Source organism: Sciurus vulgaris (assembly GCF_902686455.1).
Source record: "Sciurus vulgaris genome assembly, chromosome: 16".
Classification (NCBI taxonomy): domain Eukaryota; kingdom Metazoa; phylum Chordata; class Mammalia; order Rodentia; family Sciuridae; genus Sciurus; species Sciurus vulgaris.
Genome location: NC_136477.1, coordinates 52444278 through 52567882, shown reverse-complemented (window position 1 = coordinate 52567882; position 123605 = coordinate 52444278). Strand labels below are relative to the sequence as shown.

Below are 123605 nucleotides of genomic sequence, written 5' to 3'. Positions count from 1 at the left end.
TATTATGTATTTGTAATATCCTCCCTTCACCATTATTTGGTAGTTCAGCTGATGCATGGACTTTATTTATTTTATTTTTTGTGGTGCTAGGGATTGAACCCAGGGCCTTATGCATGCGTAAGCAAGCACTCTGTCAACTGAGCTAGTCCCAGCCCCCAATGCATGGCCTTTGAGTTGCAGGAACAGGGCTGTCATGGGAGGGAGGCAGAACCAAGGGAGGGAGTGGCAGTGAGGTCCTGGGGTGGAACCCAGCTCTGCCATTCTCTTCCTAGCTGTGTGGCCACTTCTTCATGCTTGGGTTTCCTCACCTATAATATGCAAACAGCAGATGGGGGTCTGTTGTGACGATTTCACAGCTAACACAATTAAAATGTGTCTTCCCACATACCTCACACATGCTCAGTGTTTGAGAGAGACTTGTTCAAGGTCACTCGGTGAGTTAGAGAAGGGCGGCTAGGTGGGCTATAACCGATGGTATGTAGCACAACAGAATGTACCATTAGGAAATGATACACATGAAATGAAACCCCGTTTATGCATGTCAAAATAACAGACAACGTGAACAGATTTCCCCAGTGATGGTGCAGATGGAAGAAACATGCAGGTAGGACACCTTTGGGGTCCTTCCACCCACAGTCTGGTTCTGACCCTCTGCAGGTCTACTGCAGGGAGAGCAGAGAGGAGGCAGATGAAATTCGCTGGTGTACTTGGCATCATGCCCATGAGCCCTGCTGGGCAGCCAGAGCTCCATGCAATTTCACTCCTGGTTACAAAGGAAACAAATGTAAGCAGCTCTATCCTTTCTTTTGCCCCCCATAGCCTGACATCTGCACACCTGCAAGAACATTCTCTTGTCATTAGAGAGACACCACTTAGGGATCTCAGAAGTCATGCAGGGAAGAGAGCAATCTTTGGCTTTAGTTCAGGAACTTAAAAATGTACTATGTTAACCTGGTTGTTCATAAAATTGTGTTAATGCCCTAGGGAAACAAAAAAGGAGAGTTCTGTTAGCAATAATGTATGGAGGAAAACATTCCCATTTTTCTTCAGGTTACAACGTGTTATTTTCCTGGATTTTTCTGGTTCTCCCCATATGGTTTGTACCAGGCTCTGCTAGAGGGTCAGATGGGATGCTCTGAAGCTGAAGGCTGAAGTCTCCATTTGCACTTACAGAAAGGACTGAGGGTCCTATGTCACCAGCTTCCCTTTGTGAGTTGACTCATTTCTCCTGAGAACTGAAAGCCATTCTGAGAGGGGTTCTCTGGTAGTCCTAACGCTGTTCATCCTGGTGTTTCCATTCATGATTTTCAATAGGAAGTGCAAAGGAGTGAAGAGTAGAGAGCAAACCAGTGCCACCCACAGTGAGTCACGCCTTCCTTCAGACTTGCCCTTCTCTACCACCACACGGCTGCGTGGAAGCCGTGTGCTATTAGTTCCACATAATTGGAAAGTGTGTCAGGATCTCCCAGACACGAACCAGAAACATGCTCAGTTGTCACCTCCAACATGACTAATGCAGTTGTGTCTTAATTAGTCACTGCTCACTGACTGTGCTGACAGCATCGGAGCTTGTTCTGAGGCCCTGACTTGTGATGGGGTGGTGCGGATGAGAGGATAGTGGAAGGGAAAGCCCAGCAGTGGCCAATTTTTCAGGTTCCTTTTCCACTGAGCACTCTGAACCCAGATGACCTCTGCCAAAGGCTTTGTCAGGTGAGGGCAACATTATGACAGCAGAATTGACAGGATCATAACTTTGGGGAACTTTTATTGGAAAGAGGACAAAATGTGACAAATAAATATGATCTAGAAGATTCCTTTAAAAGTCAGCTGTTCTGTCACAGGTCTTCATGGCTCTCCTCTGAGGCTGAAGGGCAACCCCGAATAAACCATGCCAATCTGGGTGTAGCTCAGGGGTAGAGCAACTGCCTAGCTTATATGAGTCCTTGAGTTTATTCCCCTGCACTGCAAAAGAAAAAAACATTAAATTATCTTAAAAAATGTCAATCTGCATGGCCCCCAACCACCAACAGCTGATTGGGCCACAGGGCTCACCTGACCCCAGGGTGGCCCATCTACTGGCCCACTTATGGCCTATTGCCTACTGTCTTATGAAGACCCATGCTTAGGCCATTGTATGGAGGAGCTGGAGGGAAAAGGTGGTAGAACGGACTGCCTCATAAATGGAGGAAACTTGGCCTTTACTTTGAGAGCAGCAGTCACTGCCTGCTAGTCTGACTGCCCACTTGCCTGCTGTCTGGGACCCAGGAGAGATGAGAACTACCCCAGTGAGCAGCCAGGAGGAGCAGGGGGCCAGGAGCTGCATAGAAGCAGGGCCCCTGACAGTTTCACTGCCAGGCAGCCTTTCAGGCTCTTCCCCTACTCTTCTCTCTCCCAGCACATTGTTCATTAGGCCTCACAGTTGCAAGATCAAGGGCCTTTCAACTCTTCAGGAACTTCAGACGTGACTAAGACAGAAACAAAAATTTGCTGGCTCCAAGATATAAAGCTTCAAAGGGGATTAAAAAAATGTCTATAGAGCAAAACATCACATCAGTTAGGCAACCACACTCTTGTGTACTTACATACTTCTTATGTTCAATGTGGAACATGGTGTACTGTAATAGGTTTGACAAGCTGGAGGAGGTGGGATGTCTCCAAAAGTGAGTGTGCCGTAACTACAGAGGTTGGGACGGAGTTGTGAATGTGCCTACTCTGCTGTTGAGGACCTGTCACATAAAAGGAAAGGCCTAAACATTTCACCTCTAGCACTTTCCATTTAAGCCATACTTCCCAAGAAGGCAGAAAAGGTGATAGGCAAAGAACTGAATTTTGGGACAGGACAACAAGCAATTCCTGCTAGTTCATCTTTAGGGCAATTAAGAAACAGTTACAAAACTTCATTAGGCTCCTAGAGGAGGCTGAAATGCATTAGGAGTCCATTTTCTCCATTTTGTTCTAACATACAGGTCTGGTTATAAATGGATGATGCTAAACAGGGAGACTAGTTATGCCAAGATAATCGGGGACTGACTGATAATGCAAATGATAATACAAATCAATGAGCCCTCCCTCTCCCCAAATTCTTAAAAAAAAAAAAAAAAAAAATTTTTGCTACCCTTGAAAGTTAATTAGCAAATGAAATATTTACAACATCAAGGGTTAATTCACTCAAGTATAGTACATAAGAGCAAAACAAATCATTTTTCATTTGCATCTATATTGGCTCAGAAGTCTCATTTTCAAATTAAATGAGTCTCAGTCCCTTCCTGCATACTCATGGAATAATTGGCAAATGAAAGCCAAATTTTAACATTTTTGTTCAGCTGCCCTTTCTAGTTCTGTGTACGTTGCTGTCTTTGAGAAGTTTCTAGGAGACCCTTGATACTTGTACCTTGGTTCATCTTCTTTCCAAATCTGTTCCTTTCTGACAGGCTTTGCAGGCCTCCTGGCTTCTAGTTTGCCCTCCAGAACTCTCCCTTAGGGCCAATGATAACCTTGTACTAGCAATGTCCTGGAGTTGGTGGGGCAGTTCCTAAAGGTTTTTGAGATGCAGGTCCAGGGAGCCTCCCCAGTAAGCACCCTGCACGCCCTCCTCACTTGGTCACAGTCTCACCTCCTCTGTCTGCACATGGCCTCTCCAAAGAGCAGGTGTTTGTAAAGATGTGAAAGGCTTCTCCTGCTCTGCTTCTTCTGTAGTCCCCAACCCAGGGACAGCCCACTTTCATTCACAGCTCTACCAAGACTTGGCCGGGAACATGCTCTCCAATTCCCCCAATGGACATGAATACCATTCAGCCCAGGAACCATACAGTAACACTCTGAGCTCTTACCCTCTGGGGCTACCCACCCCCTTATCTGGGCCACTTCACCTGCAGGTTCTGGATGCTCCCAGCTCGTCTCTTCCTCAATATCAAGGTAAGAATCGCTGATGAGATTAGTACACATCTTGGGATGAATGAGTCACTGAGCCCTTCCCCAAGGGATCCAAATTTCCAGTATCCTCTAATTCTGGAATAAGAGTCTTTGAGCTCAGTGAAGGAAAAAAAAAATTCTATTACCTGGTTGAAAAAGATATGAGGGTGAAGGGGCTGCCCCAGACTTCCTAAAATCACATGATTGCTTTCCTCTGCACCAAAATGCACCCTGACCCATCAAGGAATGGCTACTTCATAAACAACAGCGAAACAACCAAGAGGAGGACCAGGTCAGACGGAGGCAGGAGAGAGAAAAGTACAGTAAACAATGGGAAACACTGCCTTAGAGTGAGGAGAGAAGAGTGAAAGAAACCCCCACCTTTCAGTCCCAGACAAAGAAGGCTCCAGACAACCATTCCCTGTCCAAAGTTAGGACTCATGGTCCAAGTGTCACTATCTATGTAGGGAGAGATGATTCCCTGAGGAATTCTAATGGTTCACAGACTCAAACTGTCTGCCTACCTTCCTTAAGAAATTTGGAAAATTTTCTCCCCATTTTGGAGGGAGGAAGGATATGAAAGAAGAAAGCTCTTCACAAAGATATGAAGAAAATAATTTATTCCTTTTTAAACCAGGGACTGACATGAAACCAGCAATATAAATACATGATTAAAAGAAAAAAAGATGGAAAGAAGTGCAGTGCTTGAATTAGGTTTGGAAGTAGCATCAAACAGGGCAGAGTGGATGGCACCTCCAGAGCTAGGAGTCACTATGCAGTGAGCATTACAAAGCACAGCAGCGTCCCTCACCAAGGGACCCCAGCCCAAGTCTGAAGCAATCAACTCGTGTGCAGAGAAGCACAGGAAGTCAGCAATAGTGTTATTCTTACCACAGAAAGCTTCTTCCTGTCATAAAAAGGACATGCCTTAGAGACTTGTTTCTTTGTAGAAGTAACCTCACTATATTTTAGATGGTACTTAATGTCAAATGTGTGATTCCCCCCAAATCCTTCTTGGGTGAAGTGAGGCAGCCTGGACCACATGTATTCAAGTGACCTGAGGTAACAGGTGGCTCTGGGATAGGGAGTAACAGAAACTACCAGAGGTCATGGTTAGGTTCACCTGGGCTTCAGTGAGGCATTGACAGGTGGAAATCTTTGGACAGTCTTTGGCCAAAGTGCCGACAGCCTAAGAGGCAGGTGCTAGCAGGAAAACAGGCAGTCAGGGTATAATAGTTTGGATCTGGAATGTTCCCCAAAGGTTCATGTGTTGAAAGCTTGATCCCCAATGCAGCAATGTTCAGAGGTGGGCTTTGGGGAATTGACTGGATCATGAGGGCTCTATTTCATTAATGGATTAACCCATTAATTGGTTTATAACTGAATTGACTATTGGGAGGTGGTAGAAACTGTAGGTGGTGGGGCCAAGTTGGAAGAAGTAGGTCATTGGAGGCAGGCTCTAGAAAGGTATATCTTGTCTCTAGCCCCTTCCCCTACCTGCTTCTTGGCTGCCATGAGGTGAGAAGCTCTGCTCCACTACAAACGCTCTGCCATGATGCTCTGCTTCACAGGGCCATAGCAATGGGTCAGCCAACCACGGACTGAAACTTCTGAAACTGTGAGTCAAAATAAATCTTTCTTCCTCTAACTTGATTTTTTCAGGTATTCTGTTGCAGTCTTAGAAAGCTAACTATCACACACAGCATTACTTGTCCTAGAAACAGGGAAGCAGGACTTAAAAGGAATCTGAGCTGATGTTCCAGCTGGTCATCTGTCAAGAGGAGCAGGCCCCAACTGCAGCACCTGGTGGATAACACGGGAAGAGGTGAGGGAATGAGCCCTGCTGTCAAACACAGAGCCTCTCTCTCCACCTGAGTGGCAACCTGGTAGTCCTGTACCCAAAGACCTCAGCATCACAAGGTCTGGGAACCTACATTTCCATTCTGTAATCCAGAAGACTCTAAGGCACATGGCTAGAAAACTATGCTTTGTGTCTGTCAAGTGAGCATGGTGGGTGGTAGGGCTCTGGGGAAGGGCAGAGTGGAATGGTCAGCAGCAGAAGGAGTTTGTGTGAACTGAAGGCCTGTTTCTGTGCACTGGAGACAGTCCTTTTCTCTGAGTTAGACTGATCCTACCCTACCAAGATCACACTTTTGGAGGGCCTTTACTGCTTAGTACACCTTGCATTTGGCTATTCTTCTCTCAAGTTAGAGGGGAAACATAAAATGTGTCAATGTGACTGGGCCCCAATCTTGGTGGGCTGATGGGTCTTGATTCTCAGCCTCCTTGGTACTGGGTCCAAGCAAGTAGGTTTAAATGCATGCATTTTAATACACAATACCAGTTGCCTTTACTGATCTTCTCTCTGGGGGTAAACACTGAAGCTCTGGAGACATTAGGTCAGAGGATTACTATTAACATTCAAGACATAGTTTATGCATGTACCTCCAAAGGGAACTCAGATATAAAAGGAATTAATACATTAATGGTAAAATAAAAATGCTTTACAACCCCAGAACAATGCTTGACAATTTTACCTGCATATACAGGGTGTAGGGAGCCTGGGTTCATGTGGTAGCCAGGAGGCTCACTCCCTCAGGCCTGCCACTCTGTCCTGGTGCTGGAATTTCACTGACCAGTGCTGGAAATAATAGGTCAGTGAGAAAGGCTTAACTTGGTGATATTTTCCATATAGAGTTTATCCTATTTTATTCTGAGGATAAAAAGAGACATTTATGCAACTTTGTTCATCAGTTTCCATGTGCAAAGTTAAGAAAACTGCTAAGTAGCATTCCCTTCAGGAGACAAAGTAGCTTACACTGGAGTAATTTCAAACCTTTAAAGTCCCCCCTTTTCAGGTGGTCAGACTTGGCATCTTTAGCTAGCTTCCACCCACCTTCTAATCAACAATTCCTAAGGACCCAACTGGGGAAGGAATAAGCTGGCCTGGGGAATAAAAGCATGACAAGCAAGATTCTTCCGCACTCACTCTAGGAAATGCGATCCAAAAAGCTTCACATTTGCATTTCTGAGGTTTCTTGTTTAGTAACATTTTTCCTTCTCTAAAAATTCAGACCACAGCGTTGACATGAGGAAAGCCACAACTCCCAGGCCACACTCTGTTCTTGTTTGGTGCATAGTATCAGGTTTCCTTCCTTCTTTTACAGAAGAATCTAAATATTCCTTTGAGGGACAAATAGCTGCATCTCTTTTTCTTGGCCAGATCATTATTCACTACTAACATCTAAGATAAAGTTTGTTGGAGCATGTAGCTACAAAGGTCAATCACGCTCTATAGGAACAAATACATTCATAAAAAAAAAGTGTTGATTAGAACAAAATAATGAAAAAAAAAAGTACATCTATTTTAAAAGGGCTGTTTGGTCTTCATTTAAACATGAAACTCCTCCTTCGCATTTAAGACTTCAAGTGGACGGGTGTTTTATCCATGGTCTCGCCTCCTGGGTGGCTCTCACTCCCCTGCAAACCCCTCAGCAAGGCTTCTGCATAGTAATGTGTTCCACCCAAGAACTGCTTTTAAGTGGGTACAGGTGCCACAGTTGTCAAGGCATCTTGAAGTCATGTCATTTTGTCAGCAAGTTTGGATACTCCAAACTGAGTCCTGAGAAAGTGGATCAGCTTAGATTCTGTGACGAATGCTGTTCCAATTGTCAGTCCTAAGCTGAAGGCCCCCACAGTGATGTGTGCCAGCCTGGCAGGCCAGCCCTGATCACAGCACAGGAACACCTGGGAAAGAAAAGCACTGTCACTGCCTGATTCCTGGGTCTGTACCCACTTCCTCTGGGACAAGTCAGGGAAGGTGGATATCATTCCAGCTTCCAAATCAGATAAAAGTCATGACAACTGGGCTGCGGGTCTACTCTCTTCCCACTGGCAATTTTTTTGTCATGTCTAGCAAAAGGTGCTGCTCTAGAGGCCTAGAGAAGGGATAAGAGGAGGCAAATACTTGTCCAGCAGCTCAGGCAGGGGGAAGGGGAAACCTACAGAGAGGGCCAGTGGAGAGCCTGTAGAAGCATGTTGTGTGCAGGCTGTGGGGAATCTCACCTCTGAAACACCAGTAATCACACCACTGAGGACAAATGCCCCAAGAAGGACTGGAGACAGGTACAGGCCAGCCAGGGGCCTGTGTGGGCTCCCTTGATAGTAGTGATAGATGAAGCAAAGGCTCTGTGTGATCCGAATGCCCATGTTAAAGCAATTGGCCAAGATGAAGCCCACGCTGCCACACCAACGGGTCAGGAGATAGGATAACGCCAGGAACGAGAATGACAGTGCCAGCATTGTGAAATTGTACCTGAGGAGGAGCAAAACAGGGCAGTGGGTACCTTGCTCCAAGATAAGACATGCAAAAAAGCGCTATGAACATCAATTCACAGAAAAAAAACCTCTGCTTTCCTGTAAGTCCCATAATCTAGTTCTCATAATCTAGTTTTCTGCAACACAGAATGCTACACAGATAACTGGAAATGTCAATGTCCCATTCACCCTTGAACTGAAGAGTAAGAAAATGAATGATTCAAGATTTTTACATGTTTTAAGGATAATAGTTGACTAGTGAAGCAATTTTATAATCAAAACACATAAAAATCCTATTCAGTCCAAGCCCCCAACATAAGGTCTAAGCATGTGACCTGGATAATAGTTATATATTAGATGCTGTGATAGGCCCTGTGAGGAGTCTGGGAACACATTGGTAAATGAACACAAATAGTCCACCCTTGTCCTCTGGAGCCTGGATTTGTTTCACAGACAAGGGAAGAATCACAGAGAGACCGAGGAACTTGCCTAAGGAGTAAGCCAATACTCCAGTCTGACTCCCTTCAGGGGAAATGTAACACCCCATAAACTTGGGCAGTGGACTGTACTCAAAACAAAAGACCAGGCTCCAGAATGAAATGTGAACAGGGGGCAAAGTTTGGATCCCCTATGGTATTTGCAGACTCTTATATACCCTTTTCCACTCTCTAGGGCTCGCTGAATTCTGGAGCTAAGTGGTTTATGTACTCCTGTCACTTCTGATTTCAAAGAAGCACATCACTTAGTCATCTTCACTTCTCTGCAAAGGAAGGAACTAAGTCTCAGCAAATATAAAATAACTGCTGTAATCCTCCAAAAGACTATAGTATAGCCATGAACCAAATTTCCCAGAATCTGGTTTCTTCCTAGGTCAGAGAAGGCACTCCATAAATAAACAACTGTTGAGGGAATCAAACCCTCAACGGTCCACAAGCTGTGTCCACTGGGTTAGGTAGACTCAGAAGCCACCATCCAAGTTCTGCACATGAAGCAATATAAGAAAGCCACTGTGTTCCCTGAATGCCTAGTTATAGGTCCTTGGGATAACCAAATACAAGGTGCTATGGAAATACACTTTATCAAAATGCATGGTGAATGTGTGTGTGCACACACGTAGGCACACACACACAGTATACTATAGTCCAACAAGGAAGGTGTGATTTCATCCAGAATTCCAGCAACAAAATTTGCTTCTAATAGAAAATCACTTAATGAGCAATAGAAGTACAAGAGCCTATACCTTCATTGGGGAAGGTTTTTTTGTTGTTGTTGTTGTTGTTGTTGTTGTTGTTTGTGAGGGTGGGGGTACTGGGGATTGAACCCAGAGGCACTTTACCACTGAGCTACATCCCCAGACTTTAAATTTTTTAAAATGTTGAGACAGGGTCTCACTAAGTTACTGAGGCTGGTCTTGAATTTGTGATCCTTCTGCTTCCTCAGTTTTGCAAGCTGCTGGGATTGCAGGTGTGCACCACTGTGCTCCGCTTCCACTGGGGAAGCTTTTTCACTACTAATCAATAATCCAAATGGTCATTTCATAACAAGCCATTGAAGGTGGGACTATCAGAGACCAGGAGTTTGATCTCTTTTCCAAAAGAAGCAGACATATAATCTGTTATTTTTTTCAGGAACTATTTCAGAAGGGTATATATACTACACCAATCCTTGGTGTTTAAGTTATAGATTCAAAAACCTTCAAAGTCATCCTCCAAGTAAAATGGCAGTAATGAATGAAGCCAATAGCTAATTTCTACTAATTCAAGCTAGGAAGTATTCAACTGTGCAGCCTCTTTGGTATGGCCATCTGGGAGGAGTTGAGAATGATAAGGCCCATTGTCTTCCACTAGAAGAGGACTCTGCAGCTGCTGAACTTTCCAGAAGTCACAAATCCATAGCCTTAAAGACATAATCTACTTCAGAAAAAAATAAGAATTTAAAAGATGCAATTAAAACAGCACTTTTTAAATCAAAGCAAAATTATTCACCATTGACAATGACTATTTCATAAGGGTTGGTTAACATAAAGAGTAAATTATTTATGAGTACCTATTTCTCCATGGTCCCAAGAAGATACTGGACTTAAAATCAGGTATACCAAAAGACAGATGGTCAAGGTATTGACTGTAGTATTGACTGAAACACCCCCTTGGTAGGTGCTAACTGAATACATTAAATCACAGTCACACAGTGGAGTGTGACTGTTTTGGGCAGTACTGGGCATTTAACCAAGGGGTGCTCTACCATGAATCTTAATCCCTGGTCCTTTTGATTTTTTGAGACAGGGTCTTGCTAAGTTGCTGAGGCTGGCCTTGGACCTATGAGCCTCCTGCTTCAGCCTCCTGAGTTTCAGGGATTGCAGTTGTAAAAGTGGAGCCTCTGCAGACACAAAAAGGATAGAACTCACCTCTTATGTATTAACACAAAATCACAATCATTTTTTATTCAACAGCTATGTGTTTCATGTTCCAAGGTCATTCTAAGGACCAATAAATCAGGCAAAGGAGCTGTCAATCTGGGGCCTTCCTCTGCCTAGAAAGCACTGCCCCATCTCTGACCATCAACTTGGTCAGTCAGACCTCAACCTAATTATCACTGTATTTAGGGCCCTGCCTACCTTAGCCTATCTAAAGGGCCCCACCACTCACTACATAATCCTATTTTGTTTTTCAGCACAGTACGACATTTTCTACTTTATTTACTAGTTTGCCTCCCATTAGTCCTGGACAGCAGGAATCTCATGTTTTGTTCATTGCTGTATTCCCAAAACTTAAAACAATGCTTATTAGACAGTAGATGCTCAAAAGTTTTTGTTTAAAGAAAGAAAATGAAACATCTTAAACAAGAGAATAAAAATTCTTCAGCAGGACATAATGAAAAATCCATTGATCAGATCCTATGTATACATTTATTAAATAAAGAGCAACTTGCAATTCAAAGGATGTCTTAACATTTCATAGCTAATCATTCTATTTTTATTAAGAAAAACACTGGTTAACCTGAAGTTGGCTAGATAAAAACCCATGTCTGCATCAATGTTTGCATTCAATTCTGAATCTAAAATGTTCAATGTAAAGTCATCATAATTGATTATAACATTTAAACTATCAATTCTACTATAAAAATCTAAGGTACAGTTTTATTTGGTAAAATTCACAGAGATGAAAAAAACAACAGGGTCTATGATGAGCCTGGGTGCTCCATATGCTCAGACCAGGGCAGAGGGCTGGGGCCAGGGGCCCAGATAGAACTGGGATTGCTATATGAAGATAGTGCTTAAAAGTCACATTTTACTCCAAGGAGAAGGGAGTTACATCAAATAAGAACTGCACTAAAAGGTGTTCTGGCCCCTGACTTTTCTACTTCCTAATACCATGAAAATAATTTTCCAGATTTTGAAATATTGTCAAAATTCCATTACAGCTTACTTAAGGAGTTATTTCCTTTGGTTCAATGCAACATAAAAGGAAAGGAAGCAACCATCCACTGTATTTCTTCATAGTTTTGTTGTTAGGTTTTTATTTATTTGTGGTGTTGGGGATTGAAATCAGGGGTGCTCTCCATTGAGCTACAATCCCAGGCCTTTTTATTTTTTACTATGAGAAAGGGTTTCACTAGGTTGCCACCACTACTGGCCTGGAAATGATGATCCTCCTGAGTCACTGGGATTACAGGTGAGAGTCACCATGCTCAGCAGCAATTTTTTTTTTTTTTTTACATTTTAAATGGGTTTAGTGTGACCTCCCCCACGCATACACTAAGGCCAAAATTATTACAATAAAATTCCCTTCAAAGTGCTAGACTGCTAGTCCAGGTTCTTTCTATGATGCCACAAAGCCACACTTAGCATGTGTCAAATTATATTTTTAAATGATTCAATGTGAGAAGCAGTTTTCAAATAAAAAATGGTACTTTCAAAGTAAACTCAGACTTTTTCATTCATGGGGTGGGGAAGAGTAAACTCAAAACAATTCTATAGCTATACACTTAACCATCTGAGGTGAAAACCATGTCTAGATTATTATTTTAAAACCATGGGAGGGCTCAGTAGTAGAGTGCTTGCCTAGCATGCACAAGGCCCTAGGTTCAATCCCATACTATAAAATAAATAAATAAAACTGTGGACTGTGACCTACTAATAAGTTGGGATATCAATTCAGTAGATCATAACATGACATTTTTGTAAAATGAAATAGAATAAAAAGCATCATTTTACCTTGTGGTACAAGGTACCACAATTGGGTACCTTTGTAACTGGGGTACTTCCTGCTTTGTGGATCTTGGCTTCAGTCAGATATACTAAAGTATCTACTGGGTCACAGAGCTCAATGTATGCTTACTGTGAAAGCTGGTCTGGGCCAGCAGTTATCTCACACTTAGAATCAGAATCGCCTGGAGCTGTGTAATGAATTGATTCCCTGGTTCAAGCCTCCCCAAACTCTAACTTCGCTGGTCTGGGAGGGTAGCAGAATTTCCTAGGAGAATCTTACTGGGACATTAGTCTAGACTAGTTCTCGATCACTAGGTAGCAAAAAGAGTCACCAAGCTTCTACGTGAAGCAGTCCAAGAAGGGAACAGACAGAGGCTGTGAGTAGGAGGAAAGGTTTCCTGACTCTGAGGTCCCCTTCCCATACTGCCTCTGAGAGCTCTCAATAGCACTCAAGGTTACAGAGGCAGCATAAAAACACCTAAGGGATCCAAGCATAAAGGGGTGGTCTAATAACAAGGGCTACTCACCCCACCACCTACACCAACCCTTTCTGTTCTCTAGTTCCCTATCATTTTTATCCTGTTCCTTAACCTTGTTATACAGTGATGCATTGATACTGCCTTGCTAGGTTTTGGCGTTTAGGACAGAAGAGGTGAATGATTCTGGGTGTGGGCCAAAGGCACGTAACTAGGAGTTCAGATAAGAATAACTGACATACACATATGTGCACATGGGCCTGCTATTCCTACAGGTGTGATGGGAAAAAGATGGTAAATTCAGCAGATAAGAATCTGCATTTCTAACAAGTTCCACAGGGAATTTTGACTCACGCCCAAGGTTAAGACCCACTGGTTGAGGTCCCAGAGCAGGGTTCCTGATCTAGGATCAATAGATGACATGAGTTGAGGACCAATCTGATGGGGCTGGGTAAGAAGATGGAGAGATGGAAGTCCAGCTTGTATGCCTGACTCTACACCTGGACAAACATGATCCTTCAGAGATGACATTTCTCCCTCCACAAGGGGAAGCACAAAGAATTTACTGTTCTCTGGCCCTACCATAGGGAGCACTAGCTGAATCATGCCGGGCAGTAGATATCCTGGAGATGCAGCACACTAGTGGTCTAGTATTGGTTCTGAGAAAGTCATCAGTGAACACATGTTCAGAATGAAAAAAGATTAGCAAGTTAGTTCATTTTGGCCAAAGGTCATGATTAAGGGTGTGTCTTCTAGGTTACCCACCTGTCGACTTCCTTTTTACTCATGGCAGCAAACGTGAAACACTCAGTTACTCCATTGATGGCGAGCAGGAGGACGTAGAGACAATAGGTGCGCAGCAAAACAGGACCTACAAGGAAACAATCCACCAAGATTCTAGAATCCAGATAGGAAGACTACATGTACCTAGCTTCGTTGAATGTTAAGAAAACATCAGAACTGGGCCATGGGACCTACTGGTAACAGTGGACAGAATGCATGCCTATTGGAGGACTCCCAGCATTCCATGGTACTACTAAAATAATCAGTTAAAAACGAAAGAACAGTTATGAATAAATATACAGATATAACAACTAAAAGCTTATCTGGCCAGCAAGCTAATCTGTTCACTTTTTAAATCAGCACAAAGAGGCCTGCTATTTTGAATGCTCAAAGACCCAAGTGATCATGCATATTTAAGGGAATCTCCAGTTGGGCAGGTCCTAAGAGAAAGACCTGCAGGAAACTACTGAGAACATTCATAATTCACAGTGAGCACCACAGCCCATAATGGTATTTTCTTCTCAAAGTGATGCAACTCTATCACTAACTAATAAACTTTGGAAAAATTTGCTGACCAGAAAACAGTGGGATCAATCCTCTTTTAAGAGAACTATTATCAAGATACAGGCACACACTTCCTTTAAAAAAAAAAAAATACATCCAAGCTGTGATGCAGCAATTCCACAATTCCACATGGGTTATACACCTAGTAGAAATGAATGCACATGTTCACAAAAACACTTTTATAAAAACAACTGTAGTGGTTTTATTCCTAACAGCCCATACTGACCATCAACAGAAGAAAGGATAAAATGGGGACCATCCATAAAAAGGAATACATCTCAGAAAAAAAAAAAAAAAAAAAAATCCACGCAGGGATAGTAATCTCCAAAAACTTTGTATTGAAGGAAAGCCAGACACAAAAGCAAACATGCTACATGATTTCACTGACCTGAAATTCTTTTTAAAAGGACACTAGAGCTGGGCATGGTGGCATACAGCCATAATCCCAGCAGCTCAGAAGAATGAGGCAGGAGGATCACAAATTCAAGACCTGTCTTAGCACTAAGCAAGACACTGTTTCAAAATAAAAAAATAATAAAGGGCTGGGGATGTGGCTCAGTACTTAAGCAATACTAGAGCTTGGGATGCAGCTCAGTGGTAGAATACTTGCCTAGCCAAGTTTGACCTCCAGTATCACATGTGCACCAAAAAGATTACTAATCTATGATAAAAATCAGAACAGAGATTGCCTGTGAAGTGGAGGAGAGGAGCAGAATGAAAAGAGGACTTTCTGGGGTCATTATAATGTTCTATATCTACATCCAGATGGAAGTTACATGAGCATATATATTTGTCAAAACTTATCAAATTGTATTCTTAAGAGAATAGCATTTTACTTTATGAATATTATACCTCAATAAAGAAAAAAATTCAACTGTTGAAGGAAAAAGAGGGGAGACTGAAGTTCCAGAGTCTCAAAATTTGGAACTCATTTAGGGTTTATGAAAGTTGTTAATATGAAAGATAACTGTACTATGAGGAACCCTTAGTTTTATAGTTACAATATTATAAAAGAAACACTAACAGGACAGCTCTGATGTCCAAAACAAAACAAAACAAAAAAAACCTATTTTTTTCCATAGCCCTTTCTCAGAGTCCTTGCATTTTATCATGTCATGTTGCATTTCATTCATCAAATCACTGCAGAGAGCAGCCTGGCCATTGCCCCATCTGAAGGGTGACTCCAGTGGAAGAAACGGGCCCAGGATCTGTTGTTGGGTGGCTCAAGGCCATGCTCAGTGTGCCTCTTGCTTCTCCCCATCCTTCCCTCTCTGGCAGAAGCAGAGAGGAATGGGGCTGCTCTCACCTGGTAACAATGCTAACAGTATGTGTTGGTCCATCTGAGGACAGAAAAGGGCTGCTTAGAGGCATGAAGAACACAAACTCTGGAATGAAGCAGTAACTCAAGAGAAGAAGACTTTGAGACAATTTGGGGACTTCAAAGATGGAATCTTAAACTGTGGATTAAATTGAGATGAAATGGGTTGAACTGTGCCCCCACCAAAAAGACACACTGAAATCCTAAACCCCAGTACCTCAGAATATGATTTTATTTAGAAACAGGTTTTTATGGGGACAATCTAGTTAAAATGAGATCTAACCCAATGACTGGTATCCTTATAAAAAGGAGAAATTTGGACACAAAGACAGACATATGCAAAGGGAAGAAAATGTGAAGACACAGGGAGAACATGGCCACCTGACTGAAGTGATGCAAGGACAAACCAAGGGACACCCAGGACTGCTGACAAACACCAGAAATTAGAAGAGGCAAGGAAGGACCCTCCCCTAGAGCCATCAGAGAGCAAACCCTGCTGGCACCTTGATTTTGGACTCAGCCTTTAGAACCCTAAGACAATACATTTCTGCTATTTAAAGTCACTAGAGGGCCAGGCGTGATGGGACACACCTGAAATCTCAGCTGAGGCAGGAGGATTGAGAGTTCAAAGCCAGCCTCAGCAACTTAGGGAGGCACTTAGTAACTCAGCAAGACCCTGTCTCTAAATAAAATACAAAAAAGGGCTGGGGATGTCACTCAGTGGTTAAGCACCCCTGGATTCAATCTCTGGTACCAAAATAAATAAATAAAGTCACTAGAGGGCAGTGCACAGTGGCTCATGCCTGTAATCCCAGTAGGTTGGGAGGCTTGAGGCAGGAGGATGGAGTTCCAAGCCAGCCTTAGCAACTTAGTGAGGCCTTGAGAAACTCAGCAAGACTGTTTATATATAAAAAATGGGCTTGGGCTGTGGTTGTGGCTCAGTAGTAGAGTGCTTGCTTAGCATGTGTGGGCACTAGGTTTGACCCTCAGCAACACGAAAGAAAGAAAGAAAGAAAACAAAGAAAAGAAAGAGAAAGAAAGAAAGAAAGAAAGAAGAAAGAAAGAAAGAAAGAAAGAAAGAAAAAGAAACTGTGTCCATCTACAACTAAAAAAAAAATTTTTTTTTTTTTAAAAAGGGACTGGGGATGTGGTTCAGTGGTTTAGCACCAATAGGTTCAATCCCCAGTAGCGGAAACAAACAAACAAACAAACAAACAAACAAACAAACAAAACCCAAAGGGGGAAAAAAAGGTCACTAGAGGGGTGGGAAGTGTAGCTCAGTGGTAGAACACTTGCCTAGCATACACAGGTCCTGAGTTCAACCCCTAGCACTGCAAAATACTTAAATAAAGCCACCCAGTCTGTAGTACTTTGTTATGCAGTTCCAGGAACGTAACATAAGGCCACAAAGAAGAAATATTAAAAAAAATATTTTTGAGTTGTAAATGGACATAATACCTTTATTTTATTATTTATGTGGTGCTGAGGATCAAACCCAGTGCCCCATGCATGCAAAGCAAGAGCTCTACCACTGAGACACAATCCTAGCCCCAAAAAATTTTCTAAAGGAAATAAGCTGGGTATGGTGGTACATGCCTGTACACCAGCTACTTGAAGGTTAACTCAGGATTGCAAATTAAAGGACAGCCTGGGCAATTAAGAGAGAGGCTGTCTCAAAATAAGAAATAAAAAGGGCTGGGGATATAGTTCAGTGGTAGACTATACCTGGGTTCAATCCCTAGTACAGAAAAAAAAGGGGTGGTGAGAGGATTGCTGGGGTAGATTGGGTACAGTACAGGCTTTAGGAGATACAGCACTAGTCTGATGAGACAGGACTAGGTAGGGCAATACAGATAGACAGGACTAGGTAGGGAGAAGAGAGGCAATACAGATAGGGAAAGTCGGCAGGCACACTATGAAAGGCACCACCCTACCCAGAAGCCAAATGGGTTTTACAGAGAGAAGTTTTATCAAAGTGAGAGGCACCAATGACTCAGAGATAAGTGCTAGAAAACTGTGCTGGTGCAGTTATGCTGGGACCCTGGCCCAGGCAAGAGAGGCCAATGGTCCTGAAGACACACCAAACCACAATGCTTTTAGGACACTGAAAAACAAGAACCATTCTCAAGACTGCTCCCTGAAGATGAGACTGGGAGAACACAATTTTGAGTCTAAAATTATTAATGACTCAGAACACATTATTTTAGATTTTAACCAACTCTGATCTTTTTAATTGTTAAAGCTGTCATGGATGCTCAAAACCTCACCAGCACCTTGCTTAAATAAAAAGACAATGCAATGACAGTAGTTTGTTTGTATCTCTTCTGTGATTAATTACTCCAACAGGTGAACATTACAATGATGGGATAGCCCCTTCTAGCAACATCCTGTGACTGTTACAGAAAAGGCTGTTCCTTAGTGATTGCTTTCTAAAGGGGCAGAGCTGCAGTGAAACAGTTGAGTTCCCAATCTCTGCACATAAACTTACTAATGGTTTCCTAATGAGGCCTCCCTGCAGTGGCCTGATGGAAATGTACTTCTCACAGCACAAGCCCCAGGGAGTTGCAAACCACTTCATTGCCTTCATAGCAGGTGTTCTACAAACTTCATGACCTTTGCTCCAGTGTAGAAACTTGGTCTTTTTTTTTTTTTTTTTCCTAATACCAAAAGTTTGAGCCCCATTATAAAGGAGACTACGATAGTAAAAGAACTTGTAAAATGGCACTGGATAAAGCCCTTAATTATATTGATAGGGGCAACAGAAAAAAATCTTCCAGGTTCTTTTCTAGTGACCTGAGAAATTAAAAACATCTTTGTTAAACCCAAAATGAAATACTGCGAATGGACTGCTAGCCTACAGTCCAGCACATTTTGAAACTGGTGAAGTTCCCAAGAACCAGCAAGTGCTGTAAGATTCTCAGCAGTCAGGGCACCAGGTATTTCATCAAACATATTCAGTAGTTTCCTCCTTCAAAAACCAAGAGTCAGTGGATTAAATATACCATTTTATTTGCTGAGATCAATTTTATTTTCTGCAAATGGCTCTGGGTTATTCTTCTGAGGCTTTTATGCATCAGGCCTGAGATTTATGTGACATTTACTATCTTCAGATGTGTTTAGTACCAAGTGGAGACTCATTAGAGCCTGCTCTCTGCCCTCCTCTCTTGCCCCAGAGGAAGCCCAGGCAAGTGCTTGGCAAAACACATTTTTGGCCTAAGAGGAAAGCCAACTGTAGAGAAGATTCATAACTTCTCCAGGTGAGGATGGGAAACTGATCACCCTGAGCATGCATCTCAATTCCAGTGAGGGAACAGCGCCACAGCTCCAGCTTTCCCACAATTCTCCAGGAACTGACACAAATGTTGACTGTGTACACACAAGTTTTTTAGTTTCAGGACACCTTCCTATTTCTGTTTGGAAATTAAAACAAACCAGACAAACCTTCAGTGCATACCTGATCCTGAGCTAAGCATGGCCCCTCCATAGATATCCAGAGCCAGCTGAGAATAGGCAAAGCCAAAAACAGTGATGGTCAGGCCAGCCAGCAGGGCCAGCTTGAGCAAGGACTCCAAAACTGCAGCAGCCACAGCAAAGTCCTCCTGGGTCAGAGGAAAAGGGAGGGAAGCTGGATGAATAATGAGCTGAAGAACACCCTCATATCTCACCTTCCCCCTGTACTGTTTTACAGATCACTCTTTCAATTAATAAAGACCTCACTGCTTTCCTGTAGCACATTTCTTTTTATGACAATCAGGAAAAAAGGGGGGAAAAAGATAATGAATGTTTTCTTAGGTGGTAAGGGAGAGGCTTAGTCTTCAATTCATTTAGAATAAATTATTTCAAATATTGCTTAGGAACCACTCAGTCTACCCTCTGATATTTATTCTTAAATGGTTAAGTTTTCATCTCTGCTAGCCAGCTATGTTTCTCCTGACAAATGTCTCAAAATTCTGATGTTACATTCAATGTACGCTTGGGTTAAAATTCCTAAATCAGACTGAGAACCAAATTAGCTCATTTTGAGATATTGTGCATAAACAATATTTTGAAAAACAACTTCTAAGACATGTAAGAGGCAGATTTAGTTTTCTTTTAATTCTAAAATATGTCAGACATGCTCCTGGATTAAAATTTCTTCTGTATTGATCAACTAGAATACATAGATTTTTAGAGTCAGAATGTAGTCCTGGGTATGGCATGGTTTGCAAAATGTTTATGTAATTGGTGTGGTGAAAGAAGACCTGTGACCACATCTTTTCTTCCCCATGCCCTAGGTTAGCCTTGTTCCAACCTTGGCATCCTGGTTCTTTTTTTTTTTTTCTTTTTTTGGACTAGGGATTGAACCCAGGGGTGCTTAACCAAGCCACATCCTTTTTATTTTTTTTATTTTGAGAAAGGGTCTTGCTAAGTTGCTGAGGAACTCAGCTGCTCAGGCTCACTTTGAACTTGCAATCCTCCTACCTCAGCCTCCCACATTGCTGGGAATACAGGTTTGTGCCCCTGCATCCAGCCCTCTGGTTCTTGAGAATCTGAGGACAAGAGAGGCTACCTCATTCTTACACATAAGACTAGGCTATGGGAGGGTGTCTTGTGCTGCACTGGGGACAGCTATAAAGAGCTCTGAAGCTGGGTGTGGTGGTGCATGCCTGTGATTCCATTAACTTGAGAGGCTGAGGCAGGAGGATCACAAGTTTGAGATCAGTCTCAGCAATTTAGTGAGGCTCTAAGCAACTTAGCAAGACCCCGTATCAAAATAAAAAACAAAAAGGGCTGGAGATGTAGCTCAGTAATAGAGCACCCCTGGGTTAAATATCCAGTAGCCAAAAAAAAAAAAAAAAAAAAAGAGCTGAGAGGACTGGGTCAAAAGTAAGGTCATACAGAAGGACAAAGGGGACAACCAGGAGGAAACAGTAAAAGTCATGAAAGAGAAAGAGAAATGACTTTGGGTGCTGCCATCAGTCAGAATATGATAGAAAAATGAAATCTAGAACATTTCAGATCAAACAGAAGGGAAAAAGACCATTCCACATTTCTGTCTAGCAATTAGAGAGAGGTTCACTTGAGAGATGATGACATGAGAACCAAGACTACCTGCCTCTGAAGTGTGGCATCCTTTTCCCTCTCCAGCACCTTAGCAAAGAATACATAAAAACTCTCCTCTATTGGCTGAAAGATTAACCTGGCCACAAGGGACCCAAGATTATTCACTATGTCATATACACCTATAAAACAAAAAGAAATAGCAATCATGTTAGTTTTTCTATTTTAATTTTCACAACATTATGAAAACGGTAAATATGATTAATTAAACTTTTTTTTTTTTTTTTTTTTTTTTTTTGGTACCAAGGATTGAACTCAGGGGGCACTTGACCACTGAGCCACATCACCAGCCCTATTTTGTATTTTATTTAGAGACAGGATCTCACTGAGTTGCTTAGTGCCCCACTTTTGCTGAGGCTAGCTTGGAACTCATGATTCTCCTGCCTCAGCCTCCAGACTCAGTGGGATATAGACATGTGCCACCCCACTCGGTTTATTTAATTAAACTTTTTAAAAATCTTGAGATAATTGTAGCTTTGCATATAGTTGAATAAATAATAAAGAGCCCATGTACCCTTTACCCCGTTTCTCCAAATGGCAACATCTTATAAAACTATAGTACAATATCACTATCAGAATACTGACACTGACACAATCAACATACAAGATGCTTCTATCACTAGCACTTTTTAATAAAAGTCATGAATGTAAAGTGGATATTTTAATTTTTTTCATTTCTTTGGTATAAATAAACATGGAAAAAAAAAAACCAGAGAGAGACCTATATAGCCACATAAACTCAGGACAGATCTTTGTGCCTGTGATGGTGAGTTCTGCAGGCAAAAGCGTCCCAGCGACAACCTGCCACTCAGTTACACAAGAGGGCAGTTAGTACACTGTATATATTTACAAAGATATACAATTTATATATATATATATTTTTTTTTTTTTTTGATACTGGGGATTGAATTCGGGTACTCGACCACTGAGCCACATCTCCAGCCCTATTTTGTATTTTATTTAGATATTTAGAGACAGGGTCTTACTGAGTTGGATAGTGCCTCAATTTTTCTGTGGCTGTGGCTTTGAATTCGCATCCTCCTGCCTCAGCCTCCCAAGCTGCTGGAATTACAGGCTTGTGGACTCTGTGCCTGGCTTACAATTTACAATCTCAAGAATTCATATCTTATAGTGTTCAGATTCATTTTTCATTAAATACATCAAGCTACAGAGAAAAATGTTAAGAAGCATCCATTAATAGTATTCACCTTTAGTTAAAACACTATAAAATTTCATCTTACCCTGATCACCGAAATTTAATACATTCAAAAATGTCATCACATATCTCTCGCCTATAAATGGAAAAGCAAGATAATTAACATTTTAAATGCATAATTTCTTATTTCCTTTAATCTTATCATCTATTAACATTTTCAGGTGACAAATACCCTCAAAGAAGAATAATCAGATAATCAGTTAAAGATATGTTCCTTGTCCTAATGTTGATTTCAAGTAATTTCATAATTTGGAAATGCTGAGAGCTTTACTGACAGCAAATCTCCAAGCCAGTTAAATTAAAAACCAACCAATAAAACCAATCTAATAAATTAAAAATAAAATATGGAGAAATTACTAAATGACTGTCACAAGTTTGGTTTTGGCAATGCTGGGAATTGAACCCAGGGCATTTCACAAGGTAGGCAAACACTCTACCACTAAGCTACATTCCCAGTGTGTCCCAAGTCTTAAGAGAGGTTAAATGATTAGAGTATAAATTACCTGTGAAAGGAATGTCCATGACTGTAGGCACATGCTCATTCCACTTCCTCTCAGGTAGAGAGAGCTCTCCACTATCATTGCTCACTCCCAGGGCCTGGCAAGGTTCTAGAAGCTCAATTTGTCCCTTAACTCTAACCTAAGATAGTCCAATGCCTTCAAAGTGAAGACACCACCCTGCAGCCCCACCACCCTGGCTTCCATGAATTTTCTTATCCAGGAGTGAAAAGCACTATTACAAAGACAGAGCACTAAACAATGCCCAGAGCCTGCCAGGGCAAATTCTCACCTCCTAGCAACCTGCTCAAAAAAACAAAAAAGAAGCATTAAGAGTCTAAATTTCCATCTTCTATCAAGACTCTCCTCTCTCTGATCTTGTCTCCCTACAAGTATATGTAGCAAAGACCTCTGAAGGTCCTTTGATCTATCCTAAACTGCTAACAGTTTTTGCTGAAAAAAGTCAGCTCTCTGTATCTGGCAGTTACACATTTGAGGACTCAATAAAATGCTGATGAAAAATATTCAGAAAAAACACAACTACATTTGAACTGAACATGTACAAACCTTTTTTATCATCAATCCCTAAATAATACAGTTTAACAATGATTTACATAGCATTTACATTACATTAGGTATTATTAGTATTCTAGAGATTATTTAAAGTATATAGAAGGATATACCTAGGTTATATGCAAATATCACACCATTTTACTTAAGGAACTTGAGCATCCTTAGATTTTAGATTTATCCATTGTCAGCAGAGAGAGACCCTGGCACTGATCCCTCAGGATACCAAGGGACAACTGTACCCTGCTTTCACACATTCAAATGGCTCATTAGTATTTCTAAAAAGTCTGGGCTCCTTCAATCTGAGGTCTTTTACACACTATCTCTGTGGTCTCTCTTCACCAGTCTCATCCCTATCACACTGTCATCCTCTGTTGTCCCTTACCTACCTGGGGTTAGCCTCCAGTTGCCCAGGGTCAGGCTGGACATAGCTGTGGCATTCTTTTTTTTTTTTTTTTTACAGTGTTGGGGATTGAACCCAGGACCCTGTGCTTGCAAGACAAGAACTCTACCAACTGAGCTATAACCCCAGCCCGGCTGTGGCATTCTTACAACCTAGACAGGCTTTTCTGCCGAATCCTCCCTACCTTCTGGCAGAACAGGTCTCTCCTTCTCACATTCTATCAGCTTCCCTAGGGCAGGAGACCCCTCTCAGTTACCTCTATGTCTCTCTCTCTGAATTCCTGGCAGAGATCTAGGAAATGAGGGTCACTCCAGAGACTTGTAATGATTGAGTTAACATTTCCGAGTACAGTCCCACAGTCTTGAAATGGTTAACCATTTCTGCAGTTGGTGAGAGAATGAGTTCCTTGAGGTCATGGTCTGTTACTCTTCACCTTTAGTCTCAGCACCTTGCATACAGTGCTGCAGGAAATGTGGGGGCAGAAGGGAAGAGCGCAAACATTTTTTGCTACTACAAAAAGTGATTTTAACTTTTATTTGGAGCCATAGTTTTTATTATTTTTCTTTTTGGTACTGGGGATTGAACCCAGGGGAGCTTTACCACTGACTTATATTCCCAATGCTTTTCTTTTTTTCTATTTGAGACAGGGTCTTACTAAGTTATTGAGGTTTGTCTCAAATTTATGATCCTCCTCCAGAGTTGTTGGGATTACACGTGTGCACCACTGAACATGACTTAGAGCTATATTTTTTTTAAAGGTAAAAGGAAACTAGGGTTCTCATTCAGGCCACTTCCTTATTTTCTACTCATGGAGATGGAGGCCCTGAGTAGTTCCTAACGGCCTTCTCTAAGTCAGGCAGGCATGTCAGGATGGCCCAACTGTGAGGCAAGCACCTGGCACTGCTCAGGACAAGCTCAGGAGGCTTTAGGGAATGGCTTGATTAAATGTGCTGTTGCAAACACATGTCTAGCAACTGCAATCTAGACAATGAATTGAAGAACATCATGTGGACTAGATCCAATTCCCTCAAACTAATTAAAACTTCGGGAAGAAAAAAGTACAAACAACATCCTCATAAAAACTTTCTCCATTGTGCTAACAATAATGTGAACTATCACAACACACAATTTCACTACAGTTACCTTCTGTTGTCATTTTTCTTACTCTATTAACAAATACTTGCTGAATATCTGTGGTGTGCCAGACCCAGCAGGGAGACTCCCTGCTTTCCAGGAGCTTATACCTCAGCACCTTCACTCAGCTCTCCCAAGGTTTCTCACCCATAAGTTTCCTGAGTAGTTTATTTTTGTACCAGCAGTCATAAGCTCAGAATAGAAGCGTGCCCTCTCAAGGCTCAGAGGGCCCTTAATCACCTCTTGGTCCTCTCTTAGCTCACAGATAGGAAAAGAGAGGCACGAGGGTAGTAAGTTACTTCCCTTTGGAGACATAATTAACAAAAAAATAAATATGGGGAGAAGAAAACAACAAAAGTACGGGTAGTTGTTTTAGAATACTAGGATTATATTTTCTACTTTTCAGAATTTTTCTAATAGGATTATATTACTTTTATAATTAAAAGATCATTTTGAGCTGAGTGTGGTGGTGTATGTTTGTAATCTCAGTCGTTGGGGAGGCTGAGGCAGGAGGATCACAAGTTCAAAGCCAGTCTCAGCAACTTAGCAAGGCCCTAAGCAACTCAGTGATACCCTGTCTCTAAATAAAATACAAAAAAGGGCTAGGGATGTGGCTCAGTGGTTAAGTGCCCCGGGTTTAGTCCCTGGTACCAAAAAAAAAAAAAAAAAGAAAAAAAAAGAAATAAAGATAATCTTGAAAAGACAAAAATATATTATCGGGGCTAGGGAGATAGCTCAGTCAGTAAAGTGCCTGCCTTGCAAGCACAAGGCTGTGGGTTCGATTCCCAGCACCACACACACACACACACACACAAAATATATATATATATATATATATATATATATATATATTTCAGTAATAGATATGCAGATCTATGGATATAAAATCTGTATGTAGTGAGAAACCCCCACCTTCCAGCTGCTTATAGCTAACTCAAATCTCATTCTTCAAATTTAAGCTGAGTAAAAATCAATACACATATGTATAAAAACTAGATATGCTTTCAGTCATTGTCAGGGCCTCTGCATTAGGAGTTCTATCATTGTTAAACTGAAAGGACAGAAGTCAGAAGTCTGATCAAACTATCACACAGGTCAATCTTGTTTAAGAAAATAAAATGATGAAAATCTGGTACTTAAAAAAGTTGAAAACAAGAAAGAAAAAAATGTATAAAAAATGGGATCATAAGATTATGGGTAGTTTCCTCTATTTCCCAAGTTTTCTGTAATTGATATAACATTTTTATAACTTTATTAAAATTCTATAACATGGGGTTTTACAGTTAGTCTTTATAGTGTGGCTCTGCTTGGTCCTCAGCCCATAGTGTTATTTTAGGTAGTGGAACTATTAGGGAATGGGGCTTAGTGGGAAGAAGTCAGGTCCATGGAGGAACACCCTTGAAGAAGATTTTGGACCTTAGAGCATTCCCATTTCCCTCTTTGCTTCCCAGCTGTCATGAGATGAACAGTCCTCCTCCACCACAGACTCCTGCCATGATGTACTGTGTTACCCACAGGCCCAAAGCAACAGGGCAAGTGGCCATGGACTGAAACCTCTGAAACTGTAACCAAAATAAACCCTTTCTCCTTTTAAGTTGATTATCTCAGGTATTTTTTCACAGTAATGGAAAGCTGACTAACCCAGATTTGGGTTCCAATTAAGCTGTCCCTCATTACTGTAGGTCCCTGAAGAAATTCTACAACCTCACTGACCCTCAGTTTCCTTATCCATAATAAAGGGAGAAATGTCTTCTATGAGGCTGTAGAGAGATTTAAATTAGGTGGCTTAAGTAAAGCATAAAACTAAACAAATGTTGTTTTCCCTCTCATTAAAAAAAATTCTGAGACTCCTCTGCCAAGAGGGCTCCAGGCAGGTAGTTTCGATCCAGGTAATCAACAGTTCTGTGAAATCCCTGTGCTTCTACTATGATTTCCTGACTGTTCAGAGTAACCTTTTACTTACCTTCTGTCAAAATCTGTTTCAAGAAAGACTGTTTGAAAAAACTCCAAGTTAATTTAGCCTCTTTCCAATTTACAAAATCCTAGAAGAGAAAACAAAAACAAAACGAATGTTAAAATCCTGGGTATATCAAGACTAACAATACAAAGCTACGTGAGAGGCAAACTCTATCTGGTCCTTAAACTCCAACTTGAATAGTCCCCACTGAATTTTCATTTAACTCTAAGCACACAGAAGGCATCCACAAATACTAGAAAAGAATTTATGTTACTGCTATAGTCTGGATCTTGAATGTCCCCCAAAGGATAAACATTCAAGGTTTGGACTCCCACATGACACTCTTGGGAAGAGGTAGAACCTTTTCAGAGGTAGGAAGTCTTTAAGTCATTGACAGTGCACTCATGAACAGAATTGTGGGACTCCAGCCTCTTCTTCTTTTCTAGCTTTCTGACCATGAGGCAAGCTATTTTATTCTGCCACAGACTTCTGCCTTAACACAGGCCCAAAACAATTGGGTCAGATCACGGACTGAAACCTCTAAAACTGTGAGTCAAAATAAAACTTATCTCTTGATAAGCTGATTATCGCAGGTATTTGTTACAGTAACAGAAAGCTGACTAACACAATTACCAAATACAAAGACAAAGTCTATAAAGGGTATGCCCAATATTTGTACTCAAAGACCTCTTGAGAATTGTTGTGAGCCCCTTGGAGACCAAGACAGGAAGGACACGACCACATCTAATACATATAGCTCACAGTGAGTTCCTTTCTTTAAAAAAGCCTGTCTGGGTATGGTGACATGCCTAAAACCTCAATGACTTTGGAAGTTGAAGGATCACGAATTCAAGGCCAGCCTGGGCAACTTAGTGAGATCCTGTATTAAAAAATAAAAAGAACTGAGGGTATAGCTCAGTGGTAGAGTGCCCCTGGGGTCAAAGTCCCAGTAACACACACATCTGAAGCATGCCAAGCTACAGTACAAATTCTGTTCCAGGTAGTACTCCATATCTGAATAGGCCACCCAGGGCCCTTTTACACAAAGCATATGAGATATGCTTGTAAATTTCAAAAGAAATTCAGCCTTCTCGGATAAAGTAAACCACTTGAAATTGGTATGACAGAGGAAAGGAAAAAACAAAAATTCTGATACCATTCTTCTGAAGTTCCAGGGGGCACCAAACTCCCTACCTTGTAAGGCAAAAAGGGTAAGAAGGAAGCAAATACTCAAAGTAGAGGTCAGTGTATATGAGATACATGGCCTTGAAGCCAGAGAGCTGACCATAAAATGGAAGAGAGGAATGGCCAATTAACCTGCCCCAGATCCCCTTGGGGTCCCTCCTCTATCACACAAGCATCCTGGATCCCAGAAATTCAGTCTAGATGGTAGGTTCTTAATCTCAGATATCTGCATTTTGAACATTTTTGATTATCTGAAGTGATGACTTTTAAGTGGTGGGATTTCAAAGGGCTCTTTGGTAGGGGGTGAATCACAAAGGCCAAGCCCATGTCACCTCTGCAAGAGTCAGCCTCAGCTGTGGAAGTGGGTGTAAGGGCCTGCCCCAGTCACATGAGCCCCTGTTCTTGGCCCAAAGCTTATCTGTATACAGGAATGCTATCCAGTTGAAATGCAAAGTTCAATTTTCTAGCAGCCTCAGTGAATATGAACAAGAAACAGGTGAAATTAATTTTAATGTATTTTATTTAACCCAAAATATTATTCTTTCAACATGTAATCATATTAAATATATGCATATCTATATGGTGTGTGTGTGTGTGTGTGATTTCACATTATTTTTTTCATACTGAGTCTTTGAAATCCAGTATATTTCTTGCACTTACAATTCACCTTAATTCAGATTAGCCATGCTCCAAAATACTTTACAGCCACATGTGGCTGGTGGCTACCACTTAGGACAGGGCAAGTCCAGGGCATCTCTTAAGCAAGTTGTTTCAGCCTCTATTCTCACCTGAACTTCCCTTCTAAACAGTGGGAAAACAGGCCCGAATCCTCCAGAACTGTGCTGCCTTCAGGGCATCACCAAACCTAGAGCAAATGCCAGGGAGCTCAAGCACCAGAAGAAAATTGGGCTACAAGATGTTTAAAAACAAGCTATCTCCTTCCTCGAGAACAAAGGTCACCAGATAAGTAACTACCACTAGGGGGTACTGTGGACCACTCATCTCCAAATGCTGTTTCTGCCCACCATCAGCTCTGGGGGAGGTGGGGCACAGTAGCTTCTCTCACTGTTCCCTGGCCCAAGCTATAGTGGGTGGCCCTCTGAGGGGTCTGTATAGCAGTACTGGTGCTTTTTTCAAAATAAACAAAAAGTTGCAGCTTGCCCATGAGGCACTGGTGAAGTCCACCTGCCAGCTGACTGTGAATGGCTTTGGGAAGATGAGTTCTTCAAAGAAAAAGTTCATTAGGAGTATGAAATCATGACAGGGAATCTAATCTGAAAAGCTCATGCTCATTGATTCTTTTCTTCTAATGCCTTCAATTTAAATGGGCTGTGGTTCAAAAGGAACAGTCACACTGCTTACTGTTGCCAAAGTGCTCATTAAGGATACATTGGCAGTAACTCCAATCTGAAATGGGGGTTCTTCTTCAGGGTGTCTGCTAAGTGATAGAAGAGAGGCAGCAAATTCTGTGGACTTTAACCATTCTATTCAGAATGGATTTCTCAATTGGGATGGTCAAAAAGACCTATTTCACAAAGCTGAGTTGGTTCTGCTGATGTGGTCTAAACAGACATGAATTTCTCTGCAATCTCTAACAAGCCATTCCACAGCCTCCCTGTATTGATGGGGTATTGAGGCCTGGAAGGTGAAAGGTGATGGGCAGTAACATCACAAAATGTCTGGAATCAGAACTTAAGAACCCCATCCTGCTTTAGCTTGAGTCACTCTTCCAGTTCCCAAACTCTTCTGACTCAGGATGATCCACTTAGCCACATCCTTCTGGCACTGCTGAGAGTCACCAGAGCCCCCGAGGCCACAATCCCGCCCCTGCCCTCCATCACCTCCACAGCCCCACAGAGCAGTTTCCTTTTCCCCTGCTCTACCTACCCCAGGCATTCCAGAGTAGCTGACTCTGCCTGAGACTGTTCATTCCCACTTCCAACCACTCTCCCACTGTCCTCCTTGCTCCTCACCTGAATGATTACCTGAGCCTCCTACTGAACTTTTTCCCATCTTTTTCTGTATCCACCCTTCTCACTGTAGGTTTGTGCTTTAGAATCAAGCTTGGAGAAGGGTTCAAGCTGCTTGTTGACACAGTTCAAAGGCCAAGTAAGATAACTAACTTTACTAAGCGTTGATTCTCTCATCTGAAAAATGGGATAAGAAGTCCCACCTGGTAGAGTTGGTACAGGGATGAAAATAGAGAAAATGAGACACTATAAATCTATAATGTATGGTAAGCTCCTCCACTCAAGCAATTAGATCATGGCACTATTCAAAAACCTTTCATTAGGCTCTAATTCTCCTGAAAACCCAAACTCCACAGCACTGAGGTCACTATTACCTGACCTAGCTCAGCATGCCAGGTTTACCTCCCTTCATAATCTCTGTCCACCTTTTCTTTCTATCTCTTCTCCCTGTTCCAGCCACCTAAGCACCCCAGTCATCTCTGAATTCTCAATTCCAACACAATGATGCAGGAATGTAACAGGTTTGGGCTGTGGAGTCTGAGTTTCATTCAGGAGAATTAGAGCCTAGTGAAAAGTTTTTGAATAGTGCCATGATCTAACTGCTGGTGTGGAGAAGCTTACCATACATTGTAGATTTATAGTGTCTCATTTTCTCTCACTGGGTTCCTACACCAGTCCATGAGGTGAGACTTCTTATCCCAACACTGGCATCAATGTTTGCCTTGCTAGGGTCCTCCATCGGAACCACTTCTGCTCTCAAAGCAGCAGTGCAATGGTAGCAATAAGACCATCATTTAGGGTCACCCACTTATGCCAGGTCACAGCCTTAAGCACCTTACAATATCCCCATTTCATCAGGATTTCAAAATTACCTTAGAAGGGAAGGATGATTATTATCCCCATTTGACAAATAAAGAAACTGAGGCTCAGAATTCTGAGACCATGACAATTTGATAAACACTTAACGGACTCATTTTATTATCATCTCTCTTTGTTTATATTAACAGTTCCAAATGCTCCTTTCCCAAATAATGCTAGGACACGGGCTGGCCCAGTATAAAAGCTGGCCAGGCTTGGTAAAGCTGGGCACTGGAAGACCTCAGAGGAAAAACTCTTCTGTACTCAGACCTGCTCTATGGGCAGGTGGAAGAAGCTCCAGGCAAGAAAAATGATCCAGAGTCCCAACCATCTAAGCCTGGAGATGAGGCACAGTGATATCCAAAACTGTCATGTTTGATTTAGATATGATCCAGCAATCAGAATGGACAGCTTTCCTAACAACTAAGAACATATGTGATTCTGACACTTAATATCTAGTTTTTCCTGAAAAGTTGAATAAGAGGATTCCATAAATTCTGAAACTTAAGTCCCACATATTTGGCTACTTTTCAAGTAATTACAAAAGAGGAATAAGAAGTTCAATGGGTGACTTACCACAACAAGGTACACTACATCCAGTAAGCAAACAAGTATGGGGAAAAGGGAACATGCTTAGGATGGAACAGGTTACAGAGCACTTGAGCAGAGGCAGCATGGTGGACCATTACATGTGCAACTCCTGGCAGTGAATAGTAGCACTGACCCACCAGAGCCAGAAAACACAAGGCGAATGGACTGGAAGAGGGGATGAGCAGAAAAAGATTATGCTTCACTCCCACACGAGTCATCTAGACTGCTCAGGGTCTGGAAGGGAAGGTGGATCATATGAAAGACTGGGCTTACACCTAGATAAAGGTACTAAACTATTAGGGTCACCCAGATTTCTTAGAACTTTTGACTACCTGTATCAGAGTTCAATTCAAGGAAAAAACATAAGATGGAACAGATTCTGGGTGTTACACTGGAGGCTACTGCTATAAGCATCTAATGGGAAGTGGCAAAAGCTCCAGGCAAGAAAAGTGATCCTGTTATATATTCTACAGTGCACACAGCAGTCCCTACAACAAGTTCAGCCCAAAATGCCACCCAGTACGAAGATCTGGAAACCTTGGCTTAGCACATAGCAAGTACTCTATAATTATGAGCTATAAAATTATCTTTCTGATAGGTCCATGCCTATAATCCGTTACTTGGGAGACTGAGGCAGGAGGACTCCCAAGTTCAAGGTCAGCCTAGGCAAACTTAGTAAGACTCTGTTTCAAAGTAAAATTTAACAGAGGACTGGGTGGGCATGGTGGTGCACACCTGTAATCCTAGTGGCTCAGGAGGTTAAGGCAGGAGGATCTTGAGTTCAAAGCCAGTCTCAGCAAAAGTGAGGCACTAAGCAACTCGGTGAGATTCTGTCTCTAAATAAAATACAAAGTAGGGCTAGGGATGTGGGTCAGTGGTCAGGTGCTCCTGAGTTAAATCCCTGTTACCCACTGCCCCCCCACAAAAATAATAAATAAATAAATAAAAAGAGGGTTGAGGGTGCTGGGGATGTAGCTCAGTGGTAAAGTTCCTACTTAGCATGCTTAAGGCCCTGGGTTTGATCCCCAGTACTGCATCAAAAATCTAAATAAATAAATAGAAATAATAATACTGTTTCCGATTACAACAACAAACTAGTTATAGCTTCTTTTTTTCAAGGATAACCATGACCTGTGATTTAAAATAATGAGATAAAATGTATTACTTACTCTGCTTCTGGTAAAATTAGGTAACAGATCTGTTATTCTGGAGACAGGAAGAATGTGTTGCTTGGTTGATTCTGGAGAACTTAGTAACTTTGTGAAGTAAACAACATAGGAGAGCACCAGAACTGAAGTATAGAAAAGCTGAAAAAAGAGAATAATGGGTTGAAATTAAGTTGCTTTAATATAGGCATAATTATAATATATTTATAAGTTTGGCCCCAAAGGTCAATCAAGAAATAAAACTGTCTTAATGAACTGCACTTTCTAGTAAGCAGTGCCTCACCTTCTGGAAAATAGCACTCAGATCCAGCTCCACTGTAGCATCTCCATTCAGAATTTCAAATACTGCATGTAACCAGGAGAACAAAATTTCTAAGACAGGTAGGCACTGGCTCAATGGCCATAATGTCAGATAAGTAAATTCTCATAAGATTTGTGTTTGTAAGATCCAGGTGCCCAAACGTGCTGACAGCCAGGAACTTGCCTTCCTCTAGGACTGCGAATTTTCCATAAACCCCAGAAATCTATGACATTTATGATTACAAAGTAGAATTGAGCTTCTGGCTCTCTTTTCTCAACTCAATGCATGGGTAGGGCAAGAGCTGCGACAGGATGCCAGAGAAAATAGTGGGACAATAAAAGGCCTGGCTCTCCCTCCACCCATCCAGGACAAAAGTATGGCTTCTGGCCAGGAGCAGAAGCCAGGCCTTGGTTTGCAGGTTGAAGAGCAGTCCAAAAGGGCCCCTTTTCACAAGCTCCTTTCTATTCTCTTTCCCTTCTGAGAATAGGGGTGCACACCAGTTCAATGGCTGGGACTTCCAGGCCTTGCAATTAACCTAGCCACACCAAGGCTGCTCCTGTAAAAAGACACATGGCAAGGAGAAAGAGGAGTCGCAGGTTAGCAGGGTTAGGTTCCTACGCTCTCTACTCCAATGTGCCTGAGGATGGAGACCACCATCTGCCAGACTTCCTTCAGCCCCCAAGCCTTTAAAAGACAAGAAGCACTGCTGTGAGCCATACTCCCCATCACAAAGCTCCCTGTGATAAGTGGGCCCTGCTCTGCCTTTCCTCACTTTCTAGCTGACCAGAGCCTTGAGGAAATAGTGACAACCTATAGGTAATCTTTTTTTTTTTTTTTTTTGTGGTGCTAGGGATTGAACCCAGGGCCTTGTGCTTGCGAGGCGAGCACTCTATCAACTGAGCTATCTCCCCAGCCCATTTTTTTTTTCCTTTTTAAATTTTTGGTTCCAGGGATTGAACCCAGGAGTGCTTAACCACTGAGTTACATCCCCAGGCCCTTTTTTATGTTTTTTAAATTGAGACAGGGTCTCACCAAGTTGCTTAGGGCCTTGCTAAGTCCCTCAGGCTGGCTTTGAACTTGCTATCCTCCTGCCTCAGCCTCCTGAGCCACTGAGATTACAGGCTGCACCACTGTGCCTGGCATCCCCCACTTCTTTAAAAAAATTTTAGGTGTAGATGGACCAAATACCTTTATTTTATATATTTATTTTTATGTGGTGCTGAGAATCAAACCCAGTACCTCACACATGCTAAGCAAGCGCTCAACCACTGAGCCACAACCCCAGCGGGGCACCCCCGCCCCCCGCCACTTTTTTTGAGGAAAGATTCACATAATAAAAAAATTTACCATCTTAACTGTTGTAAGTGTGCAATTTAGGGGCTTTTAGAACATAAACACTATTGTATAATCATCATCACTAAATAATTCCAGAAAACTTTTATCATCCCAAAAGTAATCTCTGTAGCCATTAAGCAGTTACTGCCCATTCCCCCATTCCACAATAGCCACTAATCTGCTCTCAACCTCTACAGACTCTCCTATCCTGGACATTACCAATTAATGGAAGCATAGCACAGGTGGCCTTATTGTATCTGACTTCTTTCACTTAGTTTAATACATTTAAGGTTCATCTATGTTGTAGTATACATCAGTATTTCATTTTTACAACTAAATAATATTCCACTGTGACAATATACCATATTTTGTTTATCCATTCATTAGTTAATGGACATTTAAGCTTTTTCTACCTATTGGCTATTGTGAATGGTATTGTTATGAACATTTGTGTACAAATATTTATTAAACATGTTTTCTTTTTTAAATTTTTTATTTTCAGTTGTAGATGGACATAATACTTTTATTTTATTATTTTTCATTTTAATGTGGTGCTGAGGTTTGAACTGAGTGCCTCACACTTGCTAGGCAAGTCACAACCCCAGCTCTAAACACTTGTTTTCAATTCTCTTAGGTATATATACTTATGAGTGGAACTGCTGGATCATGTGATATTTATGTTTAACTTTTTTGTGTGTGGTACTGGGGATTGAACCTAAAGCCTCGTACATGCTAGGCAAGTGCTCTATCACTGAGCTACAACCTCATCCCTTTTCTTTTTTTAATTCTATTTTGAGATAGGGTGCTGCCAAGTTGCTGAGGCTGTCCTTGAACTGTGATCCTCCTGCCTCAGAGGCCTCCCAAGAAGTTGAGTTTATAGACATGTACCACCATGCCTAGCTCTGTTTAACTTTTTGAGGAACCAAAATATTATTATTCACAGCAACTGCAGTATTTCATATGCCCACCTGTAATGTACTAGGATTCCAATTTCTCCATATCTTCAACAGTTACTTGTTATTTTCTGTTTTTTTTTTTTTTTAATTATTAAAAAAAAAAAAATAGCCACCCTAATGGGTATGAAGTGGTACCTACTGAGTTGCCGGATTTTTTTTTTTTTGGTATTAGGAATTGAACCCACAGTCCCAAACATACTAGACAAGTACTCTATCACTGAGTTATATTGCCAGTCCTTTCAGTTTTATTTTGAAATAAGATCTCACTTAAGTTGCCCAGGCTGATCTTGAATTTGCAATCTTCTTGTCTCAGCCAGCCTCCAGAGTAGCTGGGATTACAGGCACAAGCCACCATGCCTTGTCCACTTTTTAATCAAGTGGTTTCTCTTTTTAATATTGAATTAGAAGAGTTATTCATTCTGTCAGGTGCCAAGGCACACATTTGAAATATCAGCCACTCGGAGCCTAAGATTTGAGATTAGCAACTTATCAACACTCTGTCTCAAAATAAAAAATTAAAAGGGCTAGGGACATACCTCAGTGGTAGAGTGCTTTTGGTTTAGCCCTCAGTACCACACACACACTCATGAAAGTTATTGCTGGGCACGTTGTCAAACGATTGTAGTACCAACAGCTTGGGAGGTTGAGGCAGGAAGATCACAAGTTTGAGGTTGGCCTCAGCAATTTAGCAAGGCCCTAAGCAACTTAGTGAGACAGTCTCAAAATAAAAAATAAAAGGGGCTGGAGATGTAGCTCAGTGGTAAAACATCCCTGGGTTCAATCCTTAGGACCAAAAAAAAAAAAAAGAGTTATTTATTCTGATGACATCTGATGCCATGGGACATGGAGCCAGTATAAGGAGTTTCTAGAAGGCAGGTTTGACGATGGGCACCCAGTACTCACCTGCTGCTATGAAATATCACTGGCTCTCAGACCTCTTATAGACACTGACAGTGAGTGCCCCAGAAAAGAGCTCTCAGAAGTCTTATGATAAGGAAGCAAACTCAGAATTAGTCTTGCTTATATGACCTATGATAACTTGGGTAAAAGCTGTGACAACCAGAAACTCATAATACAAGTGCTTTCCCAAGAAGACTCTACCTATAAATGGGTGTCTCCATGCTCCTCCTACCCTACTAAAGAAAGTACATAAAAACAATGATAAGTGATGTCGTTCTAGACCCAATAAATGGCAAAAAATAACCACAGATAACTTCTCCAAAATATGAGACCGCTTACAAACTGCTTTTCTAGGCAATGTTCATTCTTTCTTTCTTTATTTTTATGTGGTGCTGAGGATCAAACCCAGGGCCTTCCATGTGCAAGGCAAGCACTCCACCACTGAGCTACAACCCAGCCCAACAGTGTTCATTCTTATTTTATTAATTTTTAAATCTAACTCTTTGTTGTTCCACAAAATTACATGTAATTTTTGCCTAAGACAAATGAAAGAATGTCACATAGATCATTACTAAGAATCTTAATTTGTCTCCCATATATTAATAAAAACTATAAACTGCTTTGTACTGTATTCTGGTATATATTTGATCTTAGGTTTTGTTTTTAAAATAGCACCTGTACTCTACTTATCCTTTTATTAGAAATAGAAATATGAATTAGAACTAGAAAAAGATGAGATGAAAATGAAGTCAAAATTGCTAAAAATGAAAAATGTACCTGCTCTGACTCGATTCATTTTCTCTGAATTGAGTGAGATTTCAATCTAAATTTAAACAGGCTTTGTAGAGCTTCCTACTATTCTGCAAACAACTGATTGAACTCGAGGGAAAATAACACACATGCAATTTGATTCCCACCCCTTACTGTTTCTTTCTCCTCCATATGACTGTCAAACAATCAAAGATCTGTTTGATATGGGCCTGCCTACAGAATATCTAAAAGGAGTGTTTGGTGCTTGACAAACTGGCCAAGTGTGTGGCCATCTCCAGGTCCCTAAAAACACCAGCAGTGTCAGTGTATGGAACAGAATGGACTTGGCAGCCAGAGAAGTGATGGTAAGGTCAGACTTCTGACATTTCCATTCCTCCTCGCATGCATGAATACTACAAATGAGAAACACACAGTAGAGGAAACAAGAAGAAAAAACAAATAGAGAAACTCAGATTAGATAAAAAAGTTAATAGCCACAACTCTTACCTGGGCCAAAGAAAAAATGCACAATCCCCAGTGAGGCAACCACAGCACAAGAAAAGCTGTCAGGACACTCCTGAGGATTACTGACAGACTCTCAGCAATCACCTGCAGACACATGATAAAGGTGCACTTTATGGACTGATCAAAAGGAAAGGAATGACAAACAGAAATTCCAAGGTGGTGGTTACCCTGGTGGAGGGGGTTGGGCATGGGGTGGACCAAAGCACTGGTGATATTTTACTTTTTGGGTTGAATGTTAAGTTCAAGAATCTTCAGCATGTTATGTTTTTGTTTTTGGCACTGGGGACTGAACCCAGAGGTGCTTTATCAATGAGCCAAATTCCTAGCCCTTTTTATTTTTATTTTAAGACAAGGTCTCAATAAGTTGCTGAGGGTCTTGCAAAATTGCTGAGGATATCCTCAAACTTGTGATCCTTCTGCCTCAGCCTCCTGAGTCTCTGGGATTACAGGCATGTGCCATTATGCCCACCTTCATATTATGCTTTAACATTTATGCATATTATATCTATTCTTTTTTTTTTTTTTTTTTTTAAGGATTAAACCTGTGAACCACAGGTAGAAAGTAGAGGATGAGCTACATCCTCATCCCTTTTCTTTTTCTGTATTTTATATTGGTGAATTATAATTATACATAATGGTGGGATCTGTTGTTATATACTGTTATATACACAAGATATATTTCTCCTTTCCCTTTCTTCTTCCCTCCCTCTGGTTCCCTCATGACACCCCAAACATAAGCTTGCTTCTCCTTTTTCCTCTCTAGCTTTCAAGTAGATAAGAAAACATACAACCCTTGACTTTCTAAGTTTGGCTTATTTCACTTAAAATAATGTTCTCAAATTCATTCATTTTCCTGCAAATGACATAATTTCATTCTTCTTTATGGCTGAATAAAACTCTATTGTGTATATATCACATTTTCTTTATCCATTCATCCATCGACAGACACCTAAGCTGGTTCCATAGTTTGTTTATTGTGAACTGTGCTGCTGTAAACATGGGAATGTAGGTATTATTATAGTGTGCTGACTTTAATTCTTTAGGATACATTCTGAGGAGTGGTTTAGGTGGATCATAGCTTGTTCCATTCCTAGTCTTTTGAGGAACATCCGTACTGATTTCCATAATGATTTTACCAATTTACAATTCCAACAACAGTGTAAAAGTATTCCTTTTTCTCCACATCCTCTCTAGCATTTATTATTTGTATTCTTGATGGCTGACAGTCTAACTGGAATGAGATAAAATTTCATTGTAGTTTTGATTTTCATTTCCCTAATTGCTAAAGATGCTAAACATTTTTTCATATATTTGTTGGCCATTTCTTCTTTTGAAAAGTGCCTATTAAGTCCTTTGCCCACTTATTAATTGGGCTATTTGAGTTTTGGTGTAGTTTTGAGTTCTTTATATATTCTGGATATATATATGTATTTTATATATATAGTATTTTTAGTTGTCAATGGATCTTTTATTTTTTATTTATTTATATGTGGTGCTGAGTATCGAACCCAGGGCCTTGCACATGCCACACAAGCGCTCTACCACTGAGCCACAACTCCAGCCCTATATTCTGGATATTAATCCTGTCAGAAGGGTAGTAAGCAAAGATTTTTCTACCATTCTGTAGGTTCTCTCTTTACATTCTTTTTTATATAATTTTTTAAACATGGTGATTTTTTTTGTCGTGCTGGGGATTGAACCCAGGGCCTGGTGCATGTGAGGCAAGCACTCTACTAACTGAGCTATATCCCCACCCCTCTTTACATTCTTAACTGTTTCCTTTGCTATGCAGAGGCTTTATGATACCATCCTATTTATTCACATCCCTTTTTATTTTTATTTTGAGACACAGTCCCACTAAGCTGCCAAGGCTGACCTCAAACTTGTGATCCTCCTGATTTAGCCCCAGAAGTTGCTGGGATTATAGGCATGAGTCACCACTCCAAGCATGTATATAATTTTGTATATATTAAATTATATATTTTAAAAAATGAAAAGTCAATAGACTACAACTAAATATTTAGTAGTATACAACTAAAATAGAAAAATCTGAAAAGTCTTATAGTTTTCCTAAATTCTGATTGAACTAATCACTTCCTTATTAGCAAATTTGTTTTTCATTTATCGTATAGCAGAAATAAACTTTAGCCTAGTCCATGTGACAAGTGAATGAATTAACTGATCATATTACCTTTTTCCAAATAGGCTTTTCAATCCAAGTCTGGAAAAATCTTATCTCTTATAAAAGCTCTTTTTTTGTACTGAGAATCAAATCCAGGGATGCTTTCCTACTGAGCTACATCACAGTTTTTTTTATTTTTTGATATAAGGTCTCCTTAAGTTGTTGAGGTCTTGTTAAGTTGCTGAGGCTGCCCTTGAATTTGCAACGTCTTGCCTCAGCTTTCTGAGTTGCTGAGATTAAAGCATAAGCCACCATGTCTGGTTCCTACAACAACATTTTTTTAAAAATAAACCATGCTTTCCCTTATACTTCACATTTCCCACTGGCAGAAGGCACACTGACCTTGAGTCTGACAAAAATATGTGCTTGTGCCAAGACCCAGAAGGGCTCTCCAAGAAGTTCCACCACTGCTGAGAGACCAAACAGTACCACTCCAGTTCCATAGTGGGGGACCACATCAGGATTGGGCACTTCGAGCAACTGCAACCAGACCCAGCCCAGGAATAAGGACCAAAACACACCCAGGGGGACTCTGGAGGAGCAGGAAAAAAATATATTTTGATATGCTCACATTTAAAATAAATATAAATACATATTAAAATAATAACACTGAACAGAAAAAAATAGTCATAATAAAAATAGCTATAACAGTAAGTAGCTATTAGTAAATAACATAGGTTCTACCTACATGCCTGGCATTATGAGGCAAACCCTTCATATCACTGACACCTCACAATAATCCTCTGTCATTACTTTACTTTAGAAGATGAGGAAACTGAGGCTGACAAGCTCTGGGTAGCTGGCCAAGGTCATGAATAAGTAGTCAAGAGCAAAAGCAGGACTAAATACTGGTCTCACTCCAAAGCCTACACTCTTAGCCACTGGGTGCCACCAACTTAGTAAGCAAAATTCCCAGAAAAAAAATGCCTGTTATCTGTGTTTGAAAGGACTGACAGTATACAGCCAGTTCTTGAGTCCCAAATAACCCAAAGTCCACTGCACAGTATCCTTTCACATGTGTATCACAGAGCACTTAAATATGACTGGGAGTTGACAGTCATTTCTCTAATAAAATGAACACCTATCAACCCTGATGACAGTCATTTTTGTGAAGCAATAAGGAGTTATGCAAGGGCAGCATTAGGAAACAACCTCAACCACCAGTTCTCCCTGCGGGGATATAGCTGCACAAAAGCCATTATACTTTTTAGCTGATATACTTGGTCTTCAAGAATATTTTAAAAGGCTCAGAACTAAAATTATAGAACAAAATTGCAGAAAGATATAATAAAATCCTTAAAAGGTTTTCAAAAAATAGTAAGACTAAGTGGTTGTTAAAAAGCCGAAAACATACTACAGGGAAAAAGATTAGGGTTAAAAAGATGTCACAGGCTAAGTGGGGCCCAGAGTGGTGATAAGAAACAGCAAAAACAACCTCCAAAGTTAATAATATCAGGCCTCCTGGTTTCTGGATATCCAAAGAGAAAACAAAGCAAGAAGCAATTCCAAAACAGACACTCTCCCCTTACTGTCTCATATCCATATTCCTCCAAACCCCACTGCAAAACCCAACTGCTTCAGGCAGGTATTGCTGTTTTATTTATTTTTTTGTTTGTACTGGGGATTGAATCCAGGGGCACTTAATCACTGAGCCACATCTCCAGTCCTTTTTATTTTTTATTTGGAGACAGAGTCTCATTGAGTTGCTTGGGGTCTCGCTAAGTTGCTGAGATCAGTCGAACTTAAGATCTTTTGGCCTCAGTCTCCCCAGCCACTGGGATTATAGGTATGCACCACTGTACCTGGCTTCACTTACAACACTCACTACATTCGCCTTCCTGAAACTTGTCTCCTGGAAAAGCACAACTTACGTTAGCCACAGAAGATTGAGGGTCTGGCTCCAATCCCGCTGGGCACTTCCACTCAGACAAGCTCTGCGGAAGGCCTCTCTGGCCAGGAAGGTGATAGTGGAGTAAAGCAGTGTTAATCTGTAAAGAAAAAGCAGAAAGCAATAAGGCCTCCATTTTTTCCACAGATAGAACTTCTGGGATTTCTTCAGCAAAAGGCAGGAGAAAAGGTCTTCATCACAAACCTTTGGTGGTAAGATGAAGGGCAGTGAGCTCTTAAAGAACCCTCACCCCACTCACCACAGCAGTCCAACCCACTTGAATAACAGAGTTAGGAACCAATAAGGCACACCTGAATGTGTGTGTCTACATCACATCTGGGATAGAAACTGCTGCAGTGGCCCCAAAAGCTGCAGGTTTTGTGGCTATGGGCAGAGGTATAGCTGACCATAAGGAGGAAAGAATAAAGGAAAGAATAAGCCTTTGACCCCACACAGCAAGGGAACCTGTTGGTCACACTGACATGAGATAGTCATGAGATAGACATGGTAGTCCCTGCAAGAGAAAGTGAGGCTCTGCTATGTGAGGTGCTGGTCAAAGGAATTTCAGGATAGTAAGGCTGGCAACCATTAAGAGGCTATTGCAACCCTGCTCAGCCAGGCTAGTCAGGGTACCTTGCAGGTGGGTAGCAGCTGGGTAAGCTTTCTTGCACTTTAGCAAGGAGCAGCTAAAAGCAGAGGAACAGGCCAATGACAAGGTAGGCACTGCCAATCTGGGGGAGGCTGCATAGGGAAAAAAATATAAGCACTTAAGATTTGGCCTTCTTCTTTCCTGCCTTTAAAAAAGTATTTCTTAAAGCATAGTCTCTGCTTCATAAGCACCTGAGGAACTTATGAAAATACAGATTCCAGGGACCTTGCTAAGCCCTACCTTGTACAAAGTTTTCAGATGATTCCTTTGCCAATCAAAGTTTGAGAATTGCCCCTAGACTCTAAGAACAGAACCAAAAGCATGTGTACAGTAAGTATTAGACATGAACTGCTGTATAGAACATGCTGTCTTGTTTATCAGAACATGAAGAAACACTTTAGAAGCTGAGCTATTCTGAGCACTCACATCATTTCATATACTTTTGTGTCATTTGTGAATACAAAACATGTGTGGGTGTCCTTGAACAGAAAAGAGGAGAGTAGAAAAAACCAGCTGAGTCTAAAAGACAAAGCAAGTCAGTTTTACCAGTCTCCAAAAAGCTAATGACGAGGACTCAGGCTCTGATTCCAGTTACCATATCCCAATTATAAAATCACTGAGGAGGGAAGAAAGTTGGTGGCTTCAGTCCTGCCATTATCATGCATAGCCTCAGAACTGCAGAATTCTTGCTCCCTTTGCTATTAGCAGGACAAGAACACAGGATTACACCTGAGACAGGGTTTGTAATGAATTACTCCCACTCTTCTCCTGGGTTCTAAGAGCAGGGAAATCAGAACAGCGGGCAATGTAATGTGCATTTGGAGGCTGCTAATGGAAAACACTCCATGGGTCCATTAAATGTAGCATTGCTCTGTCATTCCCCACCCCTGCACCCTCCTCCTCAGCCCAATGCTAAAACACTCTACTTCCGATAAAAGTCTACACTTCTAAAATCCAAACCATACACAGGTACAACTTGAAAGATATTTGACCTGGGATGTGAGCTGTGGACAGTGCAGAGTGCATTCCCTCTCACCTTACATTCACTATTCCAACAATTTCCTTTGACAGGAAGCGAAGAATAAATGCATTCAAGAAAAAGGTGATCACTCGAAACAACACCTGTGGAAAAAGAAGAAAAATACATAATAAAGTATGTTAGGAATGTTTATTTTGTTGAAATGAGGACAACGTGGTTGTTTTTCCCAGTGTTATATAACACACCACAGCTATGCCACAGAGATTCTCCTCTGAACAGCTCATCCTGACTGCCTTTCTTCTGAAATGTTGTTCTTCAGAGTCTCTCACCATCCTGTGCAATAGTCAGAGAATCTAGGAAAACCAGGCACAGTGGCTCATACCTGTATTCCCAGTGACTTGGGAAGCTGAGGCAGAGGAGGATCACTAGTTTGAGGCTAGCCTCAGAAATTTTGCAAGACCCTGTCTCAAAAAATAAAAAGAACTGGGGATATAGTTTAATAGTAAAGCACCCCTGGGTTCAATCCTCAGTACTAAAAAAAAAAAAAAAAAAGAAGTACCAGCCAGAAAGGCACTTGGGAGTCTCCTTAATTTCCTCAACAGATTCAGTAAGTTTTTTCAGGTTCAAAGTCAAGCACTCCACAAAGTAAAAAAAGAATTATAGTTAGTGATTCACATTGCCCAGTCCCTTAGCCTAAGCCCTCTAACTTGTTTAGAAATAGCATACACTCAGCAACTGACAGCCTGAGAGTACAGCCAACTCACTAGATATCATGAGGTCTAATTTCTCTTTCTTCTCTGCCTGGTAATATCTAGGGATTTCAATAACGTCATTTACTCTCTTTGAAATTTGCTTTTCTCAATTAGCTATTTACTTTTTTTCTCATTTGAGTGGACGGGGATTTGAACCGCGGTCCTTGTGCATGCTACGCGAGCACTCTCCAAAAGGAGCTATTTCTTCAGCTGCTTTTCTCAATTAGAAAGCAGAAAACAGGGTATTTTTTTCTTTCTTTTCTATTTTTTCTTTTGCAATATTGGGACTGAACCCAGAGGTGCTCTACCACTGAGTTACATTATCAGCCCTTTTATATTTTTTATTCCGAGACTTGCCAAGGCCAGCCTTGAACTTGTAATCTTCCTGTGTCACCTCTCAAGTGGCTGAGATTATAGGCATGCACCACCATGCCTGGCCACTATATATTGTTATTTCTTTATTAAATACTTGCTCCTTTCCAGAAAGGAATTAAAGTATCTTTTAAATAACATCTGCAGCTAGGTACAGTTGTTACATTTCCAATCCCAACTATTCAAGAGACTGAGGCAGGAGGATCACAAGTTTGAGGCCAGACTGTACAGTTTAGTGAGACTGTGTTTCAAATAAATAAATAAATAAGGTCTAGGGATGTAACTCAGCAGTGGAGTAGTTGCCTAGCAAGCTTGAGGCCCTAGAGTCAGTTCCCAGTACCACAAAAATCAAAATTAAAAAAAAAAAAAAACTGCAATAATAATATAAAATAGGGTGGGAAGACAGAAACCAGTTACTGTCATTTGACAGGCACATATCCTAAGACTTTTAAACCTGTCAATTCAAGAAAATCATCTAAACAAAGAATTCTTCCCATGAGACATAGAGAACAAAACTGCCACTCAATGGAGTTGCCAAATGGAGATGCTGGATAGGAGGCAAGCTGTACTCACTAAGTGATGCCACTTGGCTTCCCCACCCACCCACCCAACCCCTCCCTGCTTCCCAGCAGAAAATGACAAATCACTTCTGTGTTAAGCAGTCTTAGGGTTATCTGTGAACATATGCAATTTGGAAGAATTAATCAAAGGAAACTAAAATACTATATGGTCTGAAAACCTCTAGGCAAGTAACAGCATCCCCAAAGCGTGACAGAGTGCCAAGGTTTCCAATGCCAAGATCACCATCTTAACCTTTATGGAGTCAACAGTGACCTTTGAGAGTCTGATGAAAGCTCTGTAGCCTTTTCTTAGAAACATGCAGGTACATACATACACACCAAATTCTGTACTTAATGTGAGAGATTTGGAACCACTCACAGAGCCCTTACTAGAAAAAGTACTCAGCTGATAATCTCAACTTACCATTTGGCTCGTAGAGGCATCAACTTTTAATTTTTAAAAGCCTCCATTTCCTCCTCTATCAAATGAGGCTATGTATCCCAAAGGGTTGATTGCAAGGATCAAATGAGATTATAGGGGTGAAAGCATTTTTTAAAAATGCATACAAATGAAAGGCATTAATGACTGGTTCAGAGTTAAGCTCTCAAATACTTGCATAATAAAATGTAATTGCAAAGCTACCTGAAGTGTCTGCATTGTAACTTAAAAAAGGATACAAGACCCAATTAAAACACTCAAGAAACCTAAGAAGGGCTGGGGATGTCCCTCAGTGGTAGAGGACCTGCTTAGCAAGTATGAGGACCTGAGTTCAAACCCTAGTACCTAAAAAAAAAGAAAAAAAAAAAAACTTAAAAATTATGACTATTTTTTAAAACCATATAAATACACATTAACTTCAAAGTTACTGTCCATGAAACTTAAGATTTCAGGTCATATCCATATCTCCTAATTGGTTTGGATTAGCAAATGAAACTGATGTTGCACATGCTACCCAGTATACACCCCATACAGTTGCCCTTACTAACAGAACAAGCACAGTCTCCATTTATTTTCATAACGGAATTTACAGTTTTAAAAAACACTCGTTGGGGCTGGGAATGTGGCTCAATGGTATAGCAATTGCTTAGCATGTGAGAGGCACTGGGTTCAGTCCCCAGCACTGAACAAAAATAAAAGATTTTTCACATCTGCTAATTATTTGACCTGTTAAAACAACCAAGTAAATACACAAAAGCAAGTAAGACTCAAAGTGAAGTGATTTGCCCAATGCCACACAGCAAGTAAATGGCCCAGCTTGACCCTAAAGGTAAGTCACCTAACTCCTAGTACAGGAGCATTTCCTGCTATAACTTGGTTTCCTTCTTATAAATCCAACCTGGGTAGTAAGGTATTATAAAAGGTGGAAAAAAATCAATATTGTGAATGAAGTGCTGAATTCAGTTATTTTTATTGTGAAATAGTAAAACAATTAGGTAACAGGGTTAGGTGAAGAGAAGAAGCACAGATCATGTGCAAAGCACTCTTCTACATGCTTCATGGAGATTCCCTTATTTCAATCCTACACTGACCATTTAAAATACATTACCCCAATAAAAGTAGCTAACATTTATTAAGTACTTGTAATGTGCTTGGCACTTAGCAGGTATGATTTCACCTAACCCTCCTACTGAGCCTATGAAGTTACATTATTGTTCTCACTTAAAAGGAGGAAACTGGAGCTGGAGGTATAGTTCAGTGGTACAGTGCTTGCTTAGCATGTGCAAGGTCCTGGGTTCAATCCCTAGCACTGCAAAAAGAATAAAGTTGCATATGATTCCAATGTGGCTAGTGAGGCCTAAGTAGCCCAGTCCTAAATTCATTAAAAAAAAAAAAAAAAAAAAGAAAGAGAAAAGGAAAAAAAAAAAAAGGAGCAAACTGATACTCAGAGAAGGCAGGCAGTCAGGCAGTTTTCTCAAGGGCAGGCATCTAGGAAGTGACAAGGCCCAAAACAGAGCCCAAGTCAGCCTGGTTCTTTCTCCTCACCTCCATGTGCCTAAGATAATGGGGAGGGTGGACTCAGGACTGTGTGAATTATGGTTGATTAGCTTTAGAATAATGTGGAAAAATTAATTAAATCACTTAGAATAACTAGTTCCTAGGATTGAAAAAAATCTTTAGATGCCATTTGGATGACTGGCATATATCATGTCTAGCAAGTGACAAAAATTAGAGCCAAGAAGGGGGAGTGACTTATCCAAAGTCACACAGAAGATGCAGCCAATGTTTATAAAGTGCTCGGTTCTAAGATACAGGTACTGTGTTATTCAAATGATCCCAATCAATCCTTGAAACTATCCTATGAACTAGCTATTTGTATCGCCCTCATTCTATCAATGAGGAGCTGAGGTTCCTGATGAAGTCATTTGTCTTGCGTTACACAGCAAGCACACGTTCCAATCAAGACCTGCCTGAACCCACATCCCTGTTCTTGGCTATACCATATGGTTTAAATTCAATGGGAGTCAGAAAACCGAAAGAAGGTGTTTGAGGGTCAGGGATAGGACAACGAGGAAATGAATCCCTTGTCTTAAAAATATCGAGTTCTCCAATATAAAATGCCTCACCCCCACCGTTTGATTAAATTCTCTCCTACTACTAAATGGGAAATACAATGCTCAGAAAGAAAATGGCTTGTTTGCAACTGCTCTGTCAAGTCCTAACGCGGGCTCCCACTGTCCAGACGCCACCTCACCACCACCTGTCTCCGGCTGACCCACTCCATAGCGGGATCCACCTCGGGGCTGGGTCTGCCCCTGGGCCGCCTGCCCACGAATGCTGGCTGCGCCACGGGCTGGGAGCAGCCCGACATAGAGTACCTGCAGGAGGAGACCGGAAGAAGCCAGTCGGGCCGCCTGGCCCAGAACCTCCTGGCTGCCCATAACCTCGGTGCCTCGGCTCCTTCAGCAGGAAACGCCGCCACCGCCCCCCTTTGACGCGGGAAGATAGCGTCACGGAGCGGCTCGCTTGCTGATTGGTGCCTTTGAGACGGCAGGGGCGGGGCAAGAGAAGGTGCGGCCCTTCGGCTCGGATCAGCTAGCGCGCCTGCGCCGCAGTGTCTTTTACTATTTGATCGCCGTCGTTCGCCTTCCGGTTGTTTCTCTCTTTCTCTGTCCTAAATAAGTAAAATACTGTGGCCAGTTTTAAAAGAAGCTGTTACAGAGTATCCAAAGCCCTTTCTCTGAGGATCTCAGACAACCAAGAAATACTAACTTCCTTAGCCCCTTCCGCCAAACGGGGAACAATCTGCTCGCCCGTTTGGTTAATGAGATTCTTGTCTTAGGTTTTGCCTTACACAATTGCATCCATAGTCCCCCCTAAATTAGGCCGGACAGGAATTCGCAGAGAAAAAATTAAGGACCACAAGTTAAATACAACATTCTTGTATTTAACCAAAACATGTTTGGTTCTGTTGCCAGAGATGAGAAAAAGTGAACCTTGGAGATGTGAAGTGACTTGTTCAAATCTACACAACTTGTATAGGGGCGGATTGGACCTCAAGCTCTTGCTGAACTTGTCTGCATGTTAGGAACTAGCACTTTGGATGCTGAGGTAGGAGGATGACAAGTTAGAGGCCTGCCTCAGCAACTTAGCAAGACCTGTCTCAAAAAGTCAAAGGGCCAGAATGCAGCTCAGCATAAAGTGCCCTGGGTTCAATCCCCAGTACAGCAAAAGAAAGAAGTAAATAAAGAAAGACGAGTGGAGAGCAGAAGAATGAACCAGAAGTGTTTTGTAAAATGTAAAGTTCCCAACATACAAACTCCACTGTTCTGTTGTGTTCTGTTGGTATTATTCTCCATGATGCTGGCTTGAGGAAACCCAGTCTTTTTCTAATTTGGCTTTCTGTGATTTGGCCCCAGCCTGCCTTCTCACCATCTTTCATTCCCTCACTGCCCTTTTCCAGTACACTCTAGATTCTAGCCATGTGGAGCCTTTACCAGTCTTCACACAGGCCCTCTTTCTGCGCAAAGTGTCTTCCCTGACAGAATCCTTTGCCTTTCTAGTCCCCGTACCCTGCCCTCACTTCTGACTACCCCCAGGGGCTAAATGTTTGTGTCCAGTCAGAATTCTTAGGTTGAAGTTGAATCCCCAATATGATGGTAGTAGGAGGGCATTCGGAAGGGAATTAGGTCATCAGGGTGGAGTCCTCATGATGTGATTAGTGCCCTTATAAGAAGACACTTAGACATCTCTTGGTTGACCATGGAAGGATATAGCAAGAAGATGGCCATCCACAAACCAGAAAGAGAGCACTCACTCACCAGGAATTGAATTGGTTTGGAGTCCATGATCTTAGACTTCCAGCCTCCAGAACTATGAAAAATAAATTCATGTCGTTTTAGGTCACCCAGTCTATGGTATTTTGTTACAGTTGCTCAAACACTAAAACATTGTCCCCAAACACTGTGTACCCCTGTATAGCTCTTAGTACCATCTATATGAATGTGAAGAGATGAGAATATATGTCTCTATCAAACCAGTCCATGAGCTTCAAGACAGCAAGATTCAGGCCTTTTGAATTTGCCTCCTGCAGTATTGTCAGAGAACATTCCTAAGGCTTGCTTTGTCTTCCAGAGCATTCCCCTTCCCTTCCCTCCAAGAGCCTGTTACCTTATCTGGTTTCATTATTTCAGAGCACTTATACCTATGTGAAATTCTATAATTTCTTCAAGATTTTTTTTAGTCTCCCTTCCACTAGAATTTAAACTCCTTAAGGACCAGACTTGTCTGCTATAGTCCTTGCAACCATCCTTAATGGATACATTTATTCATATTCTCTCCCTCTCTCTCTCTTCATCTCTCCCTCCCTCTCCCTCCCCCCCCTCCCTCCCTCTCTCTTCTATCTTTCTCTCCAGTAATAGGAATCAAACCCAGGGTCTCATGCATGTTCAGCAAGTGCTCTACCACTGCGCTATAACCCTAGACCTAATGTTCCTATTTAAATCAGTGCCAGTTAATGAGTGGTAGAATGAGGCTTCAAGGTCAGGTCCATCTAAGGATCTAAAGTTCACATTCTGTGCCTCCACACTAAGGCAGAGCTCATTTCACCCAGCAAGATGAGGATATATAAGCGTTGAGTCACACAGTGTCCAGTAGGAGTAGCAATAGTGATATGTCAGGAGGAGAAGGAGTGTACCTGGAGAGCAGAGAAAGCCTCTCTGATAAGAGGCTTAGATGCTCAAGACCTTGACCTGGGCAGCCTGACCACTTCTGGACCACAGCCTGGCATGTGAAGTGGGCTCCTATTCCCTTTATCCTCAGCCAACCAGCCTCCTCCTCCACAACTCATCCCTGGAATAGAACCAGCCAAGAATTCTTCATGTGTGCATATTCTAAAACCTGGGCATCCACGAAGGATGGTTTGGGGATCATTTTTCTGGGGGCAAAGAAGCCAGAAGGGAAATGGTCCAAGCTAAATCCAAAGACTACGTCTGTCAGGAGTCTAGGGTACAGATGCTGAGGACTCCTGGACAAAACATCAGGGACCTTGTTCTTGTATTTTGGAAATTAAGATTTGGCAAGGAAGGAAGGGCTGAATAGGCACTTTGGGCTCAGAGCCATGCTGGGTTCTGGGGTGAGTGGAGAAGGGACTGTGAGGAAAGTTCACAAGCACTAACCACTGACTCAACCTCAGGCTTTGTTTGAGCACTGTGCACCCATATATGCACTCCTTCATCCTTTCAACAACCTGCGAGATAGGTGCTACCGGTGAGGGAACTGAGGCACAGGGACGTTATGTAACCCACCCCAGACCATTCAGCTAAGAGACGATCAAGGATGCAGGTCCTGTCTGATTCCAAGTCTTTGAACAGTAATATTCTTGCCCTCAAAAAGCTTCTGGTCCTAAAGGAGATCTAAGAGCCCCCATATCGACATATGTGGCACTGAGAGAATGGAGTGTAGGAAGGCTGCAGTGACTAAGCTGTGATGGGTTTGGGGGCATCAACTCCTCCTCACTGAGATTCTCCAGCGATCTGGACTGTTTTGGCACAAACAGGGTGCAGCCCACACCTGGTCTTACGTGCAGAGGATACAGCTCAGAGTGGCGAACTGTGGCCCACTAGTTGTTGCTTGTTTTATACAGCCCTGTAAGCTAAAACTAGTTTTTACATTTGTGAATGGTTGGAAAAAATTCAAAAGAATATGTTTATGACAAAAGAACATGCATGGAACTACCTTATGACCCAGCTATACCACATATCCTGAAGAATTAAAGTTATCTTACTACAGTGATACATGCAAATTACAATACCAATAACCAAACTATGGATCCAGCCTAGGTATTCATCAAAGGAGGAACAAATGAAGAAAATGTGGTATACATACACAATGCATTTTTATTCACCCATAAAGAAAAATGAAAATATGGCATTTGCAGGAAAAAGAGAGGAAACTAGAGACTATCATGTTAAGTGAAATAAGTCAAACTCAGAAGGTCAAGGGTTGTATGTTTTCTCATATGAAGAAGCTAGAGAGGAAAAGGAAAGAAATGTTGAGGGTGGATCTCCTAAATATTAAAGGGAGATCAGGGCTGGGGATATAGCTCAGTTGGTAGAGTTCTTGCCTTGCAAGCACAAGGCCCTAGGTTCAATCCCCAGTACCACAAGGAAAAAAAAAGATTAAAGGGAGATCAATAAAAGAAAGAAACCAAGGGGTAGGAGGTGAAGTGAAGGGAGAAGTGCTGAGGATGATATTGGACAAATTATATTATCATATTGTGTACATGTACAAATATGTAACAATTCCCATTAATATGTACAACTATAATGCACCAATAAAAATGTGGAAAAAAAAGATACTATTCCCTCCTCTAAAAAAGACTGCTTTATGACCAATGAAAAGTATATGAAATTCAAAGTTCAATGTCTGCAAAGAAAATGTTTATTGGAACACAGCCACACCTATCCTCTTGTTCACATGTTATTGACAGCCATTTTCTTGCTAGAAAAGCTGAATAGATTGACCCACAAAGCTGAAAATCTTTACTAGCTGACGCTTTACAGGAAAAGTTTGCCAATCCTTGGTGATCGCCCCTGAACCCGAGCACATGGCATTTGGGAACATTTCAATATTGAATAATTGAATGAATTCACGAGTGTATTGACATTCATTTACTGAAATGAATGAATAATGAAGGACCAGGAAAGGAAGACAAGTAATAAAGGTCCTTTCCCTAGTTTGAGTAGCAAGTGTCCCCTTGAGAATATCAGACTGTACTTGGTGATCATTGAAGGACTTATTTTCCCCAAGCTTCTCCCTGCCTCTTGCTTCTGTGCCACATGGTCTCTCTGCTAGGAAAGCTGATCTGAGTCACCTATTTTATCGTAAATCTGGAGGGGAGTGCCAGGGTTGATGCCAAGCCAGTTAGGCTCCCAGGACAGTGGGGCAGGGTGAGAGGCTGCCACTGGGCAGGAGGCAGGGTGGAAGCTACAGCCAAGCTAGGAGGTGGACCTCAGCTGGGCGGAGGCAGGAAAGCTGGGCATGATCCCATACACCAGCCACTAGGTGGCGTGGCATCCTGGGCAAGGGCCCTGCCACATCAGGTCTTCTGTTATCCAGAGGACCTCTGATGGAGCCCTTTCCAATGTAGAACCTCCAGCCTCTGCCTCTCACTCAAAAGTCTCAGGGCATGAGAATAAGGCTATGTTACTAATATTCCACACTCACTGAGTTTACCCAGGCACTGTGCTGAGCACCTCATTACATGATCTCATTTAACTCCAATAGCAACCCAACAAGATAGACACCATTGTCATCCCCATTTTACAGCCCAGAAAACTGAGGCTTAGCAAGGTTAAGGGACTTGCTTAAAGGCTAGTGAATGACAGTACCAAAATTTGAACTGTGCAGTGTGGCTTTCAGTTTTAACCAGGACTAAACCTGAGGGTTCATTGTTATTGCCAATTCATGGGCTCCACCTTAGTAGTTTTGATTCCAGAAAGTTGGGGTGGTCCCAGGAATCTATATTGGCCAGGACCCTGGGTGATTCTGTTACAGCGGATCAGGCACTGGGAAGCACTCTCTAAGGGCAGATCTCTAGGCACCTTGGAAAAGCTGCATCCTTCCGAGGGCTGGAAGTGTCTGTCTGCCCAAAGCAGGTAAAGCAAGTTATGAGATCTGCCCCCAGGCTTGTTCAGTCTTTAATGGGTCTTAATCTAAGAGCTAGTGGGCAAGGGAGAAAGACCTGGGGGTGGTTCCCAAGTGAGGCCCTTGAGGGAGTACTATGCCAGGAAGAACAGCCCCTAAGACATGGGTCAGCACTAGGTCCCAGATCTGCCCATGAGATAGGGTGAGCAGCTGGGCGAGCAGCCACAGGCTCCTGGTTTTGCTCAGACCCCTGGGCATTGGCTTGTGCAAAGGGAGGAGAGTAACTTTCACTGCCAACATATCAGCATGGTTCATTCAATTCAGCCTCCCATGCCAGAGCCAGCCCTCTGTGCTTGGCATTGGAAGGGAACAGAAGAGTGAGTAATTTACAATCGCTGCCCTCTCAGACCTCAGAGTCCTTCTTGGGGAGAACACAGAAAGATACCAGGTGGGCTGAGGGGGGTAAAAACAGGCAAGGGGGACTTGGGAGTTAGGGAATAGATCTTTCTGGGCCAGGGCATTAGGGAAACTTTCCTTCAGGGGATGTTTTCAGGTGAACCTTGAAGGGCCAGAGGGCCTGGTCAAACAAAGGGACATGCTGGGCAGAGAGAACAGGTGCAGTGAAGCACTAAGGAGGGAACTGGCTGAGCCTGTGGGAGGACACGGGACTTGGGTGTGGCTGCCCTGGGGCTTAGAGGTTCTTCCACCCACCAATCCGCGGCCAGTGCTCAGCTGATGGTCCTGAGATCAGCAAGTCCATGGGGCTGGATGTGTACATGCGAATGAATACAGATCCAGGTGCATGAGTTCATGTGCTTGTGGGGAAGGCAAGTGTGCATGTGTGTGCAGGCCTATTTGCCAGATCAAATCTGAGTGGGTACATATGAATAGACATATTGGTGAATTTATATGTATGGATGGATGTGAAAGCATGAATGCAAGGTCATGTGTATGCAGCATGTGAAGGTAAGAAGACCTGCATACAGCCTATCGGGGTATAGAGGTGTACATGCCTGCAAGTACAAAAAATGTGTGCTGAGCCAGATGCTGTGGTGCATGCCTGTTGTCTCAGAGACTCTGGAGGCTCAGGCAGGAGGATTGCAAGTTAGAGGCCAGCCTGGGAAATTTAGTGAGGCCCTATCGCAGAACAAAAATATTAAAAGGGCTGGGGATGTAACTTGGTAGTAAAGAGCCCCTAGGTTTAGTCCCCAGTTTCTCTCTCTCTCTCTCTCTCTCTCTCTCTCTCTCTCTCTCTCTCTCTCTCTCTCCCTCCCACACCCACACACACACACACACACACACACAGTGTGCCACTCTGGGATCACTTTCAGGTTTTTTGATTATGGGTTCATGGCCCCTGTAGCTGTAATAATGGTCGATATTGTAGTCTTCACCCTGAATCAGGTCCCCAGATTCTGTGTATCATCACCTCAACAAATCTTCCCATCAATCTTATGGGATGGATTTATAATAATATATAATCATCTTATGAGCTATTATCTCCACTTAACAAGTAAAGAAACTGAGGCTCAGACAAGCCAAGTGACTTGTTGGAGTGAAAGTGGCAGAGCAGGCTTGAGCCTTGGCGGGGGGCCTCAGAGACCCCCTTTGACTATTTCCTACAAGCTGCTTCTCAGTAATTCTGAAAGTTCCTAGTGAGGAAATATCCCTGGCACATTAAAGGCTGGCCTGGATCCAGTACAGACACCCAGGCCTTCTCATGTGCTAGGTGGACCGGAACTGTCCCTGAGGCCTAGCTCTTGGGGCCCAGGGCAACTCATATGGAAAGGTCACACAGAGGTGAAACGAGGCAGCCATTGTTTATTTGAAAAGCCAAAGAATTTGAGTCAGAGCCAACTGAGGTCCCCGGCCTGAGTGTTGTATTTCTTGCCCCTTAAAACAACAGTCTGGTGTGGAGAGTGGCCCCAGACTCTCCTGAAATTTCCATTTCTTGAAATCTACTCAAGATTTTCAAGAAGAGGGCTGGGGCTCCATCCTGGAGACCAGTGTGGAGTTGGGGACCACAGCACCCCTCTGTGGGCTCTGGCAACCTGACAGCTAGAACAGCATCACCAATTTGCTTTTCTATCCTTGACTTGAGGCTGCAGATTGCCATATTAAACAGACAAACACTGGAACCATGTTTGCTACCATTTAGAGATGGATTGATTTAAACTCAAATGTTTCTTGGGCAAGTCATTTCACCTCTCTGAGCCCATATCCTCCTGTGTGAAGTAGAAACAAAAAGACCTGCCACATGGGAAATGGTGGGAATTAAATGAGATCCTGCATCCAGAAGCTTCCACACTGCTAGGCACATAGAACATACACGTTCAATAAATAGGAACGATTAGTAGCATTTTCATTGTACTTACACCAACAGGGCTGACATCATTTCTCTTTGTGACCTCGGAAAAGCATTTAATATTTCGGAACTGGGCTTGGTGTCTCATGTCCATCAGTCCCAGTTACTTGGAAGGCTGGAGCAGGTGGATTATAAATTCAAGTCCAGCCTGGGTAAGATAGTGAGACACTCTCAAACAAACAAACTGGGCATGGTGGTGCATGCCTGTAATCCCAGCGACTCAGGAGGTTAAAACAGGAGGAATGTAAGTTCAAAGCCACTCAGCAACTTAGCAAGGCCCTAAGCAACTAGGGCTCAGTGGCTGAGCACCCTGGATTCAATCCTGGTACCAAAAAATGAACAAACAACAACAACAACAACAACAACAACAACAGAAATGTGTGATCCCAAAATGTTTTTGGATCTTCGCCCTTCAACCTTCCAAGAGTCTTTTAACTTCTTCCTTCCTTCCTTCATCAGGGTCATTTAAATATGATATTGACATATAATTCTGTACTCTAAAATTCACCCTTTGGATTGTTCTCAGGGGCACTCAACCACTCAGCCACATCCCCAGTTCTATTTTGTATTTTATTTAGAGACAGGATCTCACTGAGTTGCTTAGCCTCTCACCATTGCTGAGGCTGGCTTGGAACTTGCCATCCTCCTGTCTCAGCCTCCTGAGTCACTGGGGTTACAGGCATGTGCCACCGTGCCTGGCAAAAACTCACCCTTTTAAAATGTTAGTATTTTAGTATACTATCACTGCTATCTAAAGAACAGCCATCACTACTATCTAAAGAACATTTCAACACCCCCTTAAGAAGACCTACACTCATTATCAGTCACTCACTGATCGCCCTTCTCCCCACCTTGTGACAATCATTAATCTGCTTCGTAAGGCTTTGGATTTGCCTGTTCCAGACATTTCATGTTAACATAATCATAGGGAATGAGGTCTTTTCCATCTGGATCCTCTCACTTAGCATGATGTTTTTGTGAGTCCATGATGAGATACGCACTTCCTTCCTTATATGGCTAAATAATATCCTATTGTATGGACATACCACATTTTGTTCATCCATTCATCAGTTGGTGGGACATTTGGGTTATTTCCTCTTTTTGACACTTATGAATAATGCTGCTATGAATATTTGTGTACAGGTTTTTGTGTGGACTTGTGTTTTCAATTCTCTTGGAGTGGAATTGCTTGGTTTTTGTGGTAACTGTGTGAAACCATTTTTTAGTGTGTGTGGTGGGGTACAGGGGGTTGAGCCCAGGGGTGCTTTCCCACTGAGCCATATCCCCAGTCCTTTTTATTTTTTATTTTAAAACAGGGTCTTGCTAAATTGCTGAGGTCTGCCTTGAACTTGCAATCCTCCATCTTAAAATTCTTTTGATATAAGTCAACATTTACTGAGCATGTACTGCATGCCATTGGGGAATGGGAAGAGGTACACAAAGCCAGGGATTCTGCTTGGGTCATGAAGGGCTGCGCTGCTCTACCTCCCAGGGCTGTCACATGGCAAGGGACATAGCTCCAAAAGGGAAGAAGGTACAGACCAGACAAGGGCTTCAGGTTTCAGAGGCTCTGTCTGTGCAATCCACCCTCCCTGATGCCTACCTAACATCACTGTGATTAATAATTGACAGCCAGAAGCTGGCTGGCGTGGCAGCTACCCAGGCCACAAACACCCTCTTCATATGTGCCCTCAAGCCTCAGTTTAAACCCAACACCCTGCCACACAGCCCTTGGTCATCTCCAGCAGGTCTGCAGGGTGAATACTAGAGATAGTGGGAGTTCTGGGGCCTGGGCAATAGGAAGACAGAGGGACCCTGCATCGCAACCTACACCGCCCCAATTGCTGAAAGCCTTGTGCATGTCCCTTGACCTCTCTGGGCCTCAGTTTTCATATCTGTAAAATGAGAGAATAATGGCACAACCTGTCCAGGTGGTTACAGAGCCAAAATGAGATGTTGCTTGCAGAGGGTTTCATGCCTGTTGGGACAGAGGAAAATATTCACTAAAACAGAACTCATGTTATTTTTTGTTATCTAAAAACTGAAAAGGATGAGATTATCTCTAAAGTTACTACTGTCTATAAAGAACAGAGGTGAAAAGGAGTCAGGAGAACCCTCAGGTCAAATGGAAGAAGCAAAGAGAAAGGCCCAGATGGGTGCTGTGATGCATGCCTGTAATCTCAGCAACTTGGGAGGCTGAGGCAGGAGGTTCTCAAACTTGAGGCCAGCCTCAGCAACTTAATGAGACCCTGTCTCAAAATAAAATAAAAAATAAAAGACTTGAGGTACAGCTCAGTCGTAAAGCACCCCTGAGTTTGACCCCCAGTACCGAAGACCAACTGTTGCAGCCATAGCTGCTTCTGTGGGGAAGAGCTATCCAGAGCACAGGGTTACCCAGAAAAGATGTCAGAGTTAGTGGCTCTGGTGGAGGCTGCCAGGTCATCCCGGGACATCCTCCTGCCTCTGTGGCTTTCTGGTCTCCATCCTGGCTTGGCCTCAGCCCTCCCAGCCTACTTGATGGCAGCTAGGAGTATTCTCACTGACCTGCTGAGCTCATGGCCAAGGGGAAATATGTTTCCAGATAGGGTGAAAATAGATCCTTCTCCAAATATGCTCATCATGGCTAAGAAAAATAAATAGAACCAAGAGGGAAAAGAGAGCAGGCAGCTGACATCAGACAGGCAGCTGCAGAGGGGCAGGCTGCTGACGGGTGGGGGTTGGGCTTATGCAACAGAAGAGGGGGTGTGTGTGTGTGACTGAATGAGTTTGCTCAAGACTGCATGAACAGTAAATGAACAACAAACGTAGATATATACATGTGTGCTGATATGTGTGAACATGTGCCTGTATCTGTGTGTGCATGCAGATCTAGTGTGTGAGCACATGTGCAAAAGACTGTTAGTGCACTTGCATGTGAGGTGAAAGCATGTGAGCGTGTGCAAGTGTTAGTGTGTGCCTTTGTAAGCTTCGAGAGTGTGAATGGGTGCCAGTGAGTGTACACACGATAGCGCCCAAATTGGCATGAGAGCATGGAAGAATGAAAATACATGTGATTGTATGTCTGTGTTCATGATCATGTGCATGCATGTGTGGGGGTATATGTAGGAGTTTTGTGTGGGTGTGAGAATGTGTATGAAATCGTATGAGTATCCACCTATGTTGTAAGATACGTATACATGAACTTATATCAGTGAGTACATGTGTGTGCATGCAAGTGTAACAGTGCACGTGTGCAGATTATGTGAGTGTGCATGAACTTGTGTGTGTGTCTGAATGTGTGTGTGCCTGTGCTCCTGTGTGTTGTTACACAGTGTAAGTGTGTACTCCCCAAGTCACATGCAAGGGGAGGAGGCCCCAAGGGAAGAGAATTCTCTGGGCTTAGTCACTTAGACCCGACACAGCCAATCTGAGAAAATATTTCAAAACAGACCTGCTTGTATTTGTCATGGAGACTCCCTGCTATGCAGTGGCCAAGTAGACTTCCAAAAATTGCAGCTTGGCAGGGACTTCTCAGAGGCATAGAATGTTGGAACCTGAAGGGGTCTTAAAATCTGTCTCCCCAAAGACCTCATGTTGTCAATGGGGAGACTGAGGCCCAGGGTCACACAGCTGTTGAGGGAAGAGCTAAGCTTGGAACCCTAGTCTAGGGTTCCTGCATTCTTTTCCAGTGTTCTTGGGTATCCTGGTGACATACATCTTTGCCTCCCTGCTCCTCATTCATTCATTCAGCAAGTATTTATGACTGTCTCATAAGCTGGACATCAAAATAGGCCCTGAGACACAGACAGGGATCCTGCCTAAGGAGCTTTCCTTCTGGTGCGGAGAGGTAGACAGTAAACCAATAATCAAGCTGATAAGATAATTCCAGGTCCTGGACAAGTCTCTCGAAGTCAAGAAGACAGGGTGATGTGATCCTGAAACACATCAGCTGGGCAGAGGGGGACCGAGCAGGGAGACCGCTGCAGAGTGACGTTGGAGCTGAAACCAGGCAGGAGCAAAGTCTCACAATGGGATATTCAGACCCATTTCCTAATTGACCTTGTAGGAGTGGGTGGAGCAGGCAGAAGTACCAAAGGTCTAAAGGCACTGGCCACACCCTTGGTCTGGCTCTGATGGGAAGTGATGGAGAAAAACCTTCCTGTGGGCAATAGAGGAATCCTAGTGAGGACCAAAACTGAAAAGCAAGTGGGCCTTGAGTATGCTGGGGCCCGGGAATCCCCGCTGGGTGGGAGAGGAGCTGTCACCCTCCACTTAGGCACTGAAGCTCTGATCTAGCCCTCACAAAAATCAGTGACCACCAATGTTAAATAATAGTAATTGCTGACATCGGTTAAGTACATACCAGGCACTTCAGGAGTATTATTGCATTTCATCTCAACATACCTTAAGAAATATGCATTAGGGTCACACCCATTTTACAGATAAGGAAAGCGAGGTCCTGCTGAAGTGTTTTGCACAATGTTTATACCACCAGGAAAGAGCAGAGCTGCCATCTGCATTCAGGCCTTTGTGCCCCAAAGACCAAAGTCCCTGAGCACAAAACCCAGCCCCACCTGCTTGTCTGACTTTCATGTCTTGGGATCCCCCTGCCTGACCCTGGAGCTCCCCGCAACTCAGACCTGCCAGCAAGCCTTAACCACATGGGCCACAGTCAGCATCCTTGTCCTGAGAGCCCTCACTATGAGCTAGGAGCATGGTCAGTGTCTTCACCAGACCTGTCTTCAAGGTCAGGCTTGTGGATCTCATCTTACAGCCAAGGAGGTAAAAGAATTGGCTGACGGTCACATGACTGTAGCAAGGCTCAGGTAACCTGATCCCAGAACTTGACAGTCCCCCTGCCTTCCTCAGGGGTGCTGGCCAAGAACTCAGCCTGCCTCACCTCATTTAATCTTCAAAATCAGTGACTTCCTCCCAACACCAGCCTTGGCTAACAAAGGGCTAAAATTCATGCCTCAACAATGCTACAAATGACAGAAAATGCCTAATCTTTGAAGTTGCTTTCAAATACTTGACCCCAAATGTTGAAATGCCAAGGGCTCTCCAGGTCTGTACTTCAGGGCTGTGAGAGGAAAAAAATACAAACAAGCACAGCTCCCTCTTAGTATAGGTACCCTGGGCAAGTGTCTTGACCCTTCTGAACCTCAGTTTCTTCATTTATTAAATGGAATTATATAAAACATTCATCTCACAGGGGTCAATAAAGACCAAGATAAACTAATGGTGCCTAGCACACACTAAATGCTCTGTAAAGACTTATGGATTCATTGGTTGGTTAAAATCTGGCCTCATGATCCTGAAGGGCAGTTGCTGTTTGGAGTGGGATGAAGTCGTCCATTTTCTGGGTTTCTGGGGCATTGCTCAGGGACCCTTGGTCTTCAACTGTCTTCCTAAAGCCCTGGTACTGGGGCTTAGCAGGCCCCAGGCTCTCTCTTGAATCATGAGGAATGATTTGAGGCCTACAGACCCAGGTTGGGTACATTCCCCTTCTGTGTACCTTGGCAAGAGATTGGACCAGATGGTCCCTGAGCAGCCTTGCTATCTGTAAGTCCACAGATCTGTAGGGGTAGAGGGGCAACAAGTAGGCCCCAGCCTCTCCAGCTCAGGGACAAGTCCAGCAGGGAAAGCATAAAGGTTCTTCCAGATGTACCTCCAGAGCTGCTGGGAGGGACATGTGCGCTCAGTGGGGAGTTTCCTGCTGCAAACAAAGTTGAGAAACACAGTGGGGAACATCCATCAGGCTGTGAACTCTAAGGGTAGCTCATGCAAACTACTCCTTCCTCTCTTTGTCCCTTTAGCCTGAGGATGGCTGTGGCTTCCTGTGGTACTACTACTGTTTAGATGCCTCTTCATTCCCAGTATAGCTTTTTCACTCTTCTGTGGCTTGAAGAACAGTTCCCTACATTCAATTCTTCTATTTGAAATACCTAGACTGGCTTCGCTTTCCCTGCTGGATCCTGAAGTCCAGAAAGGTGAGGCCCCTTGTCCTGCAGCAGTCCATCCTTTGCTTCCCAGCCCCCTTTCCCTTCAGAGATACGCTTTCCTCACCTTTACAACTCTGGGCTGACCATTTTTTCCAACTTTCCTCTTCTTTGTGGAGGTCTCCCTGGGAAGTCATGGAACTTCTTTTTAAAATTAAAAAAAAATATATATATATTATATATTATTTGTATATGTATATTATATATATATATATATATATATGTATTATTTGTACTTGGACACAATACCTTTATTTTATTTATTTTTATGTGGTGCTGAGGATCGGACCCAGGGCCTCACATGTGCTAGGTGAGTGCTCTACCACTGAGCCACAACCCCAGCCCTAAATGCAGCAAACTTAATGAACCTCATCAACTAATTCTTACTCAAGTATGACTGACTGATACTTGGTCATCCAGAAGAAGCTAGAACCTCATTAGCTCTGCCCAGGAGGTTGGGGAACTAACTCAACAAAGGAAATGCGTCACAGCTGGAAACATTGCCTAAGGTGTTTTTCTTTCTGTATTCCTCCATTTTTCCCCAGCGTCCCTCACAGTCCAAACCAAGCCACATAGATGAATGGGAAATGCAGCCTGAAAAAATGTTGGGCCCTCTGCCATAGATAAAGATCTGAGCCAAGGAGGATGAGGAATGATTCGAGGTCAACAGGCCTAAGATGGGTACATTCCCCTTCTGCATACCACAGCAGGGGATTGGACCAGATGGTCTCTGAGAACCCTTGCTATCTAAAAGTCCACAGATCTAGGACTCTCAGAGCAAGGACATGATTTCACTGGGTTCTGGTCTCTGCTCTGATCCTGGGTGGTCTTCTGACCCCTCCTCTCTCTTGGGCCTTAATGTGCCTATGCGGGGTGCGTTGGAAGGGGAGTGTTGGTCAGGTTTAATGGAGGGAGGGGGAGGCGTGTTGGTCAGGGTGGTCCAAGAGGACTTTGGAGGAAGACCCTGGGTATGTGGACTGATTTCTCATCACATCCAGGCCAGGACTCTCTGGAAGCGTCACTCAAGAATCTAAAGACATGACTGGGGTTGTGGCTCAGGGGTAGAGCAATTGCCTAGCACATGTGGGGCACTGGGTTCCATTCTCAGCACCACATAAAAAATAAATAAATAAAATAATGTTATATTTTTTAAAAAGAATCTAAGACCTCACCATTGCTACCCACCTAATTTCTTTTCCATACTTCTGCCCCAGGCTGGAGCCCACCAGTCTTGTTGCCCACCTCTTCCTAGTCTCTGCAAGCCCATGACCTCGGGCCCAGGCCTCCATCCCCTGACCCATGATTCCAGCTGCCCAGTCCTCCATCTTCTGCCTGTACTGAGTAGCCCTTTCTCCTCAGAAGAATAGGAAACACCTCTAGGCCTGGGCAGGGGTTCACTTGAGCCATCTCCCTCCCACTGTTGAAGTTCCTCCTTTCTTCCTTTCCAGAAAGGAAGAGGAGACTGGGAATCTTCCAGAAAGATTTCAGACCTCTGGTCTGTCTCGGGAACTGAGGTCAGACCCTTTTAAGGTTTCTGGGGTCTCTTGGTTCCCAGCCCAAGCAGCTTAAAATGCACCCATTCCCAAATTTAAACACTTTAAGTAGCTGGGTGTGGTGATTCACACCTGTAATCTCAGTTGCTAGGGAGGTTGAGGCAGGATACCAAGTTGGAGGCCAGTCTGGTAACAGCAGGATCACATCTCAAAATAAAATAAAAGAGACTGTGGATGTAGTTCAGTGCTTGCCTAGCATGTGTGAAGCCCTGGCTTTAATCCCTAGTTTTGCAAAAAAAACAAAAACTCTCTTTTGTTGTGGTGGTGGTATTGCTGGGGATCAAACCCAGGGCCTCACATGTGCTAAGCAAGTCCTCTACCACTAAGCCCACCCCCAGTCCAACAAAAACCACTTTAAAATCACCTTGTAAGAGTTGGGGTGTGCTACAGCGGAAGGGTTGCCCTAATATTATGCTTGGAAGACGTTTCATTCAACCTGCAGGAATTTCAAGTTGCCTGTGACTGAGCTGAGCCCCCTGTGCTGTGTGATCTCAGTTCAGTCTTCAAAACACTGTGCTATTGTTAGCCCCATTTTACCAGGGAGAAAACAGGACAAGAGAGGTTTAGCATACTGGCCAAGGTCACAGAGCCAGGGAGTACAGGTGCACCATCGCGTCTGCTTCTTTCTATCCTCGTGTGGGCCTTTCCCCACAGCCTGACCTCTGTCCGGGCCTCTTCCATCTACCCCTGGATTCCTGGCACTGCCCAGGGTCCCTAGGGTGGGGGGGTTCATGTCTGTGCCATTCCCACCTTGTTAAAAGAGCTCACAACTGTTCAACAGCCTGGTCTGCTGGATTAGAGCCCTCCTTCTGGCCCAGTTAAAAGCTTGGCGCCAATGCCCTGGGACTGCTCCCAGGGGTGAGCTGCAGGGCACATGGTTTACCTACCAGAGGCCCCCGGAGGTAGGAAAGCAAACACTATAAATCATCAGGAAGCCTGTGTAAATATTTTATAGGCAGGACAGTAAATAATGCAGCTCCTTGGACAGACCCGACCCAGTTCATCTGTCCCACATCCAGCACCTAGAGCAGTCTGTCTGGATGCCTCTCCTGCCTTGTATTTTTTAAGCAAAAGCTGTGTCCCAGAGCTGGGCACCTTCCCATGCACCATCTTCACTGCCTTGCCTTTGCTTAGTCCTAGAACAACTTTCTCCCTTGTCTTTCAGGAGTCACCTCTTCTAGGAAACTCTTTTTGATTTCCTGGCTGAGAGTGGAGTCCCTCTGTCCCTCACCGTCCTTGGGGTTCCCCCCTCTGAACTTTGCTCACTCTGTGGTTATTTCCTGGCTTATGATGATTCCTGGACTTATCAGTTCTTGTTCTGATTATCAGCTCCAAGACAGCAACCATCTCCCGGAGCCATGTGCAGAACTTGATGTTTAGGAGGTGTTCAACAAGTAATGGTGAGGGATAGAACAGCATTGAATCCTGAAATAAATCTGGAAAGCAAGTGCTACTGTTTTTATCTTTATTTTATTTTATTTTTTTGTTTTTGTTTTTTGTTTTTGGCAGTGCTGGGGATCGAACCTAGGGCCTTGTGCTTGCGAGGCAGGCACTCTACCAACTGAGCTATCTCCCCAGCCCTTTATCTTTATTTTATAGACAAGAAAACTGAGGCCCAAGTGACAGGGCTGGGATTGTGTTCAACCTGTGTGACTCAGGGTCTAATGCTTTCTCAAGAACACATCTGGGAACACTTGCCTTTTCCTCCTGCAGACCTCAATCAAGTTCCTTAAGTCAGGGAGAACTCTGACCCTTCCTACGGTCTCTGGAACCCACTGGGTGCTAACCCACATGTTTGAATGGCTGGAAAAGGCAAAAGAGAAGTTAAGCTCTTGTCCTCAACCTGAAAAGGAATACATACTGAGCAGCTTGGGAGCAGGTATCTGGACCAGGGACCTGTGATCCCCCAAATTCGGAGAAGCTCTTGAAGACTTGCATTTAGGTAAGGGTCCCAGATGGAGACATAGAGATGGCTGTGGAAGGTGCTCTGACACAACTGTCCAAAAGGCCCCATGCCACTTTTGTGTCTGTGTCCCTAACCAGGCTATCACGGCCTCATTGGAACCTGAGACAAAAAGACAGATGATCCTGCCTGCCTTTCCCCCATCCTGTGTTAGGGCATTGAGAACGAGGACAAAGAAATCAGGACACAGGCAATGTGAGGTGGGACAAGAAAAGGACAGCTTTGCACAATAAGCCCTGGTCTGACCCTGGCCTCAATCCTCAGCAGAAGACAGGGAGGGTAAATGGGCTTTGGAGGTGGGGTGGGTACCAGGGTGGGTAAATGGTTTGGGGGAGTTTGTTTGGTACTGGGGATTGAACCCAGGAGTGCTTAACCACTGAGCTATATCCCCAGTCCTTTATTTTTTTTATTTTTTATTTAAAGACAGGGTTGCTTAGGGTCTCACTAAGTTGCTAAGGCTGGCTTTTTGCACCCAGAAGATTCTTGATTACTAATAAGGCCAGTGCAGAGACATTTGGAGTTAGCAATGAGTTCGAGATGAGAAACAGGAACACATGACCTTTTGCATCTTGCATTTGCAAGATCCAGAAAGGAATCAGGGAGAAGAGAATGAGAGAGAATGACAGATAGCAAGTGAGAAGTCAGTTAAGAGTCCCACAAGAGCTTTCTGGCAGTGTGGGCTGAGACCCTGATCTCAGAGACAAAGACAGTCATAGCTTGGTCTTCATTAGTCAGCAGGGACCAGAAGTTTTCCAAAGCAAATTCCAGAGATAAATCTTGGCAAGGACCTAGGCAGTACATCCTTGTGCTGCAGGAGTCTGGTCTATGCTGATCAGATTCAGGCATCCCTACTGGGTCTAGGACAGTGCACGGGACACAAAGGGGTCCTGGATGAAACCCCTGCCCTCACACAGCTTCCTAAGCTGTTGGGGGAGAATCTTGCAGAGGGGCCAAGGACAGAAAGGTAGGAAGCTTCCTCTAGGCTGAGAAAATCTGTGCAGGCACCAGGGGAAGCAGCATGGCTGAGAGGGCACATGCAGTCACACTATATGTGCCTACCCTCTGCCATCTGCCCCTAGACACGTACATCTGCTGACACACAGGCAGATCTGCAAAAGCTTTCATGATCAGGGAACGTGCCTCCAGAAGGGAAGCACTGTCCTTCCCGCACCAGCTGCAGACACCTCCATGCCACTCACTTGTCTCACTCCACCTAGGCAAGTTATTAGCTGTTTCATGTTTGTTTCTGTAGCTTTAGGGACAAGCTGGCATAGTGGTTGTGAACAATCCAGAGAAGGCTGGGGTGTAAGGCCCACTCTGGCCACTTTGCAAATGCAGACCTTCTGGATCTCAGTTTCCCTTCCTGAAAAATGGGGCTAATGATGGTACCTACAACATAGGGAATTTGTGGGAAGTTTGTGAACATTAATGAATTTTCACTCAATGTTGAGTATTAGCTCAGGATGAGCACTTGACATGTGGGGTCTGGAACTACTGTTCTTATGAGAATTCTAGTCTGGGGCTAAGTTTCACTGTCCATACCCACTGTAGAGTTTGGATTCCACCACCTAGATTCCCAGAGTACCCCTACCAAGATCAGTAGGTGCTGGATGCAGTGACACACACCTGTAATCACAGTTGCTTGGGAGGCTGAGGAAAGATTTGCAAGTTCAAGTTCATCCTTAGCACTTTAAAGAGACCATGTCTCAAAAATAATAATAATAGCTGGGCACCATGGCACATGCCTGTAATCTCAGTGTCTTGGGAGGCTGAGGCAGAAGGACTGTGAGTTCAAAGTCAGCCTCAGGAATTTAGTGAGGCCCTAAGCAACTCAGTGAGACCCTGTCTTTAATAAAATATCGAAAAGGTCTGGGGATGGGGCTCAGTGGTTAAGCGCCCCTGGGTTAAATCCCTGGTACAAATAATAATAATAATAATAATAATAATAATAATAATAATTAGAAAAAGAAGAGGAGGAGGAGGAAGAAGAAGGAGAAAATAAAGGTTAGGGTTTGGGCATGTACTTCAGTAGTAAAGTGCTTGCCTAGAATGTACAAACCCCTACGTTCAATTCCCAGTTCTGCAAACAAAAGAAAAAACGAAAACAAAAACCAGATGAGTAGGCATGTGGGCTGGTGGAGGGCCCCAGAATGGGGGCTTGGGATGCTCTGACCCTGAAGCCCTGGGGCAGAACAGGGGGGAGAAGGCAGGGCTCCCTGCAACCCTGTGGCTCTGGGCCCGCTGAATGCTGGCATGTGGGCACAGCAGTCCATCCCAAGCCACCTATAATTACCTTCCAACACAGCTCTGCAGTACTGGGCAGGGGCAGCAATTTTCAGGTTTTATTTTGATACCCAGACAGTGCCCTGGGGCAGCTTCATGCCAGCTGGCTAGTGCCAGATGAGGACAAAGGTTGATTTCTTTAGGGAGGAGACCTTTCCAAGGAGGCTAACCTCCTAGTACAGGGTCCAAGGTTCAAGAGCCATGGTCTGCACAGATTCCCTTTGCCCAGGTCCCAGGGGCAGAGGCTGCTCTGGGGACCCTTGGGGAACTGGTGGAAAGCACTCCAGGGCCTGTGGAACATAGTGTAGAAGAGGTGGGAGGAGCCAGGGGAAGCACAGTGGGTTCTTCGTCTTTGTCCTCCTCCCGGATCTGCACAGGCCTTAGTCTTGTGTGGAAAGAGGCTGGCACAACTTTCATAGGGTAGCATGGAATGAGGTCACCTCAAGGGCAGCTCTGGAGCTACCCTTGCTTACTTGCACTTAGCCCTCCTCTTGCCCTCTCACCTTGCTCACACACACACACACACACACACACACACACACACACACAAAGAATGCAGGCATAGCCAGGCAGGGCGATGCACGCCTATAATCCTAGTGGACTGGGAGGCTGAGGGAGGAGGCTCTTGAGTTCAAAACCAGCCTCAGCAACTTAGTGAGGTGCTAAACAACTCTGTGAGACCCTGTCTCTAAATAAATACGAAAAAGGGCTGGGGATACGGCTCAGTGGTTGAGTGCCCCTGGTACAAAAAAAAAAAAAAGAGAGAAAAAGAAAGAAAAAAATGTAGGCATACATATATCCTTGCCCACTTACACTTTACTTACAATTCAACAATGACCAGGGTCTCAATGAAGGAAGTGATGATGACTCCCACCCCAAATACTTCCCCATCCTGAAGCAGCAATAGAGGCGGGGACTCCAGAAGTCCCATTCAGATGAGTGCAAGTACCCTGTGTATACCTGTGGACTTATGGGCACTCAAGAGTGTTAGCACAGGTAGAACTGCCCTAAGCTGCAGAGTCGTAGACTGCTGCTTCTTATTCTCTTGTACACATTCCTGCCAGCTGCATCTGGCAGGGCCCTAGTGTCTCTGGATCCTAGAGGGGCTTCCAGGGCAGGGCCTGCCAGCACATCTGGGTGCAGGCAGCCCCAGAAGTCCACACCAACCCCGTTCAGCTTGACTTCCTTGGAGACAACCCTCCCTGGCTCTTGCCAAATAGAGACCCAGGGAAGTGGGGAAACCAATAAATATGTGGTCCACAAATATGTCTGAGTGCTGTCTCTGGGCAAAGAGGTACTACTATGGGAAAACCGGTCTGCACTTAGCATCTACTGCACACCTGACTGACACAGGGCAAGGGCCATGTGTGTGGAAGTGATCAAGAAGAGAGGACATTGCTGGGCTGGTGGTGCACACGACTCTGGAACCTGAGACAAGAGATCAAAGCCAACCTCAGTCAAAGTGAGGCCCTAAGCAACTCAGTAAGACCCTGTCTCTAAATAAAATATAAAAAAGAGCTGTGGATGTGGTTCAGTAGGTAAGCACCCCTGGGTTCAATCCCTGATACAAAAAAAAAAAAAAAAAAAAAAAAAAAGACAAGAGAGGACATGGCGCTCAAGGGGGTGATCCTGCAGCTAGAGAAGGAAAAGGATACACAGGATCTAAGCTCAACTGCCAGAACAATGGCACCTGGGAGCCCAGAGACCCAAAGGCACAGTTCTAGAACTGACAGTGAAGGGAAGAAAGGGTCTTCAAGGTGGTCCAGGAACATTCAACACACACTCATACTCTCACCTGTGAGTCACCCATGGGTCTGCTGGCCAGAGTCCCAGCAGCCCTTCATTAAGGGTGGAACCAATCAAGCTCTCTAAGCAAAGGTCAGAAGGGCAGAAACTATGGAAAAGGCTCCCTGGACTCACACCCATGTGTGCTCTTCCATGTGGGCAGATTTCATGCTCCTGGAGCGGGTGTAATCAGCTTCTGACACTTTCCTTGGACAGGGAAGCTGGACATGTGGGCAGGTGGTGGTATCAGGCTCTGAGTTTCCAACTCTGCAGTGGTATGGGCATTACCTGTGGCACTGGGCACTCTGGTCCCTAGTCTGTTGGCCCCATGAGACCCAGGAAGCATTCCATTGGCCATGAATAATAACAGCCATGCCTTCATTATTCACTCATTTAAGGCACCTGCGGCACTGACCTCTGTCTCTAGGCCCTTGCTCTTACTGATTCCTCACCCTTCCTCCAGATCTCCTTTCTTCCAGTTTCTGCCTGGAAAACCCCTTTTCCATGGCTTCCTTACTGATTATCTTCAGCACACACCTAGTCCTTTGCATGGCATCCAAGGCCACTGAGAGTATCACCCAACTGGTCCCTGGTCCCTGCCAGCAATAACCAGTCTCCTGGGACTGAGTGCTTCAGCCCCTCAGGCTGGTCTCCTGGTTTCCTAGATGTGGCTGTGGGCATAGTGGGTTTGTTACTTTGCACCTTTGCTCAGGCAGTTCCTTCTGCCTGAAGTACCTTCTTGACCTTTCCACCCCTAAGAAATGCCCTTGGTGCCTTTTCCATGGAGACTGCTCAGCTTTGTCAGTCCTAGTACAGGGCCTGGCACACCATGGGTGCTTGGCAAGTGTTTACAGAATGGGCAAAGCAATGGATGTTGTTCTGCTGGCATCTGCTGCCAGTAAACTAGGTTACTTCATCTTTTGGGACCTCAGTCTCCCCATCTAATATGTCCCAAAGGACTTAGATGACACTGTTTGAAGCCAGCTTCTGAGAGCCTTAGATTTCACACAGAAGCCATCTAATCTTCCCTGTCCCACTTCAAATTGCACCTTGACAAGAACAAAATTATACAAAATCATAATAACAGAGTTGGCTCAATTCACAATAGCTAAACTGTGCCCTTCAATAGATGAATGGATAAAGAAACTGTGGTATATAAACACAATGGAATATGCTCCTTAAAGGAGAATAAAATTATGCCATTTGCAGGTAAATGGATGGAGTTGCTAAGCGAAATAAGCCAATCCCAAAAAACCAAAGGCCAAAAGTTTTCTTTGATCCATAATTAAGGTGAGAGGACAAATTAAGGGACAAATGGAAGAACTTTGAATTGGGCAGTGGGGAGTGAAGGGAGGGAAGCAGGGGTGGTGATGGGAAAGATGGTGGAATGAGATGGACATCATTCCCTTAGGTTTGTGTATGATTGCACGAATGGTGTGACTCTACATCATGTACAGTCAGAGAAATGAAAAAAGTTGTGCTCCATTCATGTCCAATGAATCAAAATGCATTCTGTTGTCATGTATAACTAATTAGAACAAATAAAAATTTAAAGATTAAAAAAAAAGAGCTGGCAGTAATCTGTGGAGTGCTCACTCTGATCCAAGAACCAGGCTAGACCTTCCTTTGGTCTGATCTCTATAAGCCTATGAGACTATTAATAGTCCCATCTACAAATAAGGGAATTGAAGCCAGAGAGGGAAGGTGACTTTCCCAAGGTCACACAGTTTAGTGGCTGAGCTCTCAGCAAGAATGTCAACCTGCCACAACCATCACTCTAGGGATTCCTGACTGTACCCATCACCCTTCAAGAAGATTTGTAAGACTAGGCCCTTTCACTAATGCATTCTATCAGGAAGAGAGTCTTCCCTGTGGGCTGGGAGTCCTGCAGGCATATAAAAGGGAAAAGGAAGTCCTAGAGGGCAAGTCACCTAGGGACATGGCAGGAGGGAGGCTCAGTCCAGGACCCACATGAACAGAGCAAAACAGGTACATGACCTCCCAAATCTTTTTTTTTTTTTTTTTTCTTCTCCCCGATGTCGCAGCACTAGGGAGACCTCCCAAATCTTGTTGAACTCCATTCCCTCCTCTGGAAGGAACATGGGCCAAAGTCCAGGCTGCCATTTTGTCCAACACACACACACACACACACACACACACACACCTCTTACAGAATGTCAGTCTCTGTTCCAGTTTCCCAAGAAGTTGTCATGGCCTTGCCTGATAAGAACTGACTACTGGGCATCAAAGCCAGCCCCTATCACAGCACCCATCCTTTGTCCAAGAAAGGGGTTGAGGACCCTACCTATATCCTGGGCTCAGTCTCCTGCAACAACCTGTGTGGTTATGGGTAGGGATTCATCCAATCCTCAGTTTCCTCATCTGTCATATAGGATGATAATACCTGCTCTTCCCTGGGTGTAAGAAGTTAGCAATTAGGTGGCTCTCCTCTCCATGGTGCCTGGATCCTGGCCCAGTGCAGAGTGCGACAGGGAGGAACAACAGGACCTGACCCTCGTACCTCTCTGAGTCACCCACTGCTGTTCATGCTTCTATCAGATTCTCATGCACCCCTGGGAAGGAGGGAGAGGTGGGATAGGGAGGCAGTAATCCTCCTTCTCCTCCCTGTCACTCCATTGGACAATTCTCATGACCACTGACAGCTAAGATTCTCATCCTCCTCCTGTCATCTTTCAGAGAAGTTGAGCTACTTTGCCTGAGTCACAGACAGAGTGAAAGTTAAGCCAGGAGGAAGGTTTTAGAGGGCCCCTACCTCAAAAGCCACCAGGTTTCTTCCTGAAAGACTGGAGGTGTGGCCTCTCACAGACCTGGGGGCCTGGCCCTGCCACCTGACCTAGAGTGGGCTCATCTATCTCAACCTCAGTTTCCTCAGTTATAAAATGGGGCTACTGAGCCAGGTGTGGTGTCACATGCCTGTAATCCCAGCTACTTGGGAGTCTGAGGCAGGAGAATCACGAGTACAAAGTTAGCCTCAGCAACTTAGTAAGGCCGTGTCTCTAAATAAAAATATTTAAAAGGGTTGGGTATGTGGCTCAGTGGTTAAGTGCCTCTGGGTTCAATCCCTGGTACAAAAAAAAAAAAAAAGCTACTTTATTATCAGATTACTCCAAGCATTAAACGAGAGACTGACTGACCAGCCTGTTCCTGGTGGCAGCTGGTGTCACCCTGGTGGCAGCCTAATATCTACTCTTCATTGCCTTCACTGTGCAATGGATCCATAGAGGTCTAGAGGAGCAGGGACCTCCCAGAGTTCAGTGGCAAGTCTGAGAATGGCAGGGCAGGGTCCAGCCTGATGGTGCCTTGCCTGGCATAGCCTTGCATGTCCATCGGGACCCATGGGGACCGCAACCCCTCACCCCAATGGAAACTCACTCACCATGTTCACTCAGGTTCATCCCCACTTGGCAGGCGTGTCAGTGGTCGGCCCTCCTTTCAGAAGCTCACCCCACACCCACCTGTGCCCACATCAGACAAGACCCAGGAAGTCAGGCCCTCTCCTCACTGCTCAGGTTCCCTCAGTACTGGGGCACAGCTTGGGGACCAAGATCAGTGGTGGACCCTAAGAGTCTGGACAACCCAGGGGAGGCAGATTCAGGGGATAGTTAGTGGTATCAGTTCCCAGTAAGGCCTATAGAGCAGGTAGCCCAGGGCTGTGAGGAGGCATCCCAAGGCCCCATGATTGTCCCCTGTCCTCACTTCTTCAGAGACCTGGGGCTGAGACGGAGCATCAAATCTGGGGTTTGGCAGCTGGACAGGGATGGGTAAAGAGGCAGGAGGAGATGGGGAGGCCTTGGAGTGTGCACCTTTTGCCCTCAGTTAGCAGGGGAAAGCTTTCTGGAAGAAGCTAGGACCCACTTGAAGATGGAGGAGTTAACTAGATATAGTGTGCCAAGCAGAGGCAGCACATGGGCAAAGGCCCAGAACTAGGCACTGCAGGACACTGTCTGTGAAGGGTAAAGGGAGTTCCTCCTTTTGGAACTCAGAGATTGGCAGGGGAGGGGAGGTAGGGGCTCATCATGTGGGCCAAATGGCACTACAGAACTTTGGCCTTTATTCTGAGAGATCCATGGTCAGCCTCAGGGCTGGGGAGTATTGTCCTTGATGCTTTAGGAGGATAGTGTGGATGCTGTGAACAGAAAGAATTGTTGGGGGTGGGGACACGGTGTCCTGAGTAGAGGGGACTGAGATAGCCAGACGAAAGACTTTGGAAACCCAGGTCAGCCTGGCAGCAGTGTGGACAAAAGAATGAATTGAGAAGTCAGGATGGGGAGACTGAAGCACTTTGGGGACAGAGATCGGTGCAGACCTCCACAGGGAACTGGAATCTGACAGGGGTAGGGACTATTGTGGTGGTGAGATTGGGTACAGAGGCCAGAACAGAAGTGTGCCCAGTGCAGGCCCACCGGGACCAAGTCCAGGGTCTAGGAAGCTTTCCCCTGGCACTTCCGTCTGGGAGCGAGACTCCTGCCTGAGGAAGAAAGTTCATTTTGTCTTCATTTGTGCTGTGGCTACACCATGCACACCCAAGCAACACCCCTACAATGCTGTCACCTACCTTCTTGACAGTCTGGGGGAAAGGGCCTTCTCTTCTGGGTTCCAGAGGTGTGGTGTGGGCAGTGTGGCAGAAGGGGGCTAAAGGAACGGGAGGAAAGACCAGGCACTTCCCTGACCTCATTCCCTGCAAATATTCCCCACCCCACATACACACCAGCCAGTACCTCCACACACACATATGAACCCAAAGTGAGGTTCCAGGGAACACTGCCACTGCAGACCCTAAAGTCCAGTACTTAAATCTACTGACTCAGTCAGGCGCAGTGGTACATGCCTGTCATCCCAGCGGCTCAGGAGGCTGAGGCAGGAGGATCATGAGATCAAAGCCAGCCTCAGCAACTTAGCAAGGCCCTAAGCAATTCAACCAGACCTTGTCTCTAAGTAAAATATTTTTGAAAGTTGGGGACGTGGCACAGTGGCTAAGCATCCCTGAGTTTCTTCCTTAACCTTCCAGCCTCCATAGAGGTGTCCAGGACTAGAAGCAGTCCACACACAGGGGAGAAGCAGACCACATATAGGGAAGCCATATTCTTTCTGGGGGAGACAGAAATGTGGGCCACATGAGGGATCTAAGAGAGACCTCAACATGAACTTCCCAGACAAGCAGGTGTGAAACCTGAGAGTAATGTGAAAATCTAGGTCATCTTTTTCACAATGTCCCCCAACAGGGCTGCAGATCTCTGTACCTAGGGACTTCTGTGACCCTGGGTCTGGTACCTGAAGCTGAGGCCTCTATTCCAGAGCCTACCCTGGAAAGTCCAGTGTGATTGGATATCAGCTGACTGAGCCCCTACCCCACAAGGTGCCCACCTGAGGGCACAGACTCTGTACCCCAGTCTTTGACCCAAATTCCACCCTTTATCCAGAAATTACAGCCTCCCCCCCCCCACCTCCCTTCCCTGGCATGTCTGCCTTATACCCACAGGCCTGGAGGGACTGGCCTGAGAGTTGGCTGTGTTTCTGGCCCCAAGGGTTCACTATTCCTTCTGCCTAGGCCTGCCCAACAACCTGGCTGCCCGCCTAGCCGCTGTGGCCAAGATGGTCACAGCCTGTGCCTACAGCTGCCTGCGGGCAGAGGCAGAGCCCAAGCGTGTGAAAGTGGTAAGGTGGGCAGCAGCCTGAGGGTGAGACTCATCCCCCTGCAGAGGTGCCTCCCTGCCAATCTCTGCCTTTGCCCACCACAGCTGCTGGGCATTGGTGGAGAGGACACAACCTTGACAGGGGAGGGGGAACATACTCAGCCCAGCTGCCTCTTTTTTTTTTTTTTTTTTTTCTTTCTTTCCTTCCTTCTTTGTTTTTCTTTTTGTGATGTTGAGATTGAACCCAGGGGCTCTCTGTCACTGGGCTCCATCCCCAGTCATTTTTATTTTTTATTTTGAGATAGGGTCTTGTTAAATTGCCCAGGCTGGCCTTGAACTTGCAATCTCCCAAATCACTGGGATTACTGGCTTATCTGTTTCCGGTGCTGGACACAGGGCTGGGCCCTTTGCATCCAACATTTTAATCTAGCTTCCAGGCAGCCCCAGAGGGTGGGGATTTTACAGATGAGGAAACTGAGGAAAGTTGGCATTTGCTCTAGGTCACACAACCAGTCAGCATGGAGGTTGCATGTTAATTCTTCCCAAACTGGAGCCTTCTGCCAATGTGTCATGCTCCAACAGAGGCCCCCGTAGGAGGATAATTTGCATGGGGACTGGTTAGATGCTAAAAGCTTGATGAAAAGGACTCTGGGGCAAAGCATAGCCTGAGCAGAGGCCAGGACTGATGGGCAGTGTGTGTGTGTATGGGGTGGGGGGAGTGCTACTTAGCAGAAGTGTCCTGGTGCTCCGGGACATCTTGGGACTCTGGAGGACTTGGGGTGGAGGCTGCTGGCTATGCAGGTGCCTTGCTCAGGCTCTGCTGGTCCAACTAGCCCAACCACTTCTCTCAGATGCTGCCTCTGCTCACATTCCTGCCAAGAGATGTTGGCAGAGCCTGGGTGAAGTCTGTGTCAGGGGCCTTAGACTCCCCCTCCCAGTCCTCAGGCAAGGATTATGAGGTTCTGAGCCCCAGGCTGTCCTTCTCAGTCTCTGAGGACTGCACAGCTACGTCCTTCAGAAAGTCCGTCCTGATTGTGTCCTCAAGACAATTCCTTTTTTCTTTTCTTTTGGTACCAGGGACTGAACCCAAGGGCACTTAACCACTGAGCCACATCCCTAGCTTTATTTTGAGACAGGGTCTTATTAGGTGACTTATAGTCTGGCTAAATTGCTGAGGCTGGCTTTGAACCTGTGATCCTCCTGCCTCAGGCTCCCAAGTGGCTGGGATTAGAGGGCACAACACCACACCCCCTCTAGAACGTTTTCTAACACAATGGCAGTGAGGAGGGTAGGTCTGTCTGGGGAGATGAAATGATCTGTTCAATTATGGGCAATTTCTACTTTCTTCTGTAAACTTGTCTTTCTTATTTGCTTTAATGGAAATGCATTATTTTTTCATCAGAACAGCCAACCTGTGTCTGTTCCCCCCCCCTTTTTCTTTTTTTTAAGTTGTTGATCGATGGACATTTGCTTTACTGATTTACATGTGGTGCTGAGAATCGAACCCAGGGCCTCACATATGCTAGGTGAGCGCTCTACCACTAAGCTACAACCCCAGACCCCAGACTGTCTTTACTTTTCTAGGTTTCTATGCTTCTCTCTCTCACCTTCACATTCCCCACCCAGCTCCTTGTCCTTAAGGTCTATTTCTCAGGTAGGAGGTGGACTGCAGTGGGCGATCTTTATACCCAGGACCTCGGTTGCACCATCCACGAAATGGGTATGTTTAGGTATTTCTGACTTTTCAGGAAGGAGCCAGGGGCTGTCAAAGGAAAGTGGCGCCCTGCCCAAGTGCTGGCGCCTCCGGAGCCGCCAGGTGGCTGCAGGACCCGGGAATAGAGCCGGGTCTTTTATAGCCGGGCCTGCGTCACGTGGCTGAGATGCGCCTCCGCCCCTGGCTGGGAAAGACTTCCCTGGGGCGGGGCGGGGCGGGGCGGGACCTCGGGCTAGTCGGTGGCAGTGCGCGGGAGTCGTGCCGACCGGAACGTGTTTTCGGGCAGCGGCTGTTAGGGGACCCTCGCGTGCCTGCGGATGTCCCCACCCTCTCCACTTCGAGGGCCACCTTTAACTCAGCCCTGCTCCCGCGGTTCCCACGAGCCAAGCTGGGTTCAGTGAGCCAGCGTCTGCGGGGAGAGACAGAGGCCCCTGAAGGGAAGAACTGCAAGCAGACTGGCGTAGCCCGCGGCCCTCCCCGCCTTCCCGCTGCGGGTGTCTGACCATCGCCGCCGCCCCCGCCCCCCCCCCCCCCACCTTTTGAGACCTGACAGAACAGAACTGGGGGCTCCCTTAGTTCTCTAGCTGTCCTTGGTGACTATCCCCAGCGCCAACGCCCCTCCTCCCCACTCCCACGCCCCTTTGGGAGACAGGAACTGCGGAGCCTCCAAGAGAGTCTCAGGCTGGCCAGGGTTGTGCTGTGATCCCAGCAGGGCTGAGTCAACCTGGGACTGCACACCCCGCGAGAATGACAGAACAGTCCTGTCTCCTGCTCTCTCCCCCTCCGGCCCCTCCCCCCAAGCACCTTCCTTTGATTCCCCCTGGGTATTTCTCGAGTTATGCAAACACAAACTTGTTGAGGGAACCTGTAGTCTTGCTAACTTTGGCAGTTGACACCAACAGGGATTGAGCTCACTCCTGGTGTCTCAGAAGCTTGATCTGGTTGGTCCACTCAATGACCTGAGGTCATTATTATTACCATCTCTCTTCCACAGATGAGGAAGTCCAGGCACAGTAAAGACACAGGTCCCTGGCAGAGACAGGCTGTAACCTGGTCCCTTCAGCCTCCTGACCTGGCACTTCCCTGCCATGTAGTAATACCCACAAGGCCACTACCTTCTGAGCCTGCCCTTACTTGCCCCTCACCTGGTACCAGAGACTGAAACCCCTGTCCATGACAGTCTTGGTGGCCTAAGGCATGGGGACACCCTAAGTGTCCTTCCTACCACATTACCCCCAACAGTTAGCCAATCCCTGCTGACCTGTACCTCCTGCCCCAGAAACATGAACCCTTTCTCCCTTAGCCAGGCCAGGTGTGATAGAGATAGACGTGGCAGCCAAAGCTTTAGGGACAAGAAGAGACACAGAGTGATAAGGACCACCTCTTGACAGACATCAAATGGGGGACCCTGTTCTGCCTTCAGCTGGGTGGGCATCAGGGACAGAGAGTGCTTGGTTTAGTCCTGAACTTCTGGTGGAGGAGTATGAGGGTCCACAGTATTTGCAGTCTTTAGATGGGACAAGGGTGGCAGGGGTTAATTTCTTCTCCTCTGGACAAACCCTCCAGGGGGCCCATAGAGTAACAGCCCTGGGTGGATGCTTCCCAATTTAACCTTAGCTATTTCCTCCTGGAGGAGTAAAATGTCACTCTGGGTGGCTGCTATGAACCCAGCCCTACTTGGGGATTTACATTTCATGTCATGAGAGGCCATCATGACCATGCCTGGAACCCTGGCCAGTGTGAACCAAATTACCAGTTGTCCACCCTGGTTGAAGCTCAGTACATTTCATCTCATTTAACCCTTATCCAGCCCCTTCCATAGGTGAGGACTCAGGCTGGAAAAGGTGGAGTCACTTGGCCAGAGTTATAGTTAGTATATGACACAGTCAAAGTTTGCTCCCAGGCCACAGCAGGACTCTGTTAGGTTGGTTATTTGTAAACAGGAGCCAGCTCATCTGGACTCTGCCTTGGCCCACCCGGTGTGGCTCCAGAAGCAGCTCCAGGATGCTGCGGCACTAGTCAAGCTTGACCTGCACTCCCTGGACCCTCCATATGTCTGCGTCCTTGGGATCTTCATCCCTCTTCTGCCCTTGCTAGAGTATGGCCAGAACAGCCTTAGCCCCTCTGCCTGTCTTTGAGTTCATTATGCTTCTCCAGAGGAGACAGACAGAGGCCAATGTGTGTTCTAAGTCCCTGTTTTAGTCAGCGTCTTTGCTTCTGTGACTAAAACACCCAACCAGAACAATTGTAGAGGAGGAAAAGTTTATTTAGAGCTCAGGTTTCAGAGGTCTCAGTCCATCAACAGCCTGCTTCATTCCTCAGGGCTCGAGATGTGGAAGAGTGTGACAGAGGGAAGCAGCTCACATGATCATCAGAAAACAGAGAGAGACTCCACTTGCCAGTTTCAAAGCATATACTCCAAAACCTCACCACCAATCACCCACCTCCTCCAGCTACACCCTGCCTGCCTTCAATTTCCACTTAGTTAATCCCATCATGGGATTAATTCAGGGATTGGGTTAAGGCTCTCATAACTCAATCATTTCTCCTCTAAACCTTTTTGCATTGTCTTATACATGAGTTTTGGGGGGGACATTTCACATTCAAATCATAACAGTCCCTAAACTCATGAGCCCCTATAATCCCGAGGACCAGGAGCATGTTTCCTGTTGGTTAGCCTTATTCCTACAGTTCACTCTAAAGCAGAGGTTTCCAACAAGGGGTAGTTTTGCCTCTGTGAGGCATTTGGAGATATATTTGTATGTCACAAGTTTTGTGTGTAATGGTGGTGGTGGGGGTACAGGACTGCTACTGGTATCTAGTAACAATGGAGGCCAGGGAAGGATGCTGCTAAACATCCTACAGTGCACAGAACAACACCCATAACAAAGAATAGGTGGCCTAAATGTCTTTAAGTGCTGAGATTGAGAATCCTTGATGCAAAGTATGGCTTTTGAAGCTGGGCAGACCTTGCTTTGAGTTCTGCCTCTGTCTGTGTACTGTGTGCTCTTGGGCAAGCAGCTTCACCTTTCTCTTAGGTTCAGTTTGCTCATCACCAAAACTGGTGCTAACAGTGGCCCTCACCTCTGAGAGACTTGAGGAATATGCAGACTGTACACATTCAGCACCTAGGACAGGCTGGCACAGGATAACCCCCATGACTGATAGCCATCATTCTTCATTTCCTTTTCCCAAGATGGAAGGTCACACATGGCAACAAAGGTCCTGTGGCTGGACTTGGAACTCCCAATGTCTAATCCTCTTCTACAGTTCCTAGTATAAGGTAGGACTATGGTTGAAGTTGAGGGAGAGGCTAAGGTGGCTACTGTGAACCTGGAAGAGGAACCAGAAAACAAACCTGATCCCAGGTGGGCAAAGGTCACCGGAAGCTCACCTTGCACACCCTTTCCTCCAGCCCAATCCCAGGAGAGCTAATGAATATAGTCAAGAAAATGCCCTGGATTGCAAGTGGGCATCAGAGGGGTGTAGCATTCGAGTGGACATAACCAAGACAGGTAGAGATATGGGGGTGAGCAGGAAATGGCCCAGAAAACACTATGTCCAAAGGTCTTTCTAAATGGGAATCCACTGTGGCCAGAGGGATCCAGCTTGGTGTGAAGAGTGGGAAACCAGGGATGTGAACTTAGACACTAACTAATTTTCACACAGTGTTCTGCCTCCTTCCAGGGTATAGGGTATAAGACTGTCCCTATGAAGTGGGACAAGTCACTGTGGTTTTCTCTCCAGCCCAGATCCCCGACATATCTTTGCCAGGGATCTCCATCCCTGGTCTCATGGTCAACCCTCACCCCCATTCCTGCAGCCCTGCGACCCACCTGGTCTGGTCTCTTCTTCCCACCCACTTTCAACCTTGTTCAGTTTTCTACCCTGCCTCTCCTAGCCTCCTCCTTCCTGCCAGTCCATCCACCGATTCCCACAGGAGCCCCCTTGAGCCTGTCACCTACCCCTGTTGAAACAGCCTCCCCCACCTTTCCACTGGGGCAGAAGACTAAAGTCCTAACCATGTCCTATATCTGCCACAGACCCCTTAGTCAGCTCAGGCCTCCTCAATGGTTGTACTCCATTTCTATCCCCAGGGTCTCAGCTAGGAAGAGATGCTTAGACTCTCCTTGTCTCCTCAAGGTGATCCCCCAGGAGGCCACGGTCATAGAACACTGTTTTTTGCCTCCTACAAATTGCCATGTCTTGGTCTAAGTATGAGAGTTTTGAGGGCAGGGGATTGGACTCCCTGAACTCCAACTGGTGTCCAGGCTTTAGACCCAGGGTACACTGGGTGAAAAAAATGAATGAATGAGTTATAGCTGACAACCAAGTTTCATATCTGGAAAAGAAGTTCATGTGCCTGCTTAGGTTTCCCGGAGCTCTGGAAAGTAGGGGCAGGAGAGCAGAAGAACGGGAGATGGGTAGAGCAGCTCTCAGAACTGCCCGATGAGCAAATGTTAATGCAGACCAACTAGAACCGCCAGCCCAGGAGTCTTTCCAGCTCCGTCTTTGGGGCAGGGCCTGGACCAGCAGGCCTGGCGGCGGGCACTGAGCCCGGTCGCGTCCGCGCTCCAGCCAACAGGAAGAGAAGGAGTGAGGCCAGGCTGGGAGGGCCAGCTGGCCAGTGGGGAGTCCCGGGCGTGGGCGTGGGGAGCCGGGGAACCCCCGCGGGCGCCTCCCGGGCTTCAGTGTGTGTAGGGTGCCCCCTCAGTCTCAGCCTCCTTCTCTGTAAAATGGGGTCCCCTCCAGGTGCCGGCTTGTGTCACTGGCGGGCGGAGGGGTGAAGAGTGCTGGGGAGGTTAGAGAGGTCAGAAGACTAAGTAAGCCGCAAGAGAGAGGCAGAGACACGCTGGACCCCCAGCTCCCAGCTGGCGGGGGCGGGGCCCTGGCGGGGCGGGCACTTGTGGGGCGGGCCCTGAGCGGAGGCGGGGCCGAGGCCGGCACCTGGGTGAGGTCGCGCCGCCCCGCCCCCGTGCACTTCCGTGTGCAGCGGCGCCGGAGCAGGAGGTGTCGGCCGCCGGGATCCCTAAAGCGACCCCTGGTATCTGGCTGTGGCGCTGAGACCCGGGCTGTCCCCACCCGCGGCTGGACCCGTCCTGGTCAGGCCTGCACCGACCCCCGTCCGCGCGCACGCCTGGGAGACGCTCCGGGACCCAGACCCCCGCCGAGACCCCTGGCGCCTGGCCTTGCGCCAGGAGGTGAGTGAGAGCGGGGCGCGGGATCGGGGCTACCTACCTCGAAGGCTCAGCGCTCCTCCCTTCCCCCTCCCCGCTCCGGTTCCCTTTTCCGAAACTGAGAAACTGAGCTGCGACCAGCGAAAGTCCCGCCGAGCGCCGAGACTCGCGGGCGTCTCGGTGCCCGGGTCCGTCTGTCCCTCTGTTCGACGGTGGGAGCCAAGACCCTCTGGTCCAATCGCTCCCTGGCCCTCTACCTTGCTGTGTGCCGCACACAGCGAGGGTCCGATCGTCCCTCCCTGGTCTCTCTGGGGCCCTATGTCCGTTCATCTGCCCTCACTCCCTCTGTGTTCCCGGGTCCGCCTCTCCCCAGACCCGGTCTGTCTGCTAGTCACCCGCGGCGTGCTCCACCGCCCCACCCCCACCACTCGCCCCGCCGCCCCCTCGATCCTGTCCTCCCGGAGCCGCGCCCCCGGCCCACGCTTGCCGCCCCCTGCCTATCCCGCAGTCTCTCCTTTCTACCGCGGGACCGAGGCCAGATGACCCGCCACACCTCATCTCCCGCCCCTGGGTCCCATCCGGGCGGACCCGCTCGGCGCCTCCTGCTCTCTCTATCTCTTCTTTCAGTCTTGATGTCTTTCTCGGTCTCTCCATCTGTCCCTGGGCTGGGCGTGGCTCTAGTCTCCACCATCCCCCTTCGCGCCCCGCCCCTCTGAGCCCCCTCTCCGGTGGCCCTGCCTGGTGCGGTACTCCCAGCTTCCCCAACCCAGGCGCCACCCCCCGGGGGCCCAGCCTGGTAAGGGAAGGGAGACGGAGATGGGGGCGCTCTGCCGGCGGGCCGGCGGGTGCTGGAGAGGGAGGAGGTGAGCACCATCACAACTGCTCCCACTTCCCCAACTCCCTCTCTGTGGGGGCGGGGAGAGCCCCATTGAGTGCCCCATTTAAACCTGGCCAGGGTGTGAGTGTTGGGAGGAACTTTTTTCCTCTGGCCTCTACCCTGTATGCATAGACCCTATCACTTTGTGCTGCATCCCCTACATCTGGGCTTGTGGGTATGCTGTGTGTCTGTCTCCTTGTGTGTTTTTTGTGAGACTTGCCTCTGTGATTTTGTGTCCTTCTTCACATGTGTGCCTTGTATATTTGTATATGTCTGTTTGTGTGTCCTTAGGCTCTTTGTGTGTCCTCTGCAACTGAGTCTATCAGGTCCTGATGTGTTTGTTCTTTGTCATCAGACTGCCCTTATGTGGTGGTGATGGTGTGTCCCTGTGTGTCCGGAAGGTCCTGTTTTGCACTTGGGTGTATCATGGTGAACAACTGGCCATGAGTACATTAGATCCATTAATTGCGGGAGCCCATGATGTTGGGGTGCCGGCGCACCAGGCTTATATGTGAGCGTGTCTATATAAGTGTGCATGTGTGTACACACTCACATTTGATTCTTCCTGTCCCTCTGCCACTGAGCTACTGTGACCAGGCTGACCTGGTCCACAGGGTGGAGATTGGTCCCTTGGGTTTCCTCGTTCCTGCTATGAACTGGGCTGGGGTGTGGTAGATAGGCCGGCAGAGGGCAGCTGTGGTGTGTGTGTGTGTGTGTGTGTGTGTGTGTGAGAGAGAGAGAGAGAGAGAGAGAGAGAGAGAGAGAGAGATGTTTGGGTGGCTATACCTGGCTGTGGAATGCTGTCAGAGCTCCGGTGTTTGATAGGACTGTGCTGGAGGTGACACCAGCAGTGTGGGGCTATGGTGGGAGCCTATGACTGGTAACAGACTCACAGTCTGACTGTATGAAACTACAAGTGTGTGCTTGGGAGTGACTGTGATTGAAGGGAACTGAGATGGCTGGGCGTGGGTGTCAGTGGCAGGAGGGAGTGTGACAAGGTATGTAGTGACAGTGCTAGGAGGGAAGGTGAGAGCCCCAGTGTGTGTGTGAGCATGTGCAAGAACATGAGGTCGTGAGTGTGCACTCTGCATGCATAAGGTCGACCTTGGCTCCGGTTAGATGGAGAAAGTTGAAGACAGGTTCTGGGGTTTGCAGTGTTATGACCAAGACCTCAGGCTCTGGACCAAAATGGACATGGGAGAAAATACTCATTGTACCTATTAAGAGCAAGAGAGGTTGAGTTTCCTTGTCTGCATCGTGGAGAAAGTTGTGAAGAGTAATGGTCCTGTGTCACAGATCCTGAGCACAGCCTTGACTCACAGTGAGCGCACAGCACACACCAAGTCTTACTTGGTGACCACCCTCAAGCTAGGTGATCCCCATTCTCTTGGGAGCTGGGATTAATGAAAGCTCCCCTAGTCCCCAACCCCATTTCCTGCCTGCAGTAGGTCTCTTGCCTTTTCCTGTGCCCTTGATCAAGCTGTCTGTGGGAGGGAGGGTATGTTTAGAGACTCCAGAACCCCACCCTGTTCAGCCTGAATGATAAACTCTCCCAACTCCTCATGGCCAGCCCCTAGTCTCTGTAGCAGCGATGGGGGAGAGGGTGATGAGGGGTGATTCGAAGCTGTAACTGCAGGGCACTGACACCATTTAGCTGGCACAGCTAATTGGAATTTAAATTAAAATTAGAAATAATTTAAAGTAATGACAAAAAGATAAAGCCTGAGGATACCTTTCCCCCTAGGGAGTGATGATGGGGGTCTGTGAGGTGTGGAGGAGCTCATACCTAGGGAAAGAAATCTTGTGGCGCCCTGACCTGGTCTTCAGAGGAAATGACTTTCAGTTAGGAGATCCAGGGCACCTTGCTGCCACTGCCATTCTGGGCCTCAGTTTTTTCAGCTGTATAATGGGCACAGTTAATAATGGGAGAATCACATGAACCATAAAATACCAAGCAAGGAATTTTTAAAAGTCGTTATTCATTTGTTTTAACAAGAGGAGCATAGGAGCTGACACAATAAATTTTGAAGCCTTAGAGGCACTTGTGGAGAGGGTTGCTAGTGTTTTCTCCATTTAAAAAATAGGCTCAAAGGAATTGCCCCAGGCCGTAAAGTGGTGGTGCCTGCTTGCACCAAGACTCCAAAACCTGCAGGGCAACCTCCTGTGGGCAGGAGGGTCGGGAACAGCTTTTTGCTGTGTCTGCTAACCTCCTCACCAGGCTGGAAATGTTTCAAGGGCAGGGACACAGTGTTCCAGTCCCTAACATGGAGTGAACATATAGCCCAAACCCAAGACAATGTGGGCCTGGCACCCCATTTCACAGAAGAGAAAGCCAAGTCCAAGGTCTAAGCCAAGCAAGACTGAGCTGAACTGGGTCAGCCATGCTGATGGGGAGGTCCTGTGTGACTGTGCTTCCAGGCTCAGCTGTTTTCTCCTGTTCTTGCAGGTCTGCTGGGAATTGGCCCAAGTGAGGGCGGAGGGTCTACTTTTCCTGGTGGGTGGTGAGTGGCAGCAGCAGGAGCAGCAGCAGGAGCCCGGACCAAGGACAAGTGAGAGTTGGAGCCCCAGGTAGGACTGCGTCCTGTTAGCTGGATGGAGAGTGTGTTGAGGTAGCCTTCTTCTTTGGACTCCTCCCTTTCTGCTGTGGGATTGGGTGGTGTGGGGCCTGAGTGTTCAGAGGAAGCAGCCATTTGCTCTGTCTATGAGGAGCTCCCTGCTGAAACCGGGCTGTGGCCCAGGGCAGGCTTTGGTCTTGGAGCTCAGAAGTCTGGGATGTACCAGTTGTTTGGGGGAGGAAGTGATCACATTTTTTTTTTTTTTTTTGTCAGTTAACAGGGACATGTGAGCCAAGGGTTGGAGGTGGATGTGTCAGTTTATATGGTCACTTATATGTGTCTCACACCATCCTCACCATCACACAGGAGAACTGAGATTCACCTGGGCCCTCGGTGGGTTGGATACTGGACTGGGAATGGAATGAGGATCTCCCAGCATAACCAAGCGCTCTTCTATATCCCAGTTTCCCCACTCCATTTCCCCAGCATCTCTGGGGCCTGAAGAGGGATTCTGAATTCCATTTCCCAGTCTCTAGATTCAGGGCACTGTCTCCAAGGAATGCTGGAGAAGACTGCAGTCCCCGAGGCCCCACAGGAAGCTAGAAATCCCTCCCTTTGGGACTAGCCTTGGTTCCTTCAGTCCCTGTTACAATGAAAATGGTCCTCTGGGTTGGCGGGTAGTGTCTAGCTCCATTTGGCACATGTGCCTAGGACGCTCAAGGCCCTGGGTTCAATCCCCAGAAAGAGAAAGAAAGAAATGAAGAAGGAACAACAACAAAAAAAAATTTACTGAGTGATTTGAGCCCCAGTATGCCCAGTTCTGGATAGGTGTGTGGGTGTATGCTGAGGGCACCTGGGGAACCTGGGGAGGGATAGGAGCAGGGGATGGTAAGGATGATTTTTCTTCCAGGAGTCCTCCCTGATCAGTTCCCTACTCCCATCCTACTGGCTGGCAGGCATGACAGGTCTTAGGATGACTGAGTGCGCAGCTGAGGAGGCTGCATTCCCTGGGCCTGACTCCACTGGGGGCAGAAAAGGGCCTTCTGCTTATTCATCCTACTCCCAAATCTACCTGATGGGAAGGATGCGAAGTACCTTTGACTTAGGGGCCTCTGCTACCTGAGGTCGGGGGAACCAATCCCTCCCATCACTCCACCTCCTTTCCTGAGGAGTTCAATTAGTTTTGGAGCCCACCCACTTTCAACCCTCAACATCACCTGCCTGGCTGGCAGAGATGTGCACATGTTCACACAGAAGGTCTGGCCGCATTGGGCACACATGCCACAGATGCCTGGTGCCTGCACATGCACCCCCACGGGCACACTAATATGCGTGCATGCACACTTGTCTCTGTCATCATGCACTCAGAAGTCTGCCCACACATACCGCACTGTGCCCATGCTGGGTTGGGAAGTGAGGCCCTGGGTAGGGTAACAGCCTAGCCATGTAGCCTGGGTCTGACACGTGACAGTAAGAGTTCAGGTGTGGCTGTGAGGCTAGACTTGGGTAGGCCATGCTGTGGGCATTCCACCCACCTTGCCCACCTTGCTCAGGCCTCCAGAGCTCACTCAGCACTGGAGATGGGGGGCATGGGAATGGGGGAGGGGCCGTCAGCTGCTGCAGCACCGTTTGTGGCTGCTGCCACAGAGGAGGAAGTGGGCCGTTTGGTCATAAGGCTGAGGTACTTATAGGCCAGCTCCTCTTTCCAACCCAGTGTCTGTGTCTGGAGAGAGTGGAGTTGCTAGGCTCTGGGGGCTGGGAGGCAGGCAGGGTATTCTCTCCTAGGGTCCACTTTCCAAGGCTTGGACCCAGGGGAGAAGCCCGTCTGTCCGAGGCGTTTCCGGAGGCTCACTTCCTCTGGGCTGCCCAGGAAGTGGTTTCAGAGTGGGACTGACCAGCCCTCTGCCTGTGGCTTGCCCCGCCCCTGCCCTGCTCTCCGAGGGGAGCAGCATCTGGCCTGTGGGTTAGGCCGACTGACCAGGCTTTCTACTGCCAGGGCTGCCTAGCCTAGTCAGGGACTCTAGGAGAAAGAAGAGGTGCTGAGCAATAAAGTTCCCTGCAGCCCCCACAGCCCGGTTTCTCCCTCCCTCCAATCCTGGAGCCAAGGATCCGTGGCATCAGCTCCAATAGGCACAGCCTCTTGGGATGGAGATGGCAGAGCTGCTTCTTGGGGATTAGGCAGCACTAAGCAGCTGTATTAATGAGCCTGGCCAAGTGGCTGTGTTGCTCAGTGCCTTAGTTTCTCCCTCTGACAAATGTAATATCTTCCTTTGCGAGGTTACGTGGAAGACAAGATAATGTGTACAAAGTAGCCAGCACCATGCTTGGCATGTCTTCTGTGTCACAGTCACAGTCACAGTCACGTGAAGTACTCAGTGCCTGCTTCATGGTAACTACTCAGAAAACAGCAAGTGGTACTGATAATGTGCTGTAATTGTCTGATGGGCTGAGGACTGGCCCAGTGTCACAGGGCCAGGTGGCTTTGGAGCCCAACTAAGTCAGGTCTCTGTCTCTTTCCTTCCCCCTCAGTTCTACCTCTAGCGACAATATTGGGGGTGGGAGAGCTCCATTAGTTCAGTAGTTTCCCTGTCCCCTGAGGAAGGAGTGCCAGGGTGGAGCCACTGTGCCCACTCAGCAGCCTAGCCCCCTCCTGCTGTCTCCCCCTCACTCCCTTTCAAAGGGAAAAGAAAACAGATTTCGTGACAAATGGATGCAGGATGCTGGGGAAGGGAAGCAGGCAGCTGACTGCTGCCCCCTCAGGGCTCCTCTCAGCCCTCGCTCTGGCCCCCTGCAGGACTTTCTCTGGGCTTTGGGCTTGGAGAATTGACGTGGAATGAGGAGGTGGCGGTGAGCCCTCCTGCCAGCCTACCTACCCTCAGACCCCTGGCCTCAGCCTTTGGACTGGGGCAAAGGACAGTCATCTGGGACTGAAGGGGGTGAATGGTGGGGGAGCTAGAAATCCCCCTCTACACCTGTGCACACATCCATCCTTGACCCATGGCAGGTGGCGGCAAGGACCTGCCTATCCCAGGAACAAACAGAAGGTCAGCTCAGTGAGGACTGGGATGAACTTTGGCTTTCACTCTTTGGGACCAAGAAGCCGAGCTCTCTGGTGTTGAAGAGGTAATGATGGTGTGTAGCTGGCAGGGCCCAGAAGGCTGGAGAGTTGGAGATCAGTGCAGAGCTAGACCATTAGTATGAGGGAGGGAAGCCTGCAGACTTGGGAAAAGGACCTCTACAAGCATCAGACAGTTCCTGGTTTAATATTTCTGGCTTTGTGCCCTGGAGCCAGGTGCTGGACGGCTGTGGGTCTTCACTGCCTTGTCTGTGAAATAGGTAAATCAGGGAGTATCCTTATGAGAACTGAATGACGGGAAGATGCCACTGTGGGAAGCACCGTGAGGCATAGGGAGACAGGAAGACAGAATAGCAAGCGTAGAGCCTCCTCAGCAGGAAGGAACTTGTCTGATCAGAGAACTGAAAGGGGTCATTGTGGCTGGGACACTGGAATGAGGGGAGGGCAGCTACCGAGAGGGTCAGGGAGGTAAGGACCGCAGATCAGGTGGGTGCCGGGAGGAGCCTGAGCTTACCCAAGGAGCAGTAGGAAACTCTGGGAGCTTAGGCAGGGGTGACAGGTCTACTGTACTCTTAGAAGTCTTAAAAGTCCTGTTTGGAGGCTGGAGCAGAGGGATCGGAGCGGCCAAAGTAGAGGAGGTAGAGCTGTGGGCAGGCAGGTGCCACGCCTGGAGATGGCAGTGGTGGCCAGGATGTGGCAGGAGGCAGAGGAAAGGAGGTCTTGATCATTGCTGCAGAGGCAGACACAGTTGCAAGCTGTGTGGGGAGGCCCCGAAGGAGGAAAACTGGCCCCAGGTGTCTGGCCTGACAGCTGCCTGAGCGTGGGCGCCCCTAACAGATGAGAAGCACTTGGAAGGGGAACACCAGTGGGCTGCTTGTGGGCAGATTTGAGCACTTTTAGAATCCTTCACGTGGTGAGGTTGGGGAGGCAGGTGGGGCCACAGCCTGGAGTGCAGAAGGGTCTGGGCTAAAGGTGGAGACCTGAGAATCTAAAGCCTGGGTTGGGGCGGAGAGGGCTCCGCAAGCCATTGGTGGGCAAGTTTGAGGGACCTTGCTGGGACTGCTGTTCATCGAAGGTCCCTGCCCAGGCGCCAGGAGTGCAGTCTTGTGGTGGCTGAGCTGCTGTTTTCACAACAGCCCCGGAAGCTTTGGATCATGTCTATGGCTGTGTTGGGTAAACAGGAGCAGCCGAGCAGCCAGTCACCAAAGCCAAGGTCGGATCAGATGTTGGCGTGGTGTAGGCTTCAGGGCCAAGGTGGGGGTGTGAGAGGAGGATCTTGGGGTTGGCCCTCCAGTATCGGGACTGGAGAAAACTTAGGGGTCTCCATTGTCAAGACAGGAAAGCTGAGTCCTATGCTCTGCCTGGGGATTCAGGCTACCTTAGCCCACCACAGAGCCTTCCCAGAACAGCAGGCCAGGGCCTCCCATGACTGGTAGCTGAAGAGAACCTCTTCTTCCCATTGATCTAAGGAAATTTGGGGTTACCAAGGATAGATGGAGATGGGCAGAGACAGGCAGGGTATGAGGATGACAGTGGTGATAAGGACCACGTGATGGTTTCTGTGTGTTGGCGCTCTCTCTCGTGCCAGGCCCAATGCTTGGCACACCTGCCCAAGACTTGGCCATGTTCTCAGAGCACTGTATCTGAACTAGGCCTGTCCAGCCCACTCACCAGCTCCTCTGCCCTCTGCCCTCTGCCCTCTGAAAAATGGCCTACTACATGGAATGGTCCTGCCTTTCCCAGCTTTCTTGAGGTCCCTGAAGTGGGAAGCATTATCTGGTCTCTACCTACTTCAGAGGGACTGACAGACACCAAAAGGCTGTCACCTTGCCTTCTTTTAAACACAAAACGATTGTTTTGTGCAAATAATCAGGAACATCCTGGGAACCCTCTGTGGGGGAGAAGAGTAGGCTTGGGACTACCTAGTGGAGCTGATCCTACCTGCGGACACATCCCCTTGCCATACTGCAAGCCAGACGGGCCATTTGAGCACTGGAACTGGAGTCTCTCTCCCCCTCCCTCTGGGTCTACCCCATTGGCTTTGTGGCTTTGTTGAATTGCTTAACCTCTCTGTCATTTTCTGCATGGTAAGCCTAGAGCTTACCAAGGTCATGTGTGGGCTGTCCCCACCTGCAGAGGTTCCAGCCCTCCCCCTGTTCCTATATACCAGGCCTGTGACTGCCACCTGTGACCACCAGCCTCAGCCTCAACTGACTTTCCTTCAGGGCCCTGCAGGCTAGGTGGGCAGGCCTGCACAGGGTTGTACCTGACCCACCCACCCCTTTCTTTTACACACTTTGGACTTTGCTCTGGACCTCCTTCAGTGAGGAGGCCCAGCCTGGCCTGATTCCCAGTTGCCCTTCCCATCCCCAGCCATTGTATCCCAGGGGGACTATAGTAGGAACAGCTGTATTTAGGTGCCAGATTCTAGTCCGGCGTATGGGGTCCTTCCAAGCTCATATATTCATCTCTGTGTCTGCCCAGAGTGTGCCTGTCCTCCAGCATGTGTGTTATGGCTTATGCACATGGATCCTGTTTGGCTGGGTGTGGTCTTTGTGGGCCGGGATGTATGTTGACATTCAAGAAAACTGTGTGTGTGGGGGGGGTGGTTCTGTGTGTGTGTGTGTGTGTGTGTGTGTGTGTGTGTGTGTGTGAGTTGTCATATGTACCTGTGGCTACAAACGTGTGCATGTGTGTCCAACTTCAAGAGAGACTCCCCATTCGTAACTGTATGTTTGGTTCCATGGGTGTGTCCGTGTGTGCACATGTGTGTAGTTATTCTTGGAGGAATCTAGATATCCCCCACGCCCAGCGTCTCACAGAGGCCCCCTTGTCTCCTAAGGAGCTGACTCTGGCTCCTGCCATGAAGGGGCTTTTGTTCCTCCCTCAAGGGTACCTGGAGTCCTCCCTCTGAATGAACCCAGGGCTCCCCAATCACAGGGCCAATTGGGAAGCTTCAGGCCTGTGCCTGGTGTGGCTGTGTTCATGAGGAGTCCTATTTAACCTGTACTCGCCCAGGTGGTTTGAACCAATTGACAACCAGCATCCTTACTCCTGCCCCTCTGATCCTTCCAAACCTTCTGGATGGGTGGGCTGTAACACCCCTGCTTTCCCTGCGATGGAATACTCACCAACATCCTTATTCTATCCCGCCCCCTCACTTGCTACTCTTACTGCCTGAGCAAGGCATGGTGCCATCCTGCTCTGTAGTCACTTATTTATGTGATGTTCCTCACTAGGCTGGTATGTCTGTCATTGTGATGCCCACCATGGACTGAGAGTGATGTGGAGCTTGGACCTCTGGCCCTCACCCTGTCATGTGCAGAATCATGTCATCTTTCGCGTGTGTTTTCCTGGGAAGAGGATCCCTGGCTTTCATTGGATTCTTATAATAGCATGACACCTTTGCAATTGTAAAAGGTGCCCTTGTGCCACCCAGCCCCACCTCTGATCCCTGCTGAATTCTGATGGGCTGGACTGGGCCTGCCAGTGGAATTTTGAAATGTCTCCAGAGTCAACTCTGTAACCAGGGATGAGGGTGCTGAACTGGAGGCAGAGACACCCCTAGACCGCAAACCCCGGTCCTCAGACACAAATAACCACGGATCCCTGCCCAGGTCAGCAGCAGGGAAACAGCAGCAGCTGGTGTCCTGAGGAGTCGTGGAGGATCCCCAGGCTGGCCTTTTAAACTGCCTAGAAGGATACCTGACTCAGGAAGGTCTTCCGACTGTGGAGATGCTCATGCAAGTCCATACGGGCTTGAAAGGGAGGCACAGAGTAGCCAGATTGGCAGCTGAGGTAGAGAGGAGGACAGAGCCCTGAATGCCAGGCTGAGGTCTGGGCTGAGGTCCAGGGCAATGGGAACCAAGGGGGTTCCACCCTGTGGGAAGACTGGCTGGGGGGAGGGACCAGGGTGGTGACAGCTGGGAGGGGGTGCCAGGGAAGGAGAGCAATGAGGAATAGCAGAGCCCTGGGGAGTCCCAGGAGGAGAGTTCTTGGGCAGTGGTTGGTCTGTGCGGGGTGAAGGAAGGTGGAGGAGGAGCCCTGGCCAGGGGGCGAAGAGCCAGTTCTGGGAGAAATAGGGATGGGGAGCAGCCCCTGCTCTGGGACTTAGCCATGAATTCAGAGCTCAGCTGTGGTTCTTTTTTTAACTTCATTTTATTTTTTTATGTGGTGCTGAGGATTGAACCCTGAGACTCACACATGCTAGGCAAGCTCTCTACCATTGAGCCACAACCCTGCCCTCAGCTGTGGTTCTGTCTCAGGACAGGACTGGGCACATGGTGGCTGGGACATGGTTTCCAATGGAGGGTCTTTGGAAGGGACTTTCTAGCCCTTCCCTCCCCCACCTCCTGTTCCTCTTGCTGAGCCCACTTCCTGGGTTGTGAAACCCCGTGGCCTTGATTTGGTTCTGTCTGGGAAGGCCAGGCTGTTCTGCTGAGCCCGCCCCCTTGCCCTTTCCCAGCTGCCAGGGCCCGCTCTGCTCTTGCCCGCTGGTCATATTGCCTCTCACTGTGTATCCCCTCCCCCACCCTGACCAGGCCTTCGACTGCTCTTCCTGTCTTTATTCTTCCATCAATGCCTACATGTCAGGTAGGGCTGCACCTCTTGGAGGGCCCCACTGTGCTGTCACCTGCCATCAGTCTTGCTTAGGCAGGCAGTGGTACCCTCCATGCACAGGAGGCAGGGGCAGGTCCAAGGTTAGGTAAATGTAGGTGGGAGAGGGCTGCATGAGGTGGCATGGGGCATCCCCTGCTCCCCAGAGGTCTGTTCAACCCACGAGAGGCTGCAGCTGATCTCTCTCATGAGCTTGTTCATACACACTCTCCCGATAGCTGGTCCAAGATACCTCTTCTCCATGTCCAACCCGTTTACTCCTCTGTTCAGGATGCGCCATCTTGTGCCCTGTGAAGCGGAACTGGACCAGGGAAGGGCCGGCAGGGAGGGGACTAAGCTGGATCTGGGATCTAGGGGATCCTCAGTGCAGGACCTTGGCTATAGTTTCCCTCTGTACAATGGAGGAGATGAGTATATTGGTCTCAGAAGGTGTTTGACTTGGTGAGTTTTATTTTTTATCTTTGACAAAGTTGTTTCAAACATGTTACACGCAATTAGAAAAGTCAGAAAATGCATTCCGGTTCCTGTTGGAACCCCAGCTTCTTTGCTGGTGCATGTGTGGAAATGTAGCCCACATACTGGTCTGCTGGGATCTACCCACAGCATGGTCACTCTGGTGACTTTGAGGCTGGCCTTGCCCACTGCCTTGAACTGGCTAGAAACAGGTTTCTATTTGTGTTGGAGGAGGCAAATTGCCTACTTTGGCCTGGTGTGGTCATTGCCTTTCCTTACCTCACCTCAAGGCTGCTACTGTAGGGCAGAGTGGGGAGCAGGGTTAACTCTCCAAGTTATGGCAACTGGAGACCCAGGGATGAAGGATAGGGAGGCATAGACAGGAAGGTTGAATGGAGGGTCCTAGACCCTTACCTCCATTTTCTCTGTCTTTTTTTTTTTTTTTTTTTCTCTGTCTTTGTATGTGCTATTTGTGGCATATTTATCTTTCTCCACCTCTATCCTCTTCTCTCCCTTCATCTCTTCTTCCCACCATGGCATACTGGAAAGAACATGAGCTGCAACATCAGGCAGACCCGGGTTCAAACGTTTTTATCATCTACTGGTTGTGTTACCTTGGCCAAGCCACTTAGCTTTTCTGAGCCTTGATTTCTTCATCTGTAAAATACTCCCCTCCTGGAGCTACCTGGGAATAAAGTGAGCTAATGCAGTTACAAGGCTAATCCAGTACACTGTCAGCCTCCAAAAAGGACAACCCTTCCTAGAAGTGTGGAGCTGAGATTCACACCTAGACTGACACTTCTTTTTTAATTTTTAATTTTTGGTATCAGGAATTGAACCCAGGGATGCTTAACCACAGTGCCACATCCCCAGTTCATTTTATTGTATTTTATTTTTTGGTACCAAGGAGTAAATCTAGGGGTGCTTAACCACTAAGTCATTCCCAGCCCCCACCTTTTTTTTTTTTTTTTTTTTTTTTTTGAGAGAGGGTCTCACTGAGTTGCTTAGGGCCTCACAAAGTTGCTGAGACTGGGTTTGAACTTGCAATCCTCCCACCTCATCTCCTGAGCTTCTGGGATTACTGGTATGTGCCTCCACGCCCAGCTCCCTTTTATGTTTTATTTTGAGACAGGGTCTTGCTAAATTGGCTTTGAACTCTGGATCTTCCTACCTGAGCCTCCTGAGCCACTGGAATTACACATGGCTAGACTGATGCTTGAATCCAGTGCTCTGTGCTTCACAGGGCTGCCCCTGATGTGGGCGGGACAAGCTAGATCAGAGGCTAGGAGCCCACACAGTGGGGAGAGGCTGTGACACTGTGTGGGGTCCAGCTCCTGCCACGCCTCTGGCCCTGCAGGGCAGTGAGGAGTCTGGGGCTGAGCGGGTGGCCTTTTTTTGGGCCTGTGGGCCTGGGCCTATTTGCATGGGGGCTATAAATAGTGGGCACACCTTGCTTCTGTGCTGCTGCCGTCACCCCTTACCTTCCCATCACAGCTCAGACGCTACAAGGTAGGTGGGTAATTCATGCTTCGTTGTGCAGCGGGGCACCTGTGGCCCAAAGAGGCCTTGGGCCTCACGCAGGATGACACAGTAATAGAAGCAGATGCCAGTTCATGGTGTCTGTCTCCTTCCTGGGGTCTGGAGAGTCTAATTGAGGGCTGAGGGGTTGGGAATACTGGGCCAGGGCTTTGACTTGGTTTTAGTCCTAGAAAGTTGGGGCTAAGGTTACTACTAGGAAGCCCCATGGCAGCCCACCAAGACCATGGGTCCCCTGTGCTTGTGGCACTGTGGCCTAGCTACACGGTTTTGGGACTGGGGCCGGGGCCCGCTGTGGTTGTGGTTTCCCTCCAGTGGCTTCTGTGAGCAGCAGCTGCTCTGAGTGTGAGCAGGAGGGCAGGACTGAAGGGCAGCCCACAGAACAGGGCAGGGGGCCAAGTCCTGGCCCTGCCTCACCCTCCCTGACACCCTCTCTCCTCCATAGAGTCCTGGGTAGCATAGTTCCTGCTGGCCAAGCTGGGGCAAGGGAAGCCATGGAGCCTGCAGGCCCTCAGGTCCAGGCCTCAGGGGGAGGTGGTGGGGAGGAGGAGCTGACTATCAGGTGTGCCGAGTGCCTGGCGCCCCAGGAAGAGTTACCGAATGTTTTCACAGACTTGGTTTCCCTGTCGAGAAGTGGGGTCGGAATCAGGACTGTCTGCCCTGGCTGGTGGGCAGGCAGAGGCCATCAGTGGCCATCAGTGGGTGATACGAGTGCATTCTGTAGCCTGGAAAGGGAGGTGCATGGGTCAGGGATGGATGCTCCAAGGGCAAGGTGGTGATATTGATGTGACCCCTCTCTGAGGCCTGTCTGTTGGTGTTGATCCTCATCCTACTGGAGTTCCCATCAGCATGACGACTCTGAACTAAGGGATTGTTCCCCATCTGGAAGATGGGGGGACCCACACAGTCCTGCAACCAAGGCAGCATTGATGTTGGGGTGTTACACCTAGTCAGCCTAGCCATGATTTTTCTACCTGGTTAGCCCTCAGCCCGTCTTCCAGGAGCCCAGGCCCCTGCATCTCACTTACTCCTTCTTTTTCTCTGCCTACCTGTCACTCAGCCCTCTCTCATTCTCTGAGGCACTCAGATAGCTGCTCACTGTCCCAGCTGGGTCCTCTTGGGAGGCAAGGCTGAGCCGTGTCTGCTGGGGTCCAGCTGTGGGTGTATAGATGCAGGCCTGTGGCAAGTGTGTACTGTGTGGGGGCCTTGCTTATCACCTGAGACCCCAGGCGACATTCATCTGGATGCTGGATACCTTGGACCCCAGAGCAGGCAAAGCAGCCCAGAGGAAGGCTACCCTTTTTGCTTGGCGATTTGGGACACACGCTCAAGACCAGGCCCGTGCAGCTTCTTTTCACTCTTACCACTAATGACTCCTACCGTGTGCCAACCACTCCCATGCACATGCATTTCCATGGCTGCAGACCCATCACACCCACCGGTACACTCATGTCCACCAACACACACATGCTCACATGTGCTCCAGCCATGGGATGGACCCATAGCAAGCCACTGCTGGCTCACCCTCCCTGCCTGCCAAGAGGTCATAGGCAGCTGGCCTGGGACCCAGCACTCTCAGGCCAGAGGCTTTGAGGGCTTGGCTTAGGCATGAGCTTGCACACCTACTCTGATTCCCACTGAGTAGGAGTCAGAGCAGGGGATGTGGTGGAATCTGCCTCACCAGGTTTCTTCTCTTTGCTCTGGCAGCTGGCCCCAGAGGACTGGCCGGGCCCATTGGGTTGGGCTGCAGGCTGAGGTCAGTGTTTCCTGTGAGCTCATCTGGGCTGGGAGCTCCTAGCAGACCTGGCCACTACTCTGGCTGCCTTGTGCAGGAGCTGGAGGGAGCTATTCAGGAGCCAGGCAGCTATTGTGTATGTGCATGTGTATGTAGGTGACGTTCAGGCCGGACTGAACATGAATGAGCATTCATTCATGGTCATGGAGCACCCTGACATGGGGCCTGGGCCAGGAGCCAGGGTCCATATAGGAGAATGCGTGTGTACATGTGGTCTTCCACATGAATGTCCTCCACAGATGGCGACCCAGGGGGACAACCTTCTGTAGTGACCCTTAACTTGAGGAATAGCAAAGGAGGGGCAATGTGGAAGCTAGCACATTCAGCATTACAGTCAATATTAAAAGACAGCAGGGAACTGTGGCACATGCCTGTAAGCCCAGCTGCTTAGGAGGCTGAGGCAGGAGGATCTTGAGCCTCAGGAACTTAGCGAGGCCCAAGCAACTCAGTGAGACCCTGTCTCTAAATAAAATATAAAAAAGACCTGGGGAAGTGGCTCAGTGGTTAAACAGCCCTTGGTTCAACCCCTGGAACAAAAAAAAAAAAAAAAAATTAAAATACAGTTTTACATTTGAGGGAAAAAAATTCATTTTGAAAGTGTAGGCAGCAGGAGGCACGTGACACCAAGGGGGCAAGTTCAGAAGGGTCAAGTACACTGATGTGGGAATAACCTCTGACTGCCCTAGTCTTGGAACAAAGTAGGTGCTAAATTAGTAGAACCCCAGCTTTCAGTTGTGGCTCAACCTCAGAGTTTCAGTTTTCAGTGTGGGGGTGCTCACTTGGCCCTGCTCGTCTGCCTGGGTAGTTATGAGCAAAATCAGAGCCAAGAAGGGCTGCTTGGGGGGATGGTGAGTGGAGGTGCTGTCTTGGCCCTCTTGCCGGGCAACTGCTGGCACGGAGGTGCAGGAGCCCAGCATGTACAAGGTCCCTGACGGGTGGGGGCAGTGCCCAGCAACTGGCTGCTGCAGAGGCACTGACTGAGTGACCCCCAACATAGACTCAAATGCCTCCAAGGTGCAGGTTTTGGAGAGCAGCGAAGACCAGCGCCCCTGGCCTGGTGTAGATTGACAAAGAAGCAGCCTTCCAGAGGCTGTTGTCCAGTTGACCCAGTGGCACATCTTCCGGTTTTACCAGGGATGCCTCATGTTCAGACACATAACACATCCCAGTTTTTACCACGGGCAACTAGGACTAGTGCATTTTTCACACCCTGTGGACCAAATCCAATGGAGTGGGAGCGCGGAGGGGAGTAGGTACCTGAGTGTATCCTGTGGCCGTCCCCAGTGCTGCCTGGCTTCGTCAGCCCTCTACGTCCAACCCTGCCTTAGGCCCCGCCATGGCACCGTTCCTGCGCATCGCCTTCAACTCCTATGAGCTGGGCTCCCTGCAGGCTGAGGATGATGCTAACCAGCCCTTTTGTGCCGTGAAGATGAAGGAGGCTCTCAGCACAGGTAGGGCTGAAGCCCGGACCCTGGCGGGGCTCAGCAGGAGGAGCCAGGGGCCTTACTTGTTCCACGGAACCTCTAAGGGATCCTTCTCTTACTCGTTCTTGTCTCCCTGCCCAGTGGTGGAGGCAGGAGAGCCGAGGCCGCAGGGTCTCAAAGCCTGGCTAAACTGGGCCCCACCAAGCCTTGGAGTTTCTGGCTTTATTGGTTGATCCATCTAACAATTTCCATGTGTTCATCTGTGCCAGGTCTATGCTGGGCACTGAGGATACCATCATGCTCCAGGACCATCCAGGTCCTGCCCTCATGGGGTTCACAGTCAGGTGGGGAGCTGGACATGTCACCAGGCAATGAGTCCTGTGGAGAGGAAAGCCAGAGAGGGCCCTACCATGACCTGGGGTCAGGAGGACTTCCTGGAGGAGGAGTCGCACTTCCCACCACTCCTGTGTGCTTCTGCTCACCTCTCGGGTTCCAGCTGACTGTCCCTTCCTCCAGGAAGCCTTCCCTGGCCTTAGGCTGGGTCAGGCCACTTGACCATGGATGGGTTTAAAACCATTGGCCTTGCCTTCTTTAATTTCCTCACAGCTGTGACTTAGTGGTTACTCGAGGAATGTGTTAGTTTGTGTCTCTGCCCTGGACTGGGACTCCAGGAGCACAGGCCCCAGGTCTGACCTTTCTTTCTGCATGTTCCTCACCTCCTGTGCCGTGGCTGGCATTGGGCAGCTCTCAGCAGGTGTTCACTGAATGAATGTCTGAGGGAAAGGGACACTTGAGTGAAGCCGGAGCAAATGGTCACGGGAGAGGGAACAGCAAGAGCAAAGCCCTAGAGGTGGAACCTACTGGGGGCAGTTCAGTGTTCTGGGGCATTCTAAGGAGCCAGAGCAGATCCTGGGAACAGGAGAGGCAGGCAGGTTTTATCAGGGTGAAGACTGGGGAGGGTGGGACAGAGGGGTCCTTGCTGACCTTACCTGCCTGACCCTGTCGCAGAGCGAGGGAAGACGCTGGTGCAGAAGAAGCCAACCATGTATCCCGAGTGGAAGTCAACGTTTGATGCCCACATCTACGAGGGCCGCGTCATCCAGATTGTGCTGATGCGGGCCGCTGAGGACCCAATGTCGGAGGTGACCGTGGGTGTGTCAGTGCTGGCCGAACGCTGCAAGAAGAACAACGGCAAGGCTGAGTTCTGGGTGAGGGGCTTGTGTGTGCCAGGGCCCAGGGAGTGTGGCTTCGGGGGCCTACCTGCCAGTACAGCCCAGGTGTTAGTCCTGGCTCTGATTTGCCAGGTCCCCAGCTTCTCTGAGCCTCTCTTTCCACTTCTGTAAAAGGAGGAGCTGCTTCAAGTTCTTTCCTCAGGGTCTGTTGTTAGGTAAACCGAGCATCCCATTGTCAAGAGCTTATGGATGTCAAGGACCTGACACACCCTGGGTACTAAAGGCAGTCATCTTCATTGCTGTGACTATTTTTTTCCCTTTTAATTTTGAAAAGGCAGAATATGCACATTTCAAACTCGATGAAACGGTGTGTACCTGCCCCCAAACCAGGTCACCAGGCTCCTTCTCAGAGGCACCCATTGTTCCCGTTCTTTTTGGAATCCTTGCAGATATACTAGACCTAGTCAGGCATGGTGGGGGTGGGTATCCTCATGATCTGTAGCAGGAAGGAGGTAGGACAAGAGGAAGGCTGAGGGCCCTGTTCACTCACCTGCCGAAACTGGGACTCGGTGCAGGCCTGTGGTCATGTGGCCGCGTGCAGCTGTGCCGGTGTTCTGGGTACCGGTGCGGGAAGAAACCCCCCTGGGTTACACATGGACTCCCATAGCTCAGTTGTCTCCATCAGAAAGGCCTCGTGACCACTGGAGGGTGATCAGCGTCCAGTGTGAGATGAAGGGGTCAAGATGGGAGAGAGGAGCGAATAGCTCATCTTGTAGAGTGCACGTGTCCCATGCGCACCAACCCGGGTTCAAGTCCCTGGCACCTCGGAAAAAAATTAAAAAATAAAAAATAAAGAACTCTTTGTGGAGGGGGGAGATGGGAGAGAGACTGACACAGCGTCTGTACTGACCTTGGCCAGTCAAGGCAGGGACAGAGGGGCCCCTGGCTCTGTGTTCTCCCCACTCCCCCAGGAAAGGATGTGTTCCTTACCAGGTCTGGGTCTGGGGGAGGTAAGGAAATAGAGGCTCAGTTCCTGTCCTCCAGACTCTCCAGTCCAGAGAGAGAGAACCAGCGTGGGTGTGGTAGGCTGAGTGTGTCTGTGTCTCTACAAGGCACGTGGGGTAGGAAGCCTCCATTCTAAGCTCCTTGCTGGGGGCAGCAGCGGGTGAGGGTGGGGAGTTTCCTTTCCCACTCTGTTCCTAGGCCCTGTGGCCTGGCTGGGTGTGGGCTGGATCCTTTCACTTCCCCAAATGTAATAATACCCTGGGCACAGGGTAGGGCGGGGCTTGGGGTGGGGCCCTGCCCACACTGAGAGACAGGTGTCTCACTAGGCTTTAGGGGGCTCCCTTGGCCTCAGGGAGGCCAAGGAACCCCAGTCATGGGGCTGGGTTCTGAGAGTCTGATCTGGCCCAGACCCAGCCTCAGTGACCTTAATGTCCCCTCCTCTCACCCCCACAGCTGGACCTGCAGCCCCAGGCCAAGGTGTTGATGTCTGTACAGTATTTCTTGGAGGACGGAGGTAAGACATCCATCCACCTGGGCTAAGGGACCGGTCACCTGCAGGACAGAGGCCAGAGCCAGCACGAAGGTTTAGGGAAACAGCCCCCTCAGTGGCCTTTCTGGGATCAACCTGGGGCTGCAGGGGTGCTGCCCCTCCTGGACACTTGGGCTGACTTCACCACTCTGTGACTCCCAGATTGCAAGCAGTCTATGCGTGGTGAGGACGAGGCCAAGTTCCCAACTATGAACCGCCGTGGAGCCATCAAACAGGCCAAAATCCACTACATCAAGAACCACGAGTTCATCGCCACCTTCTTTAGGCAGCCCACCTTCTGTTCTGTGTGCAAGGACTTTGTTTGGTGAGGGCTGGGTACCTGCCAGGAGTGGTGCAGCATTGGGGGGCCCAACCCCAGAGCCCCCTGCACTCATCCTGCTGGTTTGCCTTTCAGGGGCCTCAACAAGCAAGGCTACAAATGCAGGCGTAAGTACCCTCAACAGCCCAGTTTGTGCATGAGGGAGTGTGCTTGCATGTGCCAGTACCTGGGTCCCCAGGTCCAGATGGTGTGTCTGGACAAGGGCTCTGCGTCAGTGAGTGTGTGCATGCCACACTTTCCCATCATAGCGTGTGTGCAGCTGCAAGAGCCATGTTCAGTGAGCTCCAGGGCTGGCTTGCTGCAGCTCACCAAAGCCAGTCCTGTGCATCCCTTCCCTGCTCTGTGCTTGGGACATCAGGTTAGTAGACTGAAACAGGCTGCGGTCCAGTATTACACAAAAATCAGGTGAGATCACACCTCAGGGCCCTTCCCTCAGAAGGGTGGCTATGAGACCTTTGCTTGTGCTCCCTGGCCACAGGGCCCCCTGTGGGTATGGGTGTCTCTGGTGCACAGGTATGAGCACATCTTTCCTTGTGTGCATTGAGCTCTGCAGTGTGTTATGAGCATAGCCTGATCTACTGCTAGCTGTAGGACTTCAGGCAAGTTGCTTGACCTTAGCTTCCTTATCCACAAATTGGAGCTAATAGAGTCAGTGTGAAGACCCAGTGGGGTAAAATACGTAAAACTGTATTTTAAGTGCCTGGCTCAGGGTAAACATTTGTATAAGTCCATCGTCACGGTTGCACATGATTCGTATGTGTGTACAGATGTGTTTATGTTGAGGTGTGCCTCAGTGCACACGAGAGAGTGCATGCTTAGGAATAGTTTGCTGTTCTTGGACATAGAAGAGGGAAAAGACACTCCTGCCCGCCTCCCCTCCGCCACCCCGTTTGTCCCCCCTTAGTTCTTCCCACCTCCCTGCCTGCCAGGACCATGAGCCTTCCCTAGCTTCTGCAGATTGACCTGTCTCCTCTGCCCCACCCAGGCCCTTCCTTTGAGGGCTGGTGGGAGGAGGGAGAAATGGAGCGTCGGGCCCAGGCCTATGTGGGGTGAGGGTGTGGGAGGTCAGGGAGAAGGCTGGCTTTGTGTAGAGGGTTGGACCAGGCCACCAGGCGCCAGCTCACGACTGTCCGGCCTGGTGCCTTCCCCTCCTCCCCCTGGGCCTGTGCCTCTTCAAGAATGCAATGCTGCCATCCACAAGAAATGTATTGACAAGATCATCGGCCGGTGCACCGGCACTGCCGCCAACAGCCGGGACACCATAGTGAGCTGGGCCCGGGGCGGGCGGGGGTTGGGGGGTTTTGTTGGGTGGGAGGGATCCGGGTGCTCCCTGCCCCTCCCTATGGGATTTACCCTGCCTCTCCATTTTTCTTAGTCTTTCCTTGCCCTCTGCTTTGGTTCCTTGGGCTTCTGATTTCCCAGCCCCCAGTGGAACCCTTGTGGGCATCCTGGAATGCACGGGCTTGGGAGAGAGCTCACATTGAGGAAGGGGCTGGAGCTGGCAGGTCAACAGTGATGCTATCTTCCCTGCAGTTCCAGAAAGAACGCTTCAACATCGATATGCCACACCGGTTCAAGGTCAACAACTACATGAGCCCCACCTTCTGTGACCACTGTGGCAGCCTGCTGTGGGGGCTGGTGAAGCAGGGATTGAAGTGTGAAGGTGCGTACCACCCGGCTGCACGTGCTGCCCTCCTGGACCCTGTGAACCTGAGGTAGCTGGGCTGCCTTCACCCCCTTACCCAGAGATGGAACCTTAAGGTCAAAGGAATCTCATCTCTCTACACCTCATTTGGGGATTTCACACGGGTGAGCCTCAGCGGCCCCTCCCCACTGGCCTGACTGGCACTGCTATTTGTTTGTGCACACCAGACAGATGGCTCTACTTCTGTGGGCTGGGGAGTGGGGTACAGGCAGGAGGAATAAGACCTAGAGACTCTCTGAGACAGTCAAGTGGCCAGAAGGTGTTTAGCCAAGGTATGCCACGCACTAGCAGACACTCAGTGACCAAACGTGCTCCCCAGACCTCCACTCACCCCAAGCTTCACTTACAGAGTAGAAACTAGAGGGAGTAAAAGCGGTTCATCTCAGCCATCCCAGACAATCTTGAAAGCATTTAGAATTAGGTCCATTCCTGGGGATGTAGCTCAGTGGTAGAGTATTTGTCTATCCTCTGCTTTTTCTGTATTTTGTTCTTAAATCATGAAATATATGAAATGTTCATGATGGCCACAGATATTTTTCCTCCTAAAGGCAGGAAACCTAGCAGATCCCACCAAAGTCCTTTCTCTTGCTTCCTCCTCTACCCACTTCCTACCCTTGATTGAGCACCCAAAACTGATGACTCTGCTTCTCCTTCACCCCAGACTGTGGCATGAACGTGCACCATAAATGCCGGGAGAAGGTGGCCAACCTCTGTGGCATCAACCAGAAGCTCTTAGCTGAAGCCTTGAACCAAGTCAGCCAGGTGAGCAGGCACTATGGGACTCTGGAACCCTGGACACAGGGCAGGAGGTTGAGGGTAGTCAGAATCGGCAGTGATCCTCAGGAACCTCAGAGGTCAGTGAATCTCTTCTGAAGATCTGATTCAAGAATTTAGGCAGCAGAGCCCGGCGCAATTGTGCACGCCTGTAATCCCAGCTGCTCAGGAGGCTGAGGCAAGAGGATCACAAATTTGAAGCCAGCCTCAGCAACTTAGCGAGGCCTTAAGCAACTTAAAGGTCTGGGGATGTGGCTCAGTGGTAAAGTGCCCCTGGGTTCAATCTCTAGACAGGAAGGGAGTGAAAATGAATGAATGAATGAATCAATCAATCAATCAGTTATTGAAGCAGTTTTTAACCTGAGGGTGAATCTGGGGAGCTTCAGAGTTGGAACACAGACTGTGTATGTGTGTGTGTGTGTGTGTGTGTGTGTGTGTGTGTTTAGCTCAAGGGATCAAGGGATAAAGTAAAATTCTAAAATCAATAAAAAAAAATTTCAATTATCACAAGTAAAATGTATTGGTGACTGTTAGGAAGGTGGGGTTCGATATACAAAGCTTCTATTTAGAATCAGTGCCTTCCTGACCCCCAAGGCTTTCTTGTGCTGCTGGGAGAGAGAGGGAGAGGGATGGGGAGACATACACGTGCATGTGCACACCACTGGGGATGTTCAGGGCCCTGCCTCTGCTGTCTTCCCTGGTGGTGAGGGGGAGGTAGGATTGAGTCCTATCTCTGGGCTGGGAGTTCTGAGTGTTCTGACTGTTTGGCCCCCTGCTTCTGCCCCCTCCCCAGAGATCCTCCAGGAGGCAGGACTCAGAATCTGCGGAGCATGTTGGGGTGTACCAGGGTTTCGAGAAGAAGCCAGAAGTCTCTGGGGACGATGCCCCAGGTGAAACTGAGCCCAATCCCCCCAGTAAAGTTCCCTCCTTACAACAGGGAAAGGCATCGGGTCTGTCCTCCCTCCCATTACCGAGTGAGTTCTAGAAAAAGGTGCAGCCTATTGGGGAGCCAGGCCTCTTCCTTTCCAAGGTTCCTTATTCAGCCCACCCTGGACCCCAGGGAAGGAGAATGTTCCAGACCCAGATCTTACAGGCACCATCTCTCAAGCAGACAACAGTGAGACGTATGGCAAAATCTGGGAGGGCAGCTCCAGGTGCCACATCGACAACTTTACCTTCCACAAGATCCTGGGCAAAGGCAGCTTTGGGAAGGTAAGTCCTTGGGCATCCCAAGGCACATGGGCTCAGGAGCCCAGGGCCGCATGCCTCCCAAAGTACCCTTGCTTCTTTCTAGTCGGGCCACAGAAGCTGGGCATCTATGGGTGGCCCTTGCTTGGTTCTGTCTTGCTCATTATCCCACCCCACCCAACCCTGGGCAGGTGCTGCTTGCAGAACTGAAGGGCAAAGGACAGTTCTTTGCCATCAAGGCCCTCAAGAAGGACGTGGTTCTGATCGATGACGACGTGGAGTGCACCATGGTGGAGAAGCGAGTGCTGGCGCTCGCCTGGGAGAATCCCTTCCTCACCCACCTCTTCTGCACCTTCCAGACCAAGGTGCCTGGCCTCCCACCTGTCACAGCGCCCTTAGGCTCCCCGAGGCAAGGCCTCACCTTCCTCCTAAATCCCTTAAGGCAGGGCCATGTCTTCCCTGCCCACACCTCCCAGGGCTGAGTTGTCCCCCTCAGTCCAGAGCCTGTCCCCTCTGCTTCCTGCTGGGGCTTGGCCCCAGGGTCCTCAACAAGGGACCTTTCTAGCTGTCCTTCTGCCTCTGCTTACCACCCTGCCCCACCCAGGACCACCTGTTCTTTGTGATGGAGTTCCTCAGCGGGGGAGATCTGATGTATCACATCCAGGACAAAGGTCGCTTTGAACTCTACCGGGCCACGTACGTGGGGGGTCCTATGTGGTGGGAGGGACATTGGCTCTGAGGGCACTGCCAGTTTGCCCTTCCTTCCTGCTTCCCTCTCCCTGGAGAAGCCAGCCAGACTCGAGCTGGAGCTGGAAACTGGGGGTGGCCTGGGCTATCCGCACCATGTGGGAAGCCCTGGGCGTGGAGTGAGTTCTGGCCGAGGGAACAGCACAGACATGCCAGGTCCCATCCCCTCCTTGGGCTTCAGCCAGAGCAGCCTCATAGATAGTGGTCCTGCCCAACTCTCGACCCTGGCGTGTGGTCCCTAGACTAAAACGATGATCCTTTCCCCATTTGCAAGACCCCCAAACTTACTATATGCATATATGTGCACATATGTATTTCTGTATGCATCGTACTCTGTGACAGAATTGGCTTATTTGGAACTTTCCCTTCAAAATTTTCTGCTTGGGCTGCCAGCCCTCGTTTGCCTGATACAAGATGTGCTTGATCAGGTCCAGGTCGTCCATGAGTTATTTGCGGCATTTCCTGCCCCTGAGGGTGGGAGCCAGGGCCCAAGGAGAGGCGGACTGGTAGGCAAGAATCCTAGAACATTGTCTCTCTTGCCTAGGTTTTATGCAGCTGAGATAATCTGTGGACTGCAGTTTCTACACAACAAAGGGATCATTTACAGGTGCAGGAGTGGGGCCGTGGGGGGGTCCTGGGAGGGGTGGCATATCCTTGCTTCAAAGAGGCCTGGCCCAGCCACAGTTTCATTGCTGCGTGGAGCCCGCCTTTAACTGGGTGTTTGCCTAAACCCCCGACTCCAGTGCTCAAGTTCTTGTGGCCCCTCAGCTGAAGCTGACACAGCTCCAGGACCTGGGAACTCCCTGCCTGTCCTTAGTGCCATTGACAGACACAGTGTCTCCCCTTCTTATACCCATCAGCCTCGCACTGGAGCCCATTCAAGCAATCTAAGCTTCCACCAATAGGGACTGGTTCTGTAAACTCTATTGCAATCAATTACGGTCCCATCCTATGATAGAATGCTCTATATGTCCCTTGAAAAAGTAGAGGCTAGGAGGATCACGAGTTCAAAGCCAGCCTCAGCAACTTAGCAAGGCCCTGAGCAACTCAGTGAGACCCTGTCTCTAAATAAAATACAAAAAAGGGCTGGGGATGTGGCTCGTGGTTAAGGTCCCTGGGTTCAATCCCCATTACCAAAAAAAAAAGAAAGAAAGAAAGAAAAGGCAGAGGCCATGCTGTGTACACTGATGTGGGATAATGCCTAGCTATGTTGTCAAGTAGAAAACCAGCCCATGGGACTGTGTGTTTCAAATAGTAGCATTCAGGTTTTATTTTATTTTTAATTTTAAACGGACATAATACCTTTTGTTTATTTATTTATCTATGGTGCTGAGAATCGAACCCAGTACTTCCTACATGCTAGGCAAGCGCTCCACCACTGAGCCACACGACCCCAGCCCAGCATTCAGGTTTGAAAAGGTGGGGGTTAGGTGCACATTGCAACGCTCTTGTTCATGCCTAGAATTGCTCCAGTGAGAGAGGTGGAACTTAATGGAAGATAAACTTTGAACTGTTGTTTCAAGTGTTTATTTCCTTGTACATCAATTAGCTACTCAGAGAACTAATAATATAAAAATGATGTGGTTCCTAAGCTGGGGTTCGCATCTGTTGCCAGCTAGATAACCCAGCACATGTGATAATCACCTCTTTTGAGCCTCTCTGTGGGCTCCAGGGAGTTGGATGTCGTATGTTCAGCATTTAGCGCACAGTAGGTGGCTTATAGGGAGCACTGGGTTTTAAGCATCTCTTTTCATTTTCGCTTCCCATTTGCTTCCTCATTCTTTTATACTCTTTGGGAAAGTCCTGGACTTATTGGGCCCAAAATAGGCCCATTGTGGGAAGTCTTGGGGAGAGAGGAATGGGCCTCTGATGACACACTGTCCTGTCCTCTCTCCTCAGGGACCTCAAGCTGGACAATGTGATGCTAGACCGATACGGCCACATCAAGATTGCTGACTTTGGGATGTGCAAAGAGAACATATTTGGGGAGAACCTAGCCAGCACTTTCTGTGGCACCCCTGACTACATCGCCCCTGAGGTGAGAGGACACTTCTCAGCCCCCAACCAGATACCTTGCCTCAGCAGGGTGGGGCCCGGGAAGGCTCCTGTGGGGGAAGGGGCCTAGCCAGGCACATGCTCAGGGGTCCTGTCAGTACTGCCACCCTGCCTCTGACCACTGCTTCCCCCCAGATCCTGCAGGGCCTGAAGTACACATTCTCTGTGGACTGGTGGTCCTTTGGGGTCCTCCTCTACGAAATGCTGATTGGTCAGTCCCCCTTCCATGGTGATGATGAAGATGAACTCTTCGAGTCCATACGTTTGGACACACCACATTATCCCCGTTGGATCACCAAGGAGTCCAAGGATATCCTGGAGAAGGTGGGGGCTGAGCTGGGCCTGCTGGACACTGGGCTATAGGAAGACAGCAGCTTCCTGGCTCTGGAACAGCAACCTCGCTGTTCCATATTGGGGGTCTTGCTCTCTCACCAGGTTCCCAGGAGCTCCTGTCTGAGTCCCATGCATGGAATCATCCTGGCATGGTGACTATGGGCTCAGGGTCAGGATACATACAGACCTAAGGCCAAACCCTGGCTCTGCTTATGCCTAGCTGGTGACCATGGGAGGGTCACTTAACCTCCCTCTCTGATTCTGTCTCCTTATCTGCAAAATGGGTTGAGAGAACCTGCCTCACAGAGTTGTTGGGAAGTAAACAGAAACCTAGGATACCAACAGTCAATAAATGACTGCTTTTACTCACAAGACCCACCAGCAGAGTCCTCGATGCTCCAGACCAGGGCCTATTGTCTCAGGCACCTGGGAGCACATCAGGCTGGAGTGGCCTCCCTCCATACCAGAGTTCTCTGGGCTTCACCACTGTGCTGGGCCAGGCCCACCTTGGCACTCCTGGGCCTGCTGGCAATTTGCTAATATTCCATTTTCCCAAGAGTACTAACCAGGGCCCCTGCTGGGTTGCAGTTATTTGAAAGGGACCCACCCAAGAGGCTGGGAATGACAGGAAACATCAGAATCCACCCCTTCTTCAAGACCATCAACTGGACTCTGCTGGAGAAAAGGAAGGTGGAGCCACCCTTCAAGCCCAAAGTGGTATGTTGATTCTGTCCCTAGCTGGATGGGCCCCTCCTCCTTTGCCCTGCCTCTCTCCTGCATGATTCAACACACTCTCCTCTTCTCCCTTCTTCCAGCAAACCTGCTTCCCTGATCTCCCCTGGCACACTCAGCCACAGCCTCTGCACTTCTGTCCTCATCCCCTTTGCTTGTTCAGTCATTCAACAGACATTGGGGACTGTGGGTCCCGCTACCTTTTTTTTTTTCATAACTATGTGTTGTTTTACTTATTTATTTTTTAATTTTAATTCTTTGTACACAAATGGGGTACAACTATCGTTTCTCTGGTCGTACACCAAGTAGACTCATACCATTTGTGTATATCTTTCCTTCCCCCACCCCCACCCCACCTCTCTCCCACTACCTTTTTTTTTTGGTGGTGGTGCTGGGGATTGAACCCAGGGCCTTGTGCTTGCAAGGCAAACACTCTACCAACTGAACTGTATCCCCAGCCCTTCTCCCACTACCTTTTAACAAATATTTTTTAGCATTTGCTGTGAGCAGGGGACTGTACTTTGAGAATCAAAGTAAGCCTTCACTTCCTCTGTCCATGCACCCATCCAGTCCATTTTCCAGTCAATTTTAGAAACGCTAAGTCCTGCTGGGTGCAGGCTTGCGTTGCACCACGATGTGGGAGACAGTCTCAGAGCTGGAGGAACCCACGTGAGACATATAAGAAACTTGCACACTGATGATAATCTGTGACATAAGAGTATGATAGATGTCACTGGCCATATATGATCAGTTGTTATTGGGAGGATCTGTCAGAGGAGCTCTGGGTACAGGAAATGGGGTGAACTGAGTGGTGCCCTAAAAAAAAGTGGTATGTGAGCAGATCTAGGGAGAGGAGGCCAGCTGGGAGGCATCAAGGTGGAGTGGGGGATGGTTTGCACCAGGCCCACAGTCTACAGAGGCCTCCAGGGATCGACATGACAGCAGAGGCAGGTTGGGGCCTCTTAGAAGTTGGGACTCCATGGCCCTTCTATGATCACGGGTCCCACTCTTTTTTTCTCTTGCTTTCCCTCTCCGCCAGGACCCCCTGTTCCCACCGGGCATCCTGTATCGCATGTCCTACATCTATGCTTTGAGGCTGTAGGGCACTTCCTGTAACAGGGATCTCAAACTCAGAGGCCTCCTGAGCTGGGCAGAGAGCTAACAGGCTGGTGCAGCTCTAAGGAAGGCACACAGCCTTCTTTTGGGCTCTCGCTGCTAAGATTGATTTCTTCCTCTACACGGAGAAACATAAGGCAGGTGTGATGATAAGCAGCACCTGCCAGTGGGAGATGGTGAGCTTGCTGTCCAAGGGGCTCCCAGCATCAAGAGTGGCCCTGCCAGGTCTTGGGGATACAGCTCAGTTGATAGAGTGCTTGCCTTGCAAGCACAAGGTCCTGGGTTCGATCCCCCAGCACCGCAAAAAAAAAAAAAGGTGGCCAGACCGGGGGTGTAGCTCAGCGGTAAAGCACTCTTGCCTGCTAGATAAATAAAAATAAAGATCTGGTTTCAATTTTTGTCCCACTAGTCTCTGCCACGTGGGAAGGCCCTAATTTTTCTGAGCCTTATCAGCAAGTGAGATGGTAGCAATCTACCTCTCAGGACTGGTGCAGAATAAATAAGATGACATAAGAAGCTGGGCTTGGTTGTACACACCTGTGATCCGAGCAACTTGGGAGGCTGAGGCAGGAGGATCTCAAGTTCAAGGCCAGTCTCAGGAACTTAGGGGAGACCCTAAACAACTTAGCGCGAGACCTTGTCTTGAAATAAAAAAAAATAAATAAAAATGACTAAGGATATAGCTCAGTGGTAGAGCACCCCTGAGTTGAATCCTCAGTAACCTCACCCCACAAAAAAGACAACACAGGAAGTGGACCCAGGGCTGCACTAATCTGCCAGTTTTCAAGAGAAGCCAGAAATCTGTATTTTTTAATTTATCTATTTATTTATTCATTTTTGTACCAGGGGTTGAACCCCGTGGTGCTTTACCACTGAGCCACATCCCCAGCCCTTTCTAAAATATTTTATTTAGGAACAAGGTCTCGCTGAGTTGCTTAGAGTCTTGCTAAGTTGCTGAGACTGGCTTTGAGCTCGAGATCTCCTGCCTCAGCCTCTAAAGCTGTTGGGATTACAAGCATTTGTACAGGGCCGAAATTTGGATTTTTATGTTGCATTGTCCACTTTGAAAATATTAGGTCAAATTCTATGAAAAAGCCAGTGCTAGGGGCTGGAGATGTAGCTCAGTGGTAGAGTGCTTACCTTTCAAGTACAAGGTCCTATGGTCCATCCCCAGCACCATAAAAAAATAAAAAGAAGAAAAACAAAACCCAGTGCTACCCCCAAATGAAAGTACCTTCAAGTTCAGTTTGGACTGAGGACCACCAGCTGAGACCTCTTTACTGTCATCTCATATTCTCAGGGATGGGGAATCTGTCAACTTTTCCTATAAAGAGCTTGATTGTAAATAGGTTGAACTTTGTAGGCCAGACAGACTCAAAGTAGCCATAGACAGGATGTCAACAAATGACTATAGCTGCACACACATAGAACTTACTTTATGGGTGCTGAAATTTGAATTTTATTTTCACAAAATGAAACATTCCCCCCCCCCCTTTTTTTTTCCCAAGCACTTAATGTAAAATCGCGGCTAGGGTCATAGCTTGGCAGTAGAGTGGCTGCCTAGCATGGGTGAGGCACTGGGGTCAATTCTCAGCACTGCATATAAATAAATAAATTAATTAATTAATTAAAGGTTCATCCACAACTAAAAAAATTTAAAACCCATTTTTAGCTTCTGGGTCCCACAAAAACAAGTATCAACCAATGCTGTCTGGCCCATGGGTATACCCAGTATGTGGACCCCTAATGAGGAGGATGTCCACCTGTCCTTATCCTGGCCCAGACCTGCCTGCTTGCTTTCCTCATCCACTTAGGGAAACACCATGCACCTGTGGTGGCTCTGCTCTCAGGCTGCTGGGAGAGGCCCCTGTTCTGAATAAAGACTGCCCTGGTCCGGCCTGACCCAGCCCATCAGGGATCCCAGGCCTGGATACCTGCTGAGGCCCTTGAGGAAACTTGGGAGCCCTCAGCCCCTCAGGTCCCACTCACCCAGCCCTTGCCCTCTGCTCACAGAAGTACCCAGGAGACTACAGCAACTTCGACGCTGAGTTCCTGAATGAGAAGCCGCGCCTCTCCTTCAGTGACAAGAACCTCATTGACTCCATGGACCAGACGGCATTCGCCGGCTTCTCCTTTGTAAATCCCAGATTCGAGTACCTTCTGAAAAACTGAGGCTCCCAGACAGGCCCTCCAACCCCCTGGGCAGAGCAGGCTAGCCCACCCTCATCTGCAACTGCTGCTGGCCCTGATAAGCAGCAGTGTGATTGTCATGACTTCTGCTGCTGCCCCTTCGTCCCCAGAGGGGCTCGGCTCCTGCTGGCTGGGCTCTTATGGTACTTCCTCTGTGAACTGTGTGTGAATTTGCTTTTCCTCTGTCCTCAGAGGGAAATTGTAAACCCTGTGTTTCATTACTTGAATGTAGTTATCTATTGAAAATATATATATTATATATATGCATATATATAATAGGCTGTATATATTGCTCAGTAGAGAGAAAGCATGTGGGACTGGCGATGAACTGATCTTTTTAATATGTGTGTGTGTGTGTGTGTGTGTGTGTGTGTGTGTGTGTGTGTATGACCAGAAGGAGGAAAAAAAAAGCACAAACTGTTTGAACTATCAGGTTCTTTTATTTGTGTGTCTAAATAAACACTGAATGGTACCAACCTGACTGTGGGGACATGTTTGTCCCAGAAAACTGGTAGCAGCCTGCTTCCACTTCTGGCAGCTCTGTCCCAGAAGTTAACTGAACTGTTAGCTTCAGATGCAGAGCCCTGGGCCTTCATGGAAATGTGTTTGTATTTGTGGGTTTCATCTGGCCCTGCAGCCCCAGCCTAAAGCAGAGGCTTTTCTGAGTGGCTGCAGGAGCCCCGGATATCTCTGTGGGGTGATGGGAGGAGGTGGGTCCAGCAGGAGTCTGTCTCTGGAGAGTGAAGGCCAGTCTGGAAGTGAAGAGAAATGGAAGGCCAGGTCCAGGACATGAGCAAAAGTGTAGACCTCAGGGGTAGAGCACTTACCCAATATGCTCAAGGCCCTGGATCTGATCCCCAGCACCACAAGAAGGTTAAAAAAAAAAAGAAAAAAAAGAAAAAAAGAAAGAAAGAAAGAAAAAAAGAAAGAAAGAAAGAAAGAAAGAAAGAAAGAAAGAAAAAAAGAAGGACGGGAGGGAGGGAGGGAGGAAGGAAGGAAAGGAAGGAAGGAAGGAAGGCAGGCTTAACCAGGTACAGTGGCAAATACCTGTAATCCCAGTGATTCGGGAGACTGAGGCAGGAGGATCGAAGTTTGAGGCCAACCAGGATAACTTAACTAAGACGCTGTTTCAAAAGGGGTAGGTGGAGCTGGACACAGTGACTTGAGAGGCTGAGGCAGGAGGATTGCAGGTTCAAGGCCAGCCTCAGCAACTTGATAAGGACTGGAGCAATTTAGCAAGACCCTGCCTCCAAATAAAAATTTTTTTAAAAAGGCCAGGGATGTGGCTCAGTGTTTAAGTGCCCCTGGGTTCAATCCCTGGTACCAAAAAAAAAAAAAAAAAAAAAAAAAAGAACGGAATAGGCAGTTGGGGGCATGATAGTAAAGAAACCCATGGATTCAATCTCCAGTACAGGGGGGAAGAAAACACAGGCTTAGAAGAAAACAGGCTTAAAGGTTGGTCTTGGACTAGGCAGGAGAGCCAGGAAGAGGAAGGAAACAACTCAGCTTTCAGGTACACCTGCATTTAAACCCCAGAGTAGCCAGAAGACAGGGGCATGTTAATCTATTTCTCAGGAGCCACTGCCCACCTGGGGAAGGGGGAACCAGGGTTGGAGAGGAAGGTAAGAAAATGCAGAGTACCAAGGCCCAATTGAGAGGTGTGCTCCAGTGCACTGGTTGCTCAGGTGAGGAACCAAGAGACAAAATAGACCGCAGCCAGCGTGGTGGCTCTCCAGCGCCTTCCACTCTCTCTGCCTCTCTCTCTTCCTCTCTCTACTGCTCCCACCCTGCTGTCTGGGGCACAGGTCTTTGGCAGCGCCCTTTGTCCCTGGAGGTGGGTGAGGTGCTCTGAGCGCCTGATTGGCTGGTCCTGGCAGCCAATTTACTGCCAGCAAGTTCATTCTTCTGGGCTGAGGTACAAGTTTCCACTGCTGGAGAGGGTGGGCTGGTCTGGGGCCAGGGCTGGTCAGAGGAGGGGGCTGCAGGGATAGAAGCTGAGCTTCCCTTCCCCAGTCTCCGCTCTGCCTGTGTTGGGCCACCTAGGCACCTGGAATAGCAATGAAAAACCCCACAAGTGACATTCAGCCCCTTGGGAGGGATGTTCAGATTGGGGAGATGGGCAGCACAGATGGGCTGTGCTAGGGAACACGGATTATGAGAACCCAGAGCTGGTGCCTGGGGTCCCCCTCTGCACAACACACAGTGCCCCCCATAGGGCCATCCCTAGTGGATTTCGAACAGGAATGTCCTTCAGGGGATTAAGTGTATCAGCGGGAGGCACTGGGAGAGGCGGTGGGATGAGCATGGGACCTGGAATTGAATGTGAGGTTTGAGCTCCACTTGGCTACCCACAGTGTCACCTAGATCAGTTCTTTCATCTGGCTTCATTTGTAAAATGGAACCATTAATTCCTGCTGCCTTGTGGAGCTCCTGGCTCTGGGGGGCTCCATATAGTGGTGCTTATGCCCAATGGTGCTAGGCAAAGCCAAGGATAGGACAAGGACTGGGGTCCACCTCAAGAAGCCTGGGATGGGGAGAAGCTGTTGGGGACCCTGTCAAGCTGCCTGGAAGACTGCACAGCTCTAGACCCATTCCCAGCCATTGGGTGGGTGCCAGGCCTGACCCAGTGGCCTCAGGAAATGCCTCTCGTGACTGGGCCCTGAGCCATGGTTTCCCTGGGATCTGGGGGCCTGGAAGCAGGCAGACTTCCCTGCTCTCCGCACCTGCCAAGTGAAGATGTGAGTAGCATCAACTTCAGCCCCTAGTCCAAGGGCCAGATGAAGCAAAGCACCCTTCTCAGTACTGGGCAGGGTAATGCAGTACAGCAGGGTATAGGAGCAGAAACACAGCTTTGCTGATTCGCCAGGGTTCAAATCCTGTATGTCCCTAGTAACCTTGGTGAGTGACAACTCCAGAGTCCGACTTAACCTCCCAGAGCCCTGATTTCCTCTACTGGAAAATGGGAATAAGCATGAGGCTGCAGTGCACTATGATGACTATGGTGATATTTGTAAGTTTGTGGCATGGGCTAAGCACACAGTAGGTGCTTAGGAAACAGCTCCCACTGTGACCCACCCCACATGCTCAAGACATTGGACCTGTCTGCTGTACACTGGACTTCCCCTGCTTTCTGACAGGGATGCAGGTGGACAACTAATGTACGCCTACTCCATGGCCCAGCCCACAGTTCCCATTCAGCCCAGGGCTACTGAGGAACCTTGCCCACAGACCCAGGAGTTTGCCAGAATACTCACCTCTGCATGGATTAATTGGGAAGAACTGGAAGTAAGCAGAAGATCCAGCAACTGGGGAGCTGGTTAAATACTTTCCTGGCATGGGAACTGGTGCAGGGCCAACAGATCAGTAAAAAAAATAAGAGAATCAATGGTTTGGTGTGATTGTACCCTGTGGTCACATGTGCCAATTCTGAGGGCACTCAAAGTCTGGGTGCACAGGACAGGGCTGCAAAAATGAAAGATCAATGAGTGAGTGAGTGATTGGGTGAATGAATGCATGGACTGCCCAAAATCCAAGTGCCTGTAATGCAGGGTGAATGAATGCATGGACTGCCCAAAATCCAAGTGCCTGTAATGCACTGGCTCTCAAATTCAGTGTGCAGTGCATACTGGTAATTTCTATGCACCACACCAAGATCTAACCAGGGAGTCTCAGCCCAGGCAATACACTGGAACCCAATGCCTGGGTTGCCCTGGTCTAATTATATGGTGATCTCTGAAGGAGGGTATGGCTCCAGTATTTTGAAAGCTCTCCTGAGGTCCAAGGAGCACTAGCATGGAGAGTCAGTTTGCAAGATTGGAAATCTGCATTTTGCCCAGTCTTCCTGGTGAAGCCGGGAAATGCTGCTCCTAACAGACTACAAGGCGGAGTCACTTGCCAATAAGTCCCAGACGTGGCCCAGAACCCTGACTCCTTGAACCCGGGCTTGTGCGGATCACAGGCTAAGGATTGGGGGTCCAAGGGGTGGGGGGTGATTCTGGCATAACGAGGTCGCTGCCCGGGCTTGGCTACAGCGCCCTCTGGTGGTGGCTTCTTTGCGGGCTGTGCGGAGGGCTCAGACCTAGGAGGTGAAGACACGGTGGGAAGGAGCTGTGAGCTCTACCGCCCACCTCGTATCACCTACCTACCGGCAAGGAAATGATAATCATTTTGTAGAGGCCCAGAAACGTGGAGGTAACACACCTTCCCTGACATTTAAGAGTGTGTCTGGGCTACCCCAAATCCAACCCCATTCTCTGGCACCCATCCCAAAATGGCAGCCATATTCCCCCAATAAATTCTTTATTAAGCTGTGAATAACTGATAAGAGTTGGGTGGTTCCGGTTCTCACCAGGTTCTGATTACAGGAGATAAGAGTATGCCCAGCAAGCTGGGGGTGGTGGAGCACGTCTGTAATCCCAGTGGCTTAGGAGGCTGAGGCAAGGAGGATCCCAGTCCAAAGCCAGCCTCAGCAACCTAGTGAATCCTAAGCAACTCAGAGACACCCTGCCTTTAAATAAAATATTTTAAAAGGACTGGGATGTGGCTCAGGGGTTAAGTATCCCTGGGTTCAATCCCTGGTACCGGAAAAAGAAAAAAAAAAAGTGTATGCCCAGCATTTTCCAGGATGGGGGACTTAGAGGTGCTCTAGGTCTCCCCACTGCAGCCTTAACCCACTCCTACAGTCTGGGGTTCATACCTTTGCATCTCCCCATGTACCTGCCTCCTCCTTGGTCCCCTCCAAGCTGGATGGGACCCACCCTGACTGTGCCCAGTGGGTAACCTCAGATAACTGCCCTGTGGGTGGCCAGAGGCCAGAGAGCTGAATTTGGTTCCCTATGTTCTGACCACCCTCCCAGGTGCTTCCTTATCTCCTTGAGGGGAAATGGAAGGTGCACACAACAGAAAATGTAGCTCCTAGTAGCAAAGAAGGGGAATGAGGACAAAGAAAATCTCCCAAAGCGTGGAACCAGGCAGGAGTTAGCATGGCCCAGCGGGGGTCAGACTGTGAAGTCTGGGGCACTCCCTGGGCCTCATCATCTGACTGAGTTCAGTCCTCCATCCACCACAGCTAGAATCTCAGTGATTTAAGTCTTTGAACTTCAATGCAAGTGCCCAGATAACTTCTTTTTGTTTTAAAGACAGTGTCTGTGTTACCTAGGCTGGTCTGGAACACATGAGCTTATTGATACTCCTGCCTCAGCCTTATAAATAGCTGGGATTACAGGCATGTGATAATATGCTTTTTTTTTTTTTTTATTTAGAGAATGGTTTATTAATTTTTGTAATCAAACCCACGTAGATAAGAACTTACATATTTAATACAGTGTGTTACCCCTGTACAAATGGAAAAAAAATTAAGTTTAATGTTTCTAGACCAATATGGCTGTTAATTTTTGTGCCTAAAATAATATGGACCACTTCACAAATTTGCATGTCATCCTTGCACAGGGGTCATGCTAATCTTCTCTGTATCATTCCAATTTTAATATACGCGCTACCAAAGCGAGTACAACAACATGCTTCTTAAATGAGCCTCAGAAGACCCCCAATTTCTTCTCTCTGCCTGCTGTGAAATATATATTTTCAAGGCTCTGACATTTGCTGCTCAGCCCACATTAAGTACTGTGCAAAGGCCAAGGCATGCCAGGCGCAGTGGCTCATGCCTATAATTCCAGCAATATCAGAGGCTGAGTCAGGAGGATCACAAGTTCAAAGCCAGCAAGGCCCTAAGCAACTCAGTGAGACCCTGTCTCTAAAAAAAGGACTGGGAGCATGGCTCTTGTAGTTAAGTGCCCTGAGTTCAATCTCTGGTACAAAAATAAAAAATAAAAAGGTCAAGGTTCTTTTGGGAAGGGATTTTCCATTTTCTTCTTAGGAGAGGAACTTTGAGTTGAGCATTCTACTGATTTCACCTGGGATGATTTCATGTAGGAGCTGTGGGTGGGGTGGGCATGCTGGGCTCTGTTCCCAAACTCTTATGTTCCTTCATGGAAGAGGTGCCTGCTGTGTGCCAGGAACCTGACAGGTGTCACTCAGAGCTGTCACTCAACAGGCATGAGCATGCCTGGCATTTACTGTGTGTGGCCCCAATAGCTCTATGTCAAACCCTGTGCTTGATGCTTTATGTGCATCATGACCTGTAATTAATCCTCACAACAGTTGCATAAGAAAAGACCATTACTGCCAGGAACAGTGGTGTGCACCTGTAATCCCAGTGACTTGAGAGGCTGAGGCAGGAAGATCCAAAGTTTGAGGTCAATCGACAACCTAATGAAACCCTCTGTAACTTTGTGAGACCTTGTCTCAAAAACAAGAAATTAAAAAGTTTAGGGTCTAGCTCAGTGGTCAAATGCTCCTGGGGTCAGTCCTCAGTACTACAAAAAAGGAAAATAAAAGTAAAAAGAATAAGGCAGCCGCAGCAGGTCCCAGCCCACTAGAAACCTGCCATCAATATTAGTGGCAAGTCCTCTTCAAGTCATTTCCTGGCATTTAAATTATGAGTTCAGAAACAATTAAGCCAATTAGACACCCTTTTCAGCCAGAAGAAGTTAAAAATAACATACTTCACAAAATGCTTGCATTGAACTAACAATGGATTTTGTTGGCTTAATTGTCCTTGAATGCCCTGTTTGGAAACAAGGTACATTTAAATTAAAAAAAAAAAAAAGGATGTTTTAAAGCTCTGGTTTGGAGACAGGTGCAGTGACGCATGTTTGTAACCTCAGCTACCTAGAAGGCTGAGATCGGAGGATTGCAAATTCAAGGTCAGCCTGAGCAACACCTTATCTCAAAATAAAATAAAAAGAGGATAGTAGCTCAGTGGTAGAGCACCCCTGTGTTTAATCAGTGGTAGAGCACCCCTGTGTTATTGTTGCAAAACAACAATAGCAAAAGAAATCAAAAAACACTATATCTTGGGCATATCAGTAGCTTAATATCTAATGCTTACAACAGTCCCATACTTAACCTCCACTTAGCATGTGCCCAGGAGATTACAATGCTGATGACCAAATGGCAGGACATGGGCTTGAACTTGGATCTGGGTCTTTACCTCTTGCTCCATCCCAACTATCCAACTGTGTGGCCCTAAGCAGTTTCCTTAGTGCCACAGTTTGGATTTTTTTTTTTTTTTTTTTTTTGGTACCAGGGATTTAATTTAGGAGCACTCAACTGCTGAGTCACATCCCCAGCCCTGTTTTACATTTTATTTAGAGACAGGGTCTCTCTGAGTTGCTAAGTGCCTCCCTGTTGCTAAGGCTGCTTTGAACTCTGGATCCTCCTGTCTCAGCCTCCCAAGTCCCTGGGATTACAGGAGTCACCACCGTGCGCCTGGCTACAGTTTGGATCTCCAATGTCCCCCAAAGGCCCATGTGTTAAAAGCTTGGTTGCCAGCCTGTGGTGCTATAGGGAGGTGGTGCATCCTTTAAGAAGTGGGGCCCTGCAGAATATGGTGGCACATGACTGTAATCCCAGAGACTCAGGAAGCTGAGGAAGGAGGATTCCAAGTTTGAGGCCAGCCTCGGCAATTTAGTGATGCCCTAAGAAATTTAGTGAGACGCTGTCTCGAAATAAAAAAATTTTAAAAAGTCTGGGGATGTAGCAGGTGACAGACCACCCCTACACCTCTGTAGCAGGTGACAGACATCCCTTCACCCTCTGGTGATAGCAGAGATAGACCACCCCTGGGTTTAATCTTCAGTACCCCACCCCCCAAAAAAGCGAGGCCTAGTAAAAGAAAGTTAGGTCACTAACTTCCCTTGAAGTGCCCTTGAAGAAGATATTGGGATTCTAGCCCCTTCCTGTCTCTTGACTTCTTCCTGGCAGTCATTACGTTAATAATCACCCACGAACTCAGCTCCTTCTGTGATTTTCTCCACAGGACTAAAGCAAAGAGGCAAGCAACCGTGGACTGAAACTTCCGAAACTCTGATCAAAATAAATCTTTCCTCCTTTTAAGTTAATTATCTCGGGCATTTTGTCACAGTCAGGCAAAGCAGACTAACATACTCGCCTTTTCTGGGCCGCGGCTTCCTCATCCTTAGCATTTGCATCCCAGTGCCTGCTTTATGTGGTTGTTATGAGGCTAAAGCATGGAAAATTTAGTGTAGCCTGGCACCCAGTCAGTGCTCTGGAAACACAGGAATGGTGTTCTTGATTCCATGATTCCTTCCTTCCTTTCTTCCTTCCTTCCCTTCTTTCTTTCTACTGGGGATTGAACCTAGAGGGTCTCTACCACTGAGTTATATTCTTTCATTTTCTTCTGAGACAGGATCTGGGGCTGGGGATGTGGCTCAGTGGTAACGTGCTTGCCTGGCATGTGTGAGGCCCTGATTCCAATCCCCAGCACTGCTTAAAAAAAAGAGAGAGAAAGAGAGAGACAGGATCTGACTAAGTGGTCCAGACTGACCTTGAACTTGCAATCCTGCCTCAGGCTCCCCAGTCACTAGAATTACAGGTGTTTATCATAGTGTCCAGCCTCCACCATCCCTTTCATGTCTTTTGCTTGTTAACCTGATAACAATGCCAAAAGTGTGAGGTATGGCTGGGCCGGCTTAGTTTCACCCAGGAATCCTGCAGAAAGGGACACAATTTTCCAGCAGGACAGGGGGCTGAAGAGCCCTGGATGGCAAGTCAAGAGTGGGTTTTGGTCCCCAGAGCAGAGTCTTTCACTTCCTCCCTTATTGCAGTCTTCAGGCCACTGGCCAACCTGACAACGGGAAAAAAAGTGTCTAAGGTTGGTAGGAATAGCAAGAGGATCTCATGTGGCTTTAAATTATGAGAAAGAAAATTTGAATGTCAAGTGCCCCAGTTCTTGGCACAATTTGAAATGACATGAAGGGTGGTAATTACCACTGTCATGCAATTCCATTGAAAGGGGCAGCAGCTGCCGAAAGGGCAAGTGATGCCTGCAGTGTGGCACCTTCTCTGCCCTGTTTGGTCTCACAGCCCACGCAGAAATTTCTTCCTCCCGCTTTGGGCCTTCCCCAACGTGTTCCAGAGGCAGAGCGGGAGGCCTCCAAATGCATCTCCTACTGGTCGCATCTGGGGTGTGGATGCTGGTTGTGCTGATGTTTCTTGAGCAGCTTCTAAGGGCAGATCCTGTGCTGGAGGCTTCGCTAGTGCATCAGCGGCCATAACCCTGAAATGAATGCTGCACTCATTTGTTCACTCCATGAGCATTTAGTGAGCACTGACTGACTACATATCTGAGCTCTGCAGGATGGAGGGAAACTGGTGCCACCCAGGAGCAGGCATGGAGGTCTACTGGGGACGTAGGTGTGTAAACAGGCATTTACAACATGGGACCACTGTGGGGAGGGGGAACCCAGAGGGGCTGCGGGCACACAGAAGAGGTGCTGCCTCTTCCTGGGTGGGCATCAGTAACTAGGGAAAGTCTTCTGAAAAAGGGACAGCTACTCACCCACATGGAAGAATGAAATTGTGGCATTTGCTTGGAAATGGATGGATCTGGAAATGATCGTGCTGAAATAAGCCAATCCCAAAAAACTAAAGGCCAAATGTTCTCTCTAATATGCAGATGCTAACACACAATAAAGGGAGGAGGGAAGACTAGAAGTTCACTGGATTAGACAAAGGGGAATGCGGGGAAGGGAACGGGGACAGGAACAGGAAAGATAGAATGAATGGGACATCACTTTCCCATGTTCATAGATATAAATACACCACCAGTGAAACTCCACATCATGTACAACCACAAGAATGGGATCCTAATAAGAATAAGTTATACTCCATGTGTGTATGATATGTCAAAATACATCTACTGTCGTGTTTATCTAAAAAGAATAAAAAAAAAAAAAAAAAAAAAAAAAAAAACAGCTAATTCTGAGTCCCAAAGGATGTGCAGGTCCCACAGTGAGACAGGCAAATTTTTTTTTTAATTTATTTTTAATGTAAACAAATGGGATACATGTTGTTTCAGTTTGTACATGGAGTAACAGCATACCATTTGCATATTCATACATTTACATAGAGTAATGATGTTTGATTCATTCCATTATTTTTTCCTTCCCCCCCCACCCCTCCCACCTCTCTTTTCCCTCTATACAGTCCCTCCTTCCTCCATTCTTGCCCCCCTCCCACCCCCCATTACGTGTCATCATCCGCTTACCAGTGAGATCATTTGCCTTTTGGATTTTTGAGATTGGCTTATCTCACTTAACATGATATTCTTCAATTTCATCCATTTGCCTGCAAATGCCATAATTTTATTATTCTTTATAGCTGAGTAATATTCCATTGTATATATATACCACAGTTTCTTTATCCATTCATCAATTGAAGGACATCTAGGTTGGTTCCACAGTCTGGCTATTGTGAATTGAGCAGCTATGAACATTGATGTGGCTGTATCTCTGTAGTATGCTGATTTTAAGTCCTTTGGGTATAGGCCAAGGAGTGGGATAGCTGGGTCAAATGGTGGTTCCATTCCAAGTTTTCTAAGGAATCTCCACACTGCTTTCCAGAGTGGCTGCACTAATTTGCAACCCTACCAGCAATGTATGAGTGTACCTTTTTCCCCACAGCCTCTCTAACACCTATTGTTGATTGTATTCTTGATAATCGCCATTCTGATTGGGGTGGGATGGAATCTTAGTGTAGTTTTGATTTGCATTTCTCTTATTACTAAAGATGGTGAACTTTTTTTCATATGTTTGTTGATTGCTTGTAGATCTTCTTCTGTGAAGTGTCTGTTCATATCCTTAGCCCATTTGTTGATCGGGTTATTTGTATTCTTGGTCGGGCAAAATTTTTGATACCAAGTATTGGTAAAATGCAAAGCAGTGGGTTCCTATTTGCAACAGTGGGATTGTAATTTGGCCCCATTCATATGGAAAGCAATTTGGCACTCTCTGCTAGTATTGAAGTCCCAGTGATTTGACTGTGGAGACAGTCCTGGTGGCAGCCTCCAGAGTCTCACAGGCAACAACGTTCATTGCCTGGGTCCTTTGTAAAGGGAACAATCAGAAACGTCCTGAATGTCATCAATAGGAAAATAGATCAAGAACAGGAGCTGAATTCCTGTGTCAGAATACTAGTTCTTCCACTTTTGAGGTTGGAGGTCCTAGGGAGCTCCCTGTTGCAATACTGATAACATCTCAGAGGGGAAAGCACAATTTGGAAGGAAAGGGGCCAATGACTGCCTTTTCTGACGCTTCAAACAGTACAGGGCCCAGTTGCATGGAGCCCTGGAGGCAGACCGGAGCTTAAACTCTCTCTCTCTCTCTCTCTCTCTCTTTCTCTCTCTCTCTCTCTCTCACACACACACAAACACACACACACACACACACACATACACACACACACACACACACACACATACACATGCCCAGGACTCAAGGCCTCTAGGGGCAAGGGAGAGGCCAAGGAGTCCCAGGGTACCCAGAAGGCTTGACTTTCGGTCTGTAATGTTTTATTTAAAAAAAAAACACAAGGGACTGGGCCTGCCCTAGGCAGGAGATAACTGATATTGTCAGTGTATCAGGCTGTTCCTGACCCCAGGGACCACATGTCCCTAATCAGTAGAGTTGGCATTTTTGGTATTAGAGAAAAAGACCTACTACTTCTCACATTCTCCTGGAGGACTTGCGGGGATGATTTTGGAGATACTATGAAAATAAATAACAACAGAACAGGAGGTGGTCACAGGAAAGAAACTTAAACAATATACTCAGAATTATGAAGTCTGTGTTTCATTGTGGACCAAGATTAAAATGTTAAATTAACTAATTAATAAATTATTTCTGCACTGGAGATTGAACCCGAGGGCACTTTATCCCTGAGCTACATTCCTAGTTATTTTTCTTTTTAAATTTTGAGACAGGTTCTCACTAAGTTTCCTAGGGTCTTGCTGTATTGCTGAGGTTAGCCTGAAATTTGTGATCCTTCTGTCTCAGCCTCCTGAGTCAGGGGAGTAGAGGTGATCACTGCCATGCCTGGCTTAAAATGTTAACTTTAATATAGTCACTTGATATCTTTGAATGTTTTATGATAGTCACACATTTCTTCACGATTAGAAATGTTAAGGTATCATGGTTATGAGTTCGTATGTTTTAGAGTATAACTATATATATGTAAATACACATGCATATACATATTTATATGTTTTTATTTCCTTCCAGTTTCATCCTGAAAAAGCAGTGACTGCTCACTTTCCCACCAGTCCAACCTTTATCAGCATTCTCAATTAAGTAATGTTAATATAAATGTATTTTTCAGTTTGATGGGGTCACCACATCATTGTTTAATTTTGATTTGCTGTATATAAAAAACTAGGTCAAGGTATATTAATGCTTACTGATGATTAAAATAAATAAATATACATATGGCTGGGGATGTGGTTCAGGGTAGGGTGTTTGCTAGGCCCTGGGTCCAATCCCTAGCACTGCAAGAAAAAAGAAAAAAAAAAAAAAAAAAAAAAAAAAAAAAATCTGGAG

General features: G+C 46.9%; 2 protein-coding genes across 7 annotated transcripts; one reads left to right on the top strand and one right to left on the bottom strand.

Moving 5' to 3' along the window:
- Positions 1–4515: 4515 nt before the first annotated feature.
- Positions 4516–47300, bottom strand: RFT1 (RFT1 glycolipid translocator homolog). Of its 2 annotated transcripts, XM_079115743.1 has the most exons (13): positions 47191–47300; positions 42747–42832; positions 41045–41161; positions 39516–39705; positions 36974–37075; positions 32228–32365; positions 26461–26539; positions 21919–21969; positions 20669–20799; positions 19032–19176; positions 13678–13783; positions 7978–8227; positions 4516–7659 (listed from the first exon to the last, which is right to left on the bottom strand). In XM_079115743.1, exons 1-13 carry the CDS (start codon positions 47251–47253, stop codon positions 7492–7494), a joined length of 1626 nt encoding a protein of 541 aa, XP_078971869.1. In that variant the 5' UTR covers positions 47254–47300; the 3' UTR covers positions 4516–7491. The 2 variants fall into 2 exon arrangements, with proteins under 2 accessions (XP_078971869.1, XP_078971870.1); XM_079115744.1 differs by lacking the exon at positions 21919–21969 and having other exon boundaries at positions 6902–7659.
- Positions 47301–96339: 49039 nt separating this feature from the next.
- On the top strand, positions 96340–111527 carry PRKCD (protein kinase C delta). 5 transcript variants are annotated; one of them, XM_079115721.1, is made up of 17 exons: positions 96340–97291; positions 98273–98472; positions 99895–99955; positions 100133–100295; positions 100386–100417; positions 101489–101574; positions 101844–101973; positions 102677–102777; positions 103583–103763; positions 103850–104001; positions 104169–104342; positions 104582–104673; positions 105269–105331; positions 106624–106762; positions 106915–107103; positions 107701–107829; positions 110974–111527. In XM_079115721.1, the coding sequence occupies exons 1-17, from the start codon at positions 97177–97179 to the stop codon at positions 111130–111132; spliced, it is 2166 nt and encodes a 721-aa protein (XP_078971847.1). In that variant the 5' UTR covers positions 96340–97176; the 3' UTR covers positions 111133–111527. The 5 variants fall into 5 exon arrangements, with proteins under 5 accessions (XP_078971847.1, XP_078971848.1, XP_078971850.1 ...); XM_079115722.1 differs by having other exon boundaries at positions 96348–97291; positions 103901–104001; XM_079115724.1 differs by having other exon boundaries at positions 96352–97291; positions 103583–103679; positions 103898–104001.
- Positions 111528–123605: the final 12078 nt, after the last annotated feature.

What these genes read in the sequence shown, in the direction of transcription:
- PRKCD (XM_079115721.1), top strand. Translation starts at nt 97,177, where the DNA reads ATGGCACCGTTCCTGCGCATCGCCTTCAACTCCTATGAGCTGGGCTCC. An exon ending in GTATTTCTTGGAGGACGGAG is followed by an intron (nt 99,956 to 100,132) that starts GTAAGACATCCA and finishes TGTGACTCCCAG; the next exon opens with ATTGCAAGCAGTCTATGCGT. An exon ending in GTGTGCAAGGACTTTGTTTG is followed by an intron (nt 100,296 to 100,385) that starts GTGAGGGCTGGG and finishes TTTGCCTTTCAG; the next exon opens with GGGCCTCAACAAGCAAGGCT.
- RFT1 (XM_079115743.1), bottom strand. Translation starts at nt 47,253, where the DNA reads ATGGGCAGCCAGGAGGTTCTGGGCCAGGCGGCCCGACTGGCTTCTTCC. An exon ending in CTTCCGGTCTCCTCCTGCAG is followed by an intron (nt 42,833 to 47,190) that starts GTACTCTATGTC and finishes CTTTTTCCACAG; the next exon opens with GTGTTGTTTCGAGTGATCAC. An exon ending in GCATTTTTTCTTTGGCCCAG is followed by an intron (nt 32,366 to 36,973) that starts GTAAGAGTTGTG and finishes CTCTTTTTTCAG; the next exon opens with CTTTTCTATACTTCAGTTCT.